The 144,179-nt window shown below is 43.1% G+C and overlaps 1 protein-coding gene across 4 annotated transcripts; it reads left to right on the forward strand.

Moving 5' to 3' along the window:
• The first annotated feature begins 30,021 nt into the window (after positions 1–30,021).
• Positions 30,022–115,718, forward strand: LOC147883745 (nodulin MtN21 /EamA-like transporter family protein). 4 transcript variants are annotated; one of them, XR_015543678.1, is made up of 8 exons: positions 30,023–30,899; positions 31,114–31,161; positions 53,134–53,256; positions 89,916–90,134; positions 92,371–92,542; positions 92,750–92,810; positions 115,074–115,249; positions 115,452–115,718. XR_015543678.1 is itself a non-coding variant. In XM_087398835.1 (7 exons), exons 1-7 carry the CDS (start codon positions 30,114–30,116, stop codon positions 115,189–115,191), a joined length of 1,527 nt encoding a protein of 508 aa, XP_087254961.1. In that variant the 5' UTR covers positions 30,023–30,113; the 3' UTR covers positions 115,192–115,718. The 4 variants fall into 4 exon arrangements, 2 of the variants coding, with proteins under 2 accessions (XP_087254962.1, XP_087254961.1); XM_087398835.1 differs by having other exon boundaries at positions 115,074–115,718; XR_015543679.1 differs by lacking the exons at positions 92,371–92,542; positions 115,452–115,718 and having other exon boundaries at positions 30,022–30,899; positions 115,074–115,160.
• Positions 115,719–144,179: the final 28,461 nt, after the last annotated feature.

The following is a 144,179-nucleotide window of genomic DNA, read 5'->3' on the forward strand; positions in this document are numbered from 1 at the left end:
CTAGACTCCAAAATGATGAGGATGCTACCAATAGAAATGAATTGTTAAAGACTTTCAAGTCTGGATAACTTGGAGTATATGAAGTTAGTTCACGAGTATCTTGATTCCTAAGAACATAGCTTGTCATTCCATTGGAGGGTTCTAACTTTAAGGATAAGCACTCTTCTTATAAGGCAAAGCTTTTTATGTAGTCATTCACTGATGCACTCCATGAATTACGTGAGCAATGGAAAAGGGCATCCCATTTCTTTGCAGGTACTTTAACAATTTGTTTAAAGTCCTTTCATTCACATAATAATGGATTAAGAGGTCTATGGGCCCTTGACTTGGGAATTATTTATTATGAATTGTGAGATGCAATTTTCTTATTGTGTTCTACACAATTCTATGGTTAAAGAAATTTAGTATGAATATTTTACTTTATCAAAGAATATGCTAATATGGGTTTGCAACCAAAACTAGGAAGAGGCTGTGCATGTACAAATGTGACTTTTTCAGGACGTCAAAGAAGCATGATAACAACTCATGAGTTCCTCTCCTTTCAGAAATGTCTCCATATATTTTTCCCTCAAGGAATGAAATGCTTTTGATGAGTATATGGAGATGTGGGCTAGTACTCAATATTTATTTACTGGTCATTGATTTTTGGTAGGACTATTTTTGACATATGTGGGCTAGTATTGGGGCTAATTTTTGTCCATCTACATTGTTGTCCATTTGAAACTATAAATTCAGTCCTATTTCGGATTGTTTGGGGCTGCCTTACTATCTCCAAATTTGACTTCAATCTCTCGACCATGGGCTATATGATTTTTATAAGTTTATGACCTCTCTAGAACAAATACTCATGATTAATGATGGGCTAACCATGTGTGTATTTTCCTGCAGCACAAACTTTTAAAATCCTCCCTTTAATTAATTAGGCTACCCTTTCATTTAGAAAAGAGTTTGCTATTCTAACTACCAACAATGAATACAATGTTCAACATGGTCTTTATTAATAACAAGTACCCTTAAGGTCTTCTAGGTTAAGATGAGATTTAATGGAAGCATGGAACGAAGTGAGGATTGCATTTCTTTTACTAGGTTTATAATATGCTTTTTTGGATCTTTTCACATGTTACATCTTAATGGAAAAATGTTTTTTTGGGCAATAATTCTAACCTTTCAAGGGTCCTTTGTTACCCCCAGTCATGGCTCCATAGGTTGCTGGTTTCCTTTATCACCTTAGTTCCATTGTTTTGAGCAGTCCCTCGAGTTACTTGGTCTGCCTATATGTAAATTTTCTTGCAGAATTGAGATTGATTTCGTCCTAGCAGAGACTTGAGATGGGCTTGAGATGGAATATATGAAAAAGTATAGATCTTTTGCTTATTGCAATTCTTCAAGTTTTTCAAATTTGTTGTGATAAGGCAGAAAGAGCCTACAGATGCATGTTAGAATCTTTGAAGTCTCTTTCAAGAGGGATGCTAGCTGAAACATGCTTCAAGAGGGATGTTAGAACCCTCATGAGGTGCTTGATGCAAAAATTTAAGTCTTGTTAAAGTGCATATAGATGGACTAATTTGAGCACTTTTTGGATTTCTTATTGAGGAAGATTTCAAGCATCTATTGTTAGCCAAATTTGTAGGAATAATTGAGAAATAAGGGGATTTCCCTCATATTTGCATTAGATCTTCTTATTTAACTATTGTTGATTAACATGAATAAGAATGAGATTAAGGGGATTTTCCTTTAGTATCTTCTAGTCTTGAAAATTTCCCTGCACTTCTTCCATCTATTAATTGAAGTATCCAAATATGGTTGAAAATTGTAGATTTTTATAGAAAAGCTTTGACTGTATTTGTTATATTCTACCTTTTGACACACTACAGTTTACTAGATGTTTTGACACATTTATATTAAGTGCCAACTTATATTTTGTAAGAATGCCATGATTTGATTAATGCTAATAATCTAGATAGAGTGAAAAGGATAACAAATGTGTGCCACCATTGAAGCTTGGCTTCCACGACTCAAATGAATGGTTCTAAATTTCATTTGGTTGTGAAGGTGCTAGGTGAGTCGGCATGCCTCTCCATGGGATTTGCATTATGGGATCTTTGGTGTGGTTTGATGGACTTAGGATATAGCAATGGAAACCTCAAGTAGTACTCTATGGCAGATTATCTCCAGCCATTGTAAAATAGGAACGAACTATTTGTTGAAGACTCATCTTAACTTTTTCTGTATTTTGTACATTTACTAATATGAATGCGAGTATTTGAGTTGACTACCAATTTGACACTTTTCTTGCAAAGGTTTATAAAATAATGGATTACTCCCACGTGATTTAAAAAGGGCAATGGTATATGGTTGAATTTGGTTTACTTAAATATTGTAAGTTGATCCAATAGTGTAATAGCATAGATTAGGATGAGAACACACACACACACACACACACACATAGGCAATTCTTATGACTATGCTACACTGCATATGACGTGGTATGATTAGGCTTAGTATGCATTTTCATTAGGATTAAATGGGTAAAGACTCTATATTAATAGCCATTGAACATGTTAATGAAACCCTATGGGTTTTGAGCACAAACGGCTTCATTTCGAAGTAGTCATCAGGATCACCCAAATTGGCCAAGATAACACAAGAGCCATTTGGATCCTGTGTATGAACAACACAAAAGCCATTTTAAGATAATGGATTGTGGAAAGGATGAGCATATGCCTTGGCGCCACTAGGGCCTAAGTAGTAACGAGAGAGAGAGAGAGAGAGAGATGGAATAGGGTTGGCCCTCCCTTCAAAAGGTGACTTGTATAAAAGGCCAAATGTTTGACTTTGGTCTTCATTGTATACTTTCAAGGAATGGAATAGAAGCTCTCCTTTCTCTCATTCTCTTGCATTGAGTTTCCTTGTTCTTCCTTGTGAGTTGTCTTGTGATTGCTACTTTCTCTCGCCACCCTCTCCTTCCCTCATGCTCTCTCACCCCTTTTCTCTCCCTCTCCCCTTACTTCCTTGTTTCTCGTGGAATGCTTAGCGGAGTTGGATCTCCTCTATGTCAGTGCTAGTCTACAACTAGATTACATGTCGAATCGCAAAATGTAGCAAATGAATTTTATCTTGATTCGTTTTAAGTGCTGGGTGCATTGCAAAGGATCAGGAGGTGGTCTCGATGATGAAGATTGCATGATGCTGACCTGTGGAAATGTCAAATGGCAAAACTAAGGTGCTCAATGTGTAGAACATGATTTGGTGATCATTTTTCCTTTTACCAGCTCTACGAAATTCCCTCCCGGAAGGATAGGCCAAACTTTGATCCCAAGAAGGCCCAAAAATGATGATGTGGCCTGGCGGGTGATGTCACAGAGTGTGTCACATGCTGAATTCACTGTGTGCCTATGGAGAGGGTACAGTGCCTAGCAAGGGCTATAACATGTGGCAACTAAGGTGGATGCTGATTGGTAGCTTACATGGCAAAATGAGTGGATGTGCTGAATAGGCACTGATGACATGGCACATGTGAATAAGGTTGACACATGTCAAAAATGGAACTAAAGTTAAAGCAAACCAAACCACAGTTAAGCTTATCTTACCCAACCCTAATGGCTTACCTAGGGTTAACTTGACTTAACCTAGGTGCAAGCTTATCTGCCATGTGGCAAGATAAGGTGCATTCACTAAGCCTAAGGTCAAAATTGACCTAACCCTAGTTTAAACTAATCTGCTATGTGGTGCATAATGGTGCACCAGAATCCATGAGATTCCAATAAAATATCGAAAAGGTTATGTTGACAAAGAAGCCTCTGTCGTGTTGCATCTGTGTGTTTTGGGAGCTATGTAGAGAAATATTGATACTATGCAAGCTTGCAAGTGTTGCAGTTGGTCAAGAGCCAATGCTGAAGGCATTGCTGCCTTCATTGTAGGAGTCACAGTTGAGGAGGATGGAGGTTGAGGGCTCTGTTGCTATTGTTCGAGCCATGAGGATTTTCGTGCAAGGAGGGCTACTCATAGAGGGAGTGGGGCTTTGATGCCATGATAGCAAAAGTGAGAGAGGGAGAGAGAGAGAGAAAGGAGTGCACATGATATAGCTACCTGTACACTAAGTGTATTGACAATGAACATGAAGATATACAGGTGAACCCCTTAGGGTTAGGGTTAGGGTTTGCCCCTATACCCTATGTAGATAGTGAAATTTACACTACCTTTAACACTAATTGATTTATGATAAGAAGGAAATGGCTCATTACCACAGTAAGATAAACCAGTCAAGTATATGACCTATGCTAAGAGAGATATAACCATATCAAATAAAATAAACGAGTCCAAGAACATATAATTACGTGTGTCTATATATTCACATGGGTCTATATCTACATGTGCATCCATTTATGCATGTGTGCATGCATGCATGAGTGTCTGCATCCATGTGTAGCCTACTTGTGTGTGTGTGTGCATACGTGCATGCATGTGTGTGTGTGTGTGTGTGTGTGTGTGTGCATGCATGTGTGTGTGTCTACATGTGCATCCATGTATGCATGTGTGCATGTGCACACGAGTGTATGCATACATGTACACCTTGCTTCTTATATATATATATATATATATATATATTGTGTGTAGCAGGGAGCTTAAGGCCTACGTCCTCACATGCCACAAGCTTGGAGAGGGCTTTGAGGCAAGATTTAGCTTTCATAGAGTGACTTAGGGAGCAAGACCCATCCTATCATTGGCTTGCATGCCATTATAAGTGTGCGTGGCTTGAATTCTAGGCCATCAAGATTCACAAAGTAGAGTTTTCTTATCGATCCTCTAGGGCATGATGAGTAGTATAAGGAGACACAATGACTCAATAGTGTTTTCATACCAGAGTGCGTAGGTCTATAGGGACACAACTTCAATGGTCGAGGGATGGGCAGGCAAGTGTACTAGGGGAAGGATGGGCTATTGTTGTCCTTGTTTCAATGCTTTTGAGAGCACATTCTCCCCCCCTTATGGTTAGCTTTTTAGGAGATCTTTGACTCAGGATCCCTTCATCTGTCCTTGAGTAGAGGATGGATTTGTTTGTATATGCCAATGGAGACCGATTACTTTGTCAGATCTGGCCTATAAGAGCTTAGCCAAGGTCTTGCACGTCCAATTGCAACCCCACCTCATAGATATCAGCGACGACGATACTCAAAATTGGTTTTGTCCAAAGGTGCAGTATCCTATAGAATATCTTCAATTTCTAGGAGCTTATTAATTGGGCCTGAGAGAAGTCAGAGCTTCTTGCAATCCTTCTCTAAAGACCTATGACAAGGTGGAATGGTCTCCAACAATTGGGTTTCTCAGGTGGATTCAAGGGGTCTCAACCTTGTATGGAGAAATTTATAGCCAAATTCCCATTTTAGGAGTTTCTTGAATCCGAGTTGAAGCACTATTCTTGGAGGGCTCAATAGAGATTTTGGAGGGGGTCAAGAGAGCACTAGACTTATTGTGAGTCCTTGAGAAATAGGATTAGCTCGGCCAAATTAGTTGGCTTTCTCTTAAAAACTAAGGAGGTTCAAGAGATCCAAAATTCGGGGGCTATTCAAGACTTCAATTGGCTACCGTGTGGCCACAATGTTGGGTACCATAGTTATCAAGTGGGCATTGATATTTAAGTAGAGCAATAGATAGCCCTGGTATTAGGGAGCATTTGATGCAAGCTTCTATATTTGAGCTCAGTGAAACTCTCCCTAGCAAGTATGTACCTTGTGATCAACCAGGCTCTCTTGGATATGGCTTGGTGTATTGCCTCCTATTGGTGTTTTCACAAGAGATGCATGGGGTAGCATAGGCTAGTGCACAACTTCTTATGGGCAAGATCGGATGGCACTCATAACATTAGAGCTTGGGTGGCTTGGCAAACGGTGATTTGACCTGTAGCTCAAGGAGTTATTGGCATCATTGACCCTGAGATGCAGAGGAGACTCTTGCTAGGCAAGTTGGTGGTATGTGGTCTTACCCCAGGCTCCAAGCCATGGAACAATGAGGACTTCTTAGGGACACATGCCATACAAGTGGAAAGTGGCAATAATCTTACATATGGATATTTTCAAAGGCACCCCATAGGGAATGACTCCACCCAAATGAGGAGCCTTCTTAAGGTTTGGAAGTGCTTGTTTTGGGGACTCATCTAGGCTAGACCCACATGCCAAGAGAAGTTTGATCAGCACACGAGCATCTGGTGCCTGAAGGTTCGAGATTTGGAGGGACTCCTACTAGGACAACAATCACATATTGGCTAGGCATAGTGGGATAGTGGCTTGGTGATGTCCTTCAAGATATGGAAATAGCTTTGTTTGGAAGTGGAGGCCAAGCTGTAGGAATTCTAGGGCTGGCCTCTTTGCGAGACCCAATGGGATTCGGGTGAGTGATTTTGGCCTACTTGAGTAGGGAACACCAATAGGATGGAGGAGGTGCCATTTTTCTCCTACATAGTCTGCATTGGCCGATGCATATAGCTTGATGTAGTAGCCTTGACCCCCTTGAAGGAGAATCATTGAGTTAAGAAGGAGGTTCCTCATGTGGTTATTTTATGCTTCTGGTCACATCATGGGCTAGCTTGAGACCTCAAAATATCTCATACTTCTTTTGGATGGTAGCTCATGGATGTTTGCCCATACCCCCTTGGCTAGAGCAAATGCTAGGGAATGGCAGTTACCATTGCTGCATAGACAAAGTGTTATAGACAATACCCCATTGTTCCTTCACAGAGGATTTGGACAAATACTTTTAGGATTGTGGCTAGTGACAAAACATGCGGGCCTCGAGATCTATGAAGCGCTCTAAGGTGGATGGAACTTATGTGGAAACATGATAGCCATATTGCCCTTGAATTTAAGTTCATGTTTTCTCCCATCTCAACGTCGAATCTCATAGCATCCTTTGAACTTGAGGATTTAGTGCGTGAGACCTTGCATCGAGTATGAGCTTAAGGTTGAGGTCCCAGATGATACTGACAGTGTGGGACTAGTGGGGCTGGTTAGGACATTATTGGAAGCGCTATCCTCCGGTTTGGGTTCAATTCCTATCACCCTCCCAAACTTCAAGTGCATGTGTATCCTACTCCACCAAGCTACCTAATCAGAATTAGCCACCGTGCCCTCTTGACGCTTGATGCGTAAGTCGTTGCATTAACCATATGACAACTGATAAAGCACCGACCGAATACAACAGCAAGTGTCGAGTTGCTGTGTTACCAATAAAGCAATAAGTCCTCAAAGCAAGGGTTGACCTCTGAAGTGATAGCTGTGAGTTCATTAACTACCACGTGGAGTTAGGTGAGGTAGGTGGGGTTAGGTGGCCAACAGTCAGTCCATGTGCCAATCGTTGTGTTATATAGCAACAATTGTTTGAGTCGTTGCTTTAAATTTATAACAGCGCTGACTCCCAGTCTAGCATAATCGTTGATTAGTTTTTGATGCTCTTTGGAGGTTTTGAAGTTTCTGTTTGAGGTCTAAGAGCACCAATGGAACTACACTACCTAATCTACCTATTTCAAACAAAAAGCACAAAAAACAACCACTTGAAAGCATCAAAATGAGGATTTTTGAAGGTGGTGACTGAGAACACACTCTTGTGCCAACTTGAATTAATTCAAACTCATTTTTGTGTGTTTGTGAGTGAAATGTGACTCCATACACACCTTAACAACAATCATCCCTACTATCTACTCCTATGATGTGGCAAAACAAGCTCAAATGAGCCAAAAACACTCTATGGATGGAAATGGTAGTTTCTATTTTTCCTACACCAAAACCATACTCATCTCCATCCAAACTAGCCTATACTCCACTAACAACACCTCTAGATAAGCTAGAAGCATTGTGCAATGAGTAGACATCGATAGAAATCTTGTGCATTATGAAAGCATACATCAAACTCCCCAACAATAGTGCAAAAAATATGTGGCCTCCGACAGTGACTCACATGTCATGGGGATCTTGAGGAATGCCATCGAATCCTCTACTTTTGAACAACTCCTTGTGGGAGCTCCATAAGCACAAATGACTTGCTTGTGTCACCCAAGTGTCTAATAGATCGTTTCCTTTATAAACAGGGATTCACCGACTTGTACAAACTTTTCTGTTAATGCAATTAGTCCTATTTCATTGTCTAGCTTCGCTCTTTTGTCTTTTCACTATGCAAAGGGGTGTTATAAAATCTTCCACACACAGGTTCTTTCCCTGCAACTCTGGACGGTTGCACATAGTACACTTAAGTCATTAAGGCCATTTTGGCTTCTTGACTCCATTCTTTAACTTGTTCTTTATTTGTTCTATTTTTTCTACTAAACATCTTACTAATGTTTCTCTTGTCCTTGCAGAATTATTCATTAGATGTCACACTCCAAATCCAAAACTCTCTACAACCCTCCCCTGATTTCGGCTCCCACCTCCCAAACAATACATTGAAGTCATCATGGCTTTTTAGCCTTTTGGCTCCTTTCATGTCTCTTTTGTGCAACACTGTTTTATTACACTTACCTTGTTAGTTTTTTCCCTTTTTATATAAAACTCTTCTAAACTAGATTATTGTCAAAACTTTCCACTTCCTTTCCTTGCCTAATATTGCTATAACCAGAACTTACCCATTTATCTGTTATACCATTTTGCTTCCATACTGTTTACCCACCTCACTTAAGTACTCTTTCATTTCTCCTTCATTACTTTAAATTGCACTTCTTAATACTTCTTATTCTCTTTGGGAAGACATTAGGTCATCACACTAGGTGATGACCTATTGTCTCACCTAGTGTGTTGTATCCTACTGGGGCAAAGGTGGGTACACACACACACACACACACTTGCTATCCCTTCCTCCATTGGTTTAGTCACTTGCTCATTAGTTCTCCCCCAAAACCCCTCTTTCAATTTGTCTCCCTAGTATTTCCCTCTTTTCACCCACTCTCCCTTCATTTTCCTCACATTTTCCTTCTTAAAATTTCCCCCTCCCCCCTTTTTTCCCCTTTATTGTCTTACTCTATTTATTACTTTTTAACTTTAAAAAAAAATTATTTCTTTTATCTTCCCCTATATTCCATTTTCACCTTATTTCCTTCAACCCTACTTTTATTGCTCTTTCCTTTTAATTTAAAATATTGATTAATCTACTCTTTTCTAATTCCCCTCTTCTATTCCACATTCCTCCCCCCCCCCCCCCTCCTCCTTTTATACGTACCCTGCCATTTTTTCTATTTACATAACACCCCCCTCCCCCCTCTCTCTTGTTATTTCAAACGTCCTCCTTAAATACCCCCCCTCCCTCCCCCCCTTTTAGTTTATTCTAAACTTGTAGTTAGACTACTCTTTCATTACTCTTTTTAGCGCCCCAATCTTAAACAATCATTTAGGTTATTCTTCCCCTCCCCCTCCCTCCTTTTTCTCATTTTTTGTTTTCAAAATGTAACTTTGTAACCTTGCTCCTTTAAAAGCCCCTCTTCTAACCCGTAAGCTTCCCTATATAGAACTATATTACCCCCCTCTTACTATATCTTTTCTTTTTTCCTTTCTTTTTGCTATATCTTTTCTTTTTCCTTTCTTTTTACTATATCTTCTTCCCCTTCCCCCTCCCTCCCCCCCCCCTTTTTTCTCAAAGATCTCCCTCTCCCCCTACACCTCTCTCTCTCTCTCTCTCTCTCTCTATCTCTCTCTCCCCCTCTCAGTCATCTTTTTCCCTTTATTCTATCAAAATTTCCCTTGTCTAAATTTTTCAAATTGTTACCACTAATAAAGACCCAATTCCTCACCCTTCCTATACCCCTTCACTTATCCCTCTTTTCATCATCCCACACGATGCAAAATCTCCCTTGCTTAGTTTGTCTTTTTACCTTCCCCTCCCTTATTAGAATGTATCACCCTCCCCCACTTTGTTTCTTTAATTGTTAGTTCCCAAGATATTGTTTAAATCCTCTCCTATATATTTCTCCCACCTACCCCTTCTATTTATTACCTTACTTTCATTTAGGTTTTTCCCTCTACCCAAGACCATTTCTTTCTTCCTTAATTTTGCCCCCCTTATTTCCCCCTTAATCCCCCCCACTTGTCTATAAGTCCCTCACAATACATTACCCTCCTAAAGTAACCCTTTTTCACACTACATTTTTTTACATCGAGCATGTTAAGTATATGGCAAAGCTTCTATTTTATTGTGATCCCGATAACAAGGGAGGGGACACCTGTCTTCCCAACTAAAGTCAAGCTATTTCTTATCATGTTTGCTTGTTGCATGGTGACAGGTAGGCAAATTCTCCTCTTCAATAGAAGTTATGCTTGCCAGGACTGATATTCACTGACTTGTACAAACTTTTTCGTTAATGCAATTATCCTATTTCATTGTCCAGCTTCCCTCTTTTGCCTTTTCACTATGAAAAGGGGTGTTGTAAAATCTTCCACACATAAATTGTTTCCCCTACAACTCTGGACAGTTGCACATAGTAAACTTAAGTCATTAAGGCCATTTTGGCTTCTTGACTCCCTTCTTTAACGTGTTCTTTATTTGTTTTATTTTTTCTAATAAACATCTTTCTAATTTCTCTCTTGTCCTTGCATAATTATTCATCGGATGTCACACTCCCAATCCAAAACTCTCTACAACCCTCCCTTGATTTCGGCTCCCACCTCCCAAACAATACATTTAAGTCATCGTGGCTTTTTGGCCTTTTGACTCCTTGCATGTCTCTTTTGTGCAACACTGTTTTATTACAATTACCTTGTTAGTTTTTTACCTTTTTATATAAAACTCTTCTAAACTAGATTATTGTCAAAACTATCCACTTCCTTTACTTGCGTAATATTACTATAACCACAACGTACCCATTACTCTGTTAAACCATTTTGCTTCCATATGGTTTACCTACCTCACTCAAGTACTTCTCTTCCATTCCTTTTTCATTACTTTAAATTGCACTTCTCAATACTTCTTATTCTCTTCGAGTAGATGGTAGGTCATCACACTAGGTGATGACCTACTGTCTTAGCTAGTGTATTGTATCCTATTGGGGCAAAGGTGGGTACACACACACACACACACACACACACTTACTATCCCTTGCTCAATTAGTTTGGTCACTTGCTCATTAGTTCTCCCCCCGACAACCCCCCCCCAAACCCCTCTTTCAATTTCTCTCCCTAGTATATCCCTCTTTTCACCCACTCTCCATTCATTTCCCTCGCATTTCCCTTCTTAAATTTCCCCCCTCCCCCATTTTTTCCCGTTTATTGGCTTACTCTATTTATTACTTTTTAATTTCTTTAAAAAAATTTCTTTCTTTGATCTTCCCCTATATTCCATTTTTGCCTTATTTCCTTCAACCCTACTTTTATTGCTCTTTCCTTTTCTTTTTCTTCTTAAATGGTCTCCCCAAATCGACCTTACTTAACTACACCAACCTCCCCAAACTACCTCTCAAACCAACCCAAAACTTGTCTCTCCACCAACTCCCTATATCCTCGACCTCTCCTTTTCCCAATTTAAGGACTCCCTTGCCTATAAATTACTGCCCTCTCTAACCTATTCCTCCCAATCACTCCCAACCCCCATGCCTCCTTGATTACTCTCCCCTACTCCCTCTTGCCTACTACAAACTCCTAAGACCATTACCTGTCTGTCTGCTATTTTTGGCAGTCCGCTCGCCCCCTTATGACTAACTCATCTCCCTGATAGTAGCTTCGTACTACTTGCTATGGGCCCCTGTGCACAGACTTGCAGGGTACTGTGACCTTGCACATCTCTATGCTCTGCAATGTCACACACCCTTGTTGACTGTGCCACTTCACCATGCGAGCTGCCACCTCGTCTCATCAAGGTTATCGCATCGTGTTTCATGCCCATACTCAAGCTCAACTTCTATACAGTTTCCACTAATTCATGTCTACAAAATGGCCCAGTGCTAGTTTCCTTTATAAATAGGGATTCGCCGACTTGTACAAACTTTTTCGAAATGCAATTAGTCCTATTTCATTGTCTAGCTTCACTCTTTTGTCTTTCCACTATGCAAAGGGGTGTTGTAAAATCTTCTACACACACACACATGCATGCCCTCATGCACGCATGCATGCACCCCCCCCACACACACACACATACTCCTCTGAATGGGATCTACTACCCAAGCTGCCCACCCCTTCTTTGGAGGCCTAATTGGCTGCTACCAATTCTTTGTTATGGCATGTTGTCCCTCCTCCTCCTATAGTAGCGAGTTAGGAATGTGAATCCCCTTCAGGGTTGGGACTCCTGCTATTGCTACCTGCAAAAGTGCTAAGGCCTATTTGCTGAGTCTTCCTCTGATGAGCATAAAGGGGGAAGGGCCCTGTCTCTAACCTCGAAGGCACTCTTGTGCTAGGTGACCCATTTAAATGCATCATACACACTGACCTGGTAACTCAAAGACCTCAATCTTCCAGTGGAGCTCTCCCCTATCAAGTGTCAAGTCTGTCTACAACCAACCTTAGCCGAGGAATCCCATCATTGCCACGATCAAGGTTGCAGAATTTGGTGATGACTCCAACACAATGCGAAAGGCATGACCAATGGAAGGAAGAATAGCCATATGCTCCCTCAAGAGCCCCACAAAGTAGAGCATCACTAAGAAGTGGCGGACATGATGGGTCATTCCCACATCCTCAATTGTGAAACCATGGTAAGATACACCGTGGGGACCAAGGAAAATGGGGCTCTACTCTACAAAAGTGCAAGAGTCGTGTTCGATGAGCTCAGCTAGAAGAGAAAAACTCCTCTCCCATACATGGTGACCTCATGGATATGGCCCCCTCTAATGCAAAGCTTGCCTGTAGCCAATCCTGTATTTGGCTCCTCGAAAACATGAGTCCTATATTCTACCCACCAGCACTCTATTACATAGAGATTGAACTGCTAACTTTACCTGTTGTTTATCTTGGCGAGAAAGGAGAACCTGAAGGTAAAGGGAGTTGAAGGTGATGGCTGGAGAACCTGAAGGTAAAGGGAGTTGAAGGTGATGGCTTTAGAGCCCTTCTTGCTAGACAAATGTCACCACCAAAATTTATTTCTCCAAGGTCAAACGAGGATCCCGTGCTGCAAAAAAAAGGAGGGGTGGAAACACAAAGATGGGAGAGAAAGGAAAAGTGTGAGGCTAAAAACTTAATTGAAAAGTCAACCAAGAGCTCAGGCAAAAGGCTGCTTTGAGCTTGAAATATTGACAAAAAATACATAGAAAAAGCCAGTTAAGCCTTCATGAAGCTTACAACAAAGGGATTGAAGAAACCAAATGACCAGTCTTGGGCATACTTAAGTAAGAAGAGCCAAGTTTTAGTAGGTTGTGACGTTGCTCCAAACTCAAGCTAAATTACCTCTAGTACACATGGCCCATTCCAAGAGCAAAGCTACCAAGGCTCTTATGAGCAGATCGATAAGTAGAGCTATTGCTTCTCAAAAACACAACAAATTTTAGGCATCTCACACTAGTGTAAGGGGCGTGGAGCTCATACAAATAGAGGGGGCTCTATGAAGGCACAAAATCAAGGCAAAGTAGAGGGGAAAAAGTGGGTGCAAGATGGAGGGGGAGAAGGGTTGCAAGCGAGGGGTGATAGGGAGGGGAAGGTTGCACTGGGGGGCAGGGAGCTCATGCTCTAGTCTCCATCCGGGTGAAATCCTAGTTCTTTGAGTTATTCCTATGCACAACACATGTCTTCTTTTCCCTGCCACTGCTTGAGTTGGGTCCTCATTTAAGAAGGGGTGTTTGGAATAGTGTAATGACAATATTATAAAGAGAATTATAAAGGGAATAGAGCACCTAATCCTACACCTGAGGGTGAACTTGTATGTATTAATGTTCTTCTTTACAAATAATACCTTGTTATTTAAAAAATGGAAGGAAAGAGACTCCACTAATAATCCATAACCTCCTCTATTATAACCTACAAGTTGAAGAAAGGCTAATAAGGTAAATGAAAAGGCACTAATAACATCAAAGCAAAAGGGGGGGGAAATTGACCATCAAACTAGATATAAAGATCAAAGGAACTCGTCAATCAGGATAACTAATTGAATGTGTGATTTATGATAAGAAAGAAATGGCTCATTACCACACTAAGGTAAACTAGTTGAGTATGTGACCTATGCTAAGAAAGATATGACCCATTATCAAATAAGATAAAAAGGTCCAAGAACATATGATTACGTGTGTCTAAATATGCACAGACATGTGTGTGTCTACATGTGCATGCACGTATGGATGCTTGCACACTATCCTAATTGACAGCAAAGTGAGAGAGGGAGAGAGAGTGCACATGATATAGCTACCTGTACATTGAGTGTATTGACAATGAACATGAAGATATTGCACTAGGTAAGTAGAGGGTACATGTACAAGACCTATTTGTGGATTTCGTTTGGTGCATATGATAGCATCCAAAATTGAAAAGAAAACTGAAAGAAATTAGAGTAGTATGTGCATGCATGAGCACAATGACGAAGTAGCAAAAGCGTGTACAATGAGTACAACTTGCAATCCTATACATATCATGTATTTTCCCCTTTAAAGTTGTGGGTCATCCTTCACCTTTGGGAACGAAACCTAGAAAAGAGGCCGAAGGGAAGAGGAAGGAAATATGTTGAAAGTAAAGTCCACCTAGATCAAAGACTGGTTGATCGAATGATGACTGCATGAATGATACTATGTATGGTTGCGTGTTGAATATCTCAAGGTTGAACATGTCATGAGTCATCATGGACTGTGCACCTACTCTGAATAAGAGGCATCTGGATGTGAAGCTAGTTGATGTAGCTATGAAGATGTGATTTAGTAGGTTGTGGCATACGAGAGTGTCACCAACCCAAAATAATTGTCAGCAATGTGCGAGGTATGCTACAGTAGAGAAATCTCTATCATATGATGTAGGGTCAAAGAAGACCGCATAGTCGCTGTGGACAAAATGATCCAAGGGGTGAAAATATGGGGCCGAAGGTGCAAGTATGATATGCTGCTCTATTAAAGAAGAGGCCTGTATAAATGACAAGGTATGGCAGCCTATCAAGCTTGTATGCTCAACTGCCATGAGTTGAGGGTCGTCTGATGTGTGCATGGCTAAACATCCATCAGCATGGGATGTAGCATTTGCCAAAGGCTCGTTGAGAAGGAGATGACAGTGTAAAGGCCTAGAAGCTTGAAATACAATTGAAACTGCATAAGATGTCCCCAAGACATATGAGGTGTCGAATACTAATGAAGGGACTCATTTGTAGTCGTGGATCCAACCACTGATGTGCATCAAAAGTATGGACTATATACGACAACCATAAGTGCATGGTGAAACACTAAGTCTCCCTAGGTTGCACTATGGTTGAACCTGAAGATGTCCACTACATTGGAGCAGCACCGCACTGATGCATAGGTATCCTTGGCCGAGGAATGATCTATTGATAGAAAAAGGTGGTGATCACTAGTGCAATGTGGCATGACTGAGCCAATTTTGAAATGTCCTAAAGATTGATTTGTTGATCTAAATTACTCATGGAAACTATGTCCAGAGATGTGATATACTCCATATATCAGAGGTGAAAGCATCGGTCATGGATGCTGGAATGGAATCACCTCAAGAGCTGCATGCACTGGGCCATATATCTCCACATGCAGTTGGAGATGTGAGTGCCTTGTACTGAGGACTTACCTGCTAAACAATTGCATGATCATAAGTGAACTCCTGCTAAGTATCTGCATCTATGGCAAAAGATGGAGTCAGATCCATGCATGAGTATGATGGCTCTACATCACTAGAATTAGACTACACTGATGTGGATGAGAATGCCTCATACTGAGGACCCGATTGTCAAATTTGCCTCATGCTAGGGGCTTAATGCCGAATGTGCCTCGTGTTGAGAGCTTACCGAGAAGTCTGCCTCATGTTGAGGACTTACAGTCGAATGTGGCTTGTGCTGAGGGCCTACCGACAAGTGTGCATGAACAGAAACTGCGGGCTGATCCATGCTAACATGTGAAGTATTTGCATCCAATCGCTCAAGGCTAATGATGCTCGAGTCAGCATCATACATTGGTACATACCGTGTGGTAATAAATGGTCGAACAAGGTTCTCTTTCCCCTCTCACGAATCTCATCCAAAGTCATGATTGGTGTATCATCAACTGTGTGATGTGAATAGCTCCATGATGGAGGCGGTTTGGTGCTCTATGCAAGAGGCCTACCCTTGTACTAGCAGCGAGAGTGTCTACCCATGAACGTATGTGTGCCAAGGATAAAGCCTGTAATAGAATGATGACAACTGAATGTCAAGCTAGCCAAGAGGTTGTACAAGGCTGATGTATGTGTGCGAAAACCAATGCCAAAAATAGTCAACAAATGTGATCGTAAATGGGTGGCATGTGTGCATGCAAGAAGAATGCAACAACCATGAATCCAAGAAGGAGAACTATGCCAAGTGTCACACTAAGGTGCTAAAGTGCTAAATTCCAAGAGACTGAGCTGGTGTCAGTGTGTGAATGTATATTCGATGATCGTTCCGAAGGGATTGACACCGATGGGAACTAATCGGGTAATGTGGTAATGGCTGACTAGAAGCAATTGTATAAATGCATCTACCTTTGTCCATACATTAGCTCTCAAAGTCTTTACTTGAGGATGTGAAGTATTATTGGTCATGCATTCACACAATGCTTTCCAGTATTTCCAACCCAAGGTACTTTGAGACAATGGATGTTTGTCTTTGTCAAGATTGTGTGGTTAGATAGGAATCTCCTTGCCTTCGCTCCACCCATGGACACTTTGGTAGGAAGATTCTGTGTTGCCCAATACATTTTCTTGTCCTCCTCGATATGTCCTCCATGGAATCACATATCTGATAGCAACTTCTCAGCTTCTATAAAGCACCGTGTAGATACTTCTTGCCCTTCCTCTTATCTTCGGATAGTTGATGGGATTCTTGTTCTATCTAGAATCCACTTCAATGTCTCATGGCACTCTTACAGAGTCTTAAATACTACAGGCCACCATATATCTTTCTCTGATTGAATCAAGAAACCTTGCTCAACTTCCTTGTCCCCTTGAACAAAGGCTAAGGCTTTGCTCATAATGCAGATGCTCACTCTCTCTAGCTTGTGTTCTTTCACCAATTGAGCTTCATTCATTTTGGTGACAAATATGAGCTTGCCATTGCATTTTGTACAACAGAAGAGAGAAATAGTTAAGATAACATGATATAGGAATTGAACAAAGTAAAGTGCAATGCTGTAATGGATTTCCTTTTACCATCTTCTCTCATGCCATAGAATTTGGCCATTGTTTGTTCCAGTTTCTCAACATCTAAGTAGACATTATTGAAAGTATTCATCTCAAAGATTTGCAAACCAATTTTATTTTAACTCTTCCAAGTAATTATGCCCCTTACACAGTACCCTCCAAGCATTCTTCTTGCATGTTGGTTTGTTTCTTGCCATGCATACCTCACAAACCAAGATGTGGGTAGTGGCACTGTAGACTTCTTATACTTTTTCAGAATAGCAGACTTGAAAATTTTAAATACAAATGTGTAAGCTTCACAACTTACACCATCAGTATCACAAGATACAAGTATCTCCTTGTTAGAATTATAGATATAATTCAGCAGTGACCAATGTAATATAATAAGCTACTTAGGGGCACTTTTCCCTCTTTAAGAGGTTTTTCCCCCTAACCGCAGTTAGTTCACTAACTATGGTTAGTGACTACTAAGGTTTTGTCACTCAAAACCTTATCTCTCTCTCATTGAGTTGTACTCTTTACACTCTTCTATTGCAACTCAGCTTTCAGCTTCCAAGCTTCCAGCTCTCACTCTCTCTTGCTCTCTCTCACTCACCCTTCTCTCACATTTGGTATCAGAGCAGGTTGACCCTGCTCTCTGCTTCTCGCCTCCAGCTCCCTACGACCTTCCCGTTGAGCTCCAGCTGCAACTCACCTTCGCTGCTACACTTCGTCCATATAGTCCATACGACTGTATGAAATCTTACCGTACCAATAGACCGTACCTGTCATACCTATCTGCCATACTATATCGTACCTGCTCGTCCGTGCACCGTGTACCAAACTTGCTCACCGTACATCGCGACTATACCATACCAGTCGTACAGTCCCGTACCAGTCGTACCAGCTCTATAGCTCATCGCTGTACAGCTTTGCACTGTACAGATCTGCGCCACGTTTGTAGGCAGGCGTCGTCATCCGTACTCCATACATCATCTGTATAGTGCCCGTCGTCTATACTCCGTACATTCCTACGGTCATTTGTACAATGTACGAATTCCGTACAGGACCGTACATTGACACTTCCGTACTGTCAGCTCACTGTCTGTACACTTCTGTTGCAGGCCTCCTGTGCAGAGTTTTATTTCTGCAGGCTTTGTTTGCAGATAGCCATTGTTTGGCCCAGTTTTCTCGAAGAATTTGGGGCATTTTGTTTGTTGTAGACATTGCAATCATTGTGTAGTTTCGGAGCTACACTTGGAGCTCCACCTGACAAAGCTACAGGATCTCAGAGAGCAATTGTTAAAACAGAGATGAAATTATTCCTGATTCAGAGATGATTACAACCACTCTGAATTCTCTTCCTGAGTCTTATCTCAGCTTTCATACCTCGCTGAACTTATCATTGAGGGGGGGTGCAAATCCTCTCACTTTTCATGAGTTGATAGGACTTTTGCTTCAGGAAGAGTAGACCAGGAAAAATTTGGCTTCACGTGCAGGTGAACAAGCCATGCTCTCAAAGTTTAAATCAAAAACAAAGGGACTGGCAAAGACATCAGTAAATCAACCTTCCAGTGGGTCAGGATAACCTTCCCAAAAGGCTAAAAATGATGCAAGTAAGCCCAAGAAGAAGGGTTTTTGTCACTACTGCAAAAAGCCAGGTCATCACATAGCAGAATGCAGGAAAAGACTTGCAAAAGAAAAGAAAAACAGCTCAGGTATGGCTGTTTCAGATTCAGCTCCTCATGCATCTGACAGTGGGGATGCTGCAGCCAACTTTGTTGGACAGGATTATGCCTTTTTATCTTGCATTTTAGATTCTAGGTTGGCTGTTCCAGATGCTCGGGGTAGTACAGCCACTTGCAGTGATGATAATGCAGAATTATGGCATCCCAGATATGGCCACATGCATTACAACAGATTGATGACACTTCAAAAGTTTTCCATGGTTGATGCATTGCCACCTCTTGAGATACCTCCTCCACATGCCTGTGAAGGGTGCATTTTAGGCAAGATGCATAGATTCCCCTTCAAGAAGGATGGTTCAGTTAAAGCTGTCCGCAAATTACATCTTATACACAGTGATGTCTGTGGTCCCATGAGGACTCCATCGTTGGGTGGTCATCTCTACTTCGTTACATTTATTGATGATTACTCCAATTTTACTTGGGTTTATAGGTTGAAATAGAAATCTAAAGTGTTCACGATGTTTAAACACTTTTCAGCCATGGTTGAAAATGAAACCGGACTCAAGATACAGACATTGCACATAGATAGAGGTGGGGAATACTTGTCTGCAGAATTTGATGCTTTTCTGAAAGGCAAGGGTATTGTGCATCAGCTCACAGTCAGGCTGACCCCTCAGCAAAATGGCAAAGCTGAGAGAAAAAATGGAACCCTCATGGAGATGGACAGATGTAGATGTATGCTGAAAAGCAAACACATGCCTCACAAATTCTGGCTAGAGGGTTTGATGTGTGCCAATTACATTTTGAATCGGGCTCCCACTAAGGCTTTAAAAACAAAAACTCCTTATGAGGTCTAGAATGTCAGGAAGCCTTTAATGGATCACTTCCGAGTCTTTGGATGCCTTGCTTATGCGCATGTGCCAGTTGAATTTAGGCACAAGTTGTCAGGTAAAGCCATCAAATGCATATTTGTTGGATACAGTGTAGAAAGCAAGGGGTACCGTCTCTACAATCCTGCTACACGCAAGATCATAGTAAGTAGAGATGTGATATTTTTTGAAAATTCAGCTCACACTCAGGCTGAATTTCAAATGCCTTCATCTTCAAAGGATGTTTTTGAGGGGTTGCTACCCATTGCCTTGGGTTCCCCTACTGATTTCGCTGATGCAAATCATAATTTACAGCAACCTCCACATGCTTCAGTTCTGCCATAGAATGTCTTGCCCCCTCCACAGGCAGTGGAACAGGTGGTGCAGCAAGAAATTGCAGACATACATGCAGCAAAAACAGTCCCAAACTGGCTGTTACAGACTCAGGGAGAGTAAAATTGATGCTTCGTTATCTGGCAGGACTCGCAGTGCAGCAAGGCACATGGAAGGTGCTAATTCAGTGGAATCAGCATATGCAGGTACTCTTCTTGATGAGGAGGAGCCTACCACATTCGAAGAGGCAAAGGATAATGTGCATTGGATGAATGCCATGCACGATGAGTTGCAGTCCATTTCAAAAAATCAGACTTGGGATGTTGTAGACTTGCCACAGGGTAAACATGCCATTGGCACACGATGGGTTTTCAAGGTCAAACGGAAGCCAGATGGCTCCATTGACAGATATAAGGCAAGGCTGGTTGCTAAAGGCTATGCTCAAAAAAAGGGCATAGATTATGAGGAGACATTCGCTCCTACATCCCGGATGACCACCATCCGATCAGTTATTGCAATGGCTGCACATTTTGAGTGGCATGTTCATCAGTTGGACATAAAAACAGCCTTCTTAGACTTGCTGGAAGATGTGTATGTCAGACAACCTCCGGGCTTTGAAATTACAGCAAATGCACTTCAAGTATGCAAGCTCAACAAAGCTTTATACGAGCTAAAACAGGCCCCTCGTGCATGGTATGCCAAGATCCATGCCTTTTTGACCAGCAAGGGGCTGCACAATAGTCCTACTCAGAGCACCCTCTACGTCAAGATGGATGGGGGGGAAATTTTAGTCATCCTTCTTTATGTCAATGACTTACTGCTCATAGGGTCCAATGAAGACAAAATTGCAGATTTCAAAGCTGATTTGCAGACCAACTTTGACATGTCAGATTTGGGGCTGCTTCACTTTTATTTGGGGATCCAGTTCTCTCATGAGAGACGTGGCACTATTATGTCTCAGTCCAAGTATGTTCAGAAACTCTTGGACAGATTTAACATGCATGAGTGTAAGCCCATAGCCACTCCCATGGAGCCGGGGCTGAAACTCACAATGCATGATGCAGGAGAAGTAGTTGATGCCACACTTTACAGTTGGATGCCTCATATATCTCTGCAACACTAGACCTGATATTCAGTTTGCAGTATCTCAGGTGAGCAGGTACATGCACAGCCCAAAAACTATGCATTGGCAGGTAGTTAAGCCCATCTTCCATTCTTTGCAGGGCACGAAGTCTTTTGGCTTGCTATTTCCCAGGGGGGGTGACTTGCAGATGCATGCCTACAGTGATTCAGATTGGGCTGGTGATTATGACACTAGGCAGTCCACTAGTGGCAATTGTTTCTTTTTGGGTAAATCTTGCATTTGCTGGCTGAGCAAGAAACAATCTACAGTGGCTACCTCATCATGTGAAGCTGAGTACAGGGCAGCTTTCATAGCAATAGTTGAATGTGTCTGGCTACGACGTCTATTTGCTGATCTTCATCTATCTTTGGAGGGTCCTTCTCCAATTCTCACTGATAGTCAGAGTGCCATTGCAGTGGCAAAGAATCTAGTGTTTCATGCTCGCACGACGAAGCACATTGAGGTTCACTATCACTACGTCAGAGAGAAGTTGCATGCAGGAGAGATCAGTATGATCTTTGTGTCCACACATGACAACATTGCAGATATTTTCACCAAAGCACCACCACGTGAAAAGTTTGAGGCATTTCGCAATGCCCTGAACTTATATCCGCTTGGTGATTGATCAGCCTTGTACATGACATTGGCACTGCAGGGGGATGTAGAATTATAGATATAATTCAGCAGTGACCAATGTAATATAATAAGCTAGTTAGGGGCACTTTTCCCTCTTTAAGAGGTTTTTTCCCCTAACTACAGTTAGTTCACTAACTATGGTTAGTGACTACTAAGGTTTTGTCACTAGGACAAAACCTTATCTCTCTCTCATTGAGTTGTACTCTTTACACTCTTCTATTGCAACTCAGCTTTCAGCTTCCAAGCTTCTAGCTCTCACTCTCTCTTGCTCTCTCTCACTCACCCTTCTCTCACACTCCTTTGCATCTACAATGTCCTTGAAGTCCTTCATAGGTCTTGGCTGAGCACATCCCAAAAGGCCCGAAAGAATTCGATGTTTAGGCCAGCACAATTAGAGCTTCTTACAGCTCTTCTCTATTTAAAAAGGCCTCACTAATAAATTCTTATGGTATTCGAATATTCTACAATACAGCCAGTCCCTCAAGTACTTCCTTTACAAAATCTGTCCACTCATCCTTTGAGACTACCTCTTCACCCACAATTGAACTCTGCACCTGAGATCACCAATCTAGAGTGATCTCGCTCTATCACATAAACTTTCCGTACAATTCCAGTCACCACTAAAAAATCCAATGATCCCCCTTCATGACAGAGCTAAGGTGATTCCGGCACTCAGTTCTATCCTAAGATGAGTTAGGAGCATACACACTCACTACTCTAAACTCGAAGCCGCCCTCATAGGCCAATGCTATGGCTATCAACCAACCTTTCTAATTTCTAAAGATCTCTTGTGGCTGCAAAGTCTTGTGGACCAACAAAGGAGAGCCACCTCTTCCCCCTATTAGGGCAGTTTGAAAACACTGAATAACCTAGCTACTCTAAGGCGAGCCACCACCTGTCTTTGCATCCACACTGAATAACGTAGCTACTCTAAGGTGAGTTGAGAGTGCTCTCAATGATAGCGGAACGGAAGAGGGAGAGAGAGAAACAGAGAGCCACACAAGTTTTGGTGGGTATAGAACACCCTAATCTTTTTTTCATTCGTTTATATATGTGTTTACTCCCACTTAAAGGACAATGTGCCTTTAAGGGAGAACAACCAGGGAGCATACTATCCAATGCCCATCAATACATGACAATACTCAAACCGTTGACTAGGTAGACTCTTCGTCAGCATATCTGCAGGGTTATCATCTGTATGAACCTTGACAAGATTTATGCGCTTGTCCTCAAGTACCTCCTTGATGAAATGGTACCTAACCTCAATGTTTTTGGTCTTTGCATGAAAGACCGGATTCTGTGCTAGCTGAATAGCACTCATAGAATCACTATGCAATGTCGGTACACCTGTATGAATCCCCAAATCTCCCACTAGCCGATCAAGCCATATAGCCTCCTTGCAACCCTCTGTGGCTGCAACAACATACTCAGCCTCTGTGGTAGACAAAGCAACACACTTCTGTGCACGAGACATCCACGACACTGCACCACCTGCAAAGGTGAACACATAACCAAAAGTGGATCTCCTACTATCCACATGCCCTGCATAGTCTGAATCTGTGTACCCAAGTACACGCATGTCTCCTCTACCAAAGCAGATGCACATCTCCTTGGTACCCTTCATGTACCTCATGATGCACTTAACTGCCTCCCAATGCCTCTTTCCTGGATTAGCCATATACCGGCTAACAACTCCCACTACAAATGCAATGTCTAGTCTGGTAGCTATCATAGCATACATAAGACTCCAACCGCTGATGCATAAGGAACCTTGGCCATCATGGCTCCTCATCTGATTTGGGACTATCTGTATGGCTCAGTTTCACATATGGAGGCAATGGAGTACTCACTGCCTTCCCGCCCTCCAGATTGAAATGCTGCAATACTTTTGTAACATACTCCTTCTGTGAAAGCCAAAGGAGTTTCCTACTCCAATCACATGTAATGCACATACCAAGAATATGACCTGCAATTTCCAAATCCTTCATATCAAAGGCCTCATGCAACTTGGCCTTTAATAATGCATCTAGCTCATAAGTATTCTTGCTAGCTAATAGCATATCATCCACATATAATGCCAGGATTATCAGGCTATTATCCTTAGCCCTTTTAGTGTAGAGGCAGTGATCAATTTCACTCCTTCTAAAGCCTTGGGACCGAATGAAAGCATCAAACTTCTAATACCATTCTCTAGGTGCTTGCTTAAGACCATAGAGACTCTTCTTCAGCTTGCAAACTAAATGCTCTTTGCCCTTTCCTTCAAAGCTTTTCGGTTGCACCATGTACATTTCCTCATGCAGATCCCCATGCAAGAAAGCTGTCTTAACATCCATCTGCGTAAGCTCCATATCTTCTGCTGCCACTAGTCCAAGCATGCATCTAAGTGTGGTCGTCTTCACAACCGGAGAGAATATCTCATCAAAGTCCACACCCTTCTCTTGCTTGAACCCTTTAGCGACCAAACGAGCCTTGTACCTAGGCACATCATCACCTGTGAGCTTCTTTTTATAGACCCATTTACATGGCAATGCTTTCTTTCCATGTGGTAAAGAAACCAAGTCCCATAGAAATCTATAACTCTGAAAATACTCCACCGAATCTCGCAAGAACTGACAGGTAGGGGTTTTTAGGCATCCGAAACGCAATGGGATTGATGGTTTTGGAAACCGTGGTCTCAATCACTAGGTCCAACACACAGACTAAAAAACGTTTTTGGAAACTGAATTGTTTGTAAACTCCACCGGAGTGTGAATGATGAGCAACACATAAGTTTTAGGACCTCCTGAGTCCACCGGAACTGACAGATCTGCAAATGGTTGCTCCAAACTTGAGTTCCAACACCCGGGCAGAAAAACGTAGAAACTGACACAGTGAGTCAGAAATCCAATGAAATGATCCCAAATTCAAGAATGAAGGTGTTTCCAAGCTCTTGAAGTGAAATGGACACTAAAGGCAAGCAATAGTTGCCTCTACAAATCATTACGGAGTCTCTGTCGTCGAACGGAACAGGGAAAAGCTTAAAAAATGTCTTTTTTATTTGAAAACACTTAACAGGCTCTCAAAACCACTTTGCAAAACCAAAGTGACTTTCCAAAGGTTCCTCCAAGGTCTCTGCGCACTTGGATGCAAGTAAAATCACCCACAAAGCTTCCCACAAAGCTTCTCCTTCCTCCCATAGAACTGCTGAGCTTCCAGGCATTCACGCATGCTCAGGTGTAGCTGGAGGGGATCTGAAGGGCTATCCCAACATTGGAAGCTAATCTACCAATCTTATCCAACAATCAAAGTGGTCGACATTGAACTCGAGACTCCATGGGAGCACTAGCATTGGGGCTCTGGAGGACTGAAACGCTTGCCCCACCATTTCAGTGTGCACATCTTATGCCACACACTGGACTATATAAAAATCTTTACTGAGAAACCAGGTCGAATAGTTAATACCTTGTAAATTAGACTTGAATAGCACGAACTCCACCAGCTCCTTTGAAGAGGGTATGAGGCAGATGAGGAAGAGGTAGAGAACACCTTTGACCAGCCGCTCAGGTCCTAGTAGTGAAGATGTTAATGTAGCTAATTTGATGTGAATTGATACAAATTTTAAAGTTGTAGATCGAAATCTTGTTTTACCATGTGTTTTTTATGCACCTTTTAAAACTAATAGTGACAATGATGTCTCATAGGGGTTACATACTAGCTCCCTTTTCACTCTCCCTAAATAAATTCATTAATTTGTCTCCTTGCCGCCTGCCTATTATCTAATTAACATAAGGTCTCATAACCCAATTAATGTAAGGACTCAACACCTCACTACCTCATTGCCTCCCTTTGGGCGTTGTCCTCACCCTGCCTGTCCCCTACGCCTCGTTGGCTCCCCCCTTCCATCGCTCTTCCCCCTTCTCTCAGGCTTTCCCCCCCCCTCCCTTTCTTTCCTTTACCTTAGCTCCCTCCCTCCTCTCCATATATACTTGCTCGGGGCAGCAACCAACTTTCTCGAATCAACATCTGGAATTGCCGTGAACTTTCTTGAATCAACCACCAGCATGTTTTGCACCGCCCTAGAATGCATTAATATGACACTCATGTTAATCGACATTAATCACCCTACGTTAATTGACAATCATGCCTCCCGCAAGTTTCCAAATTTGTTTTGGTCCATGGAGGCTAATCAAGCTATGTTTGTCCATGGTTTAATAATCCAAGATGTTTTAACTGTAATAAATATGGGCATGTAGCAAAATATTGCTGCTCGCCACGGTCTAATCCTCCTGTCATTCAAAACGTTCAAGTCACCGACATTGCATCAATGGTCGCACTCCCGAAAACGCTTAAGCGGTTGGCTCTATGAGGCTAACCAACCGCCTCAACGACACACAATCATCAAGTGTGTGTTGTCACGGCTGTCTGCAACGAACATCGATTCAATATCCTGATTGACACTAAGAGTTCAATCTCTTCTATTAACCCCAAACTCCAACAACATCTCTCATTGAAAGAATCTCAAGGTCCAGAGGTACAAGTCCTTTAAGAGGCCATCAAACTCTCTACAAATCTAACACCCTACTTGATGTGCATTTTAATCTCTCATAAGATTTATTCACATCTTGTATATCTTTTACCAAAACAACTATTCCTGCTCACATTGGATTGTGATTGGTTAGAAAAAATGGAAGCTCACCTGGATTTTCACAATCACTCTCTCATTGTCCTTGGCAATCATGTTATTCCTTGGACTCGCTTGGGATCCTTTTCCTCCATTTCTTGCTCACAATCCATACAGCTGATTCCAATTCAAACAAGGGTCCATGGCATCTGTAGTTTACTGGTCAAATTCCCGTCGGTGATTTCAAATTCTCAACAACCTTCTTGGACAACTGCACCTGTCTCACATAACATCAGAACAACCAATGCTCATCTAATCAAAATAGCAGTCAGAAGATGCTCTCCCAAGCAAATCAAATGCATCAACCAAGCCATCAAAGAAATGCTATAGAAAAAAGTGATCCGTCCTTTATGAAGCCCATGGGCGGTTGAACCCCATTTGACCAAGAAGACAAATGGTGAACTCCGTTTCTGTATTGATTACAGACCGCTCAATGCCGTCTCAATTCATAACGTATACCCTTTAACTTGCATGGAAGATTTGATGATCAATTGGGATCTTTAACATATTTCACCTCTCTCGACCTAGCCGCAGGGTATTGGCAAATCTCGATCAATCCAAATGATGGAGAGAAGACAGCTTTTAGAACTCCAATAGGTCTTTACCAATTCGAGGTCATGTTTTTTGGACTCTCAGATGCACCTGGAACATTCCAACACATGGTAAATGATATCTTTCAAAATTCTTCAAAAAGTTATAGTTGTGTACCTTGATGATATTTTGATCCACACAGCAAGCTGGGGGCAATATTTACATGTGTTGTTAGAAGTACTCAAAAGAGTTCAAAGGTATAACCTCAAGCTTCAACTAAAAAAGTGTAAATTGGCATGCACTTCAGTCAAGTTCATAGGATTCATTATTTCTGCAGCCAGAATTCAAATGGACACCACAAAAGGACAATTAGTCCTTCACTACCCCGCACCGAACAACATCAAACAACTTCTATGATTTTTAGGAATGTTGACTACTGCGAGCAGATTTCTACCGGATTATGCAAAAATCACAGCCCCTCTTCGGCAGCTACTAAAAAATAATGTAAGATTTCAATGGTCCTCCGAATGTGCAGTTGCCTACAACAAACCGAAAGTTCTCTTATCTTCTACAGCTATCCAAAAATATCCCAACTTCAACAAATCATTTCTTCTCTGAACCGACGCATCCAATGATGGGCTGGGAGCAGTTCTCCTCCAAGAAGACTTTGGTGATTATCATCCAATTGCTTTCATTAGCCGATCCCTCACATCTGCAGAAAATAATTATTCAACTACAGAAAAAGAACTACTTGCTGTTGTTTGGTCATTCTCAAAACTTCATCCATACTTGCATGGAACAGAAGTAACAGTACAAACAGATCATCATCCAATCATACCTCTACTTCAAAAAAAACACCCTCTAGGACGATTGATGCGGTGGATCCTTGCATTACAAGAGTACTGTTTCACAATGCAGTACACTCTAGGTAAATATAACATAGTAGTAGACGCTCTATCCCGAAGTTAAGATATTCAACAGGTACAACACATAAACCCTATTGATCTCAATCTAGGTTTGTCAAACCATCCCGAACCTGATCCTATTTTAAAATTCCATCCACTATTCAACCAATTGACCTCTCCTCTTTCCCAACATTTCAACAACAAGATCATGAAGTCTAAATCATCCTTGACCATCTTGTGATCCTAAGTGTCACCCCAACCAAAAACATTTCCAAGTAAAAAACAATGTCCTATTTCACATCTCAGCTCATCAAGAACCACAACCATACATCCCTAGATCACTTCATTTACATTTCACCGACTATTTCCATTTACACCCACTTTTGGTCATTTAGGTGTCCAGAGAATCCTACAACTTCTAAGACCTAATTACTATTGGCCCAAAATGCGCACTTACATTACAGATCACCTTCGAGCCTGCACAATTTGTCAAGCCACTAAACCATCACATTCTAAACCCCCAGGTCTATTACAAAGCATAAAAGTGACACAACCTTTTGAACTAGTTTCATGGGACATCATCGAACCCTTCCCACAATCTCTATTAGGAAATACATTCATAATCATTCTAACCGAATACTTGAAACGTTGGTGTGAAGCTGCCAATAGCCATTCCAGACATCTTGGCTAACATAGGCACAAAGTTCCTAATTGATCAGCTTATCTCCAAACATGCATGCCCTACAACACTGCTTTCCCAGGGTTCAAATGTCAAATCACGAGTGATGGCAGTGCTCACAAAGTGTCTCGGCATCAACCTGTCCTTCTCCAGTCCTCACCATCATCAAACAATTGGTTTGACAGAAAGATTAAACAAAACATTCAAGCAGATGATCCGAGTGCACATCAGCCCAGAACATGACAATTGGGATCAAATCTTACCGTATGTGCTTCATGCATATCGAACAACAGTTCAAGCATCGTCAAGAATAAGCCCATTCAGAGCCCTCTATGGACGTGACCTGCAGTTCCCACCTCAATTACTGAATGTGGTCATACCGACAAAATTCAAAGACGCTGTAGAATGGTACTTTGTTTGCATGCTATATCTCATGCTACGTGACAGTGCCATGTGTCGTCATCCCCGTAGCACTGCCACATAACAACAGTTGTAACCGAGTCTAATTGTATGCATGTAATAAAGGAAGGATGAGCAACTTTCTTGGTAGTTGCAGCCAGCACTAGATTCCTGTGTCGAAGCATTTCACAGTATGTGCCTCCATACTTTTTTTTTTTCCCAAAGAATGTGTCCTCTTACTTATATACATTTATTAATGTATGGGGGGACATACTGGCTCAACTTTATTATATTCCTATTTGTTTTGGACCATAGAGGTTAAACAACCTATGCTTGTCCATGGATTGATTGATTTATTTGGGTTAATTAAATTATTTTAAGGTATGCTTAAGAAGAGTGCACATTATTTAAGAGGGTAGGATTAGAACCCAGAATCTTGTCTTTCCCACATGTGAGCCCTACCACTAAGCTATAGAGCGGAATAGCATACCTAGTGCTAACTAAAATATTATGAATGGTCCCTCTTCCCCCTTCCCCTTTAGTACTTGCTTAGTTCTTTAAAGCCCCCTTCAAATGGTCCCCATTTCCCCTCCCCCCTTAGTACTTGCCTTCTTCTTTAAGGCCCCCTTCTTAAGTGGTCCCTCTTAATTGAAACTCCTCCCTTCCCCCTTTATGCCCTTTTTTCACCCTCTTCTCTTCCCAACAACTAATAATGGGAATTTCCCATTTTTCAATGTATGGAGGGACCTACCACTCTCCAAAGATAAATTATAAATGGTCCTCCATGCCCCTTCCTCTTTGATGCCCCCTTCATAAGTGGTGGGTCCTTCTTTAATGCCCCGGAATCCCCAATACTCATGGCTTTGCGATCTTCCTTTTCACCCTTTTCTTTCCTCACAACTAATTATAATAGGAATTTTCGGACATTTGTTGCGGCCACTTGAACGTGGAGAGATGTTGGTGGTTAGTTACTGATATATATCCTATATAGCATTTCTGCGAGAAAAGCAACCTGATCTAGCGGCGGAGGACGTGGACGACGAGGAGGAGCGAGGGGGAGGCATGGCTTCCTCGCTCTCGTTCAGTTTTTTCATGCACAATCGCTTCATTGACACTACCTTTCTGTCGCCACCTTCTCACCTGCATTCCTTCCATCCTCAGTTGCGAAGGGGCACCTCCTCCTTTCAACTGAGTCCCTCCGGAATCCGGTACTTGATCTCCTCAGATCGTCCAGTATTTGCAATGCGAGTTGAGCTATCAGACAGCGCAGGCGGGGCAGCAGAAACAGCGACTCCAGAATCGTCCCCTATGTTTGCTACTGAGACAGGAAACGGAAGCACTAGTGTCATGTTGGGTCTTGAGGAGGACCTTGAATGCATTGGAACCGGAACGGACGTCGAATGCGTGGTTCCTAACACCGACGGTAGCATTAAATTCGGTAGTAGGATAGCTGCAAGAGCTGTCAATACGGGGAAGACGTCAACGACAAAAGAAATAGAGTCACCCTCGGAAACGCGTTTAGAATCGACCTCTGTAGTCCCTGGAGCAGAGAATATGAAGTCTTTGAAAAGGGAGGGCATCATGTCTTTTGATCAACAAGGCCTCTTAAACGATATATGGGATTCCGTCCTTCTAATATCTCCGTTCTTTTTCTGGGGTACGGCCATGGTGGCTATGAAGGGAGTTTTGCCAAAGGCTGGGCCCCTTTTTGTTGCAGCAACACGGCTTATTCCTTCTGGATTTATTCTTCTTGCTTTTGCAAATTACAAGCGAAAAAAGCAACCTGCAGGTCTAAATGCATGGCTCGCCATTGCACTGTTTGCGTTCGTTGACGCTTCTTGTTTTCAGGTGGATCCGCGTTCCATTTTATGATTCGACACGGCTAATGGTCTTGGGGTGTAGCTTTTTTGTCCAGTGCTTGAAAAGCAAAGCGAAATGGAGCATGGTTGAGAATGTTCCGTTTTGGCATAGCAAAGTTTTTTCTGTCTTGGTGATCTAGTTAACGAGTGATACAGATCATTCTGAAATTCAGTCTGTGTATTTTTTGCATGTTTTGATGCAGGGCTTCTTGGCCGAGGGATTAAAAAGAACAAGTGCTGGTCTCGGCAGTGTAAGTGTCACCCTTTGAACCGTGTCGCAACATCTCGCTCTTGGTGGCGGTTCATGATGGTCAAATGTTGCCTCTGTTTTTCTCTTCTTGTTGAGATCGGCCTTGTAGTATTCGCCTACCCGTTTTATCATATCAATTAAAAAACGGATGAAGGCCTTTTGATTTCTTGATTAGGTTTTGGATGGAAATGGAACAGAGATTGGTCATATGACAGTGCCTACATGGGCAGGCCTATTCTTTTTTCTTCACTTAGTTCCATAATCCGTCTACCCTTGTGTTTCAATTAATGACCAAGTAAACGTCAAACTTATGGGTTGTTAGACTTCGAAGGCTTAAAAGCCTAAGCTAGAAATCTCAGATTTTATCAAAAGTTTTTACTTGTGTTTAATAGATATGTGCCTAATGCTCAATCATAAGATAATTATCGGTATAATTAATACCACTATGCCTACCAAGGTATCTAAATGGCCTCAAGTCTGGCCTCATTTATCCTATATCTAATACATCAAGGCTTGCCTAGGAGCATACTAAAGGTGTTGGCATGTAATTAGGACATGGAAAACCTATGGACATGAATGTCCTTAGATACAGGAAGCAATTGATCTACGTGCTAGCTCATAAGATATAGCATATGGCTAGGTGGAGCTCAGTGAGGGTCCTAGTGATTCCAAATTATGGAATTGCACCATGTGTAGCAGCTTATCACCCTTGCGTCAGCAGGGTGCCTCAGGAGCTCCTGATGTTGCAATGGCAGAAGCTGCGGAGGGTAGCCCGGCAGTGGTTGAGAAGGGGATTCAGAACCCAGGTGTGCCTGTTCAGCAGAGCGGGCCTGTGACTGATCCTATTCCCTCTCGCCCCTCTCCCCCGCCGGACCCCTCTCCCTCTCCACTCCCTCCCCCTCCTCCGGAGTTCCCCCTTCCCCCCCCTCCATCCCTTGCGACTCCTGCTATGGTCATCCTCACCCCCTTCCCCCCTCCATAGCAGCTTCTTCAGCTTCCCCTCCCTCTCACCCCCCTATCAAACCTGCCCCGGATCCCCTGCTAGTAGGCAAGGGCACGACCGTTTTCGTCAAATACACAAGGGCTCACACATGTGTAAAGAAAAATAAGAAATGCAATGAAATATTTTTATTGGAAAAAACAATTGAAAATTCATGTGCATGTGTAAGGAAAAATAAGAAATGGAATGAAATATTATTATTGGAAAAATCAAGTGAAAATTCCTTGCGATTTTACATTACTTCTGTCGTTGAAGGTCAATTGCCACTAGTGGGCAACTAGTTGGAGGTAGTCAATTTGAGCGCTTCTTGAAAACCTGAAGCAAATGAGGGTATTGTGCCAAAAACATATTATTGACCCCCTTTGCATCCATGGTAGGATAATGCTAAAACTTAAGTAGTACTCCTTGTTTTGTTTTTCTTCGCACATCTACTTTGGACGTCCTTGTGCCACAAAATCTATGGTGGTATAGGCTAGGGACTGCTTTTTTCTTACCTTATGAAAGCTCTCTCTTCAGTCACGTGCTAGTGGCTGAGTTGAAGCCTCCATGGACTGATCAAAGTGTGAAGCAGACCTGAAAAGGGCAGCAATGTATCGAAGACATCAGAAGCAACAATTGTTGGCTGTTTTTGACAGTCCAACAATCGCATAACATAATTATCAGCAAAGACGACATCTCTACTGATCATAACGTTCCTAATACTTGGCTGGAATAACTGATAGCCTTTGCTTTCTGAAATGTAACCGATGAAGATGCATTTACGTGCCTTGTCCTCAAGTTTGTGCTGTAATTGAGATGGAACATGTGCATATGGAAGGCATCAAAACACTTTCCAGGTTCTCCTTGGCTGAAGTAGTGAGGTCACGTTGATGAAGCAAGTTGTTGACCAACCTCGTCCCTGAAGGTAGAGCTGATGAGTTCACTCTCCACGAGGACGAGGCGTTCTGAAATGAATCAGCAGCCTAAGAAATGCTTGAATAAACGTGTCCAGATGCCAGTGAATGACCTCAGAGGTGCCAAAATGCAAGCCCTCATGGAAAAGCAGCAAGAATACGCCTCGAAATGGAGAACTGAATGAACCCGAATTAAAAACCAGCAACTATATGCCCTGAAATGTAGAGCTGAGTGCTGCAGTAGGTCTGGACTCCTCAGAACAGCTCACCAGAGCACTCAGGAGTCAGAAGTGCAAAAACAGGCTGTCCATGTGGAAGGTGGCTCCCTAGAACAATTGGAAATGAAGTAGCAGGCCTACACAACGCAAACCAACTGTTGTAGATGAGCTGGAGGCTAAGAGCAGTTCGGAGGTTGCTGGAAATGCAGCTTCAAGGTGATTTAGGGTTTCAAAATGAAGGAGCAGATGAGGAAAACACATGAAATCACCTCTGATGTAGATGGTTATGCTGTGGCAGCACCAAAACAACTCGAAAATGCCTCCAAAAGTGACGAAAATGTCCAGCCAATGCCCCGTGGGTGGTCGTCTCTGCTGCAACAGCCTGAAACCCTAAAAACAGGATAGAACAGCTCCAAGAAGGCTCGAAAATCCATGTGTAGATGTCTCTTGGAAGGAGTGTCAACCAGCAGCTTGTGGAGAGGCTGGACGGGTAGAAATGGTCACAAGAAGATGCAAAACAGAGGCGGAATGAGGGCAGCAAGGATGGTGGCTGTGCAAAAACCCAAAAAGGGTAGAAAGCAGCTGAAAGGAGACAAGAATGTGAGGCGGAAATGAGTAGAGCTTAGGTGGTTGCAGGAAGAAGGGCTTAAGCAGAATTAGGGTTTTAGGTTAGGGTTAGGTCCAGGATGATGTGGCAGCTATGGCAGGGTTAACCTGCTCTGATACCATGTTAGAAACATGGTGTGAGGGTGAGAGAGAGAGAGAGTCGAGGGAGTGAAGAAGTGATACTCAAATGAAGGCTTGTCATTCATTCATCAAGTATGACATGACAAGTGAAGTACAAGCCTTATATATAGGCTACTTACTCACACACTAGCACCAAATGCATATAAGAACACGTGGCACTCACTCATGACTCACACACATGAATTAGTACTACACACCAACACATCACATCACATCACCACACTCTTTGGCTATGATATCTCCAACATGTGTGTGTGTAGGAGTGCCATAATGTGGTGTCTGTGAGAGAAAATTGGGCCCGCCGCTCGATAAACTTCCACCATAAGTCCTTAGACTTGTTACTAAACAAATGTTTAAAAAGTCCTCGGTCTGGCGACAAAGTTTGCTTCCTTCGACAGACTAGACGACGCTACTCGCGTATCGTCTCTGCCTCACTCAGAGGGTGATAGTGTCAAATTTGAGTTGGTGGTGTAGATGTCACGATCTGTGACGTATTCCTTTCTCTATATCTAGACTTATGGATGGTTTGATGAATGGACACTTGTGGAAGGGTATGCCCTTTCGACGGGACACTTCCTATGAGGCACAACCCTTCACAAGAGACATTCTATGGAAGAGACACTTCTATTGTAATGTACCCTCTCATCAAGGGTCACACCCTTCACAAGGGGTACACACCTCTTCATGCACATACACTTTGGAGTACACACCTTTTCATGTGTGACTCTTCACTCTCTATATAAGAGAGGCCCAATTGTATGGATGACACACTACAGATACACTACAGACACTCAAGCAATACAATTATTCCTTGTTCTCTGCTATTTCAGTCTCCTTTCTGTTCCTTGGCACATTTCTAAATATAGTAAATCTAAGATTTCTTAAAGTGGTATCAGAGCAAATTTCGCTCCTGCCTTTAGGAAATGCCCCCCACCTTCTAGCGCCTATCTGATACATCTTTTTCCGCTAGAAGGACATCCGTGCACATTGTGCATGGAAGAGATGGAGAGGATGAGCGTGAAAATTTTTAGCGCCAACCCTGCCTAAAGTCATCAATGGCCAACCCTGCCTAAAGTCATCAATGGCCTCTCCATCTCCCACACATCACGAGTTGATGTGAATGGACACGATAAAAATCGTGTCTTTTCATGTGCTTGGGCTGTCCCCAAACCAAGGGACGCACCTTTTCCACCATCGGACACACCTTTTGATAAAGAGTCTTGACTCTTCACCCAAGGGACACACCCCATCGTGGCAAAAAGGACACACCTATTCATGGGGGGACACCCCTTTTAAAAACAGAGACACACCCCTTCATGAAAAGGTGCACCTATTCCAAGGGTCACACCCCTTCGAATAGGCACACCTTTTGGCACCAAGCACTTATAAAAAGGGTACCTAGAGGGGTTAAAATGCAAAAACCCAGCCCCAAACCTTAGGTCTACCCTAGCTACCGAAGGGTTAAATAAACCCACCCTTTAATTTTTGGGCAACCACCCAATGTAGGCAGCCCAAACGAAAAGAAAAAAGGGACGTACCTTTTCAATGCCCTACAGCTTTTCGTCAAACAGGTTGGTCTCGCTGCCCAGCCCCTGCTTTCTCCATTTCGCTGCCAGCTCCTTTTTTTGCCATTTCGCTGCCAGCCCATGCCCTCGCCATTTCGCTGCCAGCCCCCTCGCCATCTGCAGCCCCTAGTCTCGCTCGTTTATGGCCCTGTTTCCTGCCAGCCTGCAGCGTGAGCACAGCGCCAGCCAGCCATTCTGCCGCAAATCAGCCTGCAACCAGATTTTCGCCATTGACAGCCTGCCTCCCCCTTTCTGTTTCGCCAGTCTGTCTTGACATCAGCAGCCTGGTGCGCCAGCCCCTATTGCGATCCAGAATTGGGTACCTGCAGCCTGTTGCGCCATTGATAGCCTGCTCCCCTTGTTTCGCCACCTTTTTCCTGCCAGATCAGCAGCAGTTTCAGCCTCCTATCGCGATGAAGACAGCCTGTTAAATGCCGCTCCTCGCCACCCATTGCAACATGGACCTCCGGACAGAAATCTGCAAGCCTTTTCTACGCAACAAATTGGCAGATTAAATCATTGCCAGGTGGAGTCTTTCCATTCTGCTTTTAAGGATTCTCTTGTCATTCTCCAATTACAGTAAATGAAAGACGCTCCTTTAAAGCATGGAAACCCCTGGTAACTCACCCGACATTTCAAGGACACCTCAGGCATCATCTACCACACAATATCGTGTTCAGATTGCACAACCAGCCCATTTCGGAGCTTTGGCATCGTGGGTCTTCTGTGTCACGTGCCCTCCTAGTGATTTGGACCACATCCTATACCTTCTGCGTGAGGCACCTCAGTTACATTACTTCCTCAGCACAGTACAGGTTGTGTTCCACGAGACACGAAGATACGCAGAACCCGATTTTGCTGTCCATCTTCGGAGAGAATTTTACCCCTCACCTTCGGCATCTCCAGGGTACTCTCCACCTCCTTCAGCTCCCAGATATCCTCCCATACAGGTTGTACCTTCCCCAAGACAGTATTTACACTCTGAAGGCACTCCTTCTGGATATCCTCCACTTCCAATAGCAGCTCCTTATCCCTTTTCAGATCCGTGGACTCTGCAACCTACTCTTGTCCTCTCACGAGCAGTAACACTACTTTCGGCATCACCAGTGTTACCTCAGAGAGGACCTCCTTTACCAGACTTCCACGGGTGGTTTCATCCTGCCTCGCCTACCCCCTCCAACATGAGCAACCTCAGGGAGCAGCCCGAATCCTCTTCTAGGAATGGTACAAACTAGAGTGCAAGTTCGTGCTTTTCTCACGGGGACCTCAGATATGTCGCAACGCTTGCGTGCAGCTTCTCCAGAGATCAAAGACTCAAGTCCAAAAAAGACCCCTGAAGTCAACGTACAAGGCGAAATACTACTGCAACTTTAAATTTCCCAGCTTCAGGACAGCATCTCCGACTTGGTCCAGAAAGTCCAACAACTTCAAGATTCTCGCAGTATCACTTATACAGAGGATGACGTGACGCAACCAGACGACTATGCAGATTCATTCTCACCTGAGGTAGAAAACACTGAACTACGTGCCCTCTACCGTTTACTTCAAGCTTCCAAAACTAAAAGACTTGACATCAAACTTCCGGAAGCCTACATTGGTCAACGCAATCGCCGAACAGTTGACCAATGGCTCGCAAAAATGCGCATGTATTTTGATACTGTTGACCTCACTGAAGGCAAAAAGATCGCCTTGGCAACCTCCCTCCTCAAGGATACAGCTTTTCTATGGTGGCAAAGACGCTTAAAGGACGGCAAAAGTGTGTTAACATGGGAACGTTTTGAACACGTGCTCCGTAAGCAGTTCATACCTGCCAATGCGGACTTCCAAGCACGATCAAAACTCCGACAGTTGGAGCAAACAGGCTCCTTGTCTTTCATCATCTCTTAGTTCACCACATTGGTGCTGGAGATTGATGGTTTAACTGAGGATGATCGCCTTCATGCTTTCATCTCAGGCCTAAATCCCTCGTTACACATTGATGTCCTTAAAGCAAACATCACCACCACAGCTGGCGCTATTGCTTATGCAGAGCGCATTACAGATTTTCAAAACACAGGGAAGCAGAGTGCTAATCGCACACAGAACTCTACTATGGCCAAAGGTGCTCGCCCTCAAGATAACACCAGGTTTTGAAAAAACTCCGGCAATCAAGGTCAGCGACAGCCTCAAGATCTCGAGAAGTCTCAGAAATCGTATGCTGGATTCCAACGGAAACACTCCTCCAAGGATCGCGCATCTTCTTCTTCACAAAGTCATTACCGAGATCCCCAACATAAAGGTGCGACCACTGACAAGAAGAACAACTCCAGCACAAAAGGACTTTGTACCATCTGTACAAGCGACCATAGATGGTTCGATTGTCCCAAGCGACCAAAGCAAAATTCCAATATGGAACCTAGCACTTCCCAAACAGAAGATGCTACCCCAGCACAAGACAAGAAAGGCAAAGCTGTTCGAATGGCGAATACCATCCACCTGAGCCTTGCCAGCAACCCCGAACCTTCCCTGGCCACTCAAGTACTTTGTGTTGAAGGATCGATTCGTGGAACAATGGTCACTATCCTCATCGACAGTGGTTGCTCTCATAATTTCCTAGCTAGTTCGATGGTCGACAAACTTCGGTTGACCACCAGTCCTAGTCTCATGGACTATCAGATTGAACTCGCAAATGGAACTACTTTCTTGTGCAACACGAGAATAAAAAACTTGTCTTTTCGCATCCAACATTATACGAACAAGTTGAACTTCGACATCATGCCTCTTTTTCGGTACGATGCCATACTTGGACAACAGTGGCTCTACGACTATGATCTATCAATCAGTTTTCGCAGCCATACTATCCAGTTTGTCCACGAGGGAAAACTTATTGAGCTAACTGGTTTTAGGGACTCTCCTTTAACCCCAGTTGCCTCTGCCGTACAAGTAAAGAAGTGGGTTCGTAAACGTCAAGTAAAGACTTCACTTCTGTTGGTCACGGCAGTAGAGGAGACACCAACAAAGGACCCTCGTGAATACCTCAACCAATCTTTTTTCCAGCCCTACTTGGATATTTTTCCACAGGAATTGCCAAAGCAATTACCACCTCGACGACCAGTGGATCACCCAATCGAACTTATTCCTGGCAGTAATCCACCGTCGTAACCTCCTTATCGGGTTTCTTACACTCAAAATGAAGAAATCCAAAGACAGGTCACCGAACCACTCGACAAAGGTCACATTCGGCCCCCAGTGGCAGCCCTTTCGGATCTCCTGTACTACTTGTGGAAAAAAAGAATAAGTCAATGCGTCTCTGCATCGACTACCGAGCCCTTGACAAGCTCACTATAAAAAACAAGTATCCATTGCCTCGCATCGATGACCTCTTCGATCAACTTCTACACGCAACACAATTCTCAAAGATTGATCTTCGTTCAGGTTATCATCAAATTCGCATACGAGAAGGTGATGAGTACAAGACAGCTTTTCGAACAAAGTATGGACACTATGAATGTTTGGTCATGCCTTTTGGGTTAAACAATGTCCCGGCCACATTCATGACACTAATGAACGACATCTTTAGGCCTTTCCTCGATAAGTTCGTCATCGTTTACCTCGATGACATACTCGTTTTCAACAGATCCCTACATGAGCACAAACAACATCTTAACCAAGTTTTTGAAGTTCTCCATGCAAATTCTCTCTATATCAACATTGAGAAGAGTGGGTTCTTTAAGACCCAACTTGAATATTTGGGACGTGTTATTTCAGATCAAGGCATCTTTGTGGATCCCAAGAAGGTCGAGGTAATCCAAAATTGGCCTACTCCTAAGAATGTTCATGATGTCCGCTCTTTTCTTGGATTGGCAAACTTCTACCATACAAAGGTCTATCAGTTTTTTAAAATCGCAGCTCCTATGTCCAAATTATTGAAAAGCACAGCAGTTTTTCAGTGGCTTCCCGAAACAGAGTATAGTTTCCAACAACTCAAGCAAGCACTCACTACCACCCAAACCTTCCATTTGAGGTCATGACCGACGGTTCCGACATCGCTACAGGAGCAGTCTTGATGCAAGAAGGCAGAGTTATTGCTTTTGACAGCCATAAACATTCTGATATCCAAACCCGATACCCGGTTTATGATAAGGAGTTTCTTGCCGTTGTAATGCTTATTGCTCTTGGAAACATTATCTCATGGGAGCCGACTCGGTGGTCAAGACAGACCATCACTCTCTAAAGTATATCTTTACTCAACCAGTCATGAATGCTCGAGATCTGGACGACTCCGACGCTACTTGGCTATCTGATGAAGACTTACAGCAGTACCCTGACATTTCTCAGTAGTATTTTCAGAATTTAGAGTGATATTTTCTACATCAGTTCATTATCTCCACCAGGGTCTTATTTTGAGTGGGAGGGGATGTCACGATCTGTGACGTATTCCTTTCTCTATATCTAGACTTATGGATTGTTTGATGAATGGACACTTGTGGAAGGGTATGTCCTTTCGGCGGGACACTTCCTATGAGGCACAACCCTTCACAAGAGACATTCTATGGAAGAGACAGTTCTATTGTAATGTACCCTCTCATCAAGGGTCACACCCTTCACAAGGGGTACACACCTCTTCATGCACATACACTTTGGAGTACACACCTTTTCATGTGTGACTCTTCACTCTCTATATAAGAGAGGCCCAATTGTATGGATGACACACTACAGATACACTACAGACACTCAAGCAATACAATTATTCCTTGTTCTCTGCTATTTCAGTCTCCTTTCTGTTCCTTAACACATTTCTAAATATAGTAAATCTAGGATTTCTTACAGTAGAGCCTTACACTCTTGATTGTACGAGCTATTGCACAGTATAGAACTAAGAGGTAGTGGACGAGTGAAATGTGTGGTGTGTGAAAGTAGCTAGTCCCTGCTATGCGTGACGGAGTTTATGATTTTTAATCTTATGAGTGACTATCGTGAGATTGAAACTGTACTATGTTGTGTTTTTAGAGGATGGGTTTGGGAATGTTCCTAGATTCATCTAGGTATATGCTTCTGTCGTATTAGTGGACATGCAAATTTCATCTTGTGAAGTTTTCGTCCAAGTTGCGGCCTACCGGTATTGGGATAATTATTTTTATCTTAAATGGTGCGTTGCCCTATCAGCTAGATTTAGATGCTCGTTTGGGAGAGACTAAAATGAAATCGTTTAGAATCGTTTAGACTTCACAAGTAGTTGTAGCTTGAATGAAGAGATTTTTGACTACTTTTTGATTAGCCTTCTCCTTTAGTGCTAGTCTTCGTCATGGCTGAGTTTGGCCTTCACCTCCAGAGTGTCAATTCAGTACGAAGACTTTGTATAAATGGATGCTCAAGTATGTGTGGGTGTGTGGATTTGTATGTGTGAGAGCATATTATACTATGGCCTACATTAGTGTTAATAGATGTAGTGGAGATAGACTAACTCACTCTCTCTCCTGCTCAAATGCACTCAATACACAAAGTGATGCTGTGGATGTGAGTGAGAGAATTGTAGGCCACTCTATGGGCTATCCATAGGTGCCACTCATTCCTTGGTATGTGCCTTGGAGGCCTAGTTACAGTTAGTACATGTACCACTTAGGACAATTAGGACACTTAGTCCAGGGGGAGCCACGAAGGACTGACTTTCCTTTTGATCCTAGTGGTGCTATTGCACATGACACTCATGCTTTGCATTCGTATGAGATTCTGTCCACTGGTGGCATGAGAGGCCATAGGCCCACACTCTTTTCTATGGAGCATCACAATGCGATACCTTTTTACGACTTGACATGGGCCCAATAGATGTTGTCCTGGTCTGTGATTGATTGCAATCACTAGGCAAAATCAGCATGGATTTCAATGCCTTAACACTCAGCGTTGTCCACAGGGATGGATCAGTTACATTGCATGTATTGCAACTCCTAAATTGCAGGTCATTTCAGCAAGGCAGTTGGCCAGAGAGCTCAAGAGAGGCAGTGCCATATATGCATTAAATGTGTCAATAACTAAGGAGGGTGGCACTCCGTGTGTTGATGATTGTGATATGCAGAGATTGCTCTCAGAGTTTGCAGATGTGTTTGCTGATTTGCCATCACAGTTGCCTCCGAGAAGAGATGTAGATCATGCCATAGTCCTGGAACCTGGTAGTAAGCCAATCAATAAGGCCCCATACCGGCTCTCTAAGGTAGAACGGGAGGAAGTGGCAACTCAAGTGAGGGACTTACTTCATAAGAGTTTCATCACTCATAGCACTTCTCCTTTTGCATCCCCTGCGCTCCTGGTGAAAAAGAAGGATGGTTCTTACCGTATGTGCATTGACTACAGAGACTTGAATAAGGTCACCATCAAGAACATGTTTCCAATCCCGAAGATAGATGACCTGTTGGATGAACTCAAGGGTGCTCAGTTTTTCACTAAGATTGATTTGAGGTCCGGCTATCATTAGATTAGAATGAAAGCTGGGGATGAGCATAAGACAGCCTTTCGCACAGAGAGGGACCTGTATGAGTTCAAGGTGATGCCTTCTGGATTGACCAATGCATCAGCTACCTTCCAGGCACTCATGAACAAGATTTTGCAGCCTCTCCTTTTTAAACATGTGCTGGTATTTTTTGATGACATCCTCATTTACAGCAAGGATAAGCAGGAGCACATCAGACATGTCAAGCAAGTGCTGGAACTTTGAAGACCTGAAATTCGTCCTCACTCATGCTCCCGTGTTGGTATGCCCTGATTTTTCACGTACTTTCATTGTGGTAACAGATGCCACTGGCAAAAGATTAGGGGCTGTGCTAAGACAGGAACACTGGGTAATTGCTTTTGAAAGCAGGAAATTGGATTCCAAGGAACTGAATTTTCATATGTATGATCAGGAAATGTTGGCTATCCTCCATGCTTTCGAAAAATGGCACCACTAATTGTACGGTAGCAAAATCAAGGTTAAGACAGATCATAGGACACTCAGGTATTTCCTTATGCAGCCCAACTTGTCAATGAAGCAGAAGAGGTGGCTGGCTAAGGTTCAGTATTATGATTTTGACATCGAGTACTGGAAGGGGAAAGAAAACGTGGTTGCAGATGCCTTATCCCGTATGTGGGCTTGCAGTTTGTCTGCCATTTCTACCATCTATTAGGAGTGGATTCATGGTATTCAGGAAGAATACATGCAGGATTCTAAGGCAGCTTCCATATTTGTGGAGTTACAGAGGCCATCGAGTAGGGGGCATGCTGAATTTAAGCTGCATAATGGCCTGTTGTGGTGCAAGGACACAATTTATTTTGTGCCACATTCAAAGTACCGACTGCTGGTCTTACAGGAAATGTACTCATCTCCTATGGCATGACATGCGGGTATTACTAAGACATATGAAAAGGTTAAACAGAGCTTTATCTGGGATGGCTTGTGTTGGGATGTAGTTTAATTTGTCAATGAATGTTTGCACTGCCAGCAAAATAAAGTGGACAGCCGGTTACCCGCGGGTCTCTTGCAGCCATTACCTATTCCAGAAGGCAAATGGACTCACATTGTTATGGATTTCATCATAGGATTGCCTTCCACAGAGCGGGGATGGGATAGCATTTTTGTGTTGCTTGACAGAATGACAAAGCAAGCCCATTTCATACCCACTAAGACCCGTTATTCAGCATCACAGGTTGCTTGGCAGTTCATCGAGCATGTTTTTAAGCATCATGGTTTCCCTCGAGAGATTGTTAGTGACAAAGATGCAAAATTTATGGGTCACTTTTGGCAGGAATTATTTACAGCACTTCTCTTACACCTAGCACTGCTTACCACCCTGAGACGGATGGATAGTCAGAAAGGGTGAACAAATGGTTGGAGGAGTATTTGAGGCATTTTCGTCATGACACACAGAAGTCTTGGGATAAGTGGTTGGGGGAAGCTAGAAAAATTCATAGGAAGAATTCCTTAATTGAGAATTCAAAACCCTTATATGCAGCAATGGCAAAGTCTGGTTTTGAATCTTTTCGTTGCTTTCCCATTGAGCATATAGAGGGCCATTTTAATAATGCCAAGGACTTTTACAAGGCTGCTCGTCCTCGTGAATTGTTTTGGATGAGAACTTTACACACTTTCTTCCCAAGAGGTTTTAATTTAGAAGGAAAATCAACTCTTCGTAAAAATAAAAGAACCTCTAAAAAGAACCCTTTGATCTGGAGAACTCATATCAAGCCCTTTAACATTCATCATTACCAACATAGTCATACACCTAACATCGTATGGAAACCTAAAGTTATGTTACGAGGTTGTCCTAGCTCTCCTGCAATCTCACATGTAGTTCGTGAGTTGCTTCCCTCACTTCCTCTTCCTCCACTTCCTCCTCCTTTAGTTCCTTTAACTTCCTCAGTTCCAAGAGTTTTTGCTTCTCGAGACTATAAAAGAAGACTACTCTACCTAGATAGATTAATGTCACTGGGTCTTTTTTCAATAAAAGTTTTTGAAAAATATAATGTCAAAGTTCTTTTTAAACTTCAATACACCTTGGAAAACTTCTCTTTTGAGGATTTGAATCTAAATAAGCTCCATTATATACAACTTAAAACTTCGTTGGATCGCTTCTTAAAAGTAAAAGCTTCATTTCAAAGCAAAGAAGTCTATCTAAATAAGGAACTCTTGATTTGTATTTTTACTTCTCCCTCACTTGACAAGATAGGCTTAAACTCCATTTTGAAGTCTCCCGAAGTAATGGATTCTCTCCCTCATTTTGTGAGAAGAATTTGGAAGCATCCAGTAGTAGCTTGGAAGTATGTAAAAACTTTAGGACAAAAGGCTTTCAACTATGGAGAGATAGGTAAAAGGCTTTCAGAGCATTCAAAATCTTCTATCCTTAAAGAACCTTGTTGTTGTAAAAGTAAGAGATTCCAAAGCTTTATTGATGCTGATTTAGGACATGTAGTCACAACTGATACCTCAATTTTGCTTTCTAGTAACCTAAGAGACCTTTTCATGAAAGGCACAAAATTTCGATTGTACTCTTTTAAAGAGTCTTGCCTTTTAAAAGCTATGGATAAGGGAATCTCAAAGTTTGTTTTGCAATTAGAAGATTGTTTAGGAGTTAAAAATATCTTATCAGAATGGAAAGGGAAGATTTTGAAGAAAGTTGCTTTGAAACTAGAAGAAGTCCCTTCGGTTATTTGCTCAAAGAAAAGTAACCATCTTTCGAAAGAAGATGAAACTCTTCTTCGAAAATTCCATAGGAATTTTGTCATTTCTTATGTGGACAAATGTTCCAATAACTTTGTTTTTATTTGCAAAAAGTTTTACTTAGAATGTCTTTTGAGAGAAGTGAACTCGTCTGCCAAAACTTACGCCCCCGCCTTAGTTTCTCAAAAGGATTTGATCTCAAAACATCAGAGTTTTTGCAAGTCTTCTGGGTTTGTTTGCAATCCAAGCATACCTTTTCTTTGTGCTGCTTGGAAGTTTCACAAAACTCCAAAAAAGCCAAGATTTATTGCAGCTGCTTGTGAGACTACTTTGACGAATATCTCTAAATGGCTAAGCTACTGCTTCAAAGCCATGTTGCCTAGTGTCCATGAACTTTGGAGGGACTTATTAAAAGAGGCAGATGTCCCCTCGAACTCAAGCTGGATTTTAAATGACTCTGTAGGAGTGATTCCTGTTGTAAAATTTTTTAATTCCTCTCGAAGCATTCAGGAAAAAGAGTCTCCTATTCTCCTTCAAACCTATGATTTTACGACGCTTTACACAAAGATTGAGCTGGAAGACCTGAAGTTTAGAATTAAAAAGCTAGTGGCTGAAGTTTTCAAGCTGAGATTTGACAAAGATAGATGCAAAGTGCTAAAAGTTGAGAAAACAGCCTTATGCTTTGACTTTTTGTGGCTAAAAAATAAAGATCATGACATAGGTTCTAAAAAGAAAAGATACACAAAGGTAGTAAGTGTAGAAGATGTTTGCTCTTGGATAGATTTTCTTTTAGATAATCTTTACATCACAATAGGTGATTCTTTGTTTCAACAAGTTATAGGAATCCCCATGGGCACTAATTGTGCCGTCTTTTTAGCAAACTTTTATCTTTTCACTTATGAATTTGAGTTTATGCAACGTCTTATTTCTATCAATACCTGCCCTATCATTTTACATAAGCTTAGTCAAGTTAGGCGTTTTATAGATGATTTATTTGTACCAGATGTTCCTAACTTTCAAGACTTTATGTACAAAGACGCTAGAGCTTTTGGAGAAGGAATCTATCCTTGTGACTCTTGTGAACTGAACTGCACTTCAAAAGGGGATTCTTGTGTTTTCTTAGATCTTAGACTTTCTCAATCTACCATAGGATTAGAGGTTGATATATACGATAAACGTGAACAACCTGAATATAGTGGTTTACACATTATAAAAATGCCTCACATTGACTCAAACATTTCTGATTTGGCAAAATATGGAGTCATTTCTTCCCAATTCCATAGATTTTCCCGCCTTTGTACAACTAAGGAGTCTTTTATCACTCATTGTAGTAATTTGATCACTTTACTATTACACAAGAGGTATAATCCAAGGAAAATAATGAAAAAAGTTCGCACATTCTTAGATATGAAGTCTTTTATCTATGGTGTTTCGGCCTTAGGTTTGTTTAGAATGATTGAACTTAAGCTGAAAACAAAAAGCGGGGAGCTGAATAGCCCGTTTTTCTTTTAGTTTCAAAAGAGAGTTTGTTTGAGTATACTTGTGCTTTCTAAGTTAGAAATGTATTTTTGCCTCTTTGCAGAAACGAGACATAAGTGTAAAGTGCCTTTTAACTTTTTATGTTTTAGATAAGAGAGAGAGAGAGAGAGAGAGAGAGAGAGAGATTCTAGTTTTTTGGAAGTTTTTGTTTCTTGACTTGCTTGTTTATTTTTGCTTAAGTCACCTGCTTCGTTTTTTCTTTATTTCTTGTTTTCATTCTCTTTTGTTTATTTGACGTATTTTAGCAAGCACTGGGTTTGCCCAAGAGACTCCGCGGGTCTTTAGAAACCCAGTATAGCTGCTTATGCTTGGGCACTGATGACGACATAAGTGTTGCTTTGCTTGCTAAGTATGTCTTCCTTTTGCTTTTCATAAAAGTTTTTGTTTACCTCTTTTTTCTTCTCTTTCATTTTCTCTTTTATTTTCTTTGTAGATTTTTGATCTTTAGAACAACAAAAAATTCTAAATTTGTATGATTGGACTTATTCTAGTCTTACAAAGGTATATATAAAAAGAATATGCAGGATGCCCAAGCCAAGCAGAAGAAGTATGCGGATGAACACATGAGGTATCTGTCTTTTGAAGAAGGGGATTATGTGCACTTACGCCTCCATAAGAAGCGTTATGCCTCGCTGAAGGGTAACACCAACACGAAGCTTGCTTACAGGTATTACGGTCTCTACAGGATCATCCACAAAGTTCTCCATGTGTCCTTGCTGAAGCCACATGTCGGACAGCATGCCCAAGTCCTTCCTGAGCTACCACCTATGGATGAGGAGGGCCACATACTCTATGTCCCGGAGCGCATCATGGGTTTTAGGGATCACGTACTCTGAAATAAAGTCTACACCGAGTATCTTATCAAGTGGCAGGGACTCCCTGAGGATGAGAACTCATGGCAGCTAGAGAGCATTGTTATTTGCTGTTTGCTGCACCTATTTAACAGCCCTCATATGAAATTTTGAGGGCAAAATTCCATGAGAAGGGATGGCTGTAATGAAGGGGAAAAAGAGGCCAAGTTAGAGGCCCTTTAGGTGGAAAATTTAGAGGGACTATACAAGTCTCCATCCACCCACTACTATGTACCTTTTTGGATGTGACATCTAATCCTATCTACTCTCCCTCCTCCTTCTTGCTTCCTTCTGCCTATGCTCACACTCTCTATCTCTCTATCCCCCATCCTTCTCTCTCTTCCTCTCTCTTTCGCCTTCCCCTCTCTTCTCCTCCCTCCCTTCTGCTATTCTATCCCCATCTTCAAATCTGCCCCTTTTCCCTTCACTACAGACGCTCCAAGATGTATTCGATTTTTGGCATGGGGAACCTACTCTTGATAGTCAGCTTGTGCAGTGCATGGTAATCCACACACATCTCAGATGAGTTGTCCTTCTTGACGAAGAGGATTGGAGCTATGGACAATGAGTTACTGGGGCGGACTAAGCCACTGCGTAACTATTAACAACTCCTCTAACTGCTACCCAAGCTCCTTCTCCATTGTCTTGCTGAGACGGTAAGAAATGCTGGGAGGTGATGATCTAGGCAAAAGCTCCATACGATGGTTCTCTGGCCAACTCGGTGGTAATGCTGGAGGCAGGATGGATGTGAGAAAAATGTCTTGGTACTATTGAAGAAAAGCTTCCTGCTCGGGGGTCCTTGCTAAAACTTTTGTGCTGGTTGCATTGACATAGACAATGTATGCCTTTCCTCCCTTGCGAATCTCGCGTGCCATCTCGATTGCGAAAATCAAAGGGCGAGGCAAAGTGTTCTTTAGCCAAGCGATGAACTTACCCTCGTGATTTGGAATTTTGAGGTCCAAACCTTGGTTCTGATAGTCTAGGTGAACTTCGAAGTGGTGCCACCATATGGCTCCCAAGATGATGTTGTTGGAGATATCATAGGCAAAGAGTGTGGTGATGTGATGTGTTGGTGTCTAGTACTAGGTGATCTAGTACCAGTCTATGTGTGTGAGTCTTGTGTGAGTGCCACGTGTCATCATGGGACTTATCCCATATGCACTAGGTACTAGTGTGTGTGTGAGTAGCCTATATAAAGGCTTGTACTTCACTTGTCTTGTCACACTTCATGAATGAATGAGAGCCTTTCATTATGTCTTTATTGGAGCATCATTTCCTCACACCCTAACTCTTCTCTTTCACATTTGATGGGCAGGAGGTGGAGCTAGTCAGGGAGTATACATATTTGGGTGCCACATTTAGAGGTCCAGTCTTCACCATGACGCATGCAGCACGAGATAGGATCAGTAGAGGGTATGCCGCCTTGGCTCTTCTCGAGAGGCAGTGTGCATAGTCACATTTTCAGCATCCCGACACGAAGTCCTTACTTTTCGATACGCTGGTGAGACCTGCAGTCATGTATGCTAGCCCCTTTTGGGCAGGAGATCTCAGGGTTGCAGATTGGAGACGAGTAGAGAGGTTACAGATCATCATGTTCTCCAGATTGATCAGAGCGAAGCCCACGGTACCGCATCAGATTACGTTCGCAGAGTTCGGAGCTACACCCCTAGCGCTAGATGCAGCATTTCAGTCAGTTACGTACTTGCATAGGATCAGGGCGCTCGGAGACTCAGCAGCAGGCAGAGCACGATTACCGTGGCTAGCACTGACATCCTCGCAGATGTTAGCGGAGAGAGGTCATACTTTTTGTTGGTACCACACACTCTCCACATGGCTCACCTCGCTGGGCTTGGATATGGATAGGCTGCCACCATTTCGATACAGCATAGATGCCCCTCGCCTCCCTCTCACTCGACATGAGCTCAGTCAGGTTATCAGGGCAGATTTGTTGCAGCTATACACGTTTCGCACTTGGGTTCATCCCACGGAGCTTCCTACGAAGATGGCCACATATCGTGACCATTTTCTCAGGATTTCAGAGGATGGCTTCATCATATCCCCAGGATATATCGGCGTTCATATGTCGCACTCACTCAGGATTGCCTTGGGCCAGCTCAGGGTATCTTCCCACAGATTAGACGTTGAGGCCGGCAGGATGCGTCATACAGCTACCGGACATAGACCCAGGCGAGAGACTAGGATATGCCCTTGTTGCACTATGGGGGAGGTGGAGACTGAGGAGCACTTTGTTTGCAGATGCCCTTTATATTATGAGATCCGTGGCAGATTTCACTGTTTATTTGGGCACGGATTTGGACCTCTCTCTCGGATTATGGAGTATGAGGATCAGTATTGCTTAGCGTTGTTCATCAGGGAGATCACCAGATACAGAGAGAGATTCCTCAGAGAGCACCGTCGCATCCCTGCCAGAGACCTGGTTATTCATGAGGAGCAGGACGAGGCGCAGGACCATGAGCACAGAGATAGTCCATCTTGCCAGAGAGCACCGATGGTTCCACCCCGAGGATGTACATATGACATGATCCGGCAGCACCGCAGGATGATCTTACACAGAGGCCGTACCCGTCGCTTTATTTCTAGACGACGGAGGATGATGGCAGATTTTCGGAGGAGATTGCTCCATGGAGACTTGGCACCGCCAGCAGCCCATTTGACACTTGCCCAGATCTTCACACTCATGGCAGGAGGCATGGTCGATGGCCATGACTTCCATCATTTCTTTGGATCACAGACCCCTTAGGGAAGACGATGTTCCTCATATTCCATATTTTACATTTTGTATCTAGGCAATTTTGGTACTCTATTTCATTTCATTTTGTATCTAGGATTTTTGTAGCCATTTTTGGCATCTTAGCGGTATTACGATGAGGCCACCTAGTTGGCGCATCGTTGATGATGTATTTTCCTTTCGGATGATTTTGTGTCCCATAGGCCATGTATGGCCTTCCGTGGACCTTTAATAAAATTTCTTTCTTTCTTTCTTTCTCTCTCTCTCTCTCCCTTCACCATGTTTCTAACATGGTATCAGAGCCACCTTCCATAGTGCTGCCATGTCACCCTTGCCCTAACCCTATTTCTGCTTCGGCCCTTCTTCTTGCAGCCTGCAGCCGCCTCAGCCCTGCTTCATTTCACCCTGTTTTACCTCCATTTTCTAGCTGTTTGCACTCGACTAGAGCCTCTCCACAGCCTACCTTCATTGCCGCCTTCATTCGGGAGTTTTTTGAGCTTTAGGCACCCTTGGCAGCCTATTACTTGCTGGTCGTCTCATTGCGACTGCACGTGTGGACCATTCAGGGCTGTTTCGAAGTTCTTCATCACCAAAATCCACTTTTAATGTGCTGCTGCTGCATAGCCACCTTCAAGAGAGCCCACTTCCGAGCTATTTCCAGCGCTCCAGCATACATATACCAGCTGACTTTTACTGTGGTGACCTGCTGCAGCACTTTGGAGTGCCTTGCTGAGCCACTTTGCAGATTTCGAGACCCGCCTTTGCCTCTGGAGCACCTACAGCAACCGCCTTTGGACTTTGGGCACACTGCTGTGTGTATTTTAGAGCATTTACAGCCACCACCTATCTGCTGCGAACATCTACAAGAGCTCTGAAGCATTCGGAGCTGTTCCAGGGAGCTGCTTTTCACTTTGAAGCTGTCCTGCCTCATTTCAAGGTGTAATCTTGCTGCTTTTTTATTAGGGTTTGCCTTTCCGGACACCCTCTTGCTGCGTTTTGATCAGGGTTTACATTTTGGAGCCTCTGAAGCTCTTCTTAGCATTCGGTGACCCTCCGATTGGCACATTGAGAGTCATGACACTCCTATGGCCTTCATCGACGCATCATTCGAGGGCATCCTTGCCTGGTTCTTTAGCGACGTACTTCACATCAGGATGTGCACACTCTTGTGCAGTAGCTACTTCGGGATCATGGGTTCTCTGCCCTTGCTATGCATAAAATGAATAAAAATATTTCTATGTTTGAGTTAAAGGTTCTTTGCCTTGAGTAGTCCCTCTAAAATGAATGTTTGAAGAGTCAATAAGAGGTCCTCTGCCCTAGGTTATCCCCCAAAAATGATTATATTGTGTTTTACTTCGATTGATGGTATTGACCACCCAGTTCAGAGTAAGGGGGGATGACTAGTGATAGTTTTCCCTTGCCGGTCGCAAGCTGACTAAGAAGTCACTATCACACGGGAGGTGTTGGATAGTTGGACTTGCTCTTTGCAGTATTGCGGTGGAGGGGGTATCGGTCTACTCTTGCGTGTTGGGCCTCACACCTCTTTGCTCTGAAGGGGGGTGTTGGAGATATCATAGCCAAAGAGTGTGGTGATGTGATGTGTTGGTGTGTAGTACTAGGGGATCTAGTACTAGTTTATTTGTGTGAGTCTTGTGTGAGTGCCACGTGTCATGGGACTTATCCCATATGCACTAGGTACTAGTGTGTGTCTGAGTAGCCTATATAAAGGCTTGTACTTCACTTGTCATGATATACTTGAAGAATGAATGAAAGCCTTCTTCATGTCTTCATTTGAGCATCATTTCCTCACACCCTAACCTTCTCTCTCTCATCTCCATGTTTCCAACAGATGTCCACTGCTTGAGTGGGTGCCATTTGTCCATCCTCCTATCTTTAGAGGCCACTTTGTTGCGCTCCGCCTACTGTCCTATGAATGCCCCATTCAAGGCGATGGTATCTGACGGGGTGAGAGTCAACTTGGGTGAGTTAGGACACTTTTCCCTTATTAGAGGTTTCTCCCCTTAACCATAGTTAGGATCCCTAACTACAGTTAGTGGATAGGTTAAGGTTTTGTCACTTAGACAAACCTTCACCACTTGTATGTTTCCATTTTATCTCTTCTATTTAGAATACCCTTTACCTCCGGAGTGCCGACAGAAACCTAGTACGAAGACTTTGTATAAATGGATGCTCAAGTATGGGTGGGTGTGTGGATTTGTATGTGTGAGCATATTTTTATACTATGGTCTACACCCACTGTTGAGTGTTGATGACGTCAGTGGGGATGTCATAGTAGCTAGTCCCTGCTATGTGTGATGGAATTTATGGTTTTCAATCTTATGAATGACTATTGTGAGATTGAAACTGCACTATGTTGTGTTTTTAGAGGATGAGTTTGGGAATGTTCCTAGATTCAGATGCGTGGTTGCTCTCTTGCTCTCTCTTATTTTCTCACATTTGGTATCAGAGCCTACCTTTGCTCCCGGACGTAGAGCCCATCGTCAAGCTTGCCTCTCTGCTCCCGGACCTAGAGTCCATTGTCAAGCTGTTGTCCGTACGGGGTGCCACTGCCGGCACCAATGTACCCGGCCGTACACCATACAACGGTACCATTGCCCGTTGTCCGTACAGCGTACCAGTGTACTCGGCCGTACATTGTACGGTGCTGCTGCAAGGTTGCATATGCAGGTTATTTTTTGCAGGTTTTCTAGCCAGAAATTGCTACAGAATTTGGGGCATTTTGTATTCGTGGGCAGATATTGCGGCTAGCTTGCAGGGTCTCTTTGCAAGTGGGCAGATTTGGTCACATTTTGTGAATTGGGCATCTTGACAAATTTGGGGCTTTTCGTGGATTTGCCACAATTTCAGCTCAATTTCTCCACAAAATTTGGGCTTTCGTTTTTGCATTGCAATTGTCTGCAATTTCGGGGCTTTCAGCTATTTTACCCTCTTTTAGATGCAATTTCCCTGAAGAAATTGGGGCTTACTAGCAGTTTGGGACTGTTGCGGGCAGCTTTGGACTCAGTTTGAGTGACATTGCAAATATTTGCCCATTTTGCAGTGTTATTTTGGCAGTTTTGTCCTTTTTTTTTTGGATGAAGGCAAGATGCATACATGAACAGTCTCTAGGAAGCTCTATATTATTTTCAAAAAAATCACGAGATTAATTCAATCTTGAATGTTTGTGATACATATGTTCTTACTTTGCTTTGAAACTTATTGGTTCTTTGCATTACGTTACACAGGTTATTATTGACTCTCAACCACTTACTGTTGCTGTACTAGCAACTCTTTTGTTCGGCGAGACTATAGGTGCTCTAGGGATTGTGGGATTGGCAACAGGTGTCATCGGTCTTCTTTTGTTGGAGGTTCTTTCTGTACATATTGTTTTCCTTTTGGACTTTGTGACTGATCGAATAGTCCTAGGCTCGTTTTTTGTTTTTTTACGTTCTTTCAAGAACATAAATGGGAATCTGTACTTACATAGTTGTGACAATAAGATAGGGACTTCAATGAAGCTTGATGAACATGTTAGCAGCCTGGTCAGGCACTTAGTCCATGAAGGTGAGGTCGTGTGTTGAATGTGGATCTTGAAGTCTGTTCGAGGGTATAGTTCTCATTACTAAGTCTATCGGCTAGGGGAGTTGTTGGATTGAAATGTGGAGCAATGGGAGCAAAGAAAGGGAGAGAGCAGCACTTGCATGAGTTTGCCAGAAGAAAACACGAGACAAGACAAGGCTAAATCTATGTAGTCATTAGGGCTCCCACAATCCTAGAATGTCACATGGCAGGCCAATTTTTTCCGATAAGCACCATTGTACAAGTAAGCTGCCCTAGGTGAGCTTAATTGATGTCATAATACATATATATATGTGTGTGTGTGTGTGTGTGACTCCATCACGGAGTTCACCTTCTGTATTACATAGTCTTTGATAATTTAAGCTGTGGTTTTACAAAAAAAAAAAAAGTGTGTGTGTGTGTGTGTCCCTGCACCATTCAAAATTTGTGCCACCTAGTGGCTTTGTGAAGATATTAACTACGTGCTGATTTGTGCTGCAAAAAATGGGATCAACTCCCTATGCTACTACCTTTTCCTTGTTGAAATGGAATTGACTAAGTGTTGCTTCAATGAGCGACTAGCAATGACTAAAATTAATGTACACAGCTTGTACAATGTGTTCTCATTGCTGCACTAGATACATAACAAGCTACTGTGAAGAGCTTGTATTTTCATACGAGGGATCCAGGTGGTTTTAGAGCGAGGATGCTTTTTTGCCCAAATAAGAACCCTTCCCTATTTTTCAAATTATTGTGGTATCTTCCCCCAAAAAATAAGAGCTAACAAAGTGTATGGTTTCTTGGAAGATGTAGCTAGCACTACTACAATTGAGGCCAAGCTCAATGTTAGGCATAGAGCAGGCATAGAGCAGTAGTACCCCACTTGTGATAAAGCCCTTTCTCAAAGGTCGAAAATAGAACTTGGCAAGCTATCAATGCTAAACTGAGCCCATTCAGCTCGCATGACCAAGATGAAGACATGGCAGCTCGCATGACCAAGATGAAGACATGGCAGCTCGCATGACCAAGATGAAGACATGCCTGGATCCGAGTGATCCTAGCAAAACATTCACATGATGAGCAACCAACTACTGTTTTCTTGATGAGCGATTGACCAGCGCTGATGAAGTCGTCGATGTAAGAATGGTTAAAGCAAGGGTTGAACATGAAATACCAATTATATAGATTTTTTTTTGAAAAGCAAAAAGGAGACTTCTATCAAGTAAGAAAAAAACTCGCTAGAGCAAGCTCTGTGCGGAAATACAACATGCTAAGCATGTAATGAAAACACTGCAAAGGATTGAGGTAGAAAGAAACCAAGGCTGAGGTTGAAAATGCCAAGTCAACCCTGTAGAAGTCTCAACAAAGAAGGGAGAGTCTCTTCAATCTCTAAGAAAAGTAACTCTTCTGGAGGAGGTTGCTCGAGATGATTCCTGCATGGTCGCCCAAATGGCCATCAGAGTGTGTACCGTATGTGTCCAAGTACTGGCCAAGATCTGAGAAGGGTGAACCTGAGAACTCTCCAGAGCCTTAGTGCATCTGGCTCTCCAAATTTGCCATGCTGCAATGCTAGCTAAGATCTCCCATGGAGAGTCAACCGAGGAATGAGCAGCTCTGAAGAGAGTGGCCGGAACATCCTCTAGAGAGCACGACTCCACAAGATGTCGTCGGATGTGAAGAGGCCAAGAGGAGTCAAGTCTCTCAAAGAAGACCTGAAAGAGTGAGCCAAGCCACTGATCCCTAGGTCATGAAGAAGGGTAGGTGAACAAAAGTGCTGAAAAGGCAATGAGGGCAAGAAGGATCAGAGCTCCGAACCTAGATCTCCATTGGTTCACTGCTATCCCACCATGAATAGAAAGCCAAAAGAAGAGAGTGATTTTTCTATTCGGGTGGGATTTCTAGAGCCTTTGCCAAAAAATTTACTGCAAGTCAGCAGAAATCTGAAAGTTCTCCCAATGATGAGCTCTGGTGGGCCTCCAACCCCTATAGCTGAGCTGGAATTTCCTGGCATTACTGACCATGTAACGAAAGAAGGGGATGCCCTTCTCTCCGTGCCCTTCATCTATCCATTCCCCAGGGTCCCACTGCAAAAACTTAATTGGGACACATCCATGGAGCCACAGCCTCCATGAGCCTAGAGCGATGAGAAGCAGGTCAGGATCCAAGTACCACTGTGAGAGAGAGCCATGCTCCATGAAGCCCACTATCCTGACTGGCTGAAACGGTACCTCCAACAAGATATCTTCTGTGGATCTGGACAGCCTGCCCCCCGAAGAAACATCAAAGGCTAAGGCATCCTCATGAGTGTCACGAAAAGCAATCACCTGTAAAGGAACTCCCAATCTAGAAAAAGCCCTCATCCAGGTGGAGCAAGTAATAGGCATATCATCTGTGTCCACCCAATCCAAGGGCAAGGCTGCATTAATTTGTTGGACTCTCTGTGCACTCTCTTTGAGATTAAGAACCAACTGGGCTTGTCGATCTGCAGGAAGCTTCCTGAAGGCTTTCCATGCTCCCACAGTAGATGTAGGGTCCCTCTCTCATCTTGGCCACTGCATGTAAGGAGAAGCTCCAAGTGGTTTGCCATGCTCATCCAAAATACTGTTGTTCCACATGATAGGCTGCCTTTCAATCTCTTCACGGGTGGAAGGGGGAATCCTGCGAAGAGTACTCTTGAAGCTGGCCCATGCTTTCAGGATAGCAACCATAAGAGGGGAAGAGGGAGATCTGAGGTGGGCTGTGGTGAAAACCCATCTGGTACTGTGTGTCCAATCCTCTCCAGAGGTGGGCGTGCGAGACTGTATGCATCTGATAAAGAAATCCTTCCAAGGCTCTTGCCCTGGCATAAGTCCTCTCACAACGACCTTGCAGAGTAGGGCTCTGCACTGTAGATCCGGGTCGATGATATTCAAACCCCCTTCTCTTGTAGGAAGAATCAAGGTCTCCCAAGCCACCCTGGCTGTAACATCAGTTGTGCCATCTAGACCACTCCATAAAAAGTTTTGTACGGGCCTCTTAAGCTGAGTGATACAATCCCTAGAGTGGCACCAACAAGAGCATACAAACCATGCTGTGGCTAGAAGAACCTGGTTAACCACCACCACCCTGGAAGCCAAGTCAAGTTTGGCTGAGCTCCAGAAAAGGAGCTTTCTTCTGATATTCTCCAACACCGGAGCAAACTGTTGTGAAGGAGAGATGCCCACCTAAACCTGGCAGCCCAAATATATGACGGAGATGCCCCTCTGTACCCAAGTGAAGCCAATATCATTACCCCAATTTGGGGTGTCATCATTGCAAATCCAGAAACCATTGGATTTATGCCAATTAATGTGTGCACTTGCAGCCGTGCAGCATAAATCCAAGGCTGTCTGGAAGGAAGTGAGTGTCCTAGGGGAGGCATCCAAAGAAATAGCCGTGTCATCTGCCAACTCACTATCTAGGAGCTCTTCTTCCCGGCGGATAGGAAGCCTCAGCCCATAAATATCAGCGTGAGATCTAAGGTAGATACTCATAGCTTCCGCCACAAACAAAAAAAGAAAAGGAGCAAGAAGACATCCCTAGCGGACTGATCTGGAAATCTGAAATCTGTCCCCTCTCCCCCCCCCAATGAGCACCTGGCTATGGGCTGATCTGTAGAGAGAGGATACTCTAATTTATGCATCTGAAAAACCAAAGCGAGATAGAGTACCCTCTAAAAAATCCCAGTCTACTCTAGGCTTTCTCAAAGTCCAAGAGTAGAATGGCCAATCTCTGGCGGCTCTGCATGGCCCATTCTGAGGCCTCTCAAAATGAGAAAATATTATCAAAAATACTTCTGCCATGCACAAACCCTGTCTGCGTGTCATGAATCAAATATGGAAGAAAAACCTGTAGCCACAGACTGATGTGACCTGACTGTCCTCCTCTACCGGATCGAAGCCCAAGGTGTAGGGCAAAAGAAAAATCCTCCTCGAACCCAAGGCCAAAGGATTAGCTTTGAGAACAAGAGCTGTGGACTCATGGGAGTCAAAACCAATCTGGAAAAATCCTCATTCCAAAAGTCGAATATCCCTGAGGTGTGGGGCGAGATCTCTTGGTAACGCCGCCGGCATCCAATCTCTAGCCTGTGATCTGGAAGGGTGTAACCCAAAGATGCATGCGAAGAGCGATGTGGAGCCCTCGAGCTCTACATCTTTTTTGAGCCGCTGCAACTCGTCTTCTGAAAATATGACGGTTCTCGTGGCCGGTGGGGGTGGACGAAGATTGGCTGAATGGGGATCCATTCGCCGATTGAAGTGAAAAGGCCGATTCAAACACTGTAATTACTCCGTCTGTGGAAATGCTGCTCAGGACGCCCTGGAACAAGGGCGCAAGAAGGGGAGGAAAAGTGGAGAGGGGAAAATAGAAGATGGAGGCAAGTTGCGGGTAGGCAACAGAGGGGCAGGAAGGGGGCGGAGGAGAGGGAGGGAGGGGTGCGGGGTAGGAAGGGGTGAAGGAGGGGGCGGGGGGTGAAGGGGGGGGGCCCGGAGGGGAGGAAAATGGCAAGGGTAGAAGGCGGGGGGGAGGGGGGAGCGATCGGGGGCAAAGGAGGGGGCGGGGGAGAGGGAGGGAGGGGGCGGGGGGGGAAGGAGAGGGGCAGGGGAAAGCAGGGGCAGCAGACGAGAGGGGAGGAGGGTGGCGGGAAGGGCAGGGGCAGGCGGGGGTGAGGGAGAAGGCGGGGGAGAGAGAGGGAGGAGCGAGGGGGGGCAGCGAGAGGTAGGGGCGAGGGGAAGGAGGGGTAGAGGGCGGGTGGGTGAGGGGCAGCAAGAGAGGGCAGCGAGGGGAGAGGTGGAGGGCAGCGAGGGGGGGAAGGGAGGGGCAGCGAAGGAGGGCTGTGAGGGAGGGGAGAGGGCAGCGAGGGGGGGAAGGGAGAGGGCAGCGATGGAGAGGGCAGCGAGGGGGGGAAGGGAGAGGAGCTGCGAGGGAGGGGAGAGGACAGCGAGGGGAGAGGGAGAGGGCAGCGAGGGGGGGGAAGGGAGGGGCAGCAAAGGAGGGCTGCGAGGGAGGGGAGAGGGCAGCAAGGGGGGGAAGGGAGAGGGGGGGCTAGCGAGGAGGAGGGTGAGGGAGGGGCAGCAGCTTCACAGGGAGGAGCAGCAGCTCTCAAAGCTTCGAGCACCACAGACCGTTCCAAAGTTGACCATTCTGATTCTACAGCCTTGTAAAGGGGGCATCAGTGTGGTAGGATCTCACACCCACCCGGTTTGGATCCTCCATTTTGCCTCCACGGGTGATTTATATAGAATTAGGATAGGGGTGTTAGAAAAGCAGAGGTAGGTTGCTTGCTTAAGGCCAACACTACTCCGCAGTGGACAATTCACCTTGAGATCACAAGATGCTCAAGCGGAACACAACTCACTCCGTGTCTTATAGAGAGAACACTATAGATATGGAGAGAATACACACAGATATTCAGCCAAACAAATCTCATAAATAGAGGTAATGTTCAAGTACAAAATATAGCCAAGTCTGTCACAACAACTAGAGCAAGCTAAACCACTAAGAATAGGCTCTATTTGCTGATCCGTCTGCTGTAGGCTCCTCCTATATCAGCTGATGGACATTAGTAGCTGCTCTAGGTTGAGCACTCCTGCAAAATTATGCTCTGATGTGTGCTACAGACAAAAGCTCCCTTCATGCAGAGGAGCAATGGAAGGAAGCTGAAATGCAAGGAGGAGACAACAAGCTGAAGGAGCTGAAGGAACTGAATTATACTTGCAATTGGATAATGTGAAAGTACGAGAGATGACCAATATAAGGCCCAACGTCAGCTTAGGATTAGATCTCCTAAGTGTACTAGGTGTCCCAATAGGACTAGTGTCCTAAGACTAACAAGGCCATACTAGGGCTAAGTGTAAACATTCTTCTTTAGGTGTAGGTCTAGACCTAGGTCTGCTGCAACTGTCATTGACTTATGCTCCTGCTCACCTTCATGTGCACCACACTATGGCTCTTCTACTGCAGTGTAGGTCTACTTTTGTGTGTGTGTGTGTGCTATGGAGGCTCTAGATTTGGTTCAGATTGTACTACTTGCTGGGGTAGAAATTAACTGCCTCTCCAAGCCCAAGGGCCCTTCTTTAATAGGGGCGGTATGCCCCAGAACAGGCCTCTGGCCAGTCTACTATAGATCTTCACGAACTAGGGTCACTGATCTGCCACGACTTGACAGAGGTCGACTGCAATCTATAACTCCATTGACCAGCTTGCCTGTAAATAGGCCCTTCCTCTTGCTGGCTCCTGTCTGCCTGTAGCTGTTCTGATCTGCTGCCGTCAGTTTGCCTGTGCTCGGACACGCGGTCAGTCTTCCACTAGCTACTACTGTGCACTGCTTCAGCAGTGTACTTGCTCTACGTGTTGCTGTACCAGCCCAGGTACCTGACCTAACAGTAGATCCAGGTACTGCCCATGTGGCAGCCATATTGCTGCCCACATGGCAGCCTCATCCCCACTCTTTACAAGTCTATCTACTGTTAAGTATGCTGAAGGTGATCAAGTTCTTTCAGTCTCATAGATCCTTTGGGCGTTCGAAGACTTTTAATGAACTCTCTCGCTCTGAATATATCATTGTAATCCCATCCCACAGGCAGCTAAGGCTTGAGGTTGCTCCCGCTTCCCATGGCTGCTCCTGCTGCCGGCCCCCTTCCCATCTTCCGCCTCCCTTCAGCCTCCTTCCACCTCCTTCTTTCCCGCCTTTTCTTGCCTCCATCCCCGCCTCCTCCTCCGCTTCCTTCCCCCGTTTCCACTCCTCCTCCTCCTCCCCCCATCTTCCACCTCCAGCCCCGCCACCTCCTCCGCCTCTTCTCTGTCCGTCCCGCCTCCATCCCTTCGCCTCCTCTACCTCCCCCTTCGCCTCCCTCCCCGCCATCTTCTCCACCTCCCCCCCGCCCCATCTCTCTCCCCTTTTCTGCCTCCCCTTCCTTCTTCCCTTCCGCCTCCTTCCCTTTCACCTCCTACATGCCTCCTTTTCCTTCTCCTTCCCCTTTCTCCTGTTTCCTTTTCAAAGGACCCTCTGCAGCCCTTCAGCCCCTTCTCGTCTCACCCTGAGGCCTTGGGTGTGTTCGGGTTTGGGTAGTAGTGGCTTGTTCGAGGCGCCTCTTTTTTCAAGGGCTCTCCCTAGCCTTTCTTGACTTGCTGAGTTCTTCTTGCTACAATGCAATTACAGCAAGCAATACTTAAACAAGAGACAACTACAGGCTCACCTCCTTAAAGAAGATGGTGATCTATCCTCACCAAAGCAACCACGGACTCACCCCCTTGAGGAAGTCATGTCCCGGCGACGGAACCATGAAACCGGCCTTCAATAAATTAAAGGGTAGTAAAACTAACAAGTAGCTAGTCAACACTGTTACATTAACAATTTAGCAAAAGTATTACCAGCAGATTGGGAGCTAGAGTGCCCCTGCACCAAGACAAAGACACAGATTGGCCCCAAACCTTGGCGCCCATTTCGGTATTTCTTTAAGTGAGAGGCCTTGAAATCCAGGCTACATAAAGGATACATTCCTTCTTACAGCTTGGGCATTCCACATCCCCATGGGCAACCGCATACCCTGCATAGCGCTTACTGTTCACCGCTCTCACTAAACCTGACCATAAGAATCCATCTCTATTCTAGATTGACTGCACTCAGCCTGGAACTGTTACAAGCAGCCCACTCAGCCACTCACTTGCCCATAGCTGTCACCAGTGTCCAATTAGTCATCCATCTCCTTAAAGCAGAGAAAGCAAGCATATAAGAGCTTTCTTTCACAGTTAAAGGGAAAGTCCCTAAATGACCAGCCAGCTCACCCAGAGCAGCTCATGATCATCAGACAATAACATTGACGAAGCCTTAGGAGCCGCTCGTGAGCATCTGATGGAAACACTGTGTACACCTCAGCATAGTCTATACAAGCCCTGCTCATAGCCCGTACTCTGGCCGTTAGCTGCCCATACTCAGCCGTACGATATGCCATTCGTACACATGCGCAAACGTCCATACCAACCATCCGTACACAAGCGTACACCTGCATGTGATCGTCCATACATATGTACTGCAACCCATGAACACGTGTACGCGGACCAATCGCAGTCTATCAGCAGCCCGTATTGAGGCCGTACAACAGCGTATGAGCCAAGCCTTGCACAGTTCGTACACAGCCAATCGACCACCCTGCATCCATGCATGTGTGATGACTAACAGCTTGTGGTTAGGGACGGACTCCTCCCTCCCCACCCTTGTAGGACATGTAGATTCAACAGGCTAGGGCCCAACACCCTCTTAGGCAGGAGCAGTAGGAGTCTTAGATCCCCTGGGTGACACCTTGAGAGGGAGAGTGGACCCAGGTGGGCAAAAAGAAAAAGAAACAAAGCAAATTGGCTCAAAAACGCAGGCAACGGGCTAGACGCAGGGAAAGAGAGAGAGAAGGTCGAGAGGTACCCACGGAGGAGCAGCCGTTGGAGCCCTTGGTTGGAGACCCTTTCCTCACAGCAGTAGGGGCCACGGTTTAGCCAAGTGATCCTTCATTAGTGGCGGTACAATGACCACAGTCACCCTTGCATCATCAACGTGTCTCAGGAGCTCCTGACGTTACGATGGCAAAAGCTGCAGAGGGTAGCTATGGCAGCGGTTGAGGAGAAGGGGATCTAGAGCCTAGGTGTGCTTGATCAGGTTGCAGTGGGCATGGAAAATTGGCATAGAGCCGGTGTCCACCCTGGTACGCCGTCGCACGAACACGGACTACTTGCCCTCCAAGCTCCCCTCAAAGTCACAAAAGGAAAATTTTCAGGAATTGGCACCCACCCATAGGCAAGCCTTGTTTCTTGCTTCCCCATCCTCATGAGTTGGACCATAGTGAGTTGGAACGGGCACAAGCTCCATGACCGTGCACGTAGTCAACCCGCAGTACCTGATCCTTCGGCAGGAGTTGCTGAGGTTAGTGGTAGGGCGAGCAGTGGACTTCCTTTTGGTATAGGAGCACATGTTCTTGGCATCAGACATCTGATGGTGTCATCTCCTTCTTCCCGGGAGAGGTTTGGAGGTGTAGTCTCATGCCATAGGATGGAGCAAAGGGGTTTGCATCTCGGTCTTTGAGGCGGTGGCCCCAGAGGTCTACGATTAGGGTGAGCTTATCCTAGGGCAGGCAGTTTGGATGGGAGTCAGGATGGGAGAGTCTAGGATTGGGATCCTGAATGTGTCTGTCCGAGCGTGCAGACAGCGCCATCCGGCTTTTTGGAGGAGGCTGACAGAGTGTCTGCTAGATGTTGACTCCTAGATCGTTGGAGTCGTCATCAACAACCTGGAGTTTGGGAAGGACAAGTAGAGGTGTCTCCTTTTTCGAGATGCTAGCAGCAGAGCGGAGCACGTGGGAGCAGTTCATCTTTACGATCAGTGGCAAAGACCCTTGGAGAGAGCCGGAGTTCAGCAAGATTCTAGCCTTTGCTTCTCATTCGGCCAGAGGCGACATGATGGATTGCTTGAGAGGCTGGATCGCTTCTACGTTGGGGGCTGGGCACTCCACACAGGTGGCTCTACAGGGATTCCAGCAGGCACCACGATGTTAGACCACTCTTCAACAGTATTATACCTAGAGCAGCCTCGTCGTGGTCTTCCCCAAATGGGGCTCCGCATTCTAGAGGACCTACTGCAGGATGAGGAGGTTCAACTGGCTATTGCAAAGATGTGGCAATAGCTAGAGTTAGTACCTTGTGAGGGTTGGGCTTCATGGGTGGCAGATGCGATTCAGAGGAGCAGAGAGGAGTTGCCGTCTTACGCTCTTAGACGAAGGAGGGCTCTTTAGGAGCACGAGCGTGCTCTGCGTTGAGACCTCGCCTCCATAGAGAGGCTCAGGGAATAGGACCCAGGATCCCAATGGCTTAGAGATAGATTTGACAGTGTGTGCCTTGAGCTCCAAGACACAGAGGCTCGACGGGCTGAGTTTTCCTACCACTCCACGCGGGCCTGCTAGGTTCAGCAGGGGGATAGGATGACGAAGCAATTTTTTCAGACCACTGGGCCTCGATTGGCAGGCATGCAGCTATTGTGATTACAAGATCTGCATGGCATCTTGCATGAGATTTTAGAGCTGACCACAGATTTCTACAGCCAGCTCTTTCAGGCGGAGAGGGTGACTCATGCTTGCCTTGTGGCCCGTGAGTTAGTTTGGGACAATGTTCTAACAGTAGTCTCGAGGGAGTTGTACAGGAGATTGGAGGAGCCTTTCACGGATGAGGAGCTTTGGGAGCCCTCAAGGCCCTTCCGACCCAGAAGTGTCCTAGTGAAGATGGTTTGACTCCGGCCTTCTTTCGTAACTTCTGGGGGATCATTGCTAGCTCTTTCCGCTCAGCATGCTTCGTCATGGATTCCCTTCCTCAGTCCATGAGCAAGGGGTGGATTTGTTTGATCCCGAAAGGAAGAAATAGGTCAGACATTCGGCAGCAGAGATCGATCACCCTGTTGGACACCGATCCTTGCTGAGGTCTTGAGTTTGCGGTTGTGGCCTCATCTCATTGACATCATCCACAACACACAGACTGGCTTTGTACAGGAGCACAGCATCATGAGCAACATTTTCACATTCTGGGATGCAGTGGATTGGGCCAAGGAGGAGTCACAACCTTTGGCCATCCTTCTCTTGGATTTTGAGAAGGCTTACGAGGGGTGGAGTGGTCTTTCCTGGAGGGCACTATGCAGAGGTTGGGTTTCTCAGACAGATGGATTAGAGGAGTCTCTACGCTCTATGTGGGGAGCTCTAGTAAGATGCTTATTGGTGGACACACAGGCAAGGCCTTTCCTCTTTCGCGCTCGGTTCGCTAGGGCTGTCCCCTAGCTCCCTTTCTCTTCCTCTTTGTAGTGGAGGCATTGGGCTACTACTTGGGATCGCAGGTGGCGGGCCTCACTGGGTTGAGGCTCCCAATCAGACAGGAGTAGCTGTTGAATTCCGAGTTTGTAGATGACAGAGCCTTGTATGTAGAGGGCACGACAGTGAGCTTGGAGAGAGTCCGGGGAGCCCTAGCTATTTGTTGTGAGGCCTCCGGTGCACGGATCAACTGGACTAAGTCCATTGATTTCTTTACAGGCTATGAGGAGACACATGAGATTCGAGAGCTTACATTGTGTCGGATGTCGTGAGATCTGCTGTGCCTTAGACCTCGTTGAATGTCCTGAAGCCAACTCCCGTAGGAGCTGAGATCTCATCTCTCGGCACTCATCATCAAACCATGAGTTCTGTGGCATCTTCCCAAGTGGCTGGTGTCCTTCAATCGGGTCGTGGGGAATGATTTGATGGCAGCGTCATGAATTGCTGATACAAGTGTGTTCAAGGTATGGGTGAGGTCTGCATCATCCCCAAATGGGGTTGCTAGTCCATGGGACAGGTGGCTCATGTATATTGCATCAAGAGCATGGTCGAAGTTTACCCAAACCGTGTGGGGGTAGGGGGATCACGGCTTGTGTCTGGTAGTGCAATCGAGATGCTAAATGACAAGTATGAGTGATCGGCACCAAGTGGGGGGGAGGGGACTATGAAGTCGTAAACCCATATCACAAAAGCAAGGGAACTCAATAAGTAGTCCACGGTGCTAGTGTCTCCTCCGTTTGGGAAGCAAGCCAGCCCTCTAGAGCATGGCATCTTTGAAGATAATTATATGTCATCAGGTTATGTACTGCTCTCATCTCCAGTAGGTGTCTCTGATATCCAGTCACATGCAGTGCATCATCTGAGTGTTCCACAATTGCGATATTTGCTGGTCCATCTTTGGTCTACCTCAAAGTCTAACTGTCCCACATGTCTGTTACCGGTACGTGCATTGAAGTCACCTAAGAGGAGGACATATGTCATAGGGATGTGATTTCTCTCTTGGCAAATAAACCATGACTACCTAGGCTTAGGGGGACTAGCCAAGAGGAGGCACAAGCCTCCTAAAAGTCCCTAGGAACTGATGTTAAGGTAGGGTCTAATTCTAAGTGCACCTATTAGGCCCAAGTGCTAGGTCAAGGCAAGGAAAAGAGGGCTTAAAAAGTTTGGACCCAAGGGAAGGCAGTAGTGTGTCCTTGGTGAGTGGGTTAGAGGCTTTAATGAGCCACGTGGCAATCATTTGTTTGCATATGATGGCATATGTTAATTTCTCTCTCTACCTTGGACTTTGGGGCAGCCCCTTTGACGCACGGGTCTTTGCTCCTCTCCCATGATCTTCCGTAGGATATCCCTTCACGTAGAGACTATATGGCAATACTTAACGCATTTATTGGCTGTACGGCTGTTGGCGCACATCTTGAGGTGCAATTATTGCTGTACGAACCATGTGGATCTGATTGCACACAGTCCAATTGTATTGTACGGCATTTGGTTGCATGCATTCCAAGGCTGTACGGGATTGTACAGACCTGCCGTACAAGTTACAACTCGTTTTTGCTGGGTGTGATCATATCCACGCTGTTGACATGCAAACCGAGGCTGATTGTTGAAAATGATGCCCTCTACCTCAAATCTACACATAATTTTCCTCTTAGCTTTTCATTCTCTCGAACACATGTAATAAATCACCAAAGATACAAGTGATGCATATGATGAAATCACAAGGCTAGACCTTTAAAGGCACAAGTATAAACCCTGGCAAAAGAGGGCACACTTCATTAGATCAATGTAAGTTACCAAGTTGAATGTGTAAATTGGGCATGAAAGGAACCTATGTTGTAGGTACAATCCTCTCTTATGTTGTTGCAAAGATATCTGACCCATGCCCACAGTGTCCATCATTTCTTCTCATAGACAAATCACATGGGTCACAATGAAACAATGAACTACACCCTATAGAAGAAAGCAACATCTCAAATCTATGGGGATGTGTTCTCGACATTTGACCAACCATGGTAGAGAGAGTTTCTTACTTCCTTACTAGTTAGTGACATTGCAATTTCATAGTTATGAAATAAGAAGCAAAGAAGCACATGCGGCAGTTGTAACCTTCACATTGGCAAAATACTTTCATCACAAAGGCAATTTACATTATCAAGTTAAGCCTCATCATGATCTTATGTTGGCAAAGAACCAAATAACCAAAAGTACTTGTAGAACATATAACTCACTAGCAAGAGGTAATGTAAGAGCTTTCACATTGGCAATGTAGCAACTTAAAGTTCCATGAATAATCGAAGAGAGAGAGAGAGTTTAAAAAAGTTTGCTAAAGAGCGATGGGTCTATGAGATTGATAGAAAACCTGATACAATGAGCAAAAGGGTGGAGCTACTAAGTGAGCATCCTAACCCATGCTAGATAAAACTATGTAGACATAGTCAATGATATCATCATACATGTCAACATAGTCATATACATCCATCTCTGGCATCATCATCCCCATGAGAGATGCAGTCTGCTGATACAATACAATACGATACAATGCATAAGAAAACGTCAAGATACACCCGATGGACTAGGTAGTGTAGGCAAGAAGCCCGTGATAGACCACTATCTGCTATCTGGATGAGTAGTCCATCATGCCCTCCTCGCAGCTACAATGAGCACCACAGTTACCCCGATCCACCGTACCCCAGGTCTAAAAAGAGAAGAAATGTCGATGAGTGTGATATGTGGATCTATCCTCTATCAAGTGTGCTGCATCTCGATCTCGAGGTCTCTGTCTCTCCTGCTATCTGTAGCCGGGGAGGCAGCATGATCTAACTGGAAGAACTCAGTGATCATACTCTGGGATGGGCCAGGAAAGGCACCCTACAGGCTGTACAGATCAGCTGCACGCATCCCGAGACTCCTTTTGCTTATTGTGCACAGCGATGCTCCTTGCTGGCTGTACAGCTTCGCTCCGCTGCCCTTGATCATTCTCCACGCTGAGCTCTCTTTGTCTCTATACCTAGCTGGCCATTCCTTGCTGCTGCCTCTTGCTTTTGGTTATGTTGCCTCTTGGAGGTGTTCCAGCCTGGAATAGAGCACCTATGAGCTGATTTGATGCCATCTGGAGCTGGTGGATCTGTGTTGTTGCATTGTTGCCCTGAGAGGCTGGACATTGGATTGTGGGACTGCCAAACCCTCTAAAGCAAGCTGGATTCCTTGTAGAATGCATAGTCCGCTTTCAGTTGGACACAGACACTGGGGAATGCCTTAGCCTTGCCTTGGCAGCTAGGTGCTAGGGTGTGCTTGGAATTGGATGCCTACTGAAGCCCGAATTGGCTTGGACAATGGATTTGCTAGTGAAGCAAGGTGCAAGGGTGAGCCCTTGTTGTAAAAGCAAACTTCCATTAATAAATAAATACTGAAAGGGGCGCCAAAGCATTTGGGGCCAATCTGCATCTCTTGTGTATGGTTTATGAGCAGGGGCACTCTAGCCTTCCTTTCAGTGTTTTTAAACTTTGTTTCTCATAACTAATGGAAGTGGCTGGAAATGATGCATTGTGGCTGTGATTAGTGTGGATGTCAAGTTAGTTATGCTTTACTGCCCTTTAGCTTGCTAGAGGCGGGTTTCAGTGGTTCCATTGCAGGGATCATCACCATCTTCTCACAGAGGTTAGCCCTGGTAGTGTTGGGACAAGGAAGTCTTTGCTGCATTTCTATTACAGCCACAAAATTCGGCCACAATGGTGAACACACCCATTAATCAGGAGGAGGACTCGAGTCCTTTGAGTATAGGGCATGGTATGAAGAAGATGGGAGGAGGATATTGAGGAACAGCTGTTGGAATCAGAGTCCTAGTGTGTGTGGTCCTAGAGTCCTAGGAGTGTCCTATAGGTGTGTGAGTGTGAAGAGTCTTGAGGCCACTTGTGCCACCTCATGTGGTAGATGTGATTCCTCACTTAGATTATAGGATCTAGATTCTCTTGTGTGTGGCCTCATCTATGAGGTGTCTGTGTGGGAAGATAAGGCTTGCCCAGCCTATAAAAGAGGCTATGTACTTGCTGTGAAGACATCAATCAACATCAGCTATTGTGCCCCAGCTCTTGTCTCCAATCATGTGTCTCTCACCCTCTCCCATTTTCAACAGATGGTATCAAAGCCACCTTGAAGCGTTCTACCCATTCCTCTCCTCGTAAGCTCCTCTTGTAGCTACTCGTGATTTCCTCCTCTCCTTGAGGTGATGAGCGTCATCAATGAGGAGCTGCGCCGCCACACCTGCGCCCCCTCGTTGCCACACCTGCGTTGCCACACCTGCGCTGCCACGCCAGATCTGAGTCGGCCTCCCTTGCAATCTGCTCACGCCTTGCTGCTGTCGCCTCTCCGCTATTTTCCCTGGCGCTGTATGTGGGAAGGCTGTGGGGTCCGAACCCACGTGCGCTTGTGCGCCATTCTGCCCGCCATACTGCCTGCGGAGCTTCTACCTACTCGAGCCTGCTGAGTGCCCGTACACCCACGCTGCTTCTAGTTGCCCATGCAACTTCTTCTACTGCCCACGTAGCTAGACCTGCGACAGCTCCGGTCTTGTAACAAGGCGATGACTTGGCGGCGTCTCGTATGTACGTTCCCAGATGGCTTCTTGACACATTGAGGGACAGCAAACAAGATCAACCTCTTGCTGCTCGGACAAGATCAGGGAATAGACAGATGCATGGTCACTTTCTTGATTTTGCACTCCTTGGTACTGCTTGCAATGAAGAGTCTTTGTGCCGTAAAGATGCTTTTGACAGCAAAGAGTGGATGGATGCAATGAGAGCTGAGCTAACATCTATTGCCAAAAATGACACATGGGAATTAGTAGATCTACCTCCTGGCAAGCATGCCATTGGTACCCGGTGGGTCTACAAATGAAAAAGAAAATCTGAAGGCAGCATAGATCGACATAAAGCCTGTCTTGTTGCAAAAGGGTATGCCCAACAACAAGGGATTGACTTTGAGGAGACCTTTGCTTCCACTTCAAGGATTACTACTATCAGATGTGTCATTGCCATTGCAGCCCATCACCATTGGCAAGTACACCAGCTTGACATCAAGACTGTCTTTCTTCATGGGATCCTGCAAGAAGAAGTTTATGTGACACAACCTCGTGGCTTTGAGGTTGTTGGCTCTGAAAACAAGGTATACCGGTTGAGAAAAGCCCTTTATGGACGGAAGTAGGCTCCCAGGGCATGGTATGCTAAAATTCATGCACACTTACTGTCCCTTGGTTTTCAGAACAGCCCCACAGAGACCACTCTTTATGTCCGTGGGAGTGGATCTGATTTTTTAGTGCTGATTTTACATGTGGATACCATGCTGATTACTGGCCCTGATACTCAGCACATTGCAGCTTTCAAGGCTGATTTGCAGCAAGCTTTTGAAATGTCAGACATGGGACAGCTGCACTATTATTTGGGCATTTAGTTTGCTCATGTTGAGGGGGGTATTATGATGTCACAATCCAAGTATATTGGACAGCTCCTTGATCGTTTTCAGTTTGAGGATTGCAAGCCAATCTCTACTCCAGTGGACTCGGGCTTCAAATTTTCAGCTCATGATGGGAGCCCACCATGTGATATCACTCTTTACCAGCAGGTTCTTGGATGTCTCATTTACTTGTGCTACACCAGACCTGACTTATAGTATGTAGTATCCCAGCTCAGGAGGTTCATGCACATGCCCAGTTTACAGCATTGGCAGGCAGTGAAGATAGTCTTCAGATATCTCAGAGGCACTTTCTTCTATGGTGATCAGGGTTCACTTACCATGCATGCTTACACAGATAGTGACTGGGTAGGTTGTTCCGACACCAGAGTGTCAGATACCGGCAACTGTTTTTTGCTTGGTAGTTCATGTATCTCTTGGCTCAGCAAGAAGCAACCAATAGTTGCCACATCCAGTTGTGAGGCTGAGTACAGGGCATCCTTCACTGCTATAGTAGAGTGTGTTTGGCTTCGACAGTTACTTACAGATCTTGGTATCCGCTAGACATCCTTCACTATGGTCTACACTGACAGCCAGAGTGCTTTGGCGATTGCGCGTAATCCAATGTTTCATGTGCGTACCAAGCACATTGAGGTTCACTATCATTATGTCGAGAGCGGTTGTCTGCAGGAGACAGAGAGTTATCCTATCTTCCCACAGAGGACAACATAGCAAGTATGTTTACAAAGGCACTTCCTCGTCCCATGTTCAAAGTCTTTCGACAGGCTTTACACTTGGTTCCCTTTGTTACATGATCTGGCATACCTTGTACATTCATAGGTGGCTATATCCCTTGGGATAAACATGTGCCACCATGACCAGAAAATACCAGGTATTCTGAGACTTCAGCCCATAACATGGAGGGGGGTTTGTAGGCCATCTTCTCTCGATCGTATTGATTCCCTCTGGGCCCTGATATGTGCCATGTAGCTTAGGCCACCTAGTAATTTTAGTGTCTTATGACACCTAGTACTAGGAACCCTGATATTGGCACTTAGGTCACCTAGTAATTTTAGTGTCTTATGACACCTAGTACTAGTTGTACCACTAGGACACTAGGTCCTAGGGTTTCCTTTTATTGTACTTTGTACTTTCATTTCATTCATAGTTGATGAGACGGCTTTCACTCCTTGCTCCACTCTTTGCATCCTTTCGCTTCCGTGAGCCTACACATACCACATTGAGTTTCATGCCATGAAGGATCAGTATGCAAATGATGATGACTTTGCAAGGATTTTTGAACAGTTGGTTGAAGGCCAAAGACATGAGCACTATATTCTTAAGGATGGTTTTCTGATGTTGCATTGCAGACTTTGTGTCACAAAGCAGCTCAAGCCAAAAGTTTTAAGAGAGTCATGCCCCACCATATGGAGAACACAGAGGCATAGATGACACAATAAAAGCAGCGGAGCATTTCTTTTATCGGCCCGCTTTGAGGAAACATGTTAAGGCTATGCTTATGTGAAAGCATGCATCACTTGTTAGAAAGTGAAAGATGACATGCAAAAGGTACCTGGATTATTACATCCACTACCTATCCCAGATTTATCTTGACAGAGCATTGCCATGGATTTTGTGTTTGATCTTCCTCGTACTCTAACGGGACATGATGGGATCTGAACACGAGCTACTTTTCAAAGAAGGTGATTGGGTTCTGGTGCGCTTAAAGAAAGCAAGACGTCGGAATATGAAAGGCAAAGAAAGGATGTACAACAACCTGAATATGAGGTACTATGAGCTATTTCAAGTCTTGCAGAAGATTAATGATGTAGGTTATAGGGTGAAGGTATCTCAGCAATGAACCATTCACAAAGCCTTTCATGTGAGTTTGCTGCTTCTTCACGTCCAGATGGCTCGAGACGTCAGTAGAGGCGTGGGTCACTCTGAAGGATATGTACGAGACAGACAAAACTTCCAGATCTTGCTTCTTCAGCATCAGCTCTACAACCTAGATATGGATGAGGGAGATTCTAAACATAACCACGTCTTACTTAATAGAAGTCTCTTTTTTGAAAAAAATAAAAATAAACAATACCACGTGACGAAGGTCAAAGTGGTGAGGGATCAGTTGGCAACAGTTGGTCAGAAGGTGGACTCGTGCCATTTGGCCTTGATGGTACCGAGGAGGCTACCTCGGAGTTTCAAAAGCTTTGTTATGACTGTGACAGCAAGACAGAGGACCAAACCTCTGACTTTTGAGGAGTTGGCCCATTACTGCTACAGGAGAAAGCTCTATAACAACGACAAAGACGACAAGGCGTTGTTGGCAAAGGATTATGCTAGGGCAAGCCTAACTGTGGCAAGTCCTGAGAGGGGGAGAGCAGTGGAAGAGAGCAAGAGAGTGAGAGAGTAAGAGAGTGACACTCTAGTGCGGGTGTGAAGTGAGAGTGAGCCACACCACAAACTCACTTATGTTTTATTAGGATTAGGTTTACCCTATGACTGTCTTAAGACAGTCATAGGTGTCCTATCTTTAATTCTTTAATTAAGGGTTGGCAATGTGCCTTTACCCCCAACAACCTCCCACCTAAAGGCCAATGTGCCTAAAGGGAAGAAAAGAATAAAAAATTACAGCAATATACAGTTACTGTATACAAGACCATAAAGTAAGAATGGTCTCATCCTAATCCCATGATGTGGCGGCAATGTGCAAACCGCTCTGTAGGCAAGCTCTTAGTGAGCAAATCTGCAGGATTATCATCAGTATGTACTTTCACAAGCTCAAGTCGCTTGTCTTCCAGTACCTCCCTGATGAAATGATATTTCACTTCTATGTGCTTGGTCTTCTGATGAAAGACCGGATTCTTTGCCAACATGATAGCACTCTGACTATCACAATGCAAAACTGGCATGTCACCTGTAATGCCCAAATCTCCCACCAGCCGAGTAAGCCATATTGCTTCCTTGCAAGCCTCAGTGGCTGCAACATATTCAGCTTCTGTGGTTGACAGTGCAACGCATTTCTGCAACCGAGACACCCATGATATAGCACCTCCTGCAAATGTGAAAATATAACCGGTAGTAGACTTCCGGTTATCTGCATTCCCTGCATAGTCTGAATCTGTAAAACCATGCACCAATGCATCCTGCCTGCCATAGCATATGCACAAGTCTTTGGTACCTTTGAGATACCTCAAGACACCTTTCACTGCTTCCCAATGCCGCTTGCCTGGATTTGCCATATACCTGCTGATGACTCCCACCGCAAAAGCAATATCCGGACGAGTGGCAACCATGGCATACATCAAAGATCCAACTGCAGATGCATATGGAACCTTGGCCATTTCAGCCTTATCATCATCTGATCTGGGGCTGTCCTTACTGCTGAGTTTCAAATGTGGAGGCACAGGGGTACTAATGGACTTCCCCCCCTCCATTTTAAACCTCTGTAGTACTTTGTCAATATACTCTTTCTGTGACAGAAACAAAAGTCCCTTGGACCTGTCACGAGTAATACGCATGCCAAGAATATGATTTGCATCACCCAAGTCTTTCATGTCAAAAGACTTATGCAGTTGTTTCTTCAAAGCACTAATCTCATGCTGAGATTTACTGGCAATAAGCATGTCATCCACATATAGAATGAGTAGCATCAAACTGCCATCCTTTGCCCATTTGGTGTACAAGCAATGATCGGTCTCACACCGATGATACCCTTGGGACTGCATGAAGGCATCAAACTTCTTGTACCATTCCCTTGGCACCTGCTTGAGTCCATACAAGCTCCTCTTGAGCTTACACACAAGCTGTTCTTTCCCTTTAACAGCATATCCCTCTGGCTGACTCATATAGATCTCATCATGAAGATCTCCGTGAAGAAAAGCTGTCTTCACATCCATCTGACATAAATCCATGTCATCATGAGCAACAAGAGCTAACACTGCTCTCAAAGTAGTCATCTTGACTACAGGGGAAAAAATCTCATCAAAGTCAATGCCCTTTTCCTGCTTAAATCCCTTGGCAACCAATCTGGCCTTATACCGAGGTAAAGCATTTGAATCCACTTTGACTTTGTAAACCCACTTGCATGGCAAAACCTTTCTGCCTGCAGGTAGCTGCACCAAGTCCCATGTATCATTCTGAAGTAGGGAGTCCATTTCTGACTGCATGGCTTTCTCCCACTTCTTTTTCTCTGTTCTATCCATAGCTTCCTTGAAGCTGGAAGGCTCACCACAATCAGTCAGCATGATAAAATCAGCCACATTATTGGCTCGAGGAACAAACCTGGCAGGAGGCCGTTGTGCACGGGTGCTCCTCCTCACAAAATGTTCCGGATTAGGCTGCTGTCCAGCCTGTTCTTCATGCATGACGGGTGGCTGTACCACCGTATCTGGCTGTTCTACAGCCCCATCTGTTGGCACATCCAGTGGTGCATCATTGGCAAAATTATCTGGCTGATTTTCAGCCTGTATACCCTCTTGAACAGGGTGATCTGCAGCAGGCTGCTGCTGCATATAAATGGGCATTCTTTGTTGTCCAACATCATCATAAATAACCCTCTTGTATTCCACAGGTTGCACGGGTTCCTTGTGTACACTATCTTCTTTAAAGATGACATCATTGCTGCGTATAATCTTCCGTTTAACGGGATCCCATAACCTGTACCCCATTTCACCTTCGTCACCATAACCCATAAAGATGCATCTGATAGACTTTGGATCCAGTTTGGTGCGTAGATCTTTGCGTACATGAGCAAAGCACTCGCAGCCAAATACACGTAAGTGCTTATATGAGGGAGGCTTGCCAGACCACACCTCCTCTGGCACTTTCAACTCCAAAGCCTTATTTGGTGACCTGTTAATAATGTGAACTGCTGTTTGCACGGCTTCTGCCCAAAAGCCATGGGGTAATGTAGCATAAGACAACATACATCGAACCTTCTCCTGAATAGTTCGATTCATCCGCTCACTTGCACCATTTTGAGATGCATTATGAGGGGCTGTGAGTTCCTGTTTAATGCCCTTAGCTTGGCAAAACTGCACAAAAGCATGTGACACATACTCACCCCCATTATCGGATCTGAGGCATTTCAGCCTACGACCTGTCCGATTCTCAACCTGAGCGACAAACCTCTTGAAAGCATCTAAGGCATCTCCCTTATGCTTCAAGAAATAGACCCACACCTTACGTGTGGCATCATCAATGAAAGTAATAAAATATTTTGCACCCCCTAGTGATAACTGTGGCATCTCACACAAATCAGTGTGCACTAGATCAAGTGGTGCTCTATTCTGGGGAGATCTCCTCTTATGAGGAGTCACAGAATGCTTGCCAAAAATACAATGATCACAAGTAGGCAAATCTGAAAAAGAGAGAGGCGGCAGATAACCCAAACGTGACAGTTCTTGCATTCCTTTAACAGACATGTGTCCCAACCGGCTATGCCACAATGAAACCTTTGGCAGCTCGGTTATGGCAACAACATGATTACCCACACTGGAAACATAAAGAGGATACAAAGTATCACTCTTAAAACCCTCAGCCACTACAGTCTGGCCATCAGTAATTACCCATTTGGAATCCCCAAATGTGGTGTGGTAACCACTGTCATCTAATAAGCCAGTGCTAATCAGATTTTTCTTGATTTGCGGCACATGGCGAACACCATCAAGCATAAATGACTGTCCATCAGGAAATACTATCTGTATACTGCCAATCCCTGCTATCTGACATGCATAGTTGTTCCCAAGATGAACAACTCCATGAGAACCTATGTAGGAAGTAAACCACTCCCTATGAGGAGTAACATGAAAAGAGGCACCTGAATCCAAGAGCCAGGTGTGCATGTCATGGCCATCAATAACCAAAGCATGTGCTATTACAGCAGAAGAGCATAAAACATCATGTATGTCACTGTCACTGTCCTCTGCTGCAACATTCACTGCATCCAAGTCATCTGCCTTGGCCTTGCCTTTGCCTTTGCTTGCATTTCCTGCATCCTTTGTTTCAGCCTTCTTGGCTTTCTGATCCCGTATGAACTTGAAGCACTTCGACTTCACATGTCCCTTCTTGCCACAATAAAAGCATTCAATGTCCTTTTTGCCACGGGACTGACTGCGGGATTTGGACTTACTAGCAGATCTCCCCTTCTGCTGAGTCCTGCCTCTGTCCTGTACCTGCAAAGCATTTGAAGACTTGCTGCCCGCATTATTCTTCCTGCTCATCTCCTCCATAAGGAGAGAGCTCTCTACATCAGCATAAATAAGAGTGGCATTCGAGTTTGACAAGGTGGTCTTGAAAGTGTCCCAACTCTCAGGGAGGGTACACAGCAAGAAAGTAGCCTTGAACTCCTCATCAAGGTTCAACCCCTGTGCAATCAGCTGTGTAAAGATAGCATTGAACTCACTCAAGTGTGAGGTCATAGCTGTACCTTCCTTCATGCGAAGATCAACCAGCTTCTTCAGCCAATAAACCTTACTGGCTGAGCTCTTTTGGGCATATAATTCTTCTAGTCTTTGCCATAGACCATAAGAGGTCTTTTCAGCCTGTACATTGAACACAAGAGTGTCTGAAATAGTGAGCATGATAGCTGCCCTCGCGGACAAATCAAGCTCTTCCCAGTCATCAGCTGCCATATCAGATGGCTTGACACCCTTCACCCTTATGGGCTTAGCAATCTTCTTTAACAGAAGTACATTCAAGCACTGTTCTGCCCATAATGCATAGTTATGTGCTCCTTCCAGTTTCTTTATGTTCAGAATTGAAGAATCACCTCCTCCTGATGCCATATCAGATGAGGAAAGTACCTGACTCCCTGGAAGTTAAAAAAAAGCTGAATAAAGGTTCTGATTTCTCAGAAAAGGCCTGCTCTATTCTAGAGCCAGAAGCACTCTCAATGGTGCTGTTTTTTACTGTCAGTAAAATCTGCAGCAAAACAGTAAATGTCCCTGCAACTACTGTACCTTCTGACAAACTGTTCTGAGCTCAGAGAGGCATAAAAAACAGTAATTTCAGACTGCTGCTGCTGCTCAACAAGTGCTTAACAGTGCACAATCATCTGACAAAACCACCAACACTGCTGTAAACACTGCTGTACTGACTGTACTGATCACTTCTCCCACCTCAGATGAGGTATTGCACTGAGTTAAATTGCAGAAACCACTTGACAAACACTCAAAAAACAGTAAATGACCCTTCAGCCTGTCACAAAACCTGCAACAGTAAATGGGATAGATCCCAAGCAATCACCCTTATACCAAGGAGAGAAAATGGATCTGAAGATCTCTGTCGGTAACTCAAGTGCTATCAGACAAAGTCTGGGCAAAAGCCCCTTGATCTGACACCTGAATCAAGTGGAGAACACCTCAACACTGAGGTAGCATGCAATATGAAATCTCTCTGACACTTGTACCTGACAATGTGCAATGCGTAGACTGCCCCTGTGTACTCAGTAACAACACAAATCACAAAGTACAAACACCAAGAAGAAAATCTTTTGAGCACTGTCAACGATGGGCAGTTAGGGACCGAGTAAACTCGATGCGCCCTGACCAAGCGTGGCTCAACTGAGATTTTCAAAGTGCGTACAAAGAATGTGACCTGCAACAAATGTCACCAAATGCACTGCGGAAACAAAGCAAATGTGTGCTCCCTGGCTACACACTGCCTCAAGGCATATACTGCAAACACATCCAGGCAAAAGCCCTTTGAAATGGTCACCCAAAACTGAGAATTGTACTCAGTAAATGCATAGAAGCCTCTGCAAAACAAGCATCTGACCTTCCTGAAGTACAAGTAACTGCACAAACATCACCACTGCAAAGTCCCTGCTGTACTTTTGTCCCTGCAGAGTACCTGTGTACTATTGGTGCCTGATAGCAGGCACGCTTCCCCCCAAAACGAGTCTTGCAGCAGAAAGTGTACCTGCGGGTGAACAAGACTGCCGTACAAAATGCTAAGACTCCCGTACAAAGTTGTACGGCAGTCCGTACGGCTGTACGGACAGTCCGTACAGCTGATGTATGAATGGCTGCACACAGCAGCTATGCTGCTGTACTGCAGCAGCTTGACGACGCCCACGCCCGCAACAAAGGCCTGCAGCCCTACGAAAAATGCGCCGCCTTAGATCTGCCGTAAGAAATGCCCTGCCCTTGGAGGTGACCTGCAAAATGCGCCGCGCAGAAGTCCTGCAGCCCGCGACCGCGCCTTTACTCTGATGCCCTCGAAAACGCGCCGCCTGCAAACTGATGATGCCCGCACCCGCGACCACGCTGTCGCCCTGTAGGCGAAAATGCGCCGCCGTACGGCTCTGCGCCGTGGTCCGCTGCGGCGTCGAGCCCGTCCGTACGGTCGTACGGACGACGTACGTCCGTACGGATCTGTCCGTACGTCCGTACGGTACGGATGAGGAAGGCAGATGAGGCTAGGGAGAGAAGGCTTGATAGGCTCTGATACCAGTTGAGAGGGGGAGAGCAGTGGAAGAGAGCAAGAGAGTGAGAGAGTAAGAGAGTGACACTCTAGTGCGGGTGTGAAGTGAGAGTGAGCCACACCACAAACTCACTTATGTTTTATTAGGATTAGGTTTACCCTATGACTGTCTTAAGACAGTCATAGGTGTCCTATCTTTAATTCTTTAATTAAGGGTTGGCAATGTGCCTTTACCCCCAACAAGTCCAAGAAAGACGACTTTGATGACGAGGACACTTCCAAGAGGAAGCAGAAGAAGTGCTTCTATTGTGACATGCCAGGACATTTTGCGGAGGACTGCAGAAAGAAGAAGGTGGATCAAAAAAACAAAAGGAAGGACTCTGACTCAGATTCAGAGGGTGATACAAAGGCCAAAGCAAATGTGGTAATTGAAGAGTTGTTCCTGGTGACATCTCCATGTGTTACTGAGGTCAAATATGCCGACTTAGAAACCACAGTGATGATGTCTGACATTGAGATATGGGTCGACGAGGAGTCAGACACCTATGTGAAGGTGAAGGACAGCATGGAGTGCTTGGTATCTTCCAAGTACGTGGCTGTTGACACTGACACGAGGGTGGATTCCATGGAGTGCCTTGGGGTCTCATGTTTAGATGGATGTTGTACTCTTGAAGGGGACAATACAAGATTACGCAAGCTATTGGTATGTGCCTCGATGAGGTGCATGGTTTGCTTTCAGAGCAAGCACACAGGTAGTACGACGATCTGGTATGTACATGATGTTCTTCATTTGAGCCTTTATAGCATGCTATGGAGAGACTTTGCTCTTCATTTGTCTCAGGTATGTGAGATTGGAAGGAATTGGCCTTCTTTGAAGGCAGAATGGGAAGTGTGGGTGCTTCTTCAAATCTCGTACGTAGATTGCTGGAAGGTGATGGACGAGGTGTACCGAAGCCAGAAGAATACCTGCTTGAGAGCTCAACGAGAGTTTGTGGTCCAGGTTATCTAGAGATATTCATTTGTTGCAGACCTTGTCAAAAGGACGGGTGGAAACAGACCCTCCGAGCATGGTGCCTGGAAGACTTCAAGTTGTTCACTCATTATGAGGGGGACAATTGGAAGACTGTGGCGGTTGGAGTGCTCGATTTCAAAGGCGGGAATGTGACTAAAGGTGGTGGTAGGAGATGGACATGTGTACCAAAGATGGTGTGCAGAAGTGGAACCAGACTTGGTGGAGCAGGAGCCACTGGATGAAAAGCCAGGAAAGCATTTCGACATCGAAATACTCCAGAGGACTATGACCAGGGAGTCACTGGAGCATCGTCATCGACGTGTTGGCATTGGGCCGAGATGTGTCGGTGAAAGGGGGTGTTGGAAAGGTCACCTTCCCATCTGTAAGCATGGGGGGGTTGAACCTAGGGTTTGAGAGACTGACACATGAGCAGCAGCATGGCTGCCATGTGGGCAAGAATCAAAGAGAGAAAAGTATCCCGGGCAGATGGTGCCTGCATGGCGGGCCAAGTGGAGAGGGCAGGGTCATAGCCTGCAAACAGGCCTGGAACATGGAGACACATGGTGGGCGACATCAGCGAAGGTACGGCTGCAGTACAGCAGCATGACGGAGCTGTTGGAGCAGGTTCAGAGGGCTGGAAAAAGCCTGAGCAAGGGCAGAACCAGCAGGACAGAAGGGGCAGAGGTGGAGGCTATGGTGGGCCAGCCACTTGGCCATAGATGTGTCCAAGGGTAGGGTCCAATGGGGGCTGCCCTTGGGGTCTGACAGCAGCCCAAAAGGGCCTGGCAGAGGCCCTTATATAGGGCTTGGAAAGCAGCCGACCATTCGGTTGGTTAGGGCTGCAAGCCAACCAGCCAGTCGGCCCATTTAGGGCTGGCTGGTCGGTCAATTTTACAAGGGGCTCAGCCCTTATAAAAGGAGGGCCTCCAGCCCTCATTCAACATCATCTGGAGCAGCCCTCTGACAGCAGATAGGAGCAGCAAGAAGGCTAGCCTTGGGCCTATCCACAGGAGGTGAAGGTGATCCTGAAGGAGCTGCAGACTGAGCTTGAGTGGCAGCCCACCTAGGCTGGTTTCCAGACGGCAAGGTCGAGAAGATCTTTGTCACCACCAAAATTTATTTCTCCAAGGTCAAACGAGGATCCCGTGCTGCAAAAAAAAGGAGGGGTGGAAACACAAAGACGGGAGAGAAAGGAAAAGGGTGAGGCTTAAAACTCAATTGAAAAGTCAACCAAGAGCTCAGGCAAAAGGCTGCTTTGAGCTTGAAATATTTGACAAAAAATACATAGAAAAATCCAGTTAAGCCTTCATGAAGCTTACAACAAAGGGATTGAAGAAACCAAATGACCAGTCTTGGGCATAGCTAAGTAAGAAGAGCCAAGTTTTAGTAGGTTGTGACGTTGCTCCAAACTCACTTGAGCTAAATTACCTCTAGTACACATGGCCCATTCCAAGAGCAAAGCTACCAAGGCTCTTATGAGCAGATCGATAAGTAGAGCTATTGCTTCCCAAAAACACAACAAATTTTAGGCGTCTCACACTAGTCTAAGGGGCGTGGAGCTCATACAAATAGAGGGGGCTCCATGAAGGCACAAAATCAAGGCAAAGTAGAGGGGAAAAAGTGGGTGCAAGATGGAGGGGGAGAAGGGTTGCAAGCGAGGGGTGATAGGGAGGGGAAGGTTGCACTGGGGGGCAGGGAGCTCATGCTCTAGTCTCCATCCGGGTGAAATCCTAGTTCTTTGAGTTATTCCTATGCACAACACACGTCTTCTTTTCCCTGCCACTGCTTGAGTTGGGTCCTCATTTAAGAGGGGGTGTTTGGAATAGTGTAATGACAATATTATAAAGAGAGTTATAAAGGGAATAGAGCACCTAATCCTACACCTGAGGGTGAACTTGTATGTATTAATGTTCTTCTTTACAAATGATACCTTGTTATTTAAAAAATGGAAGGAAAGAGACTCCACTAATAATCCATAACCTTCTCTGTTATAACCTACAAGTTGAAGAAAGGCTAATAAGGTAAATGAAAAGGCACTAATAACATCAAAGCAAAAGGGGGGGGAAATTGACCATCAAACTAGATATAAAGATCAAAGGAACTCGTCAATCAGGATAAGTAATTGAATGTGTGATTTATGATAAGAAAGAAATGGCTCATTACCACACTAAGGTAAACTAGTTGAGTATGTGACCTATGCTAAGAAAGATATGACCCATTATCAAATAAGATAAAAAGGTCCAAGAACATATGATTACGTGTGTCTAAATATGCACAGACATGTGTGTGTCTACATGTGCATGCATGTATGGATGCTTGCACACTATCCTAATTGACAGCGAAGTGATAGAGGGAGAGAGAGTGCACATGATATAGCTACCTGTACATTGAGTGTATTGACAATGAACATGAAGATATTGCACTAGGTAAGTAGAGGGTACATGTACAAGACCTATTTGTGGATTTCGTTTGGTGCATATGATAGCATCCAAAATTGAAAAGAAAACTGAAAGAAATTAGAGTAGTATGTGCATGCATGAGCACAATGACTAAGTAGCAAAAGCGTGTACAATGAGTACAAGTTGCAATCCTATACATATCGTGTATTTTCCCCTTTAAAGTTGTGGGTCATCCTTCACCTTTGGGAACGAAACCTAGAAAAGAGGCCGAAGGGAAGAGGAAGGAAATATGTTGAAAGTAAAGTCCACCTAGATCAAAGACTGGTTGATCGAATGATGACTGCGTGAATGATACTGTGTATGGTTGTGTGTTGAATATCTCAAGGTTGAACATGTCATGAGTCATCATGGACTGTGGACCTACTCTGAATAAGAGGCATCTGGATGTGAAGCTAGTTGATGTAGCTATGAAGATGTGATTTAGTAGGTTGTGGCATACAAGAGTGTCACCAACCCAAAATAATTGTCAGCAATGTGCGAGGTATGCTACAGTAGAGAAATCTCTATCATATGATGCAGGGTCAAAGAAGACCGCATAGTCGCTGTGGACAAAATGATCCAGGGGCTGAAAATATGGGGCCGAAGGTGCAAGTATGATATGCTGCTCTATTAAAGAAGAGGCCTGTATAAATGACAAGGTATGGCAGCCTGTCAAGCTTGTATGCTCAACTGCCATGAGTTGAGGGTCGTCTGATGTGTGCATGGCTAAACATCCATCAGCATGGGATGTAGCATTTGCCAAAGGCTTGTTGAGAAGGAGATGACAGTGTAAAGGCCTAGAAGCTTGAAATACAATTGAAACTGCATAAGATGTCCCCAAGACATATGAGGTGTCGAATACTAATCAAGGGACTCATTTGTAATCGTGGATCCAACCACTGATGTGCATCAAAATTATGGACTATATACGACAACCATAAGTGCATGGTGAAACACTAAGTCTCCCTAGGTTGCACTATGGTTGAACCTGAAGATGTCCACTACATTGGAGCAGGACCGCACTGATGCATAGGTATCCTTGGCCGAGGAATGATCTATTGATAGAAAAAGGTGTTGATCACTGGTGCAATGTGGCATGACTGAGCCAATGTTGAAACGTCCTAAAGATTGATTTGTTGATCTAAATTACTCATGGAAACTATGTCTAGAGATGTGATATACTCCATATATCAGAGGTGAAAGCATCGGTCATGGATGCTGGAATGGAATCACCTCAAGAGTTGCATGTGCTGGGGCATATATCTCCACATGCAGTTGGAGATGTGAGTGCCTTGTACTGAGGACTTACCTGCTAAATAATTGCATGATCATAAGTGAACTCCTACTGAGTATTTGCATCTATGGCAAAAGATGGAGTCAGATCCATGCATGAGTATGATGGCTCTACATCACTAGAATTAGACTACGCTGATGTAGATGAGAATGCCTCATACTGAGGACCCGATTGTCAAATTTGCCTCATGCTAGGGGCTTAATGCCGAATGTGCCTCGTGTTGAGAGCTTACCGAGAAGTGTGCCTCATGTTGAGGACTTACAGTCGAATGTGGCTCATGCTGAGGGCCTACCGACAAGTGTGCATGAACAGAAACTGCGGGCTGATCCATGCTAACATGTGAAGTATTTGCATCCAATCGCTCAAGGCTAATGATGCTCGAGTCAGCATCATACATTGGTACATACCGTGTGGTAATAAATGGTCGAACAAGGTTCTCTTTCCCCTCTCACGAATCTCATCCAAAGTCATGATTGGTGTATCATCAACTGTGTGATGCGAATAGCTCCATGATGGAGGCGGTTTGGTGCTCTATGCAAGAGGCCTACCCTTGTACTAGCAGCGAGAGTGTCTACCCATGAACGTATGTGTGCCAAGGATAAAGCCTGTAATAAATGTCAAGCTAGCCAAGAGGTTGTACAAGGCTTATGTATGTGTGCGAAAACCAATGCCAAAAATAGTCAACAAATGTGATCGTAAATGGGTGGCATGTGTGCATGCAAGAAGAATGCAACAATCATGAATCCAAGAAGGAGAACTATGCCAAGTGTCACACTAAGGTGCTGAAGTGCTAAATTCCAAGAGACTGAGCTGGTGTCAGTGTGTGAATGTATATTCGATGATCGTTCCGAAGGGATTGACACCGATGGGAACTAATCGGGTAATGTGGTAATGGCTGACTTGGCTTAGCGGAGTTGGATCTCCTCTATGTCAGTGCTAGTCTACAACTAGATTACATGTCGAATCGCAAAATGTAGCAAATGAATTTTATCTTGATTCGTTTTAAGTGCTGGGTGCATTGCAAAGGATCAGGAGGTGGTCTCGATGATGAAGATTGCATGATGCTGACCTGTGGAAATGTCAAATGGCAAAACTAAGGTGCTCAATGTGTAGAACATGATTTGGTGATCATTTTTCCTTTTAACAGCTCTACGAAATTCCCTCCCGGAAGGATAGGCCAAACTTTGATCCCAAGAAGGCCCAAAAATGATGATGTGGCCTGGAGGGTGATGTCACAGAGTGTGTCACATGCTGAATTCACTGTGTGCCTATGGAGAGGGTACAGTGCCTAGCAAGGGCTATAACATGTGGCAACTAAGGTGGATGCTGATCGGTAGCTTACATGGCAAAATGAGTGGATGTGCTGAATAGGCACTGATGACATGGCACATGTGAATAAGGTTGACACATGTCAAAAATGGAACTAAAGTTAAAGCAAACCAAACCACAGTTAAGCTTATCTTACCCAACCCTAATGGCTTACCTAGGATTAACTTGACTTAACCTAGGTGCAAGCTTATCTGCCATGTGGCAAGATAAGGTGCATTCACTAAGCCTAAGGTCAAAATTGACCTAACCCTAGTTTAAACTAATCTGCCATGTGGTGCATAATGGTGCACCAGAATCCATGAGATTCCAATAAAATATCGAAAAGATTATGTTGACAAAGAAGCCTCTGTCGTGTTGCGTCTGCGTGTTTTGTGGAGCTATGTAGAGAAATATTGATACTATGCAAGCTTGCAGGTGTTGCAGTTGGTCAAGAGCCAATGTTGAAGGCATTGCTGCCTTCATTGTAGGAGTCACAGTTGAGGAGGATGGAGGTTGAGGGCTCTGTTGCTATCGTTCGAGCCATGAGGGTTTTCGTGCAAGGAGGGCTACTCATAGAGGGAGTGGGGCTTTGATGCCATGATAGCAAAAGTGAGAGAGGGAGAGAGAGAGAGAGAGGAGTGCACATGATATAGCTATCTGTACACTAAGTGTATTGACAATGAACATGAAGATATACAGGTGAACCCCTTAGGGTTAGGGTTAGGGTTTGCCCCTATACCCTATGTAGATAGTGAAATTTACACTACCTTTAACACTAATTGATTTATGATAAGAAGGAAATGGCTCATTACCACATTAAGATAAACCAGTCAAGTATATGACCTATGCTAAGAGAGATATAACCATATCAAATAAAATAAACGAGTCCAAGAACATATAATTACGTGTGTCTATATATTCACATGGGTCTATATCTACATGTGCGTCCATTTATGCATGTGTGCCTGCATGCATGAGTGTCTGCATCCATGTGCAGCCTACTTGTGTGTGTGTGTGCATACGTGCATGCATGTGTGTGTGTGTGTGTGTGTGTGTGTGTGTGTGTGTATGCATGTGTGTGTGTCTACATGTGCGTCCATGTATGCATGTGTGCATGTGCACATGAGTGTATGCATACATGTACACCTTGCTTCTTATATATATATATATATTGTGTGTAGCAGGGAGCTTAAGGCCCAGGTCCTCAGATGCCACAAGCTTGGAGAGGGCTTTGAGGCATTTAGCTTTCATAGAGTGACTTAGGGAGCAAGACCCATCCTATCATTGGCTTGCATGCCATTATAAGTGTGTGTGGCTTGAATTCTAGGCCATCGAGATTCACAAAGTAGAGTTTTCTTATCGATGTCCTAGGGCATGATGAGTAGTATAAGGAGACACAATGACTCAATAGTGTTTTCATACCAGAGTGTGTAGGTCTATAGGGACACAACTTCAATGGTCGAGGGATGGGCAGGCAAGTGTACTAGGGGAAGGATGGGCTATTGTTGTCCTTGTTTCAATGCTTTTGAGAGCACATTCTCCCCCCCTTATGGTTAGCTTTTTAGGAGATCTTTGACTCAGGATCCCTTCATCTGTGCTTGAGTAGAGGATGGATTTGTTTGTATATGCCAATGGAGACCGATTACTTTGTCAGATCTGGCCTATAAGAGCTTAGCCAAGGTCTTGCACGTCCAATTGCAACCCCACCTCATAGATATCAGCGACGACGATACTCAAAATTGGTTTTGTCCAAAGGTGCAATATCCTATAGAATATCTTCACTTTCTGGGAGGTTATTAATTGGGCCTGAGAGAAGTCAGAGCTTCTTGCAATCCTTCTCTAAAGACCTATGACAAGGTGGAATGGTCTCCAACAGTTGGGTTTCTCAGGTAGATTCAAGGGGTCTCAACCTTGTATGGAGAAATTTATAGCCAAATTCCCATTTGGGGATACACAAGGGATCTATTCATGCTATTTTGGTGAGTTTACCAGGGTTTCCCTTTAGCTTCCTTCATGTTTATAAGCTGTGGCCTACTTCTTTAGATCTCAGGCAATAAGACTCACAGGATGCACCTCTCAATCCATCAAGAGGAGGAGTTTCTTGAATCCGAGTTGAAGCACTATTCTTGGAGGGCTCAATAGAGATTTTGGAGGGGGTCAAGAGAGCACTAGACTTATTGTGAGTCCTTGAGAAATAGGATTAGCTCGGCCAAATTAGTTGCCTTTCTCTTAGCAACTAAGGAGGTTCAAGAGATCCAAAATTCGGGGGCTATTCAAGACTTCAATTGGATACCGTGTGGCCACAATGTTGGGTACCATAGTTATCAAGTGGGCATTGATATTTAAGTAGAGCAATAGATAGCCCTAGTATTAGGGAGCATTTGATGCAAGCTTCTATACTTGAGCTCAGTGAAACTCTCCCTAGCAAGTATGTACCTTGTGATCAACCAGGCTCTCTTGGATATGGCTTGGTGTATTGCCTCGTATTGGTGTTTTCACAAGAGATGCATGGGGTAGCATAGGCTAGTGCACAACTTCTTATGGGCAAGATCGGATGGCACTCATAACATTAGAGCTTGGGTGGCTTGGCAAACAGTGATTTGACCTGTAGCTCAAGGAGTTATTGGCATCATTGACCCTCAGATGCAGAGGAGACTCTTGCTAGGCAAGTTGGTGGTATGCGGTCTTACCCTAGGCTCCAAGCCATGGAACAGTGAGGACTTCTTAGGGACACACGCCATACAAGTGGAAAGTGGCAACAATCTTACATATGGATATTTTCAGAGGCACCCCATAGGGAATGACTCCACCCAAATGAGGAGCCTTCTTAAGGTTTTGGAAGTGCTTGTTTTGGGGACTCATCTAGGCTAGACCCACATGCCGAGAGAAGTTTGATCGGCACACGAGCATCTGGTGCTTGAAGGTTCGAGATTTGGAGGGACTCCTGCTAGGACAACAATCACATATTGGCTAGGCATAGTGGGATAGTGGCTTGGTGATGTCCTTCAAGATATGGAAATAGCTTTGTTTGGAAGTGGAGGCCAAGCTGTAGGAATTCTAGGGCTGGCCTCTTTGCGAGACCCAATGGGATTCGGGTGAGTGATTTTGGCCTACTTGAGTAGGGAACACCAATAGGATGGAGGAGGTGCCATTTTTCTCCTACATAGCCTGCATTGGCCGATGCATATAGCTTGATGCAGTAGCCTTGACCCCCTTGAAGGAGAATCATTGAGTTGAGAAGGAGGTTCCTCATGTGGTTATTTTATGATTCTGGTCACATCATGGGCTAGCTTGAGACCTCAAAATATCTCATACTTCTTTTGGATGGTAGCTCATGGATGTTTGCCCATACCCCCTTGGCTAGAGCAAATGCTAGGGAATGGCAGTTACCATTGCTGCATAGACAAAGTGTTATAGACAATACCCCATTGTTCCTTCACAGAGGATTTGGACAACTACTTTTAGGATTGTGGCTAGTGACAAAACATCCGGGCCTCGAGATCTATGAAGCGCTCTAGGGTGGATGGAACTTATGTGGAAACATGATAGCCATATTGGCCTTTGAATTTAAGTTCATGTTTTCTCCCATCTCAATGTCGAATCTCATAGCATCCTTTGAACTTGAGGATTTAGTGCGCGGGACCTTGCACCGAGTATGAGCTTAAGGTTGAGGTCCCAGATGATACTGACAGTGCGGGACTAGTGGGGCTGGTTAGGACATTATTGGAAGCGCTATCCTCCGGTTTGGGTTCAATTCTTATCACCCTCCCAAACTTCAAGTGCATGTGTATCCTACTCCACCGAGCTACCCAATCAGAATTAGCCATTGTGCCCTCTTGACGCTTGACGCGTAAGTCGCTGCATTAACCATATGACAACTGATAAAGCACCGACCGAATACAACAGCAAGTGTCGAGTTGCTGTGTTACCAATAAAGCAATAAGTCCTCAAAGCAAGGGTTGACCTCTGAAGTGATAGCTGTGAGTTCATTAACTACCACGTGGAGTTAGGTGAGGTAGGTGGGGTTAGGTGGCCAACAGTCAGTCCATGTGCCAATCGTTGTGTTATATAGCAACAATTGTTTGAGTCGTTGCTTTAAATTTATAACAGCGCTGACTCCCAGTCTAGCATAATCGTTGATTAGTTTTTGATGCTCTTTGGAGGTTTTGAAGTTTCTGTTTGAGGTCTGAGAGCACCAATGGAACTACACTACCTAATCTACCTATTTCAAACAAAAAAGCACAAAAAACAACCACTTGAAAGCATCAAAATGAGGATTTTTGAAGGTGGTGACTGAGAACACACTCTTGTGCCAACTTGAATTAATTCAAACTCATTTTTGTGTGTTTGTGAGTGAAATGTGACTCCATATCCTTCATGTTTGTACAAGTCTTTCTGTATTTGAAGAATAAAACATTGAATGGAACTGATTTGACGAGGTGGAGCACGCGGGCTCGAGTCTAGAGATAGCCTGCAGATAGGAGGAGTACCTTGTGGTAAGATCAGAGGACCACACCATGGGTGGGACTCTGGATCTATCTCTCTTTTGTATTGTTTCTATAGCTTTGGACGGAAATATATTATTATGGTGGTTTCTCTATGTGGATGGTTCATTGTCTATTGATGAGTCTGCACATCTATTCTATGCACATTAAGTTAAGAAGTTTGTGATTCCACACCCCACACCACACTGTGTGAGCTCCTGGGCTATTCTATTAGTCTTCCGTTGTGCGTACCCTTTGTTGGTCGATTTCTAACGCATGCACCATACCCTCTCTTCGGTGTTCACGCTGCAAGAGCGTGAGGTCATCATTAGGTATGTCCTGGTGCCCTTTAGTGTGCCCCTCATGCTCATGAAATTAGACCTGTCCATGGCTTTACGAAATCTCACCACCGTCGGCCTCGTGGGTGCGTCATCCTTCTTTACTCTCAATGCTTCCTCGAGGGTGAGATAAATGCCCATTTCGGTGATCAAGGCCTTAGCATCCACCATCGGGGCGTCCCCTACTGCCAGGGCCTCTCACTAACACATTTAGAGCCTTGCTGCTCCATCTCTTCTGCTCCTTTAGAGCATTTGAGATAAATTCTTTGTTTGGGACTGCTGCACCTCTTCCTTCCATTCTGACTTTGCCTCTCCCCTTTAGTAATTTGCTGAGTGAATTCAGCGTGTTTCCCCTGGATATTGGCCTGCAGGGCTGCCACGTCTTCTCTAAACTTTTCATTTGCTGATTTGAACTCTTCTAGTGACTTGTTTGTTTTTTCCTCCTTCAGTGCTTGGAGGGATTAAACCTGCTTCTTGATGGTATTCAGCTCCTCATTTAAGGGTTGCTGAATGTCCCCCTCTTCACAATGCATGCATGTTCTCAATTCCTTGTTCTCCATTTTGAGTGTTTTGCCCAGATTCTTGATCAGTAAGGCATAGTGGCTGGTTTTTTCCTGTAGTGCTCAGGCCATTGTCCTCCTGCACTTTATGTAATTCGCTCTCCCATTGTGTTTGCATTTCCCCTTTCCATTTGTTCATGTCAGCTTGCCTGTGAACCCTTATCTTGTGCATGAGATCATACCCTTTAATCTCACCTATTTTCTTCTGTAAAAGCTCAATTTAAGTGTCCTGCATTTTGCATATCTTTCTCTATAATCTACTAGTTGAAGATTGATGAAATTAATGATTTGTGCAATTCATTTTGTTTAGGTACCGACTCAAGTCATTGAAGATTGTCTTAAAGGGCAAGGTTTCTGTCTCCTAACAGAGTGTAGCATTGTTTCCAATGCAATGGCTCAAGAGACTTCATGGACTATCTGGGATAGCGGTGAGTGGTGGATGCTTTTGGCTGCTCAAAGTATGGCTTTGGGAACGGTCATGGTCCGTTGGCTTTGCCAATTTGCTGACCCAATTATGGCCACAGGATGGGTATGCTCAAGTTCTTTGCTCTTTCCAAATCTAATCCAGCGTATATGAATCTTATCACAATGATGGGAGTAAAATTTGTTCTTGTTAAAGTTGGGTTTGTGTGGAACAAATATTTTAAAAGGATGTTTTATTTTTTATGCATGGTTTATTCTCTTTGTATTTGATGAAAGCACTCAAAGAGAATATGTACTATGAAAAAGGGCATACAAGGTCAAGAAAAATAATTGATTTTAGTGGATAAGTGATTGTTGTGCTGTCGTTGGTCTTGAAGAGCATGTTTCAGCGCTGTCATTGGAAGTCATATTTTCTTGCATAATTTTAGAGTAGTTCTTGCGTTCCAAAAAGAGGCATATGAATTTGATGTTTTTTGGGTGAGTGATATTGTGAATCTCCATCTATCTAGGCTTAACTTTTGCTTGTTTTAATAAAGATTGGTTAAATTCTAGCTGTCTCATTCTTAAGGCTTTACTTTTGTTCAATGAATCAATCTACTACCAGTTGACTTGGTAAAGCCTTTGGATGTCAGATGTATGATCGATCTTCACTGACTTCAATGAGTTATGATTCTTCTAGGTCTAGATTTCCTAAGGGTATTGAAGTATCTCCGGGCTTGTCAACGTTTCTAATTTATACTTTTTCCATGACTTTCTAGATGGAGTTTCCATAAGAATTCAACTTACATATATGATGCTATGCATTTATTTATTTTATAGAGTTGACAAGTGAGATTCTGTTAATAGCAGTAATATGGTTATGATCGTTGTCAGTGTGCTGAGTTGTCCTCCCACATTTCCACAGTACACTATTTGGTAATATCGACCATTTTATTGATAATACTACTCTTTTTTAGAGGACGAGTTTGGACAAATTTCTAGATTCATCTAGGTATATTTAAGTTCTCCATGATTTCTTGGCTTTTATGCAAACTTACAGCTCAATGTTAGGAGGAAGTAGACGAGCTGTTTTTCAGCGGTACTAGCCTCATGCTCCATCTTGAGCATTTGCGAGGTACGGATTTAAATGCAATAAACGACTTACAGCTCGTTTTCCTTCAGCTAATTTTGGCAAGCTATTCTGGATCTTTGGTGTTGATCCTGTAAGGCATGGATTTGATATTCTCTTTCATTGGGTTAGTTTTTGGGCACTATGGACTTTATGGAAGGACCGTAATCAGAGAGACTTTGGTGACCCTACCCTGTCTACGTATCATTTCTTCTATGCCTACATGGACGGTATCTGGACTATCTTGCTTTTTTGTCCTATAATGAGATCTTTTGAGCTTATAACTACTTGTTGCCTCTTCTTTGGGGAGACAGTTTCATAGTTTCTTGTAATATAATTCAAATGAACTTCACCAAAAAAAGTGTGTGCTTGCAAGCTCCCTCAACATGTTTTCTTGTGGCGGCTTATGCTTGGAGTTATTCCATATGGGCAGATCTTGGCACGTTGACATTGCTCCTGCTACTTGCCACAGATGTATGGCCCGCGGCGAGTCCTTGGCCATCTCTTATGGCATTGCCTTGTGACTCCTGATTTCTTGTTTTATTGCAGCAGCTTCGTTGGGCACATTTTCCTGGTGCTTGCTTTGGCAAGCTCTTCTGGATGTTCGGGGTTCACGGTCTTAGGCAAGGATATGATCTTTTTTTTCTCTTGGGTGCACTATTGGGCACTATGGAATGATAGAAATCATAGTCTTTGATGATCTGTCACGAGCCAAGCTTCACCTTTTTTGGTCATCTCTGCGGTAATCTTTCTTTGATTGTGTGTGTGCCTGTGATCTGGATTATCTTGCATTCTTGTCATATAATGCCATCTTTTCTTCTGTTCATCCTTGCATCACTCTCTCCAAGATACGCATTCTCTTGGAGACCTTTGGCCCTGTTAGAATTGTTATATTGCTTCTTTTAGTCTCTTAGTAGTAGCTGTTCCACTTTGTAACAGCTATGAATGTGCATTCTTCTAAATGAATTCTTTCTTCTTACAAAAAAAAAAGTGTGGCTTCAAAATAAAATTCAAAAAATAAATGACATACCACTTTCTCTGTGTGTGCGTGTGTGCGCTGGGGGGGGGGGGACACTATTCGCCCAAAAAAAAAGTGTGTGTGTGTGTTTGTGTAGTGGCTTTCTAAGGCTAACACAGATAGATAGATAGATGTGTGCACTCTTGTGTGTGTGGGGGGAGAGAGAGAGAGAGAGAGAGAGAGAGAGAGAGAGACTCACAGGTGCTTGCCTTGCAGCACATGGTTCTTGGTGGGCTTCCTTTACTTATTTTATCTACTATTCAAGGAGACCCTGCTCTTGCGGGACATGTTCAAGATCTACAATTTGAAGATTGGCTGGCTCTAGGATATACCTCTGTTTTTGGTAGTGCAATAAGTTATGGTGTATTTTTTTACAATGCAACAAGAGGTCTTCTTCTTTCTTCTCTTATATATCCTCCCCGCCCACACACACATGTGCATGTGCGTGCACACATCTATCTATGTATCTAACACTTAGAAAGTGAGAACTGATAGATACTCCAGTCAAATGTCCAACTCATAAGCAAGAAATTTATGCTCAAAGTTTATGCCAAGCCATTGATAGTTTTTGTGTTGGGTTATGTTGTGTTTTCAGGAAGCTTAACCAAGCTAAGCTCTTTGACTTTTCTTACGCCAATGTTTGCTGCATTCTTTGGGTAAGTATAGAGTCTATTATTTGATGGTATACATATTGTATTTTTTCTTTCTAAATTTTGGGCAAGCACTGATGTTTGTTGCATTATTTGGGTAAGTGTAGAGTCAATTGTTTGTTGGGTATTTGGGGTCTCGTGTATGTGTCCATGTGTGACTGTGATCGTGTGTGTGTATGAGAGTTGTCTTACGAGAGACATTGTGTGCTATATGATTAGAATGTTTGAATGGTCAAGTGATCTTTGGGATGGATAAGGTCATTGTAGGTGTTCGACATGACATAATAAGTGATGTCAAAGGTTTAGCCCTTGTGGCTATATAATGATGTGTGAGGGAAAGAGGGGAGTGGAACAGTAGGAGACAGTAGACACTAGGGAGTGTGGGTGTGTAAAGAATGCATTGAGCCACACCACAAACTCAAAGGTTTTATTAGGATTAGGTATTCACCCTATGACTGTCTTAGGACAGTCATAGCGGTCCTAACATTTAAAGGGTGGCAATGTGCCTTTACCCCAACAACCTCCCACCTAAAGGCCAATGTGCCTAAAGGGGAGAAAAGAATAAAAATTACAGCAATATACAGTTATTGTATACAAGACCATAAAATAAGAAATGGTCTCATCCTAATCCCATGATGCGGCGACAATGTGCAAACCACTCTGTAGGCAAGCTCTTAGTGAGCAAATCTGCAGGATTATCATCAGTGTGCACCTTCACAAGCTCAAGCTGCTTGTCCTCCAGTACCTCCCTGATAAAATGATATTTCACATCTATGTGCTTGGTCTTCTGATGAAAGACCGGATTCTTTGCCAACATGATAGCACTCTGACTATCACAATGCAAAACTGGTATATCTCTTGTAATGCCCAAATCTCCCACCAGCCGAGTAAGCCATATTGCTTCCTTGCAAGCCTCAGTGGCTGCAATATATTCAGCTTCTGTGGTTGACAGTGCAATGCATTTCTGCAAACGAGACACCCATGATATAGCACCTCCTGCAAATGTGAAAACATAACCGGTAGTAGACTTCTGGTTATCTGCATTTCCTGCATAGTCTGAATCTGTAAAACCATGCACCAATGCATCCTGCCTACCATAGCATATGCACAAGTATTTGGTAACCCTTGAGATACCTCAAGACACCTTTCACTGCTTCCCAGTGCCGCTTGCCTGGATTTGCCATATACCTGCTGATGACTCCCACCGCAAAAGCAATATCCGGACGAGTGGCAACCATGGCATACATCAAAGAACCAACTGCAGATGCATACGGAACCTTGGCCATCTCAGCCTTATCATCATCTGATCTGGGGCTGTCCTCATTCTGAGTTTTAAATGTGGAGGCAACGGGGTACTAATAGACTTCCCCCCCTCCATTTTAAACCTCTGTAGTACTTTGCCAATGTACTCCTTCTGTGACAGAAACAAAAGTCCCTTGGACCTGTCACGAATAATCCGCATACCAAGTATATGGTTTGCATCACCCAAGTCTTTCATGTCAAAAGACTTATGCAGTTGCTTCTTCAAAGCACTAATCTCCTGCTGAGATTTGCTGGCAATCAGCATGTCATCCACATATAGAATGAGTAGCATCAAACTGCCATCCTTTGCCCGTTTGGTGTACAAGTAGTGATCGGTCTCACACCTATGATACCCTTGGGACTGCATGAAGGCATCAAACTTCTTGTACCATTCCCTTGGTGCCTGCTTGAGTCCATACAAGCTCCTCTTGAGCTTACACACAAGCTTCTCTTTTCCTTTAACAGCATATCCCTCTGGCTGACTCATGTAGATCTCATCATGGAGATCTCCGTGAAGAAAAGCAGTCTTCACATCCATCTAACATAAATCCATGTCCTCATGAGCAACAAGAGCTAACACTGCTCTCAAAGTAGTCATCTTGACAGAGGAAAAGATCTCATCAAAGTCAATGCCCTTCTCCTGCTTAAATCCCTTGGCAACCAATCTGGCCTTATACCTCGGTAAAGCATTTGAATCCACTTTGACTTTGTAAACCCACTTGCATGGCAAAACCTTTCTGCCTGCAGGTAGCTGCACCAAGTCCCATGTATCATTTTGAAGTAAGGAGTCCATTTCTGATTGCATGGCTTTCTCCCACTTCCTTTTCTCTGTTCTTCCCATAGCTTCCATGAAGCTGGAAGGCTCACCACAATCTGTCAGCATGATAAAATCAGCCACATTATTGGCTCCTGGAACAAACCTGTCAGGAGGCCGTTGTACACGGGTGCTCCTCCTAACAAAATGCTCCGTATTAGGCTGCTGTCTAGCCTGTTCGTCATGCATGACGGGTGGCTGTACCACCATATTTGGCTGTCCTACAGCGCCATTTGCTGGCATATCCAGTGGTGCATCATTGGCAAAATTGTCTGGCTGATTTTCAGCCTGTATACCCTCTTGAACAGGGTTATTTACAGCAGCCTGCTGCTGCATATTAATGGGCATTCTTTGCTGTCTGACATCATCATAAACAACCCTCCTGTATTCCACAGGTTGCACGGGTTCTTTGTGCACACTATCCTCTTTAGAGATGACGTCATTGCTGCGTATAATCTTCCGTTTGACAGGATCCCATAACCTGTACCCCATTTCACCTTCGTCACCGTAACCTATGAAGATGCATCTGAAAGACTTTGGCTCCAGTTTGGTGCGCAGTTCTTTGCGTACATGAGCAAAGCACTCGCAGCCAAACACACGTAAGTGCTTGTATGAAGGTGGCTTGCCAGACCACACCTCCTCTGGCACTTTCAGCTCCAGAGCCTTGTTCGGCAACCTGTTAATTAGGTGAACTGCTGTTTGCACGGCTTCTGCCCAAAAGCTATGGGGCAATGCAGCATAAGACAACATACATTGAACTTTCTCCTGAATAGTTCGATTCATCCGCTCACTCACACCATTTTGAGGTGGATTATGAGGGGTTGTGAGTTCCTGTTTAATGCCCTTAGCTTCGCATAACTGTACAAAAGCATGTGACACATACTCACCCCCATTATCGGATCTGAGGCATTTCAGCCTGCATCCTGTCCGATTCTCAACCTGAGCGACAAACTTCTTGAAAGCATCTAAGGCATCGCTCTTATGCTTCAAGAAATAGACCCACACTTTGCGTGTGGCATCATCAATAAAAGTAATGAAATACTTTGCACCCCCTAGTGATAGCTGTGGCATCTCACACAAATCAGTGTGCAGTAGATCAAGCGGTGCTCTATTCTGGGGAGTTCTCCTCTTATGAGGAGTCATAGAATGCTTTCCAAAAATGCAATGATCACAAGTAGGCAAATCTGAAAATGAAAGAGACGGCAGATAACCCAAACGTGACAGTTCTTGCATTCCTTTAACGGACATGTGTCTCAACCGGCTATGCCACAATGAAACCTTCGGCAGCTCGGTTATGGCAACAACATGATTACCTACACTGGAAACAGAAAGAGGGTACAAGGTATCACTCTTATAACCCTCAGCCACTACAACCTGGCCATCAATAATCACCCATTTGGAATCCCCAAATGTGGTGTGGTAACCACTGTCATCCAATAAGCCAGTGCTAATCAGATTTTTCTTGATTTGCGGCACATGGCGAACACCATCGAGCATGAAAATGCGTCCGTCAGGGAATACAATCTGTACACTGCCAATCCCTGCAATCTGACATGCATAGTTGTTCCCAAGATGAACAACTCCATGAGTACCTGTATAGGAAGTAAACCACTCCCTATGAGGTGTAACATGAAAAGAAGCACTTGAATCCAAGAGCCAGGTGTGCATGTCAGCCACTACAACCTGGCCATCAGTAATCACCCATTTGGAATCCCCAAATGTGGTGTGGTAACCACTGTCATCCAATAAGCCAGTGCTAATCAGATTTTTCTTGATTTGCGGCACATGGCGAACACCATCAAGCATGAAAATGCGTCCGTCAGGGAATACAATCTGTACACTGCCAATCCCTGCAATCTGACATGCATAGTTGTTCCCAAGATGAACAACTCCATGAGTACCTGTATAGGAAGTAAACCACTCCATGAGTACCTGTATAGGAAGTATCACTCTTATAACCCTCAGCCACTACAACCTGGCCATCAGTAATCACCCATTTGGAATCCCCAAATGTGGTGTGGTAACCACTGTCATCCAATAAGCCAGTGCTAATCAGATTTTTCTTGATTTGCGGCACATGGCGAACACCATCAACCATGAAAATGCGTCCGTCAGGGAATACAATCTGTACACTGCCAATCCCTGCAATCTGACATGCATAGTTGTTCCCAAGATGAACAACTCCATGAGTACCTGTATAGGAAGTAAACCACTCCCTATGAGGCGTAACATGAAAAGAAGCACTTGAATCCAAGAGCCAGGTGTGCATGTCATGGCCATCAACAACCAAGGTATGTGCAATCACAGCAGAAGAGCATAAAACATCATGTCTATCTCCATCACTGTCCTCTGCTGCAACATTGACTGCATCCAAGTCATCTGCCTTGGCCTTGCCTTTGCCTTTGCTTCCACTGCCTGCATCCTTTGTCTCAGCCTTCTTGGCTTTCTGATCCCGTATAAACTTGAAGCACTTAGACTTCACGTGTCCCTTCTTGCCACAGTAAAAGCATTCAATATCCTTTTTGCCACGGGACTGACTGCGGGATTTGGACTTGCCAGCAGATCTCCCCTTCTGCTGAGTCCTACCTCTTTCCTGCACCTGCAAAGCATTGGAAGACTTGCTGCCCATATTGTTCTTCCTGCTCATCTCCTCCATAAGGAGAGAGCTCTCCACATCAGCATACATAAGAGTGACATTTGAATTTGACAGGGTGGTCTTGAAAGTGTCCCAACTCTCAGGGAGGGTACACAACAAGAAAGCAGCCTTGAACTCCTCATCAAGGTTCAATCTCTGTGCGATAAGCTGTGTAAAGATGGCATTGAACTCACTCAAATGTGAGGTCATAGCTGTACCTTCCTTCATGCGAAGGTCAGCGAGCTCTTTCAGCCAATAAACCTTACTGGCTGAGCTCTTTTGGGCATACAACTCTTCTAACCTCTGCCATAGGCCATAAGAGGTCTTTTCTGCCTGAACATTGAAGACAAGAGAATCAGTGAGAGTAAGCATGATAGACACCCTTGCGGACAAATCAAGCTCCTCCCACTCATCATCTGCCATCCCAGATGGCTGGACACCCTTCAACCTTATGGACTAAGAAATCTTCTTCAACAGAAGTACATTCAAACATTGTTCTGCCCATAATGCATAATTGTGTGCCCCTTCCAATTTCTTTATGTTCAGCATTGAGGATTCACTTCCCCCTGATGCCATATCAGACAAGGAAAGTGCCTGACTCCCTGTAAGTCAAAAAAATGACTAAATAAAATTCTGATTTCTCAGAAAACCTGCTCTATCAAGAGCCAGGAGCACTCACAATAGTGCTGTTTTTTACTGTCAAAAAACCTGCAGCAAAACAGAAAATTTTCCCTCCAGTCACTGTACCTTCTGACACACTGTACCGTGCTCAAATAGGCATAAAACAGTAACTACAGAATGCTGCAGCTGTTCCACAAGTGCTTTACAAGTGCATCATCATCTGACGAAACGTAAAACACTGATGTCCTGATCACTTCTCCCACCTCAGATGAGGTATTGCACTGATTAAACATGCATCAACCACTTGGCATACACTATACTGACCACTGAAAAATGCTCCAAACACCTCAGCCTGTCACAAACCTGCAACAAAGCATGGGACAAATCCCAACAAATCACCCTTATGTCAAGGGGATAAAAGGCATCTGAAGTCTCTACACAGTGACCAAAGTGCTCTCAAGCACAATCTGGGCAAAAGCCCCTTGATTTGACACCTGTACCAAGTGATAAACACCCTCAACAATGAGGTAGCATACAAAATTCAGCGCTCTCCTGGCACTTTCACCTGACAATGTAATGCATAAACTGCCTATGTGCACAGTAAAAACACAGATCCCAACGTACAAACACCGAAAAGAAAATCTTTTGAGCACTGTCAACGATGGACAGTTAGGGACCGAGTAAACTCGATGCGCCCTGGCCAAGCGTGGCTCAACTGAGATTTTCTAAGTGCCGTACACAAAATGTGACCTGCAAAGAAATGTCACTGATACACTGCGGAAAACGAGACCAATGTGGGCACCCTGGCTCCACACTGCCCCAAGGCATACACTGCATTCACTATCAGGCAAAAGCCCTATGAAATTGTCACCCGAAAACTGAGATTTGCACTCAGCAAAAGCATAAAAGCCCTCTGCAAAATCAAGGCATATGATCTCCCGTCAAAAACTATGCAAACAACCACACACTGTGGCCCCGGTCACCTCCTAGCAAGAGGGACAATGAGAGTATTTGTTGTACCTCAAAAAAACACAATTTTACTCTGAGTAATCCTCGGGAAATGCATAAACAGCCTTGTTGTACTTTGTACCTGCGCGTACTTGCATGTACCACGCAAAAGAGCAGAGTGCTCTTCACTCTTTTCCTTCTTCCCCAAAAAAAAAATTATGTGCCTGCTATACCTGCAAGTACCTGCTGTGCCTGCACAGAGTACCTGCTGTACCCTGTACTTTGTTGGGGTAAAGGCACATTGCCACACTTTAAAAGTTATCACCCCTATGACTATCTTAAGACAAGCCAAGAAGGCTGAGACAAAGGATGCAGGCAGTGGAAGCAAAGGCAAAGGCAAGGCCAAGGCAGATGACTTGGATGCAGTGAATGTTGCAGCAGAGGACAGTGACAGACATGATGTATTATGTTCTTCTGCTGTAATTGCACATACATTGGTTGTTGATGGCCATGACATGCACACCTGGCTCTTGGATTCAGGTGCTTCTTTTCATGTTACTCCTCATAGGGAGTGGTTTACTTCCTACACAGGTACTCATGGAGTTGTTCACCTTGGGAACAACTATGCATGTCAGATTGCAGGGATTGGCAGTATACAGATAGTATTCCCTGATGGATGCATATTTATGCTTGATGGTGTTCGCTATGTGCCGCAAATCAAGAAAAATCTGATTAGCACTGGCTTGTTGGATGACAGTGGTTACCACACCACATTTGGGGATTCCAAATGGGTGATTACTGATGGCCAGGTTGTAGTGGCTGAGGGTTTTAAGAGTGATACCTTGTACCCTCTTAATGTTTCCAGTGTAGGTAATCATGTTGTTGCCATAACCGAGCTGCCAAAGGTTTCATTGTGGCATAGCCGGTTGGGACACATGTCCGTTAAAGGAATGCAAGAACTGTCGCGTTTGGGTTATCTGCCGTCTCTTTCATTTTCAGATTTGCCTACTTGTGATCATTGCATTTTTGGAAAGCATTCTATGACTCCTTATAAGAGGAGAACTCCCCAGAATAGAGCACCGCTTGATCTAGTGCACACTGATTTGTGTGAGATGCCACAGCTATCACTAGGGGGTGCAAAGTATTTCATTACTTTTATTGATGATGCCACACGCAAAGTGTGGGTCTATTTCTTGAAGCATAAGAGCGATGCCTTAGATGCTTTCAAGAAGTTTGTCGCTCAGGTTGAGAATTGGACAGGACGTCGGCTGAAATGCCTCAGATCCGATAATGGGGGTGAGTATGTGTCACATGCTTTTGTATAGTTATGCGAAGCTAAGGGCATTAAACAGGAACTCACAGCCCCTCATAATGCATCTCAAAATGGTGTGAGTGAGCGGATGAATCGAACTATTCAGGAGAAAGTTCGATGTATGTTGTCTTATGCTGCATTGCCCCATGGCTTTTGGGCAGAAGCCGTGCAAACAGCAGTTCACCTAATTAACAGGTCGCCGAACAAGGCTTTGGAGATGAAAGTGCCAGAGGAGGTGTGGTCTGGCAAGCCACCTTCATATAAGCACTTACGAGTGTTTGGCTGCGAGTGCTTTGCTCATGTACGCAAAGAATTGCGCACCAAATTGTAAACAAAGTCTTTCAGATGCATCTTCATGGGTTACGGTGACGAAGGTGAAATGGGGTACTGGTTATGGGATCCTGTCAAACGGAAGATTATACGCAGCAATGACGTCATCTTTAAAGAGGATTGTGTACACAGAGAACCCGTGCAAACTGTGGAATACAGGAGGGTTGTTTATGATGATGTCGGACAGCAAAGAATGCCCATTAATATGCAGCAGCAGGCCGCTGTAAATAACCCTGTTCAAGAGGGTATACAGGCTGAAAATCAGCCAGACAATTTTGCCAATGATGCACCACTGGATATGCCAGCAAATGGCGCTGTAGAATAGCCAAATATGGTGGTACAGCCACCCGTCATGCATGATGAACAGGCTAGACAGCAGCCTATTACGGAACATTTTGTTAGGAGGAGCACCCGTGTACAACGGCCTCCTGACAGGTTTGTTCCAGGAGCCAATAATGTGGCTGATTTTATCATGTTGACAGATTGTGGTGAGCCTTCCAGCTTCAAGGAAGCTATGGGAAGAACAGAGAAAAGGAAGTGGGAGAAAGCCATGCAGTCAGAAATGGACTCCCTACTTCAAAATGATACATGGGACTTGGTGCAGCTACCTGCAGGCAGAAAGGTTTTGCCGTGCAAGTGGGTTTACAAAGTCAAAGTGGATTCAAATGCTTTACCGAGGTATAAGGCCAGATTGTTTGCCAAGGGATTTAAGCAGGAGAAGGGCATTGACTTTGATGAGATCTTTCCTCCTGTAGTCAAGATGACTACTCTGAGAGCAGTGTTAGCTCTTGTTGCTCATGAGGACATGGATTTATGTCAGATGGATGTGAAGACTGCTTTTCTTCACGGAGATCTCCATGATGAGATCTACATGAGTCAGCCAGAGGGATATGCTGTTAAAGGAAAAGAGCAGCTTGTGTGTAAGCTCAAGAGGAGCTTGTATGGACTCAAGCGCCTGGCGCCAAGAGAATGGTACAAGAAGTTTGATGCCTTCATGCAGTCCCAAGGGTATCATAGGTGTGAGACCGATCACTGCTTGTACACCAAATGGGCAAACGATGGCAGTTTGATGCTACTCATTCTATATGTGGATGACATGCTGATTGCCAGCAAATCTCAGCAGGAGATTATTGCTTTGAAGAAGCAACTACATAAGTCTTTTGACATGAAAGACTTGGGTGATGCAAACCATATTCTTGGTATGCGGATTATTCGTGACAGGTTCAAGGGAGTTTTGTTTCTGTCACAGAAGGAGTACATTGACAAGGTACTGCAGAGGTTTAAAATGGAGGGAGGGAAGTCTATTAGTACCCCGTTGCCTCCTCATTTAAAACTCAGCAGTAAGGACAGCCCCAGATCAGATGATGATAAGGCTACGATGGCCAAGGTTCCGTATGCGTCTGCAGTTGGTTCTTTGATGTATGCCATGGTTGCCACTCGTCCGGATATTGCTTTTGCGGTGGGAGTCATCAGCAGGTATATGGCAAATCCAGGCAAGCGGCACTGGGAAGCAGTGAAAGGCGTCTTGAGGTATCTCAAGGGTACCAAAGACTTGTGCATATGCTATGGTAGGCAGGATGCATTGGTGCATGGTTTTACAAATTCAAATTATGCAGGGAATGCAGATAACCGGAAGTCTACTACCGGTTATGTTTTCACATTTGCAGAAATGCATTGCACTGTCAACCACTGAAGCTGAATATGTTGCAGCCACTGAGGCTTGCAAGGAAGCAATATGGCTTACTCGGCTGGTGGGAGATTTGGGCATTACAGGAGATATGCCAGTTTTGCATTGTGATAGTCAGAGTGCTATCATGTTGGCAAAGAATCCGGTCTTTCATCAAAAGACCAAGCACATAGATGTGAAATACCATTTCATCAGGGAGGTACTGGAAGACAAGCGACTTGAGCTTGTGAAGGTGTATACTGATGATAATCCTGCAGATTTGCTCACTAAGAGCTTGCCTACAGAGCGGTTTGCACATTGTCGCCACATCATGGGATTAGGATGAGACCATTCTTATTTTATGGTCTTGTATACAGTAACTGTATATTGCTGTAATTTTTATTCTTTTCTCCTCTTTAGGCACATTGGCCTTTAGGTGGGAGGTTGTTGGGGTAAAGGCACATTGCCACACTTTAAAAGTTATCACCCCTATGACTGTCTTAAGACAGTCATAGGGTGAATCCCTAATCCTAATAAAACCTATGAGTTTGTGGTGTGGCTCAACACATTTTACACACCCACACTTCCTTGTGTCTCTCCCTCTCTCTGTCTCCATCGTTCCACCCCCTCTCTTTCCCTCACATACTTGCGAGGGCACGGATCCCCAAAAAAAGCTGTCGAAATTCTCAAAAAAAAAAAGCACTCGAACCTTGGCTGAGGGTACAGCCGGTACGGCTGTACCTATACGTGCACGCGTCCCGAGGACGCTGCTGAACAGTAAGATCTGTGCGTGGCCGGTTTGTGCGCGGCTGTTCACAGCCCGCTGATGGAGGTTGGCTGCCTGTGTGCAGCCGGCTGCTGCTGGTCACACGACCCGGCAGCTAACAGCTGCACGGCCGGCTGCCTGTCGCGGCTGGTCGCGGTCGCGACCAGCTGCCTGTGCAGCCTGGCTGCAGCTTGCAGCTTGCAGCTGCAGGCTGCAGCTGGCCTGGCTGCGCGCGGCCGATGCTGCGCGCTGGCTGCGCCCGCCTTGGAGCTGCCGATAGTCGCTTGCTAGCGAGCTGAAGAGCTCGCTGCTGCCCTTGAAGAACCGCGTGCTGCTGCCCGCGCTGAAGGAGAACCGCCGCACGATAGAATGCTGCCCGAAGCCTTTACACAGCTCGAGCTGAGACTCGAGAGCAGTTACAGTGCTGCCTGTTGACAGAGGGGAGAGGGAGGGGTAGACCGGAGTGAGAGAGGGAGGAGGTAGGCTCTGATACCACTTGTGAGGGAAAGAGGGGAGTGGAACAGTAGGAGACAGTAGACACTAGGGAGTGTGGGTGTGTAAAGAATGCGTTGAGCCACACCACAAACTCAAAGGTTTTATTAGGATTAGGTATTCACCCTATGACTGTCTTAGGACAGTCATAGCGGTCGTAACATTTAAAGGGTGGCAATGTGCCTTTACCCCAACACGATGTACTTGGTGTATCGAGGTAATTCATCCTACTTCCAGTATGATCTCTACCTCTTGAGCATTGTTACACTTTCTCTATCTTTCTCGCTGTACACACATGTAGCCATGGTCATCTTTCATTTGTTCCATGGAAATGGAAGTGTATGCAAGAGAACACGAAGATGAAGGAAGCTGAAACGAGGTGGAGGCAAATGTGAGATCCAATAGGGCATTTTGGTCCTCCTCCCATGTGAGGCCATTTGCAGAGAAAGTTGTTTCCTCATTTGTCAAACCCTCCACAAAGGGAGGGGCTAGGCAAAAAAGGAATCTTGTGGTAGAATTTCAACAAAAGAATTATAGCAGCTCAGCTCTTCTTTTTCTAGTAGCTATCATAGCTTCAGCTTTTCTTTGTGTTATAGGAAGCTAGGAATGGGTACTAATCTTTGGAATTCATGTTTTTCTTCTTGGGGGGGGGGGGGGGCATGAGTACTCCATACTTTATTGACTCTCCAAATTATAAACTAGCTCAAAGATCAGATTCACCCACCAGCTTGACTTGTTGCGGCATCAATATGAAAGAGAAGACTAGGATAGTCATAGAGATTAAACCTTGTGATGGACCCTAACTAGCGTCAATACATGTGTAGTGATGACTAACTCACCCACAAACTCAACCTCTAACTGAGCTTAGGGGGGAAAAACTGAATTGAATGCCCAAGTAATAATGAGGCAGTCCCAAATCTGACATTTCAAATATCCTTTATAGTCCAGCCCTTGAATCTGTAGTTTTTGGAGCATTCATACTAGTGAGCAGTATGTCATCGACATTTAGGACGAAGAAGAGCAAATCCCCTCCTTTCACATAGAGGTACTCTCTTGCTGATGATTCTGCATTCTCTGGCTAGTAAAAATTGTATCAATTTTGGCATACCAAGCTCTAGGAGCCTGCTTCAGACCACATAAGGCTTTCTTCAACCTGCATATCTTGTCTTCTTTGCCAGGTACCACAAAACCAATGGGCTGAGAGACATAAACGTCTCCTGGAGGTCCTCATTTAAGAATGCAGTTTTATGTACAGCTGATGGATATTCCATCCATAAAATGCAGCTGATGCAACCACACACTTGATGGTGGTCATACGGGAAGTGGCCGCAAAGGTCTGGACTCTGATCATACTGATCATAATTCCTATGCGTTTCCTGTGCGCATAGCCCTTTGCAATGGGACATGATTTGTAACTGTCTACAGAACCATCTGATTTGCGTTTCAGATTGTACACCCACTTAGTTCCAATTGCTTCTTGCCTATAGGCAAGTCCACCAACTCCGAAGTGTGGTTTTTCTATATGGAATCTATCTCGGCTTGCATAGCTTGCATCCAATGCACATTGTCATGTCCATCATCAAAGCAATCAGGTTCATCCATCTGAAGTATCTTGCTGACCCAAACTGATTCACAACAATGAGCATTTTCTCAACATCTCTAGTGTCACTCTGTGTGCGGCTTGGAAGAGACGCAGTGAGCTGCTCTTCTCAAGAGTACGCGTACGGTCAGCCAACGAGGAACAGTCCTAGCTTCCTGTACGGATGTCTTTTGTGTGCCACTGCATGCTTAATCTCTTGCTGAGTGAATGGACCAGCCATAGAATGAACTGATGTGTTAACCACTGAAGGGCCCTGGTGCAGAATCCAGATTCTGATTTTCCAAGCTGTACATTCAGGTGAAATGAGCAGCAGTCCGTCAAAGGCATCTGATGAACACCAATTTCTGTCAAAATCAGGAAGGGGCAGATCTGCATTTTCTGCAAAAATAACATCCCTACTGGTAAAGGCTTCTTGGTCATGGGATTGTAAAGTTTGTAACCCTTTCTGTCACCATGGTAGCCCACTTCTCCTATGGATATGATTGTGACAGCAAGAAACAAAATACCAATAGGAGCTAACCAAGAGGGGTTCCAGTGTTGTCCTTGTTAATCGTCCCTGCTTCCTCTTAATGTCTTGCTGTTGCTCTAGTGTTACTGTTAGTCTTACTTCACTAAGGTTGCATTGCAGTTGCTGAATGTTTTCATGAATAAGCTCCATCTCCATAGTAGCCTCCATCTACATGATGCAGTAAGTCAAATGCAATTTTGTTTCAAAAGTAAAACATATGGGCTATCCACCGTCTCGAATTATGAGTGGTATTCATTGTGTCATCAAGCTTGTGTCTCAATTCTTGAAGGACACATGCATAGGCTACACAACCGAATGTAAGGAAGTAACCCACACCAGGTTTTCTGTCATACCAGGCTTGATATGGTGTCATCACCTTAAGTGCTTTGATGGGACACCTATTTAGAATATGATTTAAGCACATGATGGCTTCCATCCAAAACTTATATGGCAGCCCTTTAGCCTTAAGTATGCATCTCCCCTTCTCTATTTTTTCGTTCAGCCACTCCATGATGCTGAGTGTATCGAACCATGCATTGATGTTTGATGCCTTTCTTAGCCAAAAAATCAGTCAATGCCTTGGATATATAAACCCCCCCCCCCCCCCCCCCCCCGCCCCGCCCCCTTGATCTGAATGCGAATCTGTATTCAGCATTGAAATTGATTCTCCACCAAGGCAACAAAGTACTGCACCATCCTTTGGGAAAGGAAATCTATGTAATTTTCCCCCAAAATACAGCGCTCACATATATGCTTGGGAGAGAGATCCAAAAGAGGTAAGGCATCACAAAAGGCTGCCAAAATTTACATTCCCAAACCTGGCATGCCATAACTCTGCATTCTACATGGCAGAGGTAGACGTGGAAGTGGCATTGTGGAATGTGCTCTCTTCTCATAGGCATCAAGCTGAAACAAATGGTGACAAAGTGTGCCTGGACACCAATGCATAAGCTTGCTCTCTGTCATGCACTGTACATTTGTCATCTTCAAAGATGACCTAAAAGCCTCTTCGAGTGAAAGAGGACACCGAAAACAGATTCTTATGAATCCCAGGGACAAACAAAGTATGCTAGATGTGGAGATTTGAGCCATCCACAGCTGTAAGCAAAATCTCTCCAATCCCTAACTGGATAAGAAGTATTGTTGGCACATAAGACTTTCTTGCCAACAGGTGCACATGACATGTCAAACAATTCGTTTTTGGACGTGATATGGTGGGATGCACCGCTATCAAATACCATGTTTGGGCCGTTTTATTAATGCTGAATGTTGGTGACTCCCAAGAGGGATTATAGCTACAAGTGAAAAATGCCCAATCGTGCTCAACAAAGTTGGCTGAAGTATCATATTTCCTTGCATTATGGGCTGAGCCTGATACAACCATACTAGACTCTTCTTTTCCTTTGCAAGCCTCTTCAGGCACTCACTGATGTGATGAACCAGCTTCTTACAATAATGGCATTTACCGTTCTTGTTAGCCTTTCCAGCATCCTTTTTATCCTTCCCAAGAGCATGTCCAGAAGTATTTTTAGAACGATGGTCAACGTCATATTTGGGATGGTATTTCTACTTGCCCTAATCCTTGGCTGAAAATGCATGTTTCCCACTATGAGTATGTGATGACGTATTCTTTCTAGTTGTTCCTTCTACAATAAGAGGCACGCCTACTTCTCAAAAGAGAGAGGATGCGGATGCCCCCTCATAGACAAATTGAGTGATGTATGGAAAGAAAGATAGGACTCCGGTAAGGAGTTCAAAGTAGTGGAAACAGGCTGCACATCCTTATCTATATTCATTAGTTGATCCCGAGTTTTAGTGACATGGTCTTGCATAGAATCCCCTTCATCCATGTACACCGAATCAAGCTCTGTCCTAGAAAATGAGACTCTAACTTCATTGCAAGCATGGTACATGGCTTCCAAAATATGCCAAGCAGCTTTCAAAGTTTGGAAGGACCGAATATGAGGAATGATAAACATCTTTACTGAAAGTGAAATCAAGGATAAGACTTGTGCATATTGAGTATCACACCTTCTCTACATAGGAGTGACACATGCATTTTCTTGCACTAATGCGTGTTGTGCACGTCTTGCGCCACAACCATGACCCCCCCCCCCCTCTTGTTACGGAGGGGTGTCTGGCGCAATTGGACCAGGTTGGGATTCTTCGCTTGTGACACAGCCCTTGGCAACCAAAAGATTACAAACCATAAAGATCCAAAGAGAAATCCAACCTAGCCTCATGGGCAAGCATGCCAAAGACGTTATTGGGATTATTGTGTGCCATTTTGAGCAAAAAAAAAGGAGGCAAAAAACTTGGACAAGTTCACATGATGTGAACCCTGCACAACCAAAAGAGGAAGTCAATGCTTGGCTTGAGGATGCACCTCAAAACTGCCGACAAGACTCCCTTGCTGGGATGTGTGTTGAACTCTTAACCTAGCCAATGGTTGGCTTGCAAGGCATATAACCATTGACAACTGCACGTACTCAGAAATGGGCAGCTAAATGCCTCTAAAAACAGTACAAACAATGACTGAAAATTGCTTTCCATGAAATATATGTCTTCCTCTCAAGTAAACCTCAACTAGTCAAACTTTATCTTGTTTCAATCAACTCTTGTTTGACTAAAACATTAAATTCCAGAACTGGATGAGCTGTTTTTGCATTTGGGAGTGCAATAAATGAGCTGTTCTTTCACAAGTCTGCCAGGAACAGGTCCAAAACAGCAAAACATTCTCTTACAGGGTTGCACAGCAGGAAAACAGAAAAACAGTCCTGAAGATGACCTCAAATTGTGTTCTACCAGAAGAAAACAGCAGTGCCCAGTCTTGAAGCACGTGCTGGAGCAGGAAACTCACCACAAAAGAGGTCATCCAGCTGTAAAACAGCACCAGAAGCCAGCTGTGCGCCTGTAAGAATTTAAAAACACCCTGTTGACAGGTCAACCTGTGCAAAAACTGCTCCAAACAGCCTCCAAATGTGTTGCAAGAAGAATCGCCCAGCTGGAGAAGCCTTGCAGAAAGTGAAATCAGCCCAAAAACAGCTTGAACAGCATAGAAAAGGCACCTGCAGCAAGCAAAAATGCTGCAGGAGCAGTCGCCTATCCTTGGAGCAGCTCTGGGATCCCTCCTGAGGTGAAAGATGCAAGTGGGGGAGGTGTTGGGGAGCAAGGGCAGCCTGCTCTAATACCAAATGTTGGAAATGGAAGCGAGTTCGCATGACAACACGAAGTTGAAGGAAGATGAAATGAGATTGCATCAACAACAATGAAAGAGAAGACTAGGGTAGTCATAGAGACAAAACCCTAGAAGCGGCCCTAAGTAGGATCAATTCACGTGTGGTGACTAACTCACCCTTTTACAAACTCAACCTCTGAGGTTGGGGGAAAAACCTTATAAAGGAAAAAACTGCCCCTAGCCCCTTATTACATTGGCCATGTTATGCGCAAGTTGAGATAACAAGGCCTCGTAAGGGTTAGTCAGCATTATCTCCTAGATAACCGACATTTATATTATGTTTATCTTGTGCTTTCTGTATATGGTTATTGAGTTTAATGTTAAGGTCGTCGGTGATGGTGGACGGTATGGGCTAGGTGAGTCTAAGACCAAAGATCTTGGACGAAATTATGCAGATATGCCTAGGAACAAATGGAATTCATGTATTTAATGATTGGGGTAAAATAGTGCATCAAAGGGAGACCTTAATCAGTGGACATGTGGCATCTTGACTCATCTAGGGAGATGGGGCTTAATAACACATTGGGGGGCTTGAACGTTTAAGATTGATTGGGAGGAACATATACAGGTATTGTCGCAAGGACCTGTTCCAAATTTGTGCTAGAATGGTGAAAGGGAAGCCTACGCTGTAGGCATTGACAGAAGTGACAAAGGTCTGCATGACAAAGGGATTGTTGGACAATGATTTATCATTGTTGTAGAAGATAAGTGTTGGATTGAGCGGAGAATTGTAATTGCTCACCAAAAAATTTCAGTTTGAAGCGACAACGAAGAGAATAGAGTGGGTTGTTTTAGCGTGTAATAGGCCATTCCCTCAAAGATATGTAGAGCGTTTGAAGGGTCAAGTGACGTTTGGGAATGGATAAGGACATGGTAGGTGTTGGACATGACATCATAGGTAATGCCAAAGATTTATCCCCTATGGCGATACAACAATGTACTCATTGTATCCAAGGAATTCATCCTATCATTCAGACTTGAAGCGTGATCTCTGCCTCGTGAGCATTGTTACACTTTGTCTATCGTTCTCTCTCCACAGATGTAGCCATGGTCATCTTTCGTCCTCCATAAGTCTTCACCTAGCATAGGCATGTGCAGCTTCTAATCCGGATTGTTTGATGGTATACATATGGTTTTGTTCTTTCTAAATTTGGAAAAAGGATCTCAAACCACTAGCCCATTTGCTATTAACAAGGGCCCTAAACCCTTGGGGCTCTTTAAGGAGTATATAGGACTCTCTTCCTCCATGCAACATTAAGTTACCCGTTATATCCCCTGGGTGAGCTAGAGAAGTAAAGGAAATCTCTATCCAATATTGGAATATCGTTTTGAAGATCTTACAATTTATAAAGTTAAATTAATGGAAGTAGTGTATTATAGCTATAGCTGAAGTACTAAGAATAATTTAATGCCGAATCTTTTGAGGGCTATGCTCATCCTCAATTGCTTGGGAAGCTAGGAAAACTCAAGAGTGTATCACCTTGGAAGTAAAATTGTGGTTATTTCTAACCGCTCTTGATGGCATAAGGTAGGTAGCATACGACCTTTAGGCATAAATTTACTCCCTTGTACTAATGCATAGCATCAAGCTCATAGTTAGTTTCTTAAGTCGATGACTTAAAGCCTTTGCCTAACAAGTTGAAACACTTGCGATATTTTGTGTTCCACATATTGTTGAGAGTTTCAAAACTCAAAATTTGTGAAACCATTAGATAAAAAATTGAAGTGATTGTTGTAGCTTTCAACCATCTAAACATGAAAATTGAATTGTCGTTATCTTGAACTATGAATAGAATTTGATCCACATATATTGCATGCTGGGAAACGACGACAACATGGTTAATTATGAACTCAAAGTTCAAAGTCTTGGCTAAATAAAAGAATTTGTGTAAAGCGTAAAGGAGTCCTCGTTCAAACTAAAATATGTTATTCAATCATCAACAAACAATTCTCTTGCAAATTGGTGGGAGGATTCTCCCAGTCAAGGCTTCCTTGATGGTATGGGCTGCCAATATTCTTCAAGATCATGTAGGAGGGATCTATAGGTAGAGCTGTAGTTTCTATCGTATTTTCATCTTGGCTGACCCCTTTTTGTAGGGGTGCTATGCAGAGGGCATGGGCCCTACAAGTCTTCGGCAAGACCTTATGGAGATTTTGGCTATGGGAGGGCCGCCCACTTAGGGACATGAAGTGGGACATTGCGGAGTGCTGGTCAGCCCATGTCCTCAAAAGGGAGCATACTCTTCTCTTCTCCTATAACACCCTTCTCTCTAGACGTCTTCAGCTCTCTTCAGTCCCTTGGAGAACGTTTAGGGTGAGATTTGCTATAACAAGAGACCTACCCAATCTTCTCTCAAGTTTGGTCACGTTTTTGGTGCAGCTGCAAGCCTAGAAAGATAATCAACTTATTTTCACTAATGGCATGTGGAAGACTTCCTATTGTAGGCATCATGTATTTGGTCTGTGTATTTGGCAATAGACCTTGTGGATATTTTGGCTATGGGAGGGCTGCCCACTTTGGGAGGTGGAATGGGACATTTGGGGAGTGGTGCTAGTCAAAACAGCCCCCTAGATAGATCCTCTTCCTCTTTCTTATACCCCCATAATGGTAAGTCTCTCCAGTCTCCCAAAGACCCTCTAGGGACAGATGCTGGCTACAACAGCAGTTCTTCTCTCTCCAAGTTCTACGTACGGCTGCTTTTCACTTACTTCTTTTGGCCAATGGCACGCAGAGAATTGCTGATTGTCCCTTAGGGAGGGAAGGCACATGCTATAATTGTTTTGGATTCCTCTAAGCGAGAATACATAATAGCCTTTGGAGGTATTAGGTGGCGCATGGATCTATGTGCCCAAAATGATGAGCCCACTCTTCAGCGATCCTTGAACATTGCACAGGGTATGATTTCTTGGCTCTCCTGCTTGGCTCACAAAGGGTGATCAAGCTTTCCGCTTCGAGGTGGCTTCCTTGCTACATGGTGGAGACAGCTCGATGATACACCAAGTGATCACATATGTCACACCATTACCCTTGTAATGCCCCTATTGTTTAACCAAGGATGATGTCTGGGAGAAAGTGGCCTAGAACATTGTCTTCTGTTGGAGCCTTGTGATGGGCGGCCAGAAGATACACTCTGCAGCCACATCAGTGAGCATTTAGTCAGACATCGTGTATATACAATACACTTGACCTTGGTGTAGGAGCAGGAGGGTTTTAGATGGACTTCTGAGATTCACACATGTTTCAGCAAGGCAGGGCCTGGTTTAAACCTTTTAAATTGTTAGAAATCAAGGAATCTGTTGATTGTAGTCCCCTGAACTGGCTTTAGGGCTCGAGGGTAACCTTAGGCAATGAGTTGGAACCCTAAGAAAAAGAGCGTAGAAAGCTGTTCTTCTCACAACACCCTTGAGTACGGTAATAAAAGTGTTTCTTTTTTTTTTGGGCAGGGAAAAATTATGAACTATGTAAATTTTACGAATCATATGATGCACATGTGATAACTGTCAAAGAGTGATTCTTGTATGTGAGGAATATGAGTCAAAGTTCCTGGCCACTGGCTTCCTAGAGCTCGTACCCTTGACATTATCAGCAGATGCAACTTCGCCTCCGCAGATATTAATAAATCTTTCTTTACTTTTCTCTCTCAGATGGATAGGGAACAGAGCTGACATAAGCCAGTGGCAACCAATCACCATCCTGGAGATGACCTACAAGACCCTGCCTATATCTGTGCCCTCTCTTCCCAAAAATTATCCGTGATACGCAGACAGGTTTGTTCCATAACGAAACATCTTGGAGATTCACTTTAGAGGGGCAGTGAGAAACAGGCTGGAAAGGAGCTGCAGAAGGGAGCTGAGAAGGGAAAGAGGTCTTTTAGATGCGGATGGGGAGACTGAAAAGGGATAACAGGGGTTGTACGAGGTTCAGAGGGGCTGCATAATCATGGTTGCTTCAAATTTGGCATTCACAACTCAAAAGGGGAATAATTGGGACCCTCCTCCCAAAAAACAGCCACCTAAACCCAGACACCTACCCACCCCAAATACTCAACCCCCACCACAAACTCCTTGCCCCCCCCCCCCCCCCCCCCCGAAAAAAAAAAACAAAATAAATAAATAAAATAAAAGTGGGATCACAAGTAGACATTCTCTTGAATGGCATCAGGCTGTCGTGTCTGACAAGAAAGGAAATATTTCCTTCATCGGGACATTGAATTGTTCTCATGTCTTTACCAGCTCATTTCTGCTAAACACCATGCTGCCCACTCAGTCAAGTCCTTCTACTGCCTAAAGAAGTACCTACTGATATTGTAGGCGAGTCTCAGGACTGTCTTTAACAGAGGAGAGGCTCTGCAATATATTTTACATGCCCTTTGGGCTATGTGTTATTGATGTTTAGTTAAGATCAGCATTAGAGGGACTTTTGAAAGAATTGCATACAATTGTATGTTGCCATGGTCCTAGATTTTTGTGCACATATAGCCATGAAATGATCTGAATTCATGATTTAGACTGGCTTTTTTTAAAAAACTTATAATTTACCTTAAGAATGTGGTAAGATTGCATTCAGGATGTGCACTGTAGGCAAGTTGCCATCTTTTGTATTCCTTTCCGAGGCAGCATGCTAGCTCGAAAGGAAAATGCAAAAACTCAAGGCACTACAAATTAAAGCTGCATATCAACGAGTATTGCAACCCTAATACAGCGAGAGAGAGAGTGAGATCCTGTCTTCCTACAATAAATCTATAATAAGACACCAGTGGTTTTAAAATATCATGTAAGATTTGCATCTTTATCTGTGCCCTCATTGATGTCAGCTTACAACATTCTAAGTGTGGCATGGAAAGACAGTGGGCCCATGTTACGGCTTTTTTGCAGGGAAAGAGGAAGTACTGTGTTGTCAGTAGGAACAGAGATTTGTATTATATATGGTGTCCAGGAGCCTTGGGGAACATGAAATATTCTCATAAATGTGATGCGTCTCTTGGTTGCCATGCTGGCAAATGATACTGTGGTAGTGCTGACCAACGGCTCTTAACATTGGGGGATGTTGATGCAAGATAGAGGGACAGCAGAATTGGTTTTAGTGCATGTGCAGAGGCATGGAGGTTTGTGTTTTGTTTTGGGGAACGGGGGGCGGGGGGTTGTGTCTGTGCTTGTGCTAATGTGGGAGGTTGAGACTCTTATCCATGGCACCATGGAATATAATGTTTGTTCTATATCAAGGTATCTCTCTATTATCAGTATTTCAATATGTGTGTTTGTGTGTGTGTGCGCGCATGTGTGCACTCATTCCTATGGAGACCTTCCTCAGGCCCAGGTGGAAGAATTTTATTACTGTTTCTAGCTTGGAGTACTTTGGACAGCTATGACTGTACATTAAATCTCTCTTTTACAAAAAAAAAAGTGCATGTGTGCGCCTGCGCGTGCGTGTGTGTGAGAGAGATCAGTCGCAGATTGAACTGTGCTGTTCGGAATTACCTCCTGCAAGGAGGAGATGGCAAGAGGAGTAGCTACGAATCCAGGAGATTGGCGTTTACAGAGATCCCATGCTGGCTGAGCTCGCTTGCTGCAGATCTTACCAATCCAACCACTGCATGCTTGGAGATGTTGTATGGATGACCAACCAAACCGCCCACCAGTGATGCTATACTGGCTGTGCAGATGATGCTTCCTTTCTTAGTGGGTATCATCACTCGAGATGCATGCTTCGTCCCGAGAAGCACCCCTCGCTCATTCGTCACCATAACCGTCTCGTAATCGTTTATGTCCGGTCTGCCCAAGGTAAAGTTTGCAGCTCCCACTCTGCCGGCATTGTTGAACATGACATCCAGGCAGCCATATCTGGTCATGGCAAGGTCTGAGAGAGAGAGAGAGAGAGAGAGAGAGAGAGAGAGAGAGAGAGAGAGAGCATGCAAGAGAGAGAGAGAGAGAGAGAACATTCATGTGTCCAATCAACATGAACATTGCTCTTTTTGTTCTGATTGGCAACGATCTCAAAATATGTCATGGGTAAATGTGAATGTATTAAACTCTCTAGGTACCTTTTCTTGGATGAAACCTTTACTCCTATCCAAATTGTGGGCGCTGTTGTCACCTTGGTGTCAATTTACTTGGTGAACACACGATCGTCAAACGGCAAAGAGGAAAACAACTAAATTGAAGAGTCAGGAGATGAAAGAACATTTAGACGTGGCCAATATGACATCTTTCTTGGTGAGGCTTTAGTACCCTCCAAAAACGGTCTTTAATGTGCGGTCTTGTTTTTGCAATGTATATAGTTCAAATAGTTAGCCTTTTAATAGTTTTCTGTCACAGCCTTTATTTGGAAACTTTTTCAAAGGTAAGATGGAATGGGAGCAACTAAAGATTTTGGTTAGTTTACGTTTTCAATTGTACCTTGGGGTGTTTAATTTAGGGCTCATGTAAGGTATGCCGATGGAATTCTACTGAACATGCTAGTTGTAACTGTACTAAAAGCAAATATCAACAATCAAATGTAAGGTATGTGGATGATATTGTACCCAAACCCAAGTGGTTAACTATTGTTATCAAGGCAAGGATATTCTTCACTTTGCATCAAACAATGGAAAGGGTGCCTTGTATTATCAATATACTTAAATTGACTTATGGTCATGTTTCTTGTTTTCCATTGATGAAATGTAAACTAGTTCACCAGCATAGAAGTGAGCCAACTTTATGAATAAAACTATGAACAATTGCTATGATTTCTATGTAGCTTTATGTTTATGTTGGAAGCATTCACATATTTAAATGCTTTTTGCTTTGCAAAGTTTGATATATTTTATTGTTCCTTTAGGTCAAAATAGTTATAACACCTTGGGTTTACGTTAGCGCTATTATTAAGACATCCGATCTTACTATTAAGTACTAGCCAAAAGGGTCTCTAGATGTTGTAAAAGCTCAACATATCACGTATCATAGTGCAATGAAATCAATGCACAAAAATCAGATTCTTCAAAGAAAACAAAGAACATAGTTTATTTTGAATTTGTCGAGCATGATACATTGTATATTGCTATGCCCTTTGTAGATCTTATTTATTTTATCTTTTGTGGTTGCTAGTTAATTATAACAACCATGTTTTGTGCGAACAATGTTATAGATATGACATTGTAATATCAGGTAGCAAGTCTTTGGATATTGAAGAGTTGCAACTTTAGCACGTATTAAAATGCAATTGGAACATATAGTTGTAAAGATATGCTCCAAAGAAAATGCACACTAATGAGGTCGTTGAAAGTGAAAGATGTCTTCATACAAAGATTAAAAGTAGCTTGAAATTTGGTATTGTATCAAAATAGATTTTCACATATAGAAATAGCAATTAGAATATGTGAGTTTTGTTTGAGAGCAAGTGATGTAGTTAGATTTTCACAGATTTTTGGGGAGATTTGATGAAATGTCATTTAAATCTTGAGGTTTGAAACATTCAATAGGTTCTAGAAAACAAAATATTGATAATAGAAAAAGCATAAATAAAGTAATCAAGATGAAGTTTAGTAAAATAATTTAGAAGACAATGTAATAATGTAATTTTATAGTATTTCACAAACGATAAAGTGTATGGATAGCTTTGTTGAATGACAAATTTTGGAAACGTGATGTGCTCAGAATGTATCGTTTGTGATTGTCGCTTTTTAGTTCATAAAGTGTATAAGACCATCCTCCAATACTATAATATCATTCACGGGGAAATCATTCAAATAGAGGAAATTATCTTGTTAGAGGAAATTATTCGAAGAGATTGCAAAAAGACCATCCTCCAACACTATAATATCATTCAGGAGGAGATCATTAAAATAGAGTAAATTTTCTTGTTAGAGGAAACTATTCAAAGAATGTGTCTAGAATTCAATGCAACTATTGTCACAAAATTTGGGCATTGTAAAAGAGATTGCAGAAAGAAACACTTTGATCAAAGGTTAATACAACAGTAACAAAGGAAATTTTTGAGGAAGAGGAAATTTTCATGGACACAACAATAGTCATTATACAAGTCAACAAAATGACAAACATGAAAGCCCACACATGTATATTGTTAGTGATCAAATGATAGTCTTGATGTGTTTTTTGTGTGGTAGTCAAATGCTCGTTTCTAAGCATGTATTGATGAGAATTAGTGTCTTCCTTGAAATGTTTTGAGTGTTCACGGATCATTACACACATATTATCAAACAATAGCTCTAGCAGTTTGAAGCCTTGTGGCAGTGATTCTACTTTTAAGCATTGGGGTGGGGTCAGATAGTGGTTGAGGATATGCTTAGAAACATGTGTTGTAGCTAATGATTAAAGCATGAAATAAGAAATAAGTGGAGAAATCTTGGTAATGGGCTCTAAAAAGCTTCAAAGTTGAAGACCATAAGCATTGGCAACTGTCTTGGGGTAGTTATTATGATAGCTACCTAGTTGACAATGGGGCTCAACATTCGAGTATCTTTTGAGTTGTGCTTGATATTTGGTGCTTCAAAATTTTATTTGCAAACTTCCCTTATAGCATGAACAACCAAATAATAAGTCCTTGGCAACAAGTATACATCCTAAGTAGGCAAACTCTATGGGTTGCATTAAGCCGGATGGACATTTAACAAAAGTGATAACCCATACTTTGATTCTCATGTTAAACAAATCCTTTGAGATCTCATCGATATGATGACATGGAAGAATAGGTTTTTGTAGATACATGTATCTACATCAAGTCTACGTGCAAAATGCTCTCCCTTATTTCAAAGATTGGAATTGAACGCATGTGGCTCTATCCACACATGTGCAGAGTGAGATGATTTGCACCTACTACTCCATGAAAAGTCATTTATACCCCATTTCATGTTCTCAAATAGTGTGTTGCGAAACAAGTATTATCAATAGACTTGATAGTAGCTAGTCTCAATGTACTTTGGTTGGAGGAGTAGATTTTGAGCTTTTAACACTAAGATTATACTCTCAACCACATGCTTCATCAAGTTGTCTATATTCTTGTTTTAGATAAACATGTTCTTTTTTTTAACAAGTAGCTTTTGCAAAATATGTAAATATTACATTTGTGACAATAATTCACATGAACCTATGGCTTGTCAAATGTTTGAACGTTGCTTGAATTTGTATTGAAGGGCTGCTTTGGGGTAGCTTTTGCATCCTTTTTAGAACCCAGTGGGGCCGTCTTAATGGCGCCATCTTTCCTTGTGCTTTTTGCCTTGTAGACCTTCTTTTTGCCACTTGCTCCATCATTTTTGAGCCTTTTAGAACTCTTCCAAGTCCTACACAAATACCAACACTTTAGCCCATTAAAGGTACCGAAATGCATGCATTCCTAGTCCTTGGACTAATCCTAGTTGCTTGTGGACGTCCCCATTGTTCTCTTTTACCAATGCAAAGCAAAAGTAAAACAATAGAGCTTATTCTTAGTTAACCAAAGCCAATACTCTTTGACCGAATTCTATTATAACAAGAGTGCATGTATGCACAAAAGCACTGGCTTCGGCTTATGTAGCTCTATCAATTAAGAATCTATCGAAAAGAAATTGAAGGATAATTTATGCATCCATTTAGTTGAAAAAATTTAAGGTTACTTCAAAGCAAATAGCCTCTACTTAACCTTGAGAGACCCACTTATTGTCAGTGATAGCTCTCTATATTTCAAAGTTCCTTTTTTTGTCATGGAGCACATAAATACAATCTTAAACGAAAACTTGGATCCTACAATTTACAAAAAGAGAAAAAAAAAAGAATGGAAAAATATAAACGCGAGACACGACACAGGGTCCATCAAGACCCGATCGTCCCTGCAAATGTCACGAGTAGTGTTTTATTATTGCCTTGGTGATGTGCAAAGATTTGCGTCTTTTGGGAATTGAAGCCCAACGAAACATAATAAGACCACTCCACAAGAGCTCATAACTTATCCTTGGTTGCAACCTAAATAATATATTATCATGGACTACAACCATATGGAATATCATTCTTCAATCTTACATCCCATGTGGCATCTCTATTATTGATTTCGAAACTTTGCATTGAGAACATGCATCAAGAGAGAAATGATGTAAGAATTCAAACTGAAGCAACAACAATAATATTAGATTCCAATAGTATCGACTAAGTGCTTTATTGTATCAAATAAACAATCACTAGGACTGTGTTGATAACACAGGACAACGTCAATTGAGTGTCGATTTTCAACACTAGGTACGAGATCTAAACTTGTAGGCGAGAATCATAACTTCATCATCAAATTGAGTTGTCGTTTTAACAATTGGCTCAAAGCTGTAAGGGTGTATATAACTATCATCATACAAGATCCGTAAAGGCGTTGATACATTTTCATTGCCACACTGCATACATATCTTTCCAATTACAGATGATACTCGAATTAGTCTTTGAAGAAACTTTTAAAGCCATGCAATGGCAAATCTATCTTTCCAAAGACTACCGCATGATATTAGAACACTCATTCGTGTAAGGAATTTATTGTGCGTCTTAACTCCATGCGTTTTAAATCCAAATATGTATTGGAAGAGTTTATTGTGTGCTAGTCATTGTTGTGCAAGTTCGAAACAGAATTTTGGATTGTTATAGTCTGTAGTTATTAGAGGTCATCTCGTTTTTCAACAAGTACGCGACTGTGTCAAATGAACAATTGCTTGGTGTGTAACCATAATGCATGACGCGCTTAAGTTATGTTTGTGCAAGATGTTATCAATTGATTTGTTTGGATCCATCATTGTTTTGAACGCCAGGCACATCTTTTTTCCTAAAAGAGAAAAAATATGTCAACAACGCTACCTTTATAGTTTCAAATAAATCAATTTGATGTCCTTCTAAAAGCTATGCATAGCTTAGTAAAGAGAATAGAAAATAACTAAAACAATGAAGGTTTTACAAATAATATCTCCCATACCAATAATTATATGCGAAGTATTGACAGCAACTTTTCCTTTTTTTTTGGCTTTATTTTCTTTTCCTTTTTTTTGCTTTATTTGACTCTTTTTTCGCTATATTTGACTCTTTTTTCATTTACAGTCTCAATAAACAACATTCTTTTCACTGGTAGGCATAAAGCCCATTAGGCAGGTGTTTGACAGGCATAAAGCTCGTTTGGCTGGCATAAAGCCCTTTCATCAAGCAAACATCCGTACGAACTGGCTTTTCTGGCAAATGGCTTTTTTTTTCCAAGTGAACCGGCTTTTCTGACTAATGGCTTTTTTTTTCAGGCGAACCGGCTTTTTTGATAAACAATAATTTTTTCCTTTTTTCCAGGCAACAGCTTCAATAGCATACTCATTCTCAGCTATTGAATTTTACAAGGCACATTCGTCTTCAAGACCTGTTATTTGGTACATAGGAAACTAGTACATTCCAAAATCATCATCACTTAGGAGTAGCCAAAAGTGCACCTAACTGTATATATATAGTGAAGTTAAGTCCCATGCCTTCTAAGGAAACACTTTTGAAAATATCTTTAATTAGATGGTACCAAAACACTCTCTATAAGGGATATTTAACGGATATTTAATGTGCCCGTTCTCTTTCATTAAATATTCCGTTATAGAGAACGGGCACATTCATTGATTGGCTTTTTGTGAATCCCATGTGCCATTTGAGCAAACCCTTACACGGATACCCCAAAGTAGATGTGATACACAAAAGAAAACTACAACAAAAGCATTCCACAATTGGTTTTTTTGTTATTATAAAAGAAAAAATCTAGAAAAAGAACAGAGTCATTCACTGACCAGCGCCACCTGCGAAATCCATGTACCAGTTTCAACAAACCTTTGTGCAGGGATACCTCAAAGAAGATCTAAAACGTGCACATTTTTTTATGCAAACGAGTACTTTCAAAAAATCGATTGAAAGAAAATCAAGACCATCATCACTTAGGAGTATTTAAAAGTGCACTCCATACATATACAAAAACGCTTAAATCCCATGTGCCATCTGAGCAAACCCTTTCGAGAATACCGCAAAGCAGATAGGACTAGCGCTCTCTCTCTAATGAAACATTTAATGAAAGAGAACAGGAACATTCATTGACCAACCATACATATATAATAATGGCTTTTCTGACTAATGGCTTTTTTTTTCAGGCGAACTGGCTTTTTTGACAAACAATAATTTTTTCCTTTTTTCCAGGCAACAGCTTCAATAGCATACTCATCCTCAGCTTTTGAATTTTACAAGGCACATTTGTCTTCAAGACCTGTTATTTGGTACATAGGAAACCAGTACATTCCAAAATCATCATCACTTAGGAGTAGCCAAAAGTGCACCTAACTGTATATATATAGTGAAGTTAAATCCCATGCCTTCTAAGGAAACACTTTTGAAAATATCTTTAATTAGATGGTACCAAAACACTCTCTATAAGGGATATTTAACGGATATTTAATGTGCCCGTTCTCTTTCATTAAATATTCCGTTATAGAGAACGGGCACATTCATTGATTGGCTTTTTGTGAATCCCATGTGCCATTTGAGCAAACCCTTACAAGGATACCCCAAAGTAGATGTGATACACAAAAGAAAACTACAACAAAAGCATTCCACAATTGTTTTTTTTATTATTATAAAAGAAAAAATCTAGAAAAAGAACAGAGTCATTCACTGACCAGCGCCACCTGCGAAATCCATGTACCAGTTTCAGCAAACCTTTGTGCAGGGATACCTCAAAGAAGATCTAAAACGTGCACATTTTTTTATGCAAACGAGTACTTTCAAAAAATCGATTGAAAGAAAATCAAGACCATCATCACTTAGGAGTATTTAAAAGTGCACTCCATACATATACAAAAACGCTTAAATCCCATGTGCCATCTGAGCAAACCCTTCCGAGAATACCGCAAAGCAGATAGGACTAGCGCTCGCTCTCTAATGAAACATTTAATGAAAGAGAACGGGAACATTCATTGACCAACCATACATATATAATAACACTCAAATCCCATGTGCCATCTAAACAAACCCTTCTGGGAAAACCCCAAACCAGATACGACTAGCGCACTCACTAATGAAAGATTTCATGAAAAAGAACAGGTGGGATCTACAGAAGCATAGTACAATGTAGAAAACATTGCACAATGTTCTCATAGATGAAATTGAATGTATAGAAGCATGCCTTGCTCCCAACAGAAAGTGTTTTTGCGAAGTACAACGGATAAATTCAATTCATAACATTCACTTCAAGGCCTTCGGGCTCTAACCAGAATACTTTTCACTGGTTTTGTTTATCTGACTAGCCTTTCAATGACACTAAATGGGAATCTCCAAACACTAAAATCATAGGAAAATGTAAATTTGAATCATGAATGAAAACAGTAGCAATACATGGAATCAATTGTAGTACCCTTGAAGTCTCGAACTCATGGCTTGCTCCTTAACAAAAGAGGACGTGGATCACTTGCTGTGACAGGCCCTGTACTAGGACGACTAACGTGCTCACCAACCATATACAGGAGCGGACAAAACTCTAGACAAGTGCACAAAAAAGTATGGAAAAAAAAAGTTTTGTTGCCTACCAACGCATGTTATTGGAACACATTGCACAGTTTTCCCCTCCTATCCTGAGCTAGTGCTAACAAAACGTGCAAACAATAACAATTATCATCCCAAACAATCCAAGTCTCATAAACCGCTTGAAAGATGAGCAAAAAGAATCTCCTCTCGTGAGAATCTAGTAGCTCATTGAGCAGAGAGAAAGCACAAACATAAAGGGTTAGATCGGTCGCAGGTGTTTCCATTACCTTAGATCCTAGGACGAAGACAAGGCACAATCGAAGGAAGCGGTCTTCTTGGTCGTCGAATTCGTTTCAGTTATTTGATATGGGATTGATAGCAGTAAAAGTATGATTTATTGTTACTACAAGAAAATCAATTAAAAATCATTAATATACGATACCAATAACATGGAAATCAACTAGAGCATGAACAAATAAATTATAACATGAGCATGGACAAAAACTTAATTAAATTGTAAACTACTTGTGTATGAATGAGAAACACCCCACCATGCAAGGTCTATTATGACACTGGACATACACCAACAGTGGCAAAGGTACGATCAATATGAGAATCACCCAAGTTTGGATTTGAGGTATCGGCTTGAAAAAACAAAATACAAAGTAAGAAACTAAGCCTATAGTGGAGCACATGTGTGAGCTTTGTGCCCTTTACTGGACTATAGGGGGTAAGAACATTGCTAGAAGAGTAATTGTACAAAGGATCTCCCAGGCTAGAAGTGTAATTGTGAGCCAGGTAAACCAACCGTCACGCGGATTGGAGACAAACAGAAATAGAGTCATCTTGGGATGACCGCTTCGCATGCGGTAGAGGTACTGATGGAAGCTTCCCACCTCATCCTTGTCATCTTGGGAGGCCAATATCATAATGCGTAGGAAATAATCCCACCTTTAAATACCTCAAACTTTGTACCACAAGACCCATCTCTCAGCATCTTCAAAACTAGAGAAGAACCAATAGCAGTACGAGGAAGGAAAGGGATAAGCACTGGAGAGCATTCGGAGAAAACAATCTTCAATAAAGCCCCTTCAGTAAGAGATGAATCAATGTCCCACTTGTTGGGAATGACTCAATTGAATATTTTGCCAAAGCTGTACCAGGCCCTTGTCACAGTTTTGGGTAGCATTTCACAAACTATAACACGACGATGCTAAAGTCTATTCTCATGCAAGAAGAGCTGCAAAGGAAAGGCTGCAGTGGAGAAAATACTAATTTTTGCATTCTATGCTGGCAAGAGAATAAAGTTCCAAGAAGGAACCAAAAGTTGAACTGGTGACAGTCTTTCAAAGAAGAACACCAGATGTAATTATTGTGGGAATCTAAACTGGAAGAGAGCTTACAATGATCCTAAAAATGGAGAAGCTCAAGTAAATTATGCATCAACAAGCATTCAACAAGCATTGAGGCCAATCTATATATCCTTCAACTTTTCCAATGAAGTTCTGATGCTAATGTAAAGCATACAACTGACATGAATGCAGAAGGCATCCAACAATAAAGACGCACTACTGTGTGCACACAACAGATGCTCCACCTCACTAATGTTAGCAATTCCCTAACGTTACAGATCTGACATGGCGCCTGACCAGCCCCATGACTGATCACAATCGACACTTCAATGTACTTGACTATATAGTTGTATTATCCATTATATGGTGTATCTCCTTACCACTATGACAGCACTTCTATCAGCCAGCTTGATCATTCTCATCATCTAGTTGATATCATTAAGAAAAGTAAACCTTCCATGATTACCTAAAGTCCCAGCCTACAAGAGGATTGTGGCTTTTAGCTGTGCTATGGCTTAACAACTATCTAGCTAACACATGGAGTCCTGATACTTGATGCTGCTTAAGCCATAGTCAACTAGCCTGAAATGACTCTGGCTACACAACGGTTTAGATTTCAGAGTCCAGGGTAACCACAAAATCCCTAAGATCAATTCTGAAGAGAACAAACAGCTTGCTCGTATCCACATTAAGTCAGTAACTAACATGCCTTTCCTCATCTTGGCAGGTCTATATGCAAATGCCATGGCAAGTGATGATTAGCAAACCTGATTAAAATACGTGAAAGCATATGCCATATATTAAAAGGCCCTCCAAATACTAAAGGTTGATCAGCAACATGAGATTCAAACAGCATCAAATGTCTACCTGTACATCAAAAGTACTACAGGATGATATAAATCTCTCTCTCTGACACAAGCAGACTCCCGACAGAGCCATGCCTCAAATTCAGGTTGATATAGAGAGGGAGTCAACTGGATGGAGAGATGGGGTAGCCCTATATGCTGTAGATATCCTAGAGGAAGAAGGGAAAACAGAAATTATGGCAACACCCAGAAACAGAAATGCGATTCTACAAGTGAGAGAGAAACCCGATGGAGAAGTACGAAATCCAAGAATGTCTCAAGGAGGATATCTCAATGTGCAAAGCACACATGATCTCAGAATAAGAACCAGCTCCCTTGATCTAGAGGTAGAAAAAGGTAGGCGACACCAAGAATCCCCAGGGAGGCAAGAATCTATAAAATCTGCCCAACAAGAGAGATATAAAATAAAGAGGACACACTCCTTCACTGCGGAGCATGCAGCACTTGAGAGAAAAGTACAAGGAAAGGTACAACAGCAATGACCTCAGCCTAACAGTCCCTATGGACCAACCAGCCAAGCAACAGGGTGCATACCTTAAGGAAGCTCTGGGACACTGCAGTAAAATTTTGGACATGGCCGATAGGTTGGGCAAGCACATACTAACGTCATACGATTTACCGCAAAATATATCCATCAGATGTAAAAGAGTCACCATTGTTATGATAGTGGCTTCTAGTCCCATAGATCCTGTAGGGTCTCAAGCGGATTTTAATAGAATCATATCATATCATAGTCTCAACTCGTCCATCCGCTCCACTTCATCTCTCCAACAACAGCTCGCCTTTTAGCTCCCCCCATTCCTCAGTGCCACTCAACCCCTTCTCAGCCCCATAGCTTTCCATCACTCCCCAACCCTAAGTGACCTGATCCCCCCATCTCAGCTCAGTGGTTAAAAACAGCTAGAGGGACCCTGCAGTTCAAGCCAATATGGAACAGAAAAATGGCCCAAGCTGACTCTAGTTAAGAGACTATCATACTGTGCTGTCACCTTTGCCCTGACACTCAGCCCCTATGCTATGACCTATCAGAGACAGCAAAGCAACCTTGCAGTCAGACTAGACCCTTCAGCACAAGCTTAGAGAAATCAAGCTGCGACTTGCCTCTTTGGAGAGAAATTCCTTGACATGGAAAATAATGGACAACAGGAGGTAATCCAGGAGGTAATGCAGAAATATACTGTAACTGCCCACAGTTGGTATCCAAGGTGGTCACCAAATCAAGTCCATGAAGCATGAAATCACAGCAGTAGTAGACACTAAAATCAATAAATGGGACATGTATGGGGAGGCAAAAAGACAATAAACCAGGACTTCCAATGCCCTCAGGGAAGATGACCCATACTTTAATGTCTTGCAATGTATCAAATTCAAATATAAGATTAAAAAACCATTTTAGGATCATTGGGGAACCAACCTATGACAAGTGGCCTATAGCTGTTGGAGGGACCTAATACTAAAAAAGATCCAAGAAGGGCCACATATGCAGACCCTTAGATAAGTGCCTATAGGCATTTAGATAGAGCTCTTAGATTTCAAATGCAAGTTGTGCTTGGAGCAAAGAAAGGTAATAGGGTCTTCAAAATGGATGTCAATACTCATGAGCACATCATGGGGTGTCTTGGATTCATATAGGATTGAGACCAAAAACCATTGGACTGGGTGCATTATCTAAGAAATGACTAATTATGCATATAAATTTTGTAGCAAAAAATGTACTCCACTTTATTATAAATGTTTAGTAATGTATTGAGTGGAGTATATTGAGCAATATCAAGCAATCGCATAGTTTACACTTAGCTCAAGGCTAATAAGTCTATTCTACATATCTTGCTTCCTTAAATTCAGGAGCTCATCTTGCTTTGTGAACCCTTTTAGGAGCTTTATTTTTTGTAACTTCTTATTGGCTGGAAGATCATATGGAAGCTCTCCATAAAACTACATTGATAGCATTCGCTCTCTCCTTTTGGGTAACTTCACCAAGTAGACACAATAACTCTCTCCACAATTTAGGCAATGACATATTACAATCTTATATGTTGATGTTGCCTTCATGACACCCCTATGAAAAAAACATGCCAAGGGTGGCCATACTATGGCCATTGGTCTATGATGTGCCTATTGTAGTACATGCATTGACAGCCCTATCGCATCTCAAAAGGATATCTTTATGTTTAGTGTATGTTACTATGAAAATCTCTATCTCACTTTGCTCTCTATGGAAAGTTATTTCTTGATTGTTGCCTCCCATGATGAAAACATTTTCCTTTATCCCTTGCGTGAGATTCTTACTTTGGGCATGGTTATATTCAAAATTTCTCTAGCTATTTTCAAAATTTTATGCAACCTCCAAATAGGTGTCCTACAAGAAAGTCAATCTACCCTTCGCATTAATATGCAATGCACCATCTCAACAATTCTTGCAAGAAGTCCTAAATGATATGAATACACGTTCATATAAAAAGAATATCTAGTGTGCTTAGAAGGTATCCTAACGAAGTGCATAGAATGTGAGATTTCATTGAATCCTATGAAATATCAATTTTTGGTAATACATGGTGCTGTGTATTGGGCCATACTTTGTCAAAGCATGGCTAAAGACATGAATAAGATCAAAGCAATATTAAAATTACCACCCCCATTAAATAAGATGTACAAATCTTTATGTGGCATGTAGGGTACTATCGAAAGTTCATCTTAAGGTATGGAATGATAGCTATGCCACTATACAAGATCCTAGTGAGATTCTTATGGATTGAGGAATGGAATCAAACATTTGAAATACTAATGTGGAGATTAGCTATTGTTTCAATATTAAGAGCACTAGTAAAAGGATTGGAATTCCAAGTACACATGAACAAATCAAATCCATGTATTAAGACCACTAGTAAAAGGATTGGAATTTCATAGGAATTTTTGTTTGCCAACCATGAGAACACCGAAAATACTATCACTCTACTTCATAAGTCATCAATTCAATGATGCAAAAGTAAAGATGCAAAAGAAATCATATCACCAACGAGTAAGAAGTAAAGCTGTAGAAGTAAATCATAATGCCATTGATTGAGAAGCATTAGCAACAGTAGTTTTGAGACTTGAGTGCTAAAGTATCAAATGTAGGTGCACTTATGATTCATAACATGTTTACAATAGAGCTTTGCAAAGAAATGAAGTTCGAAGGAGCATGACTAGCAGATGCATTCTAGTTGCAAAGATATATGATGGTAATATTGTGACCACCTAGAGATCTTCTTATCCCTTGATGCATTATATTATCATTAGTAGATGCATTATAGTTTGCAAAGATACATGATGGTAATATTGTGACCACCTAGAGATCTTATTATCCCTTGATGCATTATGTTTCATCAATTAGTTATAGTTTGCAAGGATATATGATGGTAATATTGTGACCACATAGAGATCTTCTTATCCCTTGATAGAGAAAAATAATGCATTTCAAGAAAAATTAAAGTCTTTCTCTACCTTAAAAAAGACAAATTGAATACTACATGTCCAAAGAAAAGAATTGGTCCCACAAAATTGGCCAAAGCATGCAAAGAAGGGTTATATTTTTTTATGTATGCAACATGGCCACTTGAGTAACCACTATCTTATAAATAAAAGTAAGACCATTCAAATGATGGAAGTCATAGGTTAGTTAGTGATTTCTTGTGTTGAAAATTTTCATTCGCTCATGCACACGCAGATGCGAGCACATGCACACACACACGCGTGTGCACGCACACACACACACACACATGCATGTATGTATGCATGTAATCATGACATAAATAAGCACATGGAAGCTTATGATGTAGTGGACATATTTTATTTGATAAATTATAATGCATACAAAACTTGCAAGATATAACTAATTCAATGCATGTATGGAACATATGTGATTTAGCTTATTTGATTTCAAGATGTATTTCATATGCACAAATCCATGAGATATAGATTTTATTAGATAAATTAAAATGCAAACAATGCATGCACAAAAGATGGCAAGGGAGATCTAGGGCACCCAATCTAGAGTTTTGGTCCCATGTAGCCCCTTCTTGATGGGCACAGAGTGTGATCACCATCTCTTCAACTATGCCCAGGTGGGACTTTCATAAGGAAGGAAGTTGCCTCTCAAATCCAACATAATGAAAATAAATACCACTACTCACATATAGGTGTTGCAGCACCATTATTTTAACATACAACCTACCACCACAATTAGTGGTTGTACTATTTATGCTAATTACCCAATTACTAACAATAATCTAGCTACATTATTTTCACTAACGTTGATGAAATTTGCCACCCCACTGCCACAAATAATAGGCTTGATACATTGATAGTGTGCCTTTTATTGATGGTAGAACTAGTAGTACCGATGTGATTGCTTAGGTATTGTCGGTGCCAATTTCAATATTAGTTTCTAAGTTACCAAAATGTATTTATGCATGATTGCGCCCATCATTGCACAAAAAATATGTTCACACATAAAGCATGTTTAAAATGCATGTAAGTATGTAAATATGCAATCCTTGGGGATAAGTATCAAACATCATACATCTACTTGCTTTATGTGATCTGGCTCTTTGTGGATCAAGCAAAAATTTCAATATACCATTAATGAAGTGCCATGCATGATTTAGCAACTCTAGGGCTCCATGAAGCCAATAATGTAGGGAGTCAAATTATCCAAAGTTTTAAGTTCTTCATCAAGGGGATAAGATGCTTACACTCCAATAAGATACTATACTTGGCAAGTATCCCTCATGTCGTCATATCATGTGACCTCCACAACTACAAAGTAAGATGGTGATTTCATTGGAGGGGTGAGGGTTATGATGAATAATACCTCTCAATTGGGTCTTAGTTAAGAAATTAGGCCTTATGAACTACTCTCACGTTGAAGATATATTTGTTGAGGCTAGGAGACTTCTCACTATAAAGACCTCACAAAGACCACTCAAGCTCACTTGATCATAAGAAGTTAAGCATATCTCTTTGTGGTAAGCCCAAGATGAAAAAATATAAGTATGATACCTTTACATGAAGAAAAGAGTGAGAGAGAGAGAGAGAGAGAGAGAGAGAGAGAGAGATTATTAATGTCTAGAAAAGCAAAAGGGTCTATGAGACTTAAAAAACCATGGGGCCACCAAACAGGAACCCATAACCAAGGCTACTTCCTATGATAGGAGAAAAGGCATACATCATGCTATCACTCAAGAGAAATTCAAAAGGGGTACATTAAGAGGGAAGCACATGGCCACCTTACCAATTAGTTAGCTATCCATCCAAGTGGTTGGACCTATGTATGCTATTTGTGGGACCAACTCCACAAGACAATTGAGAAGAGAGAGAGAGAGAGAGAGAGAGAGAGAGAGAGAGAGAGAGAGACAACCACGAGGTACTATACAATCTCCTGCACACACAATGAAGTTTTGACTCTTACAAGCCGATGCACTAAAACATCTTGGTTAGTGCAATGGCCTCACTCAAGTAGAGAAGAGGCAAGGCACTCAATGAGCCTTGATGCCTCTCACCAATTAACTTTGGCTAGTATGCCCTTGCTTCTGAAGTTGTCAATCCTTTCTTTTGCATATATCATTGACTTGGGCAATCCTTGTCTTGGAATTTTAGCGAGTCCTATGTTAGCCTTAGTATGGCAAATCTTTTTAGCGTGCCCTTTCATTCTTGTGACTTTTTGGGAGTAACCGCTATGGACCATAACAACATGACAAAGATCTTGGATTACCAACCCTTTTTTTATTGTACCTCCTATGAGATTTGGTTTTGTGGTTTCTATTATTTTTATATGAGCTATCCAATGGGGCCTTTGACTAGTTTTCTTTTATGATGACCATTGATATGCAAGCATTCTCCCTTGTAAAATCCCTTTGAAAGCCATAGCTCTTTGATTGTATTAACCTAAAGTACTTAAATTATCTATAGAATGGCATCTTGTTTCCAACTATCCTTGTTACTTTGAGGGCTTTCATCCTTGAAGATTCAAAAATGCATGATTATTTGTGAATCCTCCATTTAGTATGCAAACATATGGGCATAAATCTACTAATTTGAAAGCTATAGAGTTCCATATTGTTGCCCCACAAGTTTAGTTAATTGCTAGAAGGTTTGGCATATTTCCACCAATATATTGTGTGGAAAGGCCAATTCCTTGAATTGATCTCCCCAAATCATATCTAAGAAAATGAAGACAACTCCATCTATGCGAAGGTCTTCCTTCCCCCCCTTTTCATAACACCATGACATGTTTTCTCAAATGCGAGGGTCGTTACTTTTTATTTCCACCCACATTTTATGTCCTTCTCCTTCCCCCCCCCCCCAGTCCCTCCCCTTTTTTATCCATTCCTTCCCCCCATTTTCAATTAATTGAAAACATGCTAAGAGTCACCATTTAGTACTTCTCTTAAGAAATAAAGTATAATCTTTCTTTAAAATTGACTTTGATCAAAGAATGTTGACTTTGGGTAACGAAGAATAAGTTTTATTGGTTTACTTGTGCATTGCATTGGTAAAAGAGAACTGTGGGGATGCCCACAAGGAACTAGGATTAGTCCAAGAACTAAAAATGCATGCATTTCGCTAAATTTTAATGGGTTAAAGTATTGGTATTTGTGTAGGACTTGGAAGAGTGCTCAAAGGCTAAAAAATGATGGGCAAAAGCGGGTCATACAAGGAAAAAAGCACAAGGAAAGTTGGAACCATTAAAGAAGGGCCCATGGGGTTCTAAAAACGATGCAAAAGCTACCCCAAAGTAGGCAAAAGCAAAAAGACTTAGGTTAAATTTAGAAAAGCAAGTCTAGCTTTAAGCTAGGCTAAGTCTAGAAAGAAAGGCCTCACAGCTCCTACATTCATTCAAGAGTTGTACTCAACTTCATGCTCTTCACAAAGCCAATTGTATAAAGTTTATTTCTATTGCAATAAAGACCTTCGGGGGATGCAGCCCTTAATTATGGATGCTAGTGCAGTGTATTGTCTTCTTCTCTCTCTCCCAATTGCCTTCTCTTGATGCGAATCACTCTTTCTATTCCTCCATGCCCTTCCACTGTGATGCGTTTGATTTTAGCATGAGATTCCTCTTTTTTTTTTGCATACATGAACTATTTAGAGAGAGAGAGAACGTGTTGTGATTTGTATTCCAGCCCTAGAGGGTTATTAAGCTACTTTGTAATAAAGGCTTCTAGCATCCTCCAATGCTCCAAAACTTACTGCAAATTGTTCTAAGAGGATAGGAGTCTTCTACAAATTGATTAAGGAGCCCCAAGATCTGCTGCGACTTGATCCAGGGCTACCAAACTTGATTATGATCAGCCCACCAAGGCTTTTGGTTGCAATAATTTTATACCAGGGGTGGTTTTGCAATACCCAATTTGTTTTCAATGGTAATGATTGCAAGTACCAAGCGGGATTGAAAACCCAAGCATTATGGAGCCCAACACGCAACCAAAAGGTGTCCATGTGACCAAGGGCTATGAAGATCCTAGAGCTTTTCCCTTTGTCGCATGTAACTAGATTTTAGTTAGTTGATTTGACAAGTGGCATGTTGCCCAATGAATGAGCCTTGAGCTCTTGTAAACCCATTCATGTTTTGGAATTTTTGTAACTTAGCTTCCACACTGAACTCTTGTACTCTGAATTCTTCTCTCAAGTAATAAAAATCCTTTGAGGGGGTCCAGACCGATGATTGTCTTGGGCCCTAGTGAGTTTGCAAAGAGAGAGAGAGAGAGAGAGAGAGAGAGATTCTGAGAGAGTGTTTGTCATACATGAGAGAATAAGAGAGCGTTTACATTGGTATTAGCACATTCCTTGGTGGAAATGATCTAAAGAATCCTCTGTTTGAACTAGGATAGTAGCGATTTCAAAAGATCCTCCATTTAAGCTCATCGCAATTCAACTTGGGCTATAGTATACTATAATTTCTTATTTTATTTGGTCCAAACCCCGGACTAGTGTTTGAATCATACAACCAAAATCCACTCCCAAACTTACCTCATCGTACATCGGGCCGGCTTATGTGCTCACCCGTAAGCATTTACCTCCTTGGAAGGATTGGGGTTTTGCAATTGGTTGTTTTAGGCTCAAACAAGCTTTATTTATTGGCTCCGTTTTTTCATTCCTACATCATGGTTTCAGAACAAGGAAACTCAACTACTATAAGGCAACCTAGTATGACATGTCGTATTGCACCTAATGAAGATCTTGATGAAGTATTCATAAGGAAAGAATCCAAAAGTTCCATTCCTTGAGAAAGATACCTCGATTTCAGCACTTGTTCGAGGAGATTATGCCTCAGCACGTTCCTTCTTCCCACAGAGAAGGAGTTGATCGTAAATTTCCTTCAATTTCTAAAGAATCTCCTTGACAAGCCCCTCCTTATGCAAGTCATCGGGTATTTCTTCTACTCCACAAGCCATTGAAAGATAATTTCTTTTAGCCAGGAATGCGGAAGGATATACACAAGTTTATGATGGAAAACATAAATATCCAATACTAAAGGTATTGGTGGCCCAGTATTGTGCCACATGTAGACTAACCTAACTTTTCATAAGTGCTTGACACCTAGGCATATTTTCCCTTTTTAATTCCTTTTTATTGGTTCTTTTCAAGAGAAAAAAGGGGGAGATGCTGAGATTTTCAAGGCACCTGTCTCTTTACTAGCCCCTTTATCCCTAAATGAAGTCACGTACTAACTGGAATTACAAGAGACCAGGAAGCTTCACAATGCTTTTCATGTGAGTCTTCTAAAGAAGTACCAAGGACTAGAGCCCACAGGATGAGAGAGAGAGAGAGAGAGAGAGAGAGAGAGAGAGAGAGAGAGAGAGAGAGAGAGAGAGAGTCCTAACCAAAACTGATTGTATATCATAGAGAAAAGAAAGGGCCCAGAGGCAAGGTCATCCGCAGATACGTTTAAGAACTATTTGGCACTTGATGCCAAGTGGTAGATGAGGAGTTCTTTTAAGAATATTCTGAAGTTTTGTAATTGCATCAAGAAGCTTTTCAGTTGAGAACAACTGATTAGAAGCCGAGGACATGAACCCATTTGATACTTCTCTCTAGAACTAAAGTATAATATTTATTAGCACTGGCTCTCCTAGAGACAGTGCTTAAGGATTGAGTTGGGGCAAAGTTTTTCAAAAATCGATGTGGCGCTCATCTGTGGCTCGATCCTTTGGATTCTCCTATAGTTGGCTTTATGGCTTTTTAAGATCCCAAGGGCTTTTCCTACGGCTCCATGAGTTAGATTTATGCCGAGAGGAAGGGAGGAGGCTCCTCCATTGTCTCCATCGTCTTCTCTTCCGCCTCGGTGGTTTGTGCACTCACAACCTCTTTCTATTCCTTAGCTGCCCGACCACTTGCTCATCCACAACCTTTTCAAAATTCCTTGGACACCTTTCAGGAGCCAAAGGAACGGCCTGTTGAACTTCTCCACGATGATCAAATTCATCCCTTTCATTCCTCGCATCATGGCCTCCGTTGTACACTCCCTCCCCTCCAATGGAGGCTCACTGAGCGTATGTAGACTCTTCATCCAATTCCTTCCACCTTGCTGTCTGGGAGCCAGCATAGGTGGGCAGCATCTTGCTGAGCTAGGTCTGCATGTCTTCTCCTGGATGTAGGCCCAGAGGTGGCTGGTCTATTGCTCCTTTTGCTCCCTAAAGTGCTGCTCCAAGTGAATTAGATATGAGGGCACAAAGGCCCTCCTTTTATAGGCCTAAAGAGTTGGGAATACCACCGACCTAGGTGCCACAGGCTAGCCGACTTGGTCCCTAGCCGACCTGTTCTGACCCCTCCTGGGGCTTATAACCAGGGCCAATTGGCCTTGGTTTGCCCATAACTTGCCCTAGTTGGCTAGCTCCATCCAACCTTAACCACGCGAGTGTATGCTGACCCTATTGCGCCATATCTTCACCATGTGCTAGCCCTCTACCCGTCCCATTGTTGCGCCTGTTTCCAGGCTCGATGCAAGCCACGTGCCTGTCTGCCCACGAACACCCACAATGTGTCGCCATCCAAGTCGTCTCTTGGCTCATACTCCAGTGTTGATTCTTCCCTTACATGTAGGCAACTTTGCTCCTGGTTAGCCCTGCCATGTTGCTGTTCATGTTTCGCCTTTTGTCTGGCAAGATCCAGGGCCTTATGTCCTCACCCTCTGCTTCTTCCATAGGCTCCATCTGTTTGCAGCCATGATGGTCCCTCCAGGTACAATCCTTTTCTCTCTCTCTTTGGCATCATCTGCCCTAGGTCTCCCTCCCCCACACTCTCCTCATTTGGGGGCTTACAGATGGGGAGGTGACCCTTCCAACACGCAGGGCCTTCCAACCCTCATTGTACTACTCATTTGGGAAATTGTCTCAGTGGGGGTTTCTTTGTAGATTTTGTATTAAATTGTGCAAGGTATTGAGGTATTAATAATAGGTGTCGTCTAAGCTGTGAGGGAAGTGGCTTCTTGGTGGAGCGGTTGTTATCATCCCAGCTCAACGCAGATAGTCTTGTGGGAGCCAAACTTTATACGGAAGAGTGATCTCCTCTGAGATCCAAATCTTGGTACCTTTTAGTTTGCTTAAAAATCTTGCCCCTTTTCATCTTGTCACTGAATGTTGTGCATGTTCCCTTTTCGGAGGACACAAAGTATGTCTTCGGAGCCCTATTCAATCGGGGGTGTTTTTTCCTTGATAAGGTCTGTGTTTTCTGCCATGTGCCAATCTTCGGCATACCAGCCCTCAAGCAGCCCCGCTATGCATAGACCTCAAAGGTAGCAAGAGTTGTGAGCCTCTTCTAGTGCATCACTATGAGGTCATCAAAGCCCACTCCAAACTATGTCATTGTTTCATAATTGGATTTTCCTCCCAGTCTTCATGATCTCCTATTATGCATGCATTGCAAAAGTAGTCTTGTAGTAAGACACTCTACTACTAAATTGTCATTGAGCTTGTGTTTTTTGTGTATCAATTGTGCCCCTATGTTGTCCTCCCCCTCTTCATGATCTCTTATTATGCATGCATTGCAAAAGTATTCTCGTAGTGAGACACTCTACTACTAAATTATTGTTGAGCTTGTGTTTATTGTATATCAATTGTGCCCCTATGGAAATATTAGACACAAGCCATGTTGCTACATTATGGAAATTATATAGCCTATCTTGAGGGCATGTTAATTGATGTGATTAAGAGTTTGCTTAAATACGGCACCACATTCACGTTACACCCAAAGGAATTCCACATGTTATTTAGACTAGTTAGGGATTTAAAGCTTGAGACATAGTAGAAGCCACAAGCTATTTTAAATTTAGAGGAAGCAGCATTATCTAACAATGATAGGGTTTTCTATCTTGAATTCAATTGTATAGACAAATTTCTCCTCCTCCATCACATTGTGGGCATTTGCCACCACGAGCACATTCAATGTGGTGCCACTCTAAGTCTCTCTTTTGACAAATTGTTGGCCCTTAGGTTGTTAAACTTGCTTGCCCTTGCAATACACAATGAGGTAGATGAGAGATGACAGATTCTCCTACAAGACACGGGCATCTATGTCCTTTTATTGATGCTCTAGCATGACCACATTTCAAGTCATTCCAAAGCATGTTGGATTAGTCAAAGTCTGCGTATTTTGTAGCAGCACACATTGTTATCTTTAAGTCCTTGACATATCAAGGATTGCAATGCTAAAATCTCTACTACCTAATTTTTACATCAAGGTTCTCTAGCATAAATTTAAAGTACAACTCATCAAAAAATAGTAAAAAAAAGATTGTAGACTATAGCTAAAAGAATGTTCAACAAATTTGTAGTATTGTTTTTGAAATTATATCAAATCTTAAGGGAAAAAAAAATCCTAGCACACTAAGAACATTAGTTCACTCTATAAGAAGCCCAAAACATGCACAAAAAATATTCATCGTCCTAGCAAGCCTGTTTTTTTGACTACCAGATGTATTTTCTTAGAGCTACATAAATATGAAGGGCATTAATCCCCAATTTGGTCAGCACTAGGTGGATAATGTTGAGAAAGATAATGCGAACCCGATCCACTAGCAATAATATCGTATGAATTTGAACAATACCAAGAAGTTTAAGGAAGAGATTGACAAACTGCTTCAAGTGGGTTTCATCTCTCTTGTAGGGCTACCTAGATTTTGCCCATTTTCATTGTCCTGAAGGAGAACAACAAGCTATAGGTCCATGTGGACTATCACAGGCTTAACACTGCTACTGTGACTAACCCCTTTCTGCTACCCTTCATAGACTTTATGCTTGATGTGGTTGTCAGCGATGATATGTATTCCTTACTAGATGGGCTCAATAGCTACAACTAGCTTAAGATAGCTGAGAAAGATCAAGAGAAGATGATGTTCATCGTGAAATGGGGTGTTTTTTCATTCACTGTTATGAGTAAGCTTTCTTACAAGGACTAAGGAGGTTCATGAGATCTTAGATTGGGGGGTAGCCCTAGTTTTCTAATGGATCTACATGGTCAAACTATGAGGTACTCATCACGTGTCAAGTGGCCATTGGCATTTTAGCAAAGTGATCAATAGCCCTAGCACTAGAGAGTGTGCAATGCAATCTTCTATATTGTTTCTCCACCAAAATCTATTTAGTAAGGCAAGCCCTTGTGATCAATCAGGCCCTCTTAGCCACATTGTGGTACATAGCCTCACATTTGTGCTTTCATATAGGGTGCATGAGGCAGATTGGTGCATAATTTCTTATGAGAAAATGAGATGGTACTCCAAATACTAGAGCCAAGCTTGATTGGCAAATGATGATCCTACCCCAGGAAAAGGGAGGACTTGGATCATTGATCTATAGGTGCATAGTAAAGTGCTATTGGGCAAGCTAGTAGTGTGTGTTATCACCCCAAGGTCAAAGTCTCAAAAGCCATTTATTTAGATAGGGCTTCTTGAGAACACCCCCTACACATAAGGAGCCAATGGTAGTAGTTGCATTGGTGGATCTTCTTTCAGGTCCCCCTCATAGGGAAGATCTCACCACTAATGAAGAGGGTATGGTAGTATTTTTCTGGGGGACTCAATTATGCCAACCCATGGTGCTAGGAGGATTGAGAGTGCTAGCCCCTCTTATGGCACCTAGAGATTTAGGATCAAGAGGGACACATGCTGGGATACTAGGGGCTCATAGGCTAGGCACAATCGAATAGTGGCATAGCTAGTTCTTTTGGGGCATGGATTCGACTCCCACATGAGATAGAGGCATGTGTGAGATCCCTCTCTTGCTTGAGAGGAGTGGGATTCACATGAATCTTTGAGATAGATGCTGCCATCCCTGATTCCTAAAGGTATGGTATACATACTGGCTCAACCCCCACCATGGTGATATGGGCAATTCCCCAAGATAAGGGTGCCCTTGAGGATCTAGTACATACAACCCTTATCTTCTTCCCTATGCATTACAAAGTGGGTCATGAGAGTCTTTCAAAATCATAAACAGACCGAGAGATAGAATGTATGTGGCACCAATTAGCTTAGAGTCATGCAAGACAAGATGACATTATGGTTCTAGTTGATAAGTGGCCTCACGGATGGAGCCAAGTAGTGCAACATGGAGATAGCTTACCTAGTAAGGACAAATAAGAAATTCCTCATCAGGGCAATCATGGCTAATAATGACTCCAAAAAAAAAGAAAGTGTTAATCTCCAAGAGTGGATAGTAAGGAGAAGAACAAGGATGAAGTGGTGATAACAATACACACCAAGATTGAGAAGGCACAGCTAAGAAGCTTCTAAAACAAATGGGGATTAGGGGCATCCCTATGAAGGGTGAAGCATGGTTCCACAAGTGCAAAATATATAGTGATTTAACAATTGAGTGTGGATTGCATAGGTGTTGTAAGATTTGCAATAGCTTGGGCAACACAACCAAAGACTATTGGTTCAACAAGCACACAAAAAAAGGGCAAACATCCAACCAAGTGAACAAGGCACAAGAATACCCTATCAAGGGGACACCAAATGAAGAGAACCACCATGGCATGCTAGCTTTGTGATAAGGAGCACCATCAAAAGAGCAAATGTTGATTGTGGAAGAAATAACTCAACATGCTCCAAAAGCCATGTAATTAAGTTGACTAGGCACCAATAGCAGTGGGCATGGTAATAATACAGGTGGATTCTCCAACATATCATCCCATTGATAAACCCATGCACCACACACAAACAATTTGGCCACTCACCCTCCTGCACCCTAGCTCAGCACTGGCCCCCCTCCCCTCCTCCTTTTTCTCCTTAGCTTCCCCTTGTAGCCTAGGAGTGGTTACCATGAAGCCGTAATTGAAGTGAGGAAGCTTCAACTCGCTCCTTTACTACCTCCCTTCTTTGATTTGCCGTTTTGCTACCACTCTCTCTTTGGTATGGAATTGGCACTATATTGTTGATGGAGGGCACATTGCCACTCTTGTTGCTTCATTTAGAGAGGGATTTCAAAGTCAATATTTGGGAAAGGTTGGGAGTCCATTCAAGGATGACTTCAAATCATGACTTGTGATTCTTTTCCTATTGCTAATTTTATGGGTACTCGAAGAGTGGGAGCCTATAGAGTGCAGTTTAGTCTCAGAGAGCAACATGTCAAGCTCTTATTTGCCTATTGTTTGCCTATGCCCCTTCATTGCTTACAATTTTGGACTATTTGTGGATAGACTATAGCTTTCCTCTTTCTAGCTTAAATCTCTCCCAATGAGTTTAAACATGGTGGCATGCACCATTGCTCCTCTTGGATTAGATTTTGGCACCCGTTCCATTTTGGTGGAACATTGGCCTTTCATAGCACTAGCATTTTGGGGCTTCTTGGTTGTCAACTCCTTTTTAAAACTTACATGAATATCTTTTAGGAGTTGGGAATTATTTCTGGGTTTTGATTGGGTTTCAATCAAGGTTTAAGCAAATATATACATCTCCCACCTTCTTTCTAATTGTTTTTGAGTATTTGATAAACTTCCAATGAGGATTGGAGATAGAGCCTACCTCCCTTGGTTGAGTTTGGAGATGGTATGGATGAGTTACCTCTCCCACCCCTATTGTATGGCATGTACTTTAGTACTTTGTTATTTTAAATTGAATAGATTACTTTTCCCATGAAATATCATCTCCCTAGAAGGAAACCCTATCCTGGACCAATTGGGAAGCCTTGCTCAAATACAAAGGTGGAAGCTTTCATAAATGGAAATTTTTTAAATGGCTTGGTTCATGGGCTAAGGACACACCACTTAATAAATTTTTCATCATAAGTCTAGTCAACCTAGTCCTTACCACCAATACATTGGGTTCAAAAATGGATTGAAGTCACTAACGTTAGGTTCTTCTTCTACCCTGATGGTGAGGTACTAAAAGGGATTCTCGATGTAGTATTGATGACATGTGCCATTATATTTTTTATTTTTCTTTAGTATCCATGTACTTAATTTGTGGTGGATTTGATGTTCCATATGGCATGATAAGGTCCCAAAAATCTAGACATGAAATATTTAGTAAGGTAGTTTTTGAATGGCATGATGTAATGAGACAATGTTGCCCACCTTGTATTGCACATTAATGCAGCCTTTGTTTTGCCTTTTGCTTGTCTTTTTCAATTGTAGTTGCAAACTTTTAAGTTGTATGGTTGGTTTTATTAATTGGTGTTGCTAAAGGCATTAATACCTTTTGATTGCATCTCTATACCTTGTTGTGATTCTTACTTTTAAAAATTCAAGAGGAAAATTTTGGTAATGCTCATAAAGTTCCATAATTGGGATGATCCTTGTTGAGCAATGTATGGTTGTTTAGTAGGCTTGCACAATGACAGGGAGGATTGTGTCTTGGGTTTAATGTAATGAAATGATATACATTGGCTATGTTTTTAAATTGGTGTTGTTCATCCTCTCCAAAAATCCATTAGTCCAAGGGTGGTAGTGGAATACAACTAAATTCCAAGTGACATAGTGAGGACTTGCATCACCTTTACTTTGAAGTCTTTACCTTGGTTTGAATATATTATTTTGGGTATCCAAATCTAGACACACAAAGTCATTTATGAGGCATTTTATAATCTCATTTGCAAAATCATCTATATCTAGTTTTCTTGATTAAATATTATACATAACAATCACATATTTGTTACCTTTGGATATTTGGCCAAGCTACTAGTTGGAATTTACACAATTCACTATTTTAAGTTGTAACTTGGAGTTGTGACAAAATCTCTACATTGTTGGTACTTCAAACATTGTTGTAAGTTTTGAGAGATTTTCTTTCATGTTTAAGGCCACTAAAACTTTCTACACAAGGCTACTAGGGACTTTTGAGTAATCTTAATCACTATACAATGGATGTGCATGCTAATAGGCTATGTAGTGGTTAAACAATGAGTTGAGTATCTAGCATATGTTCATGTGGAATAGAAAAGTAGTTTATCTATGATGATGCCTTTTCTATGGTTCAAACATAGACGTGATTTTTGTAGGGATAGGACTGGCATGAATAGTGAGCATCATTCTGATTCTTTTTTAATTTCATGAGAGGGATGAATGGTATGTGACTTGTGTCAAAGAGTGGATTTGATGTCCATAAGCTCTTAGAATGTCTAATGACCTCCTTGTCAAGCATCTCTTTGAGTACTTTTGTACGCCTTTTGTAATGGTTTTAGTTTCTTAATGGACCTTTCGTGGATATTCCTCTTGATGGGTTGATGATTGCCTACTCTTATTGAATGGGTTGTTGTGGTTGTTATGCAGGATGGTATGAGTAGGTTATTGATGAGACTAGAAAATTGTTAAAGTGGCTGTTGGTCTCTTTAAGTGGTAGTGAAGGTGACTACTCTTAAAAGTGGTGGTTGTGGGGCTCTTTGAGTGGTAGTGAAGGTGACTACTCTTTAGGATGGGATGACTACAAGTGGCGGTGAATATACCAGCTATGCATTTCATAAATGAAGAGGGAAAATTTGATTATGAATGCTTGGTGCATGTGCATGCCAATGTGCTCAAGTGTTCATCAGAATAACTACTAGGAAAAACATAATTCGATGATTGAAAAATGTAACATTGTGAACTATGAAGGAAATATGTGTAACTCCCTTGATTTTGTGTGCATCACAATTATCTTCAAAATAGACTTTGATTTTTGGGATTTGGGAAAAGAAAACTAATTTTCTTCGACTATTTTGAGTGTCATAGCTTGGAGAATCATGATTCTTGGTTATTCTACAATTGTGGCAACCATATATTGTTAACTTGGGTTTGAAGTGAATACATTTGTTAGATGCAACATTTTGTTAAGCATTGTTTTGGTTGGTGAGAAATGCCATTAGGTTTTTCATTATTTTAGATTTAGAATGTTGTTGAATTGTCTGAAAGAGTGGTTTGCTTAGGATATGTGTTGAGTGCATTGGTAGATCTTCATATGCTTGTGAGTAATAAGGTTAAGATGAATGTGACATTTTGGAGGACCATGAGTCTCCAACATCTGAAATCAAATATGTGATGTGCTTGTGAGTATTTGAGACCAATGATTCAACAAAGTGCTTTTATTTGCTTTAAAGGACTCCCAAGGTCTATAGGTAAATGCGCCCTTTAGTTGTTCACACAATTTCATTCACTTGACAACATAAATGTTAGCTAACTTCTACCTTTTCTCTCTTCTATTTACAATTTGTGTGACAATAACGATGCATATTGTGGCATGTTCATGATTGACTAGACAAAGAGGACTCGAAAGTAGACATGAAGTTGACAAGAGAAAGACTTCAATTCATTAACGTCCCTCAACTCCTGCATGTGATACAACTCATAGTTGGGCTTTTACCACAACAACTACTTATGTGGGTTCATTTACAGTAGGTCCATCCTCACACCACATCTCCCACCCAAAAAAAGGGTTTCAAGCAAATAATGTGGGCAATAGGTCTTCTCTTTGTGGGGCTACCTTTAGAGCTCATACATGTTGATAAGGTATTTGTTTGGATATTGTGCAACACTTTGTGAGGGTTGAACAATTTTTGGAGTAAATATTCAAACAAATCCTTCGACTAAACTATATAATAGAGAGAAACCAAAAATTGTCTCGGGGTATATGTGTGCTCAATGCATTCTACGTTGTAGTGCTTTGACTATATTTTGCAATGCAATTTTGTGGTTCTTCAAAATTGCTAATATGATGATGGGTTGGACTATCTATGCCAGGTTGCAGTGATCCATTCTAGGATCATATGAATTTCATGTGTCTTCCTTTGATTGTTCCCCTACTAATGTTCACTAACAATGTCAAAGTGATCCACTCATGAGATCATGTCTTCTAATGGAAGCCCTTGAAATGTCAAAGTGATCCAACCATGAAATCATGTCTTGTAATGAAGGCCTTGCATGCAATATAACTTATAGCTGGGCTTCTGCCACAACTACTTATGTTGGGTTCATTTAGATGAGGGTCAATCCTCACACTACAATATGGAGAGAACCAATGGGCACCTTTTTGGCCCAGCAAGGGGTCTTTGGAAAGGCTCAAAAAGTGTATAGATGTTAGGATTTATTTGATGAAATTCATGTTGACCTTCTTTGACATAATGTCCTTGGTTAATGAGAGTTTTGTTTCTTAGTTAAGTGAATGATAGTGTGAGGTTAGTGGGTTGACATCTTAATGTCATGGGTTAGTTGTTGCTAATTCTAGGTTAGTGGTGTGTTCAAGGTTATAAGCTTTAGGCTGGAAACCCTAAAGCTTATTTTGTTGCCTGCTCTCATCAATGGAGCTACCATGCCTTCATCGTTGCAAATCTTTTGCACTGCCATGCAATCTGTGCCTTGCCTTTCCTCCTTGCTTTCCCTTTCCTCCTTGCCTGTGCAAGCATCACTGCTGGGGCGGTCGAACACTACTATAACAAGGTGGAGGTACTGGAGGTTTTTTAATCGATCATTCATGGTTTACATCTCCATCATGGCAGCAATCCTTCATATGTTGCATATCTATATGTTGAGGTCCTTCTTGCCTAGGTATACTTTGGAGTGGGGGCTTGCAGCTGGGTCTTTATGATTCTATCATGGATAGCTATATTCCTCATCCATCATTTATGATTCTACCCTAGTCTAGATTGTATGATTTTGTTGAGATTTTCTCCAGATAATTGCATGTGTGATTTTACTTAGTATGTCATCTTGCGAGAAGATTATCCCTCTTCCTCACTCTATAAAATATGGATGATGACTATGGTTCATCATGCCTTTTTCTCTTTTCACTACGCATCATATGAGTGCTTTGGTTCCTAATTGCTTGTGTCCTGATGTGGAGATGGTCGTAAATGAAGGTGCATGCTGCATTTCTCTATCCAAATTACAATGTTTGCCTTTGTGCTTTGTGAATCAAAGCTTTCTCTTCTTGAACTAAAAGAATTGCATCTTTGTTTCTTGCTATGGTTCCACAGTTTTAGGCAGTAGTATGAAACCTTTGAGGAGATG

This window comes from Dipteris shenzhenensis, chromosome 27 (genome assembly GCF_047967505.1).
Source record: "Dipteris shenzhenensis isolate YYH24624 ecotype China chromosome 27, Dip_SZ_1.0, whole genome shotgun sequence".
Taxonomy (NCBI): Eukaryota; Viridiplantae; Streptophyta; class Polypodiopsida; order Gleicheniales; family Dipteridaceae; genus Dipteris; species Dipteris shenzhenensis.

What these genes read in the sequence shown, in the direction of transcription:
- LOC147883745 (XM_087398835.1), top strand. Translation starts at nt 30,114, where the DNA reads ATGGCTTCCTCGCTCTCGTTCAGTTTTTTCATGCACAATCGCTTCATT. An exon ending in TTGACGCTTCTTGTTTTCAG is followed by an intron (nt 30,900 to 31,113) that starts GTGGATCCGCGT and finishes GTTTTGATGCAG; the next exon opens with GGCTTCTTGGCCGAGGGATT. An exon ending in CAATTATGGCCACAGGATGG is followed by an intron (nt 90,135 to 92,370) that starts GTATGCTCAAGT and finishes CTTGCCTTGCAG; the next exon opens with CACATGGTTCTTGGTGGGCT.